This window comes from Bubalus kerabau, chromosome 2, assembly GCF_029407905.1.
Source record: "Bubalus kerabau isolate K-KA32 ecotype Philippines breed swamp buffalo chromosome 2, PCC_UOA_SB_1v2, whole genome shotgun sequence".
Taxonomy (NCBI): domain Eukaryota; kingdom Metazoa; phylum Chordata; class Mammalia; order Artiodactyla; family Bovidae; genus Bubalus; species Bubalus kerabau.
In genome coordinates, this window is record NC_073625.1 from 105,133,848 (window position 1) to 105,278,026 (window position 144,179).

Here is a 144,179-nt window from a genome sequence, read left to right on the forward strand (position 1 = left end):
AGCCATGAAATTAAAAGATGCTTACTCCTTGGAAGAAAAGCTATGACCAACCTAGATAGCATATTCAGAAGCAGAGACATTACTTTGCCAGCAAAGGTCCATCTAGTCAAGGCTATGGTTTTCCAGTAGTCATGTATGGATGTGACAGTTGGACTATAAAGAAAGCTGAGCGCCAAAGAATTGATACTTTTGAACTGTGGTGTTGGAGAAGACTCTTGAGAGTCCCTTGAACTGCAAGGAGATCCAACCAGTCCATCCTAAAGGAAATCAGTCATGAATATTCATTAGAAGGACTGATGTTGAAGCTGAAACTCCAATACTTTGGCCACCTGATGCGAACAGCTGACTCATTTTGAAAAGACCCTGATGCTGAGAAAGATTGAAGGCAGCAGCAGAAGGGGACGACAGATGATGAGATGGTTGGATGGCATCATCAATTCAATGGACATGGTTGAGTAAACTCCGGGAGTTGGTGATGGACAGGGAGACCTGGTGTGCTGTAGTCCATGGGGTCGCAAAGAGTTGGACACGACTGAGCGACTGAACTGAACTTGTATAATCATCACTTCCGGGCTTAAAGAAAAAACTGTTTTATGTGACTAAGGAATGTAGAAAGAAAAAAGAAAAAAGTTTGTCCTTTCCTCCTCCTTGAGAATTCCAGACCCCTCTCTCTTCCTCGAGAACCTCAGACCCCTGTCTCCTCAGGGACCCTTGGACTTCTTATCAACCTGCCTAGGAATTGACTCTCTCAGAAAGGGTTAGTCGTTCAGTTGTGTTCAACTCTTTGCAACCCCATGAACTGTAGCCCACCAGGCTCCTCTGTCCATGGAATTCTCGAGGCAACAATACTGGAGTGGGTAGGGTAGCTATTCCCTTCTCCAGGGGATCTTCCTAACTCAGGGATCGAACCTGGGTTCCCCACATTTCAAGCAGATTCTTTACCATCTGAGCCACCAGGGAGAGGGTTGGGTCTGTGATCAGTTAAAGTGGACTTTTGAGAAATCAGTAAGAGTCTGAGGTTTCCTGTATGCTTTGCGGCGGGGGTGGGGGGGGGGGGGGCGGTTGGTGGATATTTTATTCTTCTCTGAGAATAAAGGGAAGAGACTCTTTTAACACATTTTTCAAACTAAATATTTGTGTAATTAAAGAATTTTAATAAAATTTCAAACAAAGGCCATCAAAAGGTCAAGATTAGAGTGTGTAAGCAACCATCTTCTCCAGGATTTTTTTTTTCTGTTGAAGCAGCTTGGAGCTCACTGAGAAACCACAGAGTTAAATGATTATCCTGTGCCTTTCTGATTAGGAACAGGCTGCTCTCTGCAGTTTGATTAGTCTCGCTCATAGCAACAGGATTACAGCTTATTAAAACTGACAGTGCTGTGTAGGGCAGGGAGCCAGGAAGGTCAAACTTACATGCTGAGCCAGCCACCAGCAAGGCACTGCCTTCACCTGAAGGTTTGGTGTAATTGGCATTCACTGTAATATGCTTTTTCTCATGTCTTTTTTTTTTCACCCTTTAGGTCTCTCACTCGTTTTACACCTTTTCTCTCCCTTCTTCCTTATGGGAATCCCTAACTTATGACCATATAACCAAATTAATAGTTGGGCAAATCAGAGAAGAAAGTCCAGTGTAATAGTGTGAAGTGAGGTAACTATATACATCCTCATTGCCCACAGCAGTCCTGGTTTAGGTCGATGGTCCAGGCACCCGTTTTACTCTCAGGAGTGCCGAGTTTGGCCAAGTTATGTGGTCACCCTAATGTAAGTGGTGGGGATGGTCAAACGAGAGCAGATGCCACATCCAAACAGGACGGCTGCTATCCACCTCTTGCTAATTGCTGCTGTGGATCCAGTGTTGTCACATCTTCCAATCTTTCAGAATAGCCAACAAATCTGGATTTTCAGATAAAACCTTTTTTTTGCATTTTCATCATAATTTATTATTATTTATTTTATTACTGGAGTATAATTGCTTTACAACATTGTGTTTGTTTCTGCTGTAAAACAAAATGAATCAGCTGTAAGTATACATATATCCCCTCCCTGAGCTTCCCCCTCCACCCCACCCCTCTAGGCCATCACAGAACACTGAAACTCACAACTTTTAAATGCTGGATCAATTTTTTAAAAAAATATTCTGCTAGTCAGGCAAAACCTGTTTGCCTAGTTTGCAACTCTTGGTTTAGAATCTGGAGAGAAGACTGGCATCTTTAACATTTAAAAGTTTTTCAATGATGCATCAACATATACAGAAAAAGCACCTAGAGTTTCTAGCTCCTGCAGCTGATTACAGATTTCCACATTAAGAGAGCCCCATTCCCTGGTGGCTCAGATAGTAAAGAATCTGCCTGCAATGCAGAAGACTGGGGCTCAATCCCTGGGTCAGGAAGATCCCCTGGAGAAGAGAATGGCAACCCACTCCAGTATTCTTGCCTAGAGAATTCCATGGACAGAGGAGCCTGGCAGGCTACAGTCCATGGGGTCTCAGAGTTGGACACATCTGAGTGACTACACTTTCACTTTCATGTTAGGAACTGAATTGTTAGTTATGCTTAAAAAAAATTACCAGTTCACATATTAATCAAGGTGCATTTTAAGTTCAAACTTTGTTAGGTATTTGGTATTTGGAAATACCAAGGAAATATCTGTTTGTTTTTAATGATGCATGAATGGAAGCAATGCTAGTTGGCAGTATTTGATTGTAAGAATTCAATAAGGTAATTTTATTTTATTTTTTTAACAGACAAGATCCCCTATGTTGTCCCAGCTCCCTGGCATGATCCCCAGATAAGTCCCAAAACCATTCCAAACCTGCCCAAAGGGAAGGTATGATTGCCTTGTTCAACTTTTTGATTTATGGTTAAGAACTGTCAGGCCTGGAGAAGAAAGACTCAGTCACTGTGTCTTTCTTCTTAAGGAGTTTAAAGAGAAGCTTCTCTCTTTCCAGTTACATTTTGACTCTCCTCCATCCTACCCTATTTTCTGCTGGGCTGTGCCCTTCCAGGGTCAGCAGTGGTTTCCCAGTACCCCTTTCCAAGGATCCTTTCTGGCTCACAAAACCAGATGGTCCAAGGACATAAGGGTTCCTATCGCACCTTCCAGCATTTAACAGCACTAGTCTCGGCCGACACAGTGAGAGCTCAATTACTGTTTGTCTAGGGAAGGCGTATTCTCCGAGCAGTTGAGGCATTATCTTCAGATTTTTGCCAGCTGAGCTGACACAGCAGTACGCGGTGGGACCTAGGCTGAATGTCTTGTCAGTGGTGATTTTATCTCACTTTACATTAGGCAAGCTCCCGGTGACCTGACACATTTTTATTTTCTTCTTTGACTCAGTTCTGCCTTCTGCCATTAGCATCTTCTAGCGCTGGCCTCAAAGCGGTTTCCCCTGCTCTGACAAGAGGAACTCAGAGTGAACTTTTCTTTTGTTCTCTTTCCTCACAACCCACTTTGAGTCCAAGCTGAAGTTGCCAAGGAGTTCAAACGGCCTGTGCTCCTGCCAGTATGAGTCAGAGGGATTAGCGCATCTTCTTCTGCACGCTCTCCCTAATGCTTGCCTTTTTCCCTGAACTGCTGTCCCCTGCTGTCTGCTTCTTTGTCTGAGGAACGCATTTGCTCTTATTATCACCTTGTTCCCTGACTCTTTTTGATGGCTTTGGAACAAAATCAAGATGTGGCTATTAATGGTCTTCTCCTTCTTAACAGCTCAGAGTCACTTCCTTTTATTTAGTCCATTTTCCCTTCCCTCCCAAACAACATAATCATCTTGGTTTCAAATCAGAGTTTCATAACCATTTAATAACTACTGCTTTACAGTTGCTATTAGTAAGGGATGTGAGACAGGAGGTAAGAGACAAGAAACCGAAAGGTGAGGGGGGCTGAGGGAACCCCCAGTAACTGAGAAACGGGGCAAGCACCTTCAGGACGCTTCTTTCATGAAGAAATTAGGCAAGATTAGCCCTCAAGACTGAACATTACAAACCCAGTGGTCTGGTGAAGTTTCACTCGAATTTGTATGGATGGAATGAGAAGATGGTCTCCCCTCAGAGGATCTGATTTCCTTCCAAACAGTTAAAATAGTACTTAAAACCATCCCAGAATGATTTATGTTGGTCACAGGTCCTTTCATAGAATTCAGTGACATAATAGATAATAAGAGTTTTTCAGATCACACCTCCGATTTTCCATTCCCAACTCATTTACTTTTATTTTTGTTTAACAAACTTATTTAATGTTTTCATCACAATTGCATTTATCATTTCCCATGATGCCAGCTGAAGAAACCACAAACTATGAAAATATATCCAGTCCCCCACATAGTAATTACACATCAAAAGAGAAGAGAATGACAGAGCACATTCATTTTTTCTTTTTTTACCATGTATCTGATTTTCGTTAGACCCCAATTCCATGTTGTTTGAGTAGAAAAGTCACTTCCATTCATATTAAAAAAGTCAGTTCAACTTCACTTTTCTACTTGAATGTTCAGCTATTACCAGAAATCGGACACATCAGAAACCAGATTTATTATCTTTCTTCCTTCAGTCAAACTAAAGTCAAAGTCAAACTTCAACTTCCTTGCCTCTGTCAGTGGCACTTGTCTTCTAGTCAATCCAGCTGGGAAACTTACTCCTTGGATGAATGATATAATTCATAAAAGGAATGGGGATAAGATATTTTATCCCCATAAATATTAATCTTTTCCGAAACAGCCTTACAGACACACTCAGAAATAATGTTTTACCAGCTATTTGGGCATCCCTTCCACAGTCAAATTGACATATAAAATTAACCATCACAAGTCCCCAGTACATGATATAGGAGCTGCTTAAGAGTATTGAGGCTGTATGGAGGCAGAACAAGAGCTCTCTTTTCCCTTTTTGGTTCTAGAAATCTGCAGCTGCAGTTTTAATGAGGAGAAGGCTGAGGAGTCCCCCAGAGATGGTAATTTTGTTTTGGTCAAAGTCTCACATATTTACATATAAATGAAAAACAAAAGGACATTTAAATTGTAGAAAGGGATGGGGAGGGGAAATTAGCTTAGTTTTTCTCCTTGTCAAAAACAGGATTCTTTGGTGACACAGAAAATATAATCATTTATCAGCGCCTTCATTTTATAAACAGAGGTGGAACCGAGGCCCAGATAGAATGTGACTAACCCAAGGTCTAACAGGAAGTGAGAGAAAGGGCTGGCACAAGCGTCTAGGTTTCCTTTCCCAGCCTTTCTCCTGGTCCCTAGTTCTTGTTCTGCCTCCATACAGCCTCAGTACTCTTAAGCAGCTCCTACATCATGTACTGGGCACTTGTGATGGTTAATTTTACATGTCAATTTGACTGTGGAAGGGATGCCCAAATAGCTGGTAAAACATTATTGCTGAGTATGTCTGTAAGGCTGTTTCAAGAAAGATTAACATTTGAATTCGTAGAGTAAAGATCTCGCTCATCACTGTGGTGGGCACCATCCAATTTCTCAAAAGTCTGAGTAGAACAAAAAAGTGTAAGAAGGACAAATAAGTCTCTTACTTGAGCTGGGACATCGGTCTTCTCCTGTTCTCCTGGATATCGATGCTCCTGATTCTTGGCCCTTTGGACTCAGATTAGAACTTACACCACTTGCTCCCATGCTTCTCAGGGGTTTGGACTGGACTTATACCCACAGCTTCTCTGGGCCATCAGCTTGCAGACGGCAGATCAGATTGTGGGACTTCTTGGTCTACATAATCATGTGAGCCAATTCCTATAATAAATCTCTCCTATTTGTATCTATCCATCTATCATCTCCTATTGGTTCTGTTTCTCTGGAGAACTCTGACAGGCATGATTTTACCATTCTGGCCATGGCTGTGAGCCTCCCCAGCTTCTGGAATAATAGTGATTCTTGAACGCAGAGATCATTCTGTTTATAGATACACTTTTTAAAGTCTGCATTGACCTTACTGTAACTGTGGGCATCATACGAGTTGGCAAAGATGTCTCAAGCCTAGTTCAGAAAGATCATATAGACCAAGTCATTCCAATGTAATCTGCCATGTATAATCCTTTCTCTGTTCTGTGCCCCTCCCATAATTTAAAGGGCTCCACGGTTTTTTTGAGCTGCTGGTTTGTGTCAGGAGAAAGGGAAGGAGTGAGCAGTGGTGTTCATCATCCAGGGCCTCATCAAGTGAGCATATCTTTTTTCTCACAGGTTCTTGATTATCTATGGACTTTGGTCCAGCTAATCAGTACATAAAAACAAATCTCACTGAGGGACTTCCCCATCATTTGTTATTGGGGATATTGTTCAGTCATAAATATATCCTCACCAACCTGATTCATTCCAATGTCTAGCATTCAGTCAGTCAGTCAAGAAAAGCTTACCGATTTCCAACTAAGTGTCAGTCATTCTCCACACTTGGAATTCAGTGACAAACACCCCACAGAGAGCACCTACCTTCTTGGAATTTGCAGACCAGGAGTAAACTCAGAATTACATACATTCTATATAATTAGAAAACTTCACTTTGCTCAATAACCTAAGTTGTATCCTAACCACAAAGAAGACTAGGGAACTCCCCTAAGAAATGAGAGAATGTAAAAAATCACTAGATGACAATTCCTATGATAAAATGCAAATGTTAAAAGAGTTTTTTGGTTTTGTTTTTAATATTTGTTATTGAAGAAATAGAACTGCAGGCCAGATTAGTGAGCTGAGTTTGCCTGGATTGGCTGACATTAATTCAGTTTGAGTGGTCTTCATTTTAAGGCTCCCGACAAATGTACAGTCCCTCTAAAAAAGTATAATTTTTTCCACTTATATTTGAGAAAACAGGGCTGGAACAATCAAATAACTACTTACAATATGTACTTTGATTCCAGGAACATCTGGTGCCATAGCCTATGCTATAATTCCAGCCTTACCCCCTTCTCATTCACAGGCACCTGAGGTCCAGGGTAAGGCTCTGAAATAAGTATATAGTCTATCTTCTCTTAACAAGTTTCTACAGAGATGTGTCACTGATTTTTTTGAACAGAATTTTGAAAGAAGTGATCTAATCTTGAAGATAATCATAGGAGTAGAGACTTTTTCTAATGATCCAGCAATTATTCAAAACCTTTATGGAGCAACAATTGGATATAAAGTTTGGGAAAGGGGTACAGACTAGAAAGCACACTCAGTTGAGTGTCCTTAATAACAGCAATATATATGTGCTTTACATTTTAGAAAATACCAAAGGTCATTCTAATCCATGTCTCAAGAGAAGGTCAAGCTGAGTCATTCTGGTTATGATTGTTTTTTAAAGGGTATGGGTATATGAGTCAGAGTAACTGCAAAGTAGTCTTCTACTGGTTTTCTTGTGTGACTTTTGAAGTCAGTAACAAGATCCTAGCTAGAAAGCCATGTTTGGAGTGTTCATCTAGAAAACAAAAAGTTAAGTTGCCACTTCATGCTGTTAACCTGTTTGGATGCCCAGTAATGTTTGTCAATGGATGATCTACTCATTCAACATGTACTGCCTGCTTATATGTCCCACATTTGCCACATGGTGGGGATTGAAACATGAAAATGTCAGAGGTTTTGCTTTTGAAATCACAGCTTAGTGAAGAGAATAAACACATTTATAACCGTGCAAAATAGCACAGTAACCACACTGCTGTGGGATATACGAAGTGACGTGGTAGAGAAGTTTTTCTCATCATATTTTTTTAACAAAAAAAAAGAACATGCAGTTGGATGAATGTGAATCTACTTATGGGGACAACAGGGAAAATAGTTAACTTGGTAATCTAAAAAAGGATGTGTAGAGTTTTACCAAGGGAAGACAATTCCAGGCCACTAACAAAGTGGTCCAGGAATTCCTCCCAGACTTGCCTGCATTCCTTCCATGATGCCATGTTGCCTCTGATTACCCTCCGTTATCCATCCCTCACTCACTCAACAAGTTTGCTGACTGACTAGGCAGTCTATGCAGGGGATACAAAAGAAAGGACTGCTGTCTCCTCTGATAAAATGGAACTCGGAATCCTCAAGGTTTAGTGCTGGAAGGAGGATGGTATTCCACGAGGAGGTGGTTAACTGACTCCAGCAGCTCCATGTTCTCCCTCTGAGATTTGACTTCTCTTTGGATGTTTCGTATTCGAGTTAGCCCTGTCTCCATCAACTGAACATCTCCTGGAGGAATACTAGCTCAAGCTGGATTTGAAACATTACTTTTCTTCCCTGACAGCAGTTGAAATTTCTTCATTTTTTTCACATAGTTGATCTGAATCTTCAGCTCCACAATCTTTTTTTTTTTTTTTTCAATTTTAGCATTTGGGGTAATGTAGGGAATCAGAGGGAACATGGGGAAACATTGCCCAAGATTGGATATCTGCTTCAAAGCCAGAGGAGAAATTCTGGCCACTGTTATAACCTCTCCTGGAGTCAAAAGTGAATGATGTGATAGATTAATCCTAACTTACTGTGTTCAATAAACAAGACACTGCTATTCTTCAACAGAAACTCTGAGCAATAAGCTGGTACCATGTTCTTAGTGTCAACCATCAGCTCAGGGCCAATCTTGCTCTTTCTACATTCTTATCTACTCTTCTCAGTGCTATCTGGATTATTTTGAAGCAAATTATGGACAATTTATGATATTAATATTATTTGTAAACATTTCAACATATATCTTTAAAAAAATAAGGGCTCTTTAAAAATTAATAATAATAAACAATTCCAAAAAACAACCAAGAAACTCTAAAATACACGTGTGAAGTAGCCAATCACTTCAGATTTTCCTTCATTAGACACTATGCCATTTTATCATATTATTGATTAAAGATTAAACTAGTGATTTTTACTGAAAAATCTTTGAAAGTGGCTCAACAAAAATTTTACTGTAGTCAATAAATAAATAAGTAAACACAGTACTTTTATTCCACTTAAATAACACCCTTACTATAACAAAATGCCTAGACAGTATTCAAATTTACTCCATCATCTCATAATTTTTTAGAGTTGGTTTATTTGAATCAGCATCTGTGTAGCAATTTAGTGCTTGAAATGTGGCTAGTCTGAATTGTGATATGCTTAAAGGGTAAAATATGGAAGAGATTTCAAAAGTTTAGTACATAAAAAAGATGCAAATAATTATTTTTACATTGTTAACATCTTAATGGTAAATAATATTTTAATTCATTGGGATAAATAAAATATTATTACAGTTAATTTTACTTATTTACTTTTAATTTTTAATATGGCTAGTAGAAAATTTTTAATTACATATGTGATTTACATTATATTCTGTTGAATAATGCTGATTTAAAGGCGAGATCAGGTTCAGATTTGATTTTTCTGGCAAGACTATTTTGAGGATGGTGGTGTGTTCTTCCATGAGGAGGCACATAATGGTTCATTCACTTCTTGTGCCGTTAAGATTGATTAGTGGTCCTGATACTGCAGACTTATCCATCAGCTTTTCTTCTAATGGTCATGACAGTCACTAATGATCACTCCCCAGATCCACTATTTCATTAGGGGCTGCTGTGGACTGAATTTTGTGCCTCTCACCACAGTTCATGTTGTTGGTATACAGAAACTTGGTATATATTCTCCCAAAATAAAAACACTAATTCAAAAGATATATGCACCCCAATATTCATTGCAGCACTATTTATAATATTGACACATACACACTACTATATATAAAACAGATAACTAATAAAGACTGACTAGCACAGGGAACTCTACTCAACATTCTGTAATGACCTATATGGGAAAAAAAAATCTAAAAAAGAGTGGATATATGTATATGTATAATTGATTCACTTTCCTGTACACCTGAAACTAACACAACATTGTAAATCAATTATATTCCAATAAAAGCTTTAAAAAAATCAGATACTCATCAGGATATAATATATAAAATAATTTGATAATATCTACTAAAGTAGAAGATGTGCAAATCTTTCTACTAATAATTTCTCTTTTAGGTTTATATCCTAGAAAAAATTCAGCACATATGCTCAGGGATATATGTATAAAAATATTCATTATAGCTTTTAAAAACAATAAAGGTTTGAGAACAGATTAAATGACTATCAACAGGAGAATGGAATGTTTATATAGAGCTAAAATGAATGATGAACTAAACCTACATGTATCAGCTTATATGAAGAAAGATTTTCAGAGAATAGTACTTATACTATTAGTACTATAATTGTACTTACACTTTGAAAACATAAAATAAAATGCAATATGGATATATGTGTACATAGCAAGGCATAAAACATGGTGAAAATGATAAATATTTAATGCCAATATTGATTCCTTCTGAGTATGGAAGGAGGAAAATGCAATAAGGATGATTAAGTGCATTTGTAACGTATTCTTTCTTTTAAAAGATCTGAAATGAATATGGCAAAATGTTAACATCTGATATAGCTATTATGTGCAATTGTTCAGTAGCTTAGTCGTGTCTCACTCTTTGTGACCCCATGCCCTGCAGCATGCCAAGCTTGCCTGTCCTTGACCATCTCCCAGAGTTTCCTCAAACTCATGTCCATTGAGTCAGTGATGCCATCCAACAATCTTGTTCTCTGTCATCCCCTTCTCCTGCCTTCAATCTTTCCCAACTCAGGGTCTTTGCTAATAAGTTAGCTCTTCCCATCAGTTAGCCAAAGTATTGGCTTCGGTGTCAGCATCAGTCCTTCCAATGAATATTTAGGAGTGATCTCCTTTAGGATTGACTGGTTTGATCTCCTTGCAGTCCAAGGGACTCTCAAGAGTCTTCTCCAACACCACAGTTCAAAAACATCAGCTCTTTGGTGCCCAGCCTTCTTTATGGTTCGGTGCTCACATCCATACATGACTACTGGAAAAACCATAGCTTTGACTAGATGGACCTTTGTTGGCAAAGTAATGTCTCTACTTTTTAATATGCTGTCTAAATTTGAGGACAAGCATCTTCTGAGGAGCAAGCATCTTTAACTTTCATGGCTGCAACCATCATCTGCAGTAATTTTGGAGCCAAAGAAAATAAAGTCTATCACCGTTTCCATTGTTTCTTCATCTATTTGCCACGAAGTGGTGGCACTGGATGCCGTGACCTTAGTTTTCTGAATGTTGAGTTTTAAGCCAACTTTTTCACTCTCCTCTTTCACTCTCATCAAGAGGCTCTTTAGTTTCTCTTTGCTTTCTGCCATAAGGGTGGTGTCATCTGCATATCTGAGGTTATTGATATTTCTCCTGGCAATCTTGAGTCCAGCTTGTGCTTCATCCAGCCTGGCATTTCATATGACGTATTCTGCATATAAGTTAAAGAAGCAGGGTGACAATATACAGCCTTGACATACTCCTTTCCCAATTTGGAACCAGTTCATTGTTCCATGTCTGGTTCTAACTGTTAGTTCTTGACCTGCATACAGATTTCTCAGGAGGCAGGTAAAGTGGTATTCCCATCTCTTGAAGAATTTTCCACAGTTTATTGTGATCCACACAGTCAAAGGCTTTAGCATAGTGAATGAATCAGAAGTAGATGTTGTTCTGGAATTCTCTTGCTTTTTTAATGATCCAACAAATGTTGGCAATTTGATCTCTGGTTCCTCTGCCTTTTCTAAATCTAGCTTGAACATCTGGAAGTTCTCGGTTCACGTACTGTTGAAGCCTAGTTTGGAGAAATTTGAACATTATTTTGCCAGTATGTGAAATGAGTGCATTTGGGTGGTGGTGTGAACATTCTTTGGCATTGCTCTTCTTTGATGCAATATTATTCTCTAAAGTTTTCTGAGTGTTTGATACATCTTATAATATTTTCAAAAGTGAAATACATCATCCAAGAAGACAGCATTTAAAAATTGTTTATTTTACGTATTTATTTTTTTGGCAGGCTCCACACCACATTGTAGGATCTTAATTCCCTGATCAAGGATAGAACCCACAGCCCCTGCATTGGAAGCACAGAGTCTTAACCACTGACCACCCAGTAAGTCCTAGAAGACAACATTTTAAATCTCATGGACCACTCCCAGGGTTGCTGAGTTTAATGTTTCTACCAGATGATGTTCCAAATCCCCTGTCTGAGCTCCCTTGTCTCTTCTTTAGGAAGTTAGTATGAGGTCATGTTTGTATAACCACCAGGGCAACACAACAAGAACCAGCACTTTGTTCTCTATGTTTTTTTGCCCCGACAGGAATTAAAACCCATGTTCTATTTCTACCCCCATGATGCTGCTCAGGATTGATGTAATTAAATGAACAAAACTTTGAGGTTTCTCTTATAGTTCGTCAGAGTGAAACCTGATAAAAGTTTGAAGGTGATGGTGGTGGGCAAGCAGGAATGCAGGTGGATTGGCATTACGAGGCAAACTTTGTTTTCTTCATTGAAAGGAATTACTCCTCTTGGCTTTCTTAGCTTTTTTCTAACTTTTCACTCAATTCTCCATTTCTTACTAACATATCTCATAGCTTATCTCTTTTCTAAATGTTATTTTCACTTGATAAAGCTATTTTCCTACTTCCTTTCAATTTCTACTCCACATAGCACAACTTCCCTTAGCTTCCAGAATCTTTGCTCCTTCACTTTACCTCCCTTTGCAAATCCTGAGAAGCCTTGCCCTTATCTCCACTCCCCTCCCTGTATCTCAGTCTTCTGGACAGTTTTATCCTTATAATATTTATAGAAGTGAAATAAATCATCTCAGAGGCAGTAACATGGTTATCTCATGAAGCCTTCAGCCTTTAATCTTCATATGTGTAGGGACAGGGTGATTCTTTTTTTTTGAGACATCAGTAGTTTAATGGATCAGAACTTACATATCTGAAGCAAGGTCCTGGAGTCCACTGTGTGCAGTGGACAATGGGCAGGACATGGCAGCAGGAGGGGAGCAGGAATTACCAATTGATATCAGGTGGGCTCATTAATTAGCAGGAGATCAGTAGAGAGGCATATCCCTTTGATAAGAACAATCACTAGCTGGGGCCTGGGGCAGGTATGTGGGATGGAAGGTCAGCCATGTGCATAAGATACAGGTGAGGCAGGCATTGGTTGGGCAGGGGATGTACACAGCGCAAGAGAACAGCCATCTTGAGGAGCCTGACCATACAATCCACCTCTCCCTACCCTGAACAATGCTTGCAGTCTTTGGTCTGCCCCTCTTACGTGATATACCTGGGGTCAGTTATGTAGAGGGGCACTGGAACCAGATACCACAAATACAATACAGTCGGGCCACCCCTGGTTTTCACAAATCCAGAGCCACCCCTGTGGGAAGGAGCAGGGACAGGGCAATTCTTCATGGAAAAAACTCAGTTCTTAGACTTTTAGTTACCAGGTGGGGCTGGGGGTGGGAGAAAGATGGATTCGGAGTTTGGGCTTAGCAGATGCAAACTATTATACACAGGATGGATAAACAAGAAAGCCCTACTATATAATGCAGGGAAGGGAAAGTCGCTCAGTTGTGTCTGACTCTTTGCAACCCCATGGACTGTATAGTCCATGTAATTCTCAAGGCCAGCATACTGGTGTGGGTAGCCTTTCCCTTCTCCAGGGGATCTTCCCAACCCAGGGATTGAATCCAGGTCTCCCGTATTGCAGGTGGATTCTTTACCAGCTGAGTCACAAGGGAAGCCCAAGAATACTGGAGTGGGTAGCCTATCCCTTCTCCAGCAGGTCTTCCGGACCCAGGATTTGAACCGGGGTCTCCTACACTGCAGGCGGATTCTTTACCAACTGAACTATGAAGGAAGCCCATAATGCAGGGAACTATATTCAATATCCTATAATAAGCAATAACAGAAAAGAATATGGAAAAGAATGTATTATATGTATAACTGAATCATTTTGCAGTACAACAGAAATTAACACAATATTGTAAATCAAATATACTTTAATAAAATAAATTAAAAAAAAAAATCTCAGTTCTCAGAGTACCTTACTGAAAACCCTCCCTAAAGATCATTCATTTCTACCCAGTTCCAGACTCAACACTCCCATCCCTGATATTTTCAGGCAACAAATCTATATTAAGCACAAGCAGTAGATATTCTTGTGTAGCTAGATCATGCTTTCCAGTTTATATTTTCTTACACATGATTTTTTTCCCAAGAACACTGTAAAGTAGACAGGACAGAGATCATTGCCCTCATTTTACCCCTGAGGAGGCTGAGGCAGAGACTGACTCCTCAGAGTTTGTCAGTTGAAGAAGGTGGACTTTAATTGAAGTTGATAGATACAGAGCAGTCAGGAAATGGAAATCCCCAGCTGTCAGGGGTTACAGACCGACAACCAATTCTCCATGCAAGTGCTTTCTTCACTTGGCTCTGCTTGTGAGCTCTTTTAGAGGCAGGTGTGAGCTGAGTCGGCCTGGTGCAACAAAGGCTCACTCCAATACTTGAACGGAAAGTATTTCAGTTTGACAAAAGCAGCGTCAGGGAGAGAAGCCCAAGGGCCTTGCACAGATCCTGGAAGGAGGAAGGGAAACAACCCAGAGGGGAATAGGACAGGAGGGAAGTGGGAGGGGGAAGGAGAGGCAGCAACGGAGAAGAAAAAAAGGTGTGAAATCATTTGCCCTGAATTTGTCTTTATGAAAATTTGATATATGAAAATTCCTACTTGAAAATGAGATAAATAAAGAGGTAATTATTTGCATTACAAATTAATTCTTCACTTCAAAAGAGTATTTACCACAGGTGCGATTCTGTGATGTGAGCCTTTACAAAAGGAATATGACTTGGGGGAGGTGGGAGATTTAAATAATAAAATCCTGATTATAATATAATAGGAAATAATCCAGGGATAAAGGGGAGACATCTGAAGAAGGAGGTGGTTATGCAGGGAGCTCTCTGCAGAGCTCAGGCTTTTAAAAGGACATGAACAAAAGACAGGGAAAGGGGATTATAGATGAGCTTGAACACAAAAGATTGTCATGAACCTTCAAAAACAGAATAAAGGAAGCTGAAGTTGGGAATAAACCTCCCCTTACAAAAAGTGCTAACAGGTGCTCTAAGAACCCTAAAAGCTCTGTCAGAGTGAGGGGAAGCCCAAGCATGGAGCGGCTTGCTCTTTCAGTAAGTGAGGTGGTATAATGTTAACCCAACTTAAGTAGTTTTTACTTTTTTCTATTGTTTGCTTTGCTTCTGTTTTCACCAATGTGCAAAAAGATGGGAAAAATTATAATTCTCTTAATGTGGAAGGAAGATATTGATATTATCCCACTTTGAAAAGGAATGAAGATTCCAAGTTTGGGCATCAAGGACAGGAGAAGACCCGAGAGCCCTGAGGCCAAATTTGGGAGAAAGGTTTTAAGAAGATACAGGAGAAAGACCAAGTAAGGAAATGGTGATCTGCCTCCTCTCTTCCCCACTGGGCTCAGATCTTGGGTGAAAGTGAAAGTGAAGTAGCTCAGTCGTGTCTGACTCTTTGTGACCCCATGGACTGTAGCCTACCAGGCTCTTCCTTCCATGGGATTCTCCAGGCAAGAGAATCCCCTTCTCCAGGGGATCTTCCCAACCCAAGGATCGAACCCAGATCTCGCGCATTGCAGACAGACGCTTTAACCTCTGAGTTTGTTAATTGCTTAGTGCGAGTGGATTTTTTATGGAAATAGAGGATGGAACTCAGCTTGGTTCCCTAGGGGCGCTGGGGAAAATAAAAGTCGACTTTTAAATGCAGGAGCCAGAGAAAGGCCACACCAGGATATACCATATTCAATTTTGAAAGGAAGATATTGGGAGGATTGAAATTCCACATAAGTGAGAAATTAAGAAAACATGGGGCCTCTCTAAGTGGATTTAAGTTTCTAGAGCCGGATGAATTAAATACCAGAAAACTGAAATAAGGTACAGTGCAGAGGGGTTCCCAGAGCCTCTATCAACAATCCACTGGGGGTGGAGAGGTGCCTGAAGGCTGAAGGTTCTGCACACAGAGGAACAGATTAGGTTCTACCAACTACAGATCAGGGAGCCCTGAAACCCATTCCATTGCAAATGATTGGTTTAAGACTAAACCGATCATGATATTCCACTCCCCTTGCCAGGATGGATTTTAGAATGCTACAGACTTAATCCAGGGAAGAAGGGGAATTCTTTTTAAGAATTAAGCCTCAGGTAGTGTGCCTGTGAAGTGAAGTGCTTTGAGGTAAGACTATATCTCATGGGCAGTAGTGAATGACTTGTCCAGGTGATGTTTTACATTTTACAACCTACAAAACAGAATGTCTTAGTTGATGTCAGTCACCTTCTATCAATGCTGACACAAAAGGCACATTAATGCACTAGTAGGTAAGAAATGGAGTCACCATCCTTGCAAGGCTAACTGACCTTTATCACCAAGAGAAGATGGTTCTGTGCTTTATGTGATGGAGACAGATGCTGAAGCTGAAGCTCCAATATTTTGGCCACCTGAAAAAGACCCTGATGCTGGGAAAGATTGAGGGGAGAAGAAGGAGGTGACAGAGGATAAGATGGTTGGATGGCATCACTGACTCAGTGGACACAAGTTTGAGCAAACTCTGGGAGATAGTGAAGGACAGGGAAGCCTGGCATGCTGCAGGCCATGGGGTCGCAAAGAGTTATATATGACTTAGCGACTCAACAACAACATTATGGAGACCAAAAAAAAAAACAAAAACAAAAAACTCAGTTGCCCAGTTGTGTGAACAAGCACAACAATCATTCTATGAAATGCTAGCAAGGATGGAGGTTACACATGGCCCAAAACATGGGCTCCAGCTATCCAAGTCTGACCTAATTATTGCCACGGTTGAAGATCCAGCCTACCAGCAAAAATCCCAGCATTGAACTCGCAATATGGATCCGACTCTTGAAGAGACCCATCAGCTCCTTAACGGCAAGTTTATTACAATAGGTCCTTCCAAATTGTGATTCCTCCTGATAAAAATTGACTGAACTAACACATATTCCAGTGTGGATTTACCTTTCCTACTCATAGAATCTCAGCCAAACAGTGCTTAGGAAGCATTTGATCCACTGGAAGAGAATCCTGCCAAATATTGTATCAGACCAAAGAAATTGCTTATCTGGATGAAGGGATGGCTGTATGCACATGAACGTGTGATCCACTCTTTCTATCACATATTACGCTTCCCAAAAGCTACTAGTTTAATGCATGTGCAACAGCTTTTTGGATCCACAGTAGAGGCATCAGCTTGGAGATGACACCTTCAGGTGATGGGGCACCAGATTTCAGATAGAGTATATACTCTAAATCAAAGATCAGTAGAATACATGGATCTGGGAAACAAGAAGTAGAAGTACAAGCACCCCTGCTTAACATTACTGTTTCTGAACCACTTGAGGAATTTTGCACTTCCTATCCCTGCTATTCTGGACTCTGAACATTTAAGGTCCTTTTCAAAAAAATTATTTTATTGAGGTATACCTTACATAGTGTATAATTCACATACTTCAAGTGTATAATTCAATGATTGTTAGTAAGTTTACCAAGTTGTACAACTATCACCATAAATCAGTTTTAAAACATTTGTATGCTTCCATTAAGATTCTCATGTGCATTACATTCCCCTGCCCCAGGCAACTGCTAATTTGCTCTCTTTCTCTATAAACTTGCCTCTTTGGACATTTCATATAAATGGAATCATAAAATATATAGTCTCTTGTGGATTGCCTCTTTCCCTTAGTAAAAGTTCCTGACATGTTTTGTGTCATAGCATGTACCACTAGTTGATTACTTTCCAATGTTGAATAATACTTTGTTGTATAGATATACCACATTTTGTCTATACATTCAGTGATTGATGGACATTTGGGTTGTTTTTAACTTTTGACTACTATGAATAGTGCTGAAAAGAATATTATGTGCAAGTCTTTGTGCAGATATTTGTTTTGATTTCTCTTGAGTAGATGCCCAGGAGCAGAATCACTGAATGATAATATGGTAAATTTATATTTAACTCTTTAAATAAAAAAATTATTATTACTTTTGGGGTGCACCTAGGAAGCTTCCCAGGTGGCTCAGTGGTAGAGAATCCTCCTGCCAATGCAGGAGATGCTGAAGACGTGGGTTTGATCCCTGGGTTGGGAAGATTCCCTGGAGGAGTAGATGGCAACCCACTCCAGTACTCTTGCCTGGAGAATTCCAAGCACAGACCATGGGGTCACAAAGAGTCAGACACAGCTGAGCAACTTTCAAGCTGTTTTCCAAAGTATTGTACAGATATACCACATTTTACATTCCAACGAGCAATGTAGGAGGTTCCCTATTTCTCTACCTCCTCTCTAAATTTTGTTATTGTTTGTTTTTTAAAAAAATTTTAATCATTGTCTAATGATAATGATTAGCATCTTTTTTTTTTTGATGAGCAACTTTTTCATGTGTCTATAAGCAATTTTTCTTTTTTAGTAAAATATCCATTAAAATATTTTTGCCATTTTTGGATTGAGTTATTTTTTCTTATTACTGAGTTGTAATAGTTCTTTATATCTTCTGGTCCTTATTAGATATTTGTTTTGCAAATATTTTGCAAGCTAGTCTGTTGTTTCTAAGTGGTATCTTCAGAAGTGCAAAATTTTAAATTGTCATAAGGTCAGTTTATCACTTTTTTTTCTTTTTTATGGTGCTTATAGTTTTCGGGGGAGCCTGGTGGGCTGCCGTCTATGGGGTCGCCCAGAGTCGGACACGACTGAAGTGACTCAGCAGCATAGTTTTTCGGCTAAGAAATCTTCACCTATCCTAAGGTTCAAAGATTTCTACCTATGTTTTCTTTCAAAGTTTTAAAAGTTTTTTTGTTTAGCTCTTACATTTAATTTTATGACCCATATTGAATTAATTTTGGGGGATGGCATGAGGTATGGGCCTAAATTCATGTTTATGCCTATGAATATCCACCTGTCCTAACACTGTTTGTTTAAAAGATTCTCCTTTCCCCAACAGATTGCCTTTGTTGAAAATCAATTAACCATAAATGTAAGGATTTCTTTCTAGACTTTTTTGTTCAATTGATCTACATATCTATTATGTCAATACCATATTATCTTGATAACTGTAGGTTCATAGTGAGTTTTGAAATTGGGAAGGAAACATTCTCCTATTTTATTATTCTTTTCAAAAATTATTTTGCCTATTCTGAGTCTTTTGCATTTCCATGTAAATTTTGCAATCTGCTTGTGAGTTTCTGGAAAAGAAAGGTCTGCTGGACTTTGAACTGGATTGCATGAGTTATATAGATCAATTTGGAGAGAATTGCCAATGCAACAATATTGAGTCTTCCAATCCAGGAATATGGGACCTCTAGGTCCTTGGTCATTTTTATTTCCTTTTAAAATTAAAAACAAATATTGAGGTGAAATTCACATCACATAAAATTAACCATTTTGAAGCAAAGAATTTAATGGCGTTTAGTACCTCTATCTACTGTGCAAACACTACCTCTATTTAATTCCAAAACATTTTCATCAAAGAAAACCATGAAAGAAAACCCCAAAGAAAACCATATACCCGTTAAACAGAGAAGCAGCATTCCTTCTCCTTCCACCCTTGTCACTATGGACTTACCTATTTTGGATATTTCACATAAATGATATCATACAATTTGTGATCTTTTTGTGTCTGACTTCTTCCATTTAGCATAACTTTTTCCAGGTTCACCTGCATTATAACAAGTATCAGTACTTTGTCTTTATGGCTGATTAATATTCCATTCTTATTATGTAATTGTATTTTATATACCACAATTTGTTTATCCATTCATCTGTTGCTGTACATCTGTGTTCTTTCTGTACTTTTAGCTGTTATGAATAATGCTACTATGAGCATTTCTATGTACATATTTGTTTGAACTTTTCACTTTGGGGGGTATATACATAGGAGTGGAATTGCTGGATCATGTAGCAATGCTATGTCTAACTTTTTGAGGTAAAGGTCCTTGTTTTTAAAGGAGGAACACTTTCACTAGGGATGAGGATCCCATTTAGTTTTTAAGTTATAGTTTCCACCTAGTCATTTGGAATTCTTTGTGCCAGGAGACCAACAGGCAAGTGATGGAGCATTCTGGCAAGGATAACTGAATCCTGAGCATTAGGAAAAGTTAGGGATATTGTTACACAATGGGGACAGGGGAGGATATATCTGCTACCTGGATCATCCACTGAGGTATTTCTTTGTATCCTCTCATTTATTTTGATGGTAATGGATAAGTGTAGCAGCCATGGCCTGAGAAAGTTGCCTCGTCCCTCAGGACATTCTACCAGGTAAGTTACCTAGACCACTACAGTGATAATCAAAAGTGAGGGGAATCTAGAGTAGATAGTAGAAAGGGAAATGATGAGAATTACTTTGTTTTTTAAACCAGTTGCTGTGGCAGAGATTATAGTCTATTCGATTAACATTCCATAGGAAGAAACCAACTAGATTCCTGAGGAAGCTGCTTCTAGAATTTATTATATGAAGAAAAGTGAAGCCGAATGGCATAAAGGATAAATTGTAGTGAATCCCATGGTTTGCTACCCAGATCCCTCTTCAGGACTGAGGAATTGTTCCCCTAGTTGTTAGGAGTGTTGACAGCTGAAACCCTTCAACTGAAGAGAGCATCCTTGCCTAAGTCATGCCTCCCTCCCCAGAGGTAGCCTGCATCCAATTAATGGCAAGGGCCATAAAGACTCTGCCCCTCCAGAAGTCCCTATAGGATCATCTACGTTTTTATGGGTGACTGCACCACAGTTCCACTCCTCCTTAAAGTATAGGTGTTGTTCCCTAAGGCACATCCATTAAACCGATCCATTCAAGATGCAAATTTCCTTCTTAAAGAGTTTCAATATGAGCCCTAATAGTCTATGTAATTTGCGTTGGATCATTAAAAACTGAATATTCCAATCATGTGGAATAATGAGTCCATGGTACTCTGAACTGGTTAAACAACATTTAGAAGACTGTATTCTATTTGGGGCCTCATATTTTAAGAGAAGGTCTTCCCTGGTAAAGAGAAGTAGTAAAGAATCAGCTCAGCAGTAAAGAATCTGCCTGCAATGCAGGAGAAGACCCAGGTTCGATCCCTGGGTCGGGAAGACCCTTGGAGGAGGGTATGGTAACCCACTCCAGTATTCTTGCCTGGAGAATCCCCATGGACCGAGGAGCCTGGCAGGCTGCAGTTCATAGGGTCGCACAGAGTCGGACACGACTGAAGCGACTAAGCAGCAGCAGCATTTTAAGAGAAACACTAACAACATGGCTACACCCAGAGGAAAGCCACCAAGATGGAGAGTGTAAGAAAATGTAACACAAAGTAGAGATATAGGCATTGAAACTTTGGAGAACTGTCAAAATGCGCAAAGATCATCGGGAAGATGTAATAGGGAGAGAATAGTGGACCGAAAGGTGGATTTTATAAGAAGGCAAATTTTGTCTTAAAAGAGGGAGGGATTTTCTAAAGGATAGCTTGTTATTTGTCTTGGAAAGAAGTGAGCCAGTTCCTTAATACATTTGGGTGATAATGGATCAGCAATGTTGGAGAGAATTTCTACAATAACTAGGAGATTGGACTAAAGTCCCCTCCAACTCTCAAATCCCATAATTATACACTGTGATGAATTGCATGCTTTCTAAGAGTCTTTACTATGGAGTTTTATGGAGTCTGCTCAAACCATAATGCAAGACTCAATTATGTCAGTTTTTCTTAAAGGGAAAAGTACCTTCTTCCATCTTAGTCAGTCTGAAGTGGTGCTACATGGAATAGGAAACTTATGTGATATTCCATCAGCTTTCCTCCTCAGCCCCAGTGAGTTTGCTGTTGAACTCCTTTTTTCCCCTTAAGACACAGAGAAGCAGCTTAGAATTGTTTTAGAACAGTTTTGACTTTTATTAATAAGCATATGCATAGGCTTTTAGGACTCAGAGGATAATTTATATCCCTCTAGAATTATTTTAAGTTGTCTCATCATAGGTTAAGAATTCAGACATCACTTTCACTGATAATAAAGTTGAGCTCCAGGAAGTCTGCAGACTCAACTTGGGTCACTAAAAGGACCATATGCCAAAGCTGAAATCAGACCTCTTATACTGAATGATGGGTAAAGAATCCACCTGCAATTCAGGAGACACAGAAGATTCGGGTTCAATCCCTGGGTTGGGAGGATCCCCCTGGAGGAGCAAATGGCATCCCATGGACAGAGGAGCCTGGAGGGCTAGTCCAAAGTGTCGCAAAGAGTCAAACATGACTGAGCAGCAGCAGGCAATAGTGAATAACAGAGCATTTATACACTTCCCCAAGTCTTCCAGGTTCTAAGTCCTCCTTCCTTTCAGATCACTCTCACCATATTTTATGGGTTTAGTTGTGTTCCCACAAAAAGATATGTCCTAATTCCCCAGAATCTGTAAATGTGATCTGATTTGGAAATAGGGTCTTTGGAGATGTAATCGAATTAAAATGGGGTTATATCAGATTAGGGTGGGACCTAATTCAATGACTTCTAAAAAGAGTGAAGCTTGGACACGGACACACAGAAGAGAATGCCATACGGAGATGGAAGCAGAGATTGGAGTTGTGCTGCCACGAATACCAAGGATTGCTGGCAGCTGCCAGAAACTAGAAGAGGCAAAGAAGCCTCTTCCCTTACAGCCTTCAGAGACAGCATGGTCCTGCCAACACCTTGACTTTGGACTCCAGCTCCCAGAATCATGAAAGAACAAACTTCTGTTGTTTCAAGCCACTCAGTTTGTGGTAATTAGTAGCTCCAGGAAACCAAAGCACTCGTCTCAGTCAGGAAGAAATAGATGGAGGAAGAGGAAAGTGTGTTAGCCTCAGACATCATGAAGAACAAAGCTGGAAAGTCCTGAGGAATAGGTGTGTTCGGCTCTCTTTTCTTGGCCAGGAGAGGGACAGAGGCCCCAAGGTCACTTTAGCAAGCAAGCATCTGCTGTCAGTCTGGTGTTAGATCATGCTACACTTGCACGCTTGGCTGTGTGAACAGTGAAAGGGAACTATCCATTTGCCCAACAATCTGACTACAGATTCAGCCAAGTATCCTGGGCACATTTGGGGAATAAAAGACAAGAGAAAAATCAGTTTCTTGTGGGAGGCTGAACAGACTGTGCCTAATAACTTGAGACAATTAGAGAATCAGCAAGGAGAGAGAAAGGTGCACTGTGAATCAGATAGGGTAGAAATAGCTGCCTAGGGGGGAAGTGATAATAATATCAATAATAATAATAATCTCTTACATTCGTTAGAGCTTTGTAGTTGACCAAGCACTTCTAAGATTAGCTATTTGATCTTTAAATGGCCTATGAGGAAGGCTCGGTCTTCAGGTCACCATTTTACTAATGAAGAAGTTGGTGTTCATAGAGGTGAAACAGTTGCCTAAGGTCACTTGTCCATGCTAGTCCTCCAGTCTTTCTCTCATTTCTGTACATTGTTTTCCCCATAAGCTGGTCAGAGACACCTTGGGTTCAGCCCAGCTCCCTCTCTGGCACATATCCATCCTTGGTGGCCCACGGCCATGTATCCTCTCCTCCTGGTATCCAGCAGACTGCACAAAGCAGGGACTTGATGCACAATGGTAGAGGCTAGGTGATTAATTGAGGTGAGGGCAGGTGGAGCAAGAGGTTCCAGGTCTTGTGCTTGGCACAGACTTCGGGTCTGTCCTCACCAGTGTGTATTACAAAGCAGAGCTGACACTGGCATCACCCTCAACCGAGTCTCCGTGTGTCAGAAGGTAGTCATGGAAACTCACTCCGTTTCTGAGCTGATGAGGAGAGAATTAGGTAGAAAGGAGGAATCAAATTAATTGCCTGTCATCCCCTTGCTGCTCTCTCTGTGTTGATTCAAATTAAGCTTTTTCAGTTTTCTGATGTCAGCAGATACCAGACGATCAGAGCACAGGCCTGGGAGTTAGGATCTCCAAGAAAGAGCCCATTCTTAGCGAATGCCTTAATCTTTCTGCCTCTTTAATTCTGACCTAAGCATTCAGGAAAACAAATCTCTTTGTCTGACCTCCCTTGATTTCTGACCTAAACTCCCTTGATTTCTGACCTAATCTCTCTTAATTTTAGCCATCTTTGACTGTACAGCCACCAAGCTAGTCATTCCTCTTCTTGTAGAGAAAAGAGCAGAAATGCAAATTGAATTCTGCTTTTATTGAAATTCATCATAATTCAGAGAGAAGCAGTTAGATTAGTCGGCGGTAAGCGTGCTGTGATGTGCGTTGCCCACGTGGAGGAAAGCAGAGGCAAAATCTTGAGAGTTTCTGTGAGAGATGTCACCACCAGCTCAGCAGCCATTTTTGCAGAGCTGGAGGGTGTCGCCAACAACGAGGCCCTTTCCTGTCTTATCTCTAGGGTCTCTTCTCTCTAGCCAGATGGAATTATTTGAGGTACCGTGCATGTTCCTTGTTTGTTCTCTTATTTTCTCAGAGGTTTTCTCTGTCTGGAACACTCTTTCTACTTTTTAATTATGTCTCAACCCTGGCATGTCTGCAAAGCCTTCTCAAGGTTGAATATGGGATTTCCAGACACCATAGTCAAGTCAAGTCGCTCAGTCCTGTCCGACTCTTTGCGACCCCATGGACTATAGCCCACCAGGCTTCTCCGTCCATGGGATTTTCCAGGCAAGAATACTGGAGTGGGTTGCCATTTCCTTCTCCATCCAGACACCATGAATTCCCTTTAAAATAGATGACAAGCAGGTCAGCACTGTGCACAGGCATTCTACCTCCCCACTGGACCACAAGCTGCTGAAAACAAGGACTCTGGCTTCCTGGCTCCTATTTCCCAGCACCAAGCGCCATGCTTAGCACATAGAAAGTAATCCATCAATATTTATTGAATAAGGGGTTGATTTAGTATATGAGTAATGAATGGAATTTTTTTAGGATGGTGTTGTAGAAGAATAAAATATTTACTTCAGATCTAAAGTTGAATGTTGGTTGTCACCTGTCTGGATATCCACACTGTTTACATTTCACCCAAACAGTATGGTCTGCTCTTAGGTGTCTTTGGATTCCAGACCTGGTTTGCCCCAAGAACTCTGCTCTACTTTATTCAGGCCAGCATCTCTCCTGGGATATTTGATCATGCTGGTTCTGGAAGTAGCGAGCTTTGAGGTTGAGTGTGCTGATTCGTGTTGGGAATGGAGAAGTGGAGCAGGTAGAATGCAGAACCTCAGGATGAAGAGGCTGAAGTGAGTGTTTGGAAGGTGTGTTTGGGATTTCCCCTAGAAGGCTCTTCCTGGCCCAGAAGGAAGTTCTGGAAAGGGGATGTTGTTCCCTAATAGACACCATGGAGGGGAAAAGTGCCTCAGCTTAATAATGGCGACAGTAGGACTTTGTCCTTGTATCTGTATGGAGTTTACGACCTTTATGGGGCTTGCAGGCAGTGTGGTAAGGTAGAAAGAGTACTGAACTAGGATTTAGCAGATCCGAGCACTTGTCTGTCATTAACCAATGGTGGGACAACAATTCTGGGCCCCGGTTTCCTTTTCTGTGAATGAAGGAGAGGATAGAACCCATACTCCCTCAGGTCTGTTCCATGATTCTGCAAAAACAGATTATGAACGTCCCATGTGACTGGTTCAGAGGTTAAACATGAAAGGAGGGTGAGAGTAATGCCTTGGACTTTCAAGAGAGTCCAAGGTGGAGGCGGGTGGGGCAGGATAAGACTCTTCTGGGGATCTTTGTTCCATCTTTTTCTCCCCACCCCTTTACCACTCTCAGTGGTTAATTGCATGAGTTTAGGAATCAGGCAGACGGACCCTTGTATCCTGGCTCTGCCACTTACTGACTGTGTGACCTGAGGCAAACCTTTTAACCTCCCTCTGCCCCAGTTTCCTCATGTACAAAATGATGTTTATCTTTCTAAAGTTATCATAATGGTTGGATGACCTGATGTAAATAAATGGTACAAAATATTTGCTATCACTGTTCTTCACAAATATTTTGAGTACTGATGCTATTTATATTTCCCCTTTTAGGACTCTGATTTTGATATGAAATTCTATGATCTTTCACCCTACTGTCCCACCTGTGTTGCTGTTTGTTTTGCATAGAAAAACTGAGGACTTTTGTACTTTGACTTCTTCTGATATTTAATTGTCTCAGTCCCTAGTTCTACTTGTTCCATAAACCTATTATGCCAGATGGCGTCAGGTACAAGAACTAGTGGGCAGACAGCATTGTTATGGACAATAATATTTTAAAATATTGGCAATTAAAGCATTCAGGAGTAACAGTAACTGGGGCTGGGGGTGTATATCTCCTCCTTATATACACTTACAGGTTAAAGGAATAAGAAGGGGCAAAGGAAGCCTTGGATTCCATATAGAGTTCCTGTGCATTTTGAGGTTTTAACAGCATTGCAGCAAATATCTGTCATGCCTATGCACTTAACCGGTCTTAACAGTAAATTTATTGAAGCTCAGGATGATCATGTTTCATAAATTATCCACAGATTTTATTGATCCTGTAATCAATAAGAAAGAGCTTCTGTAGGTGGAAAGGTAAATGTGAGAATATTCAAGTTTCTTCTAAATGCAATTTTGAATGACATTTACACATTGTTTCTATTATACCTTTAATCTGAATTGTTGGAGGATAATGTTTATCATCTGCATTAGGACTTTTCAAAGACTGTCCTTATGATGACTTTGGACAGCTACTTGGTCTCAGTTCTGGGGTCCTCTGGTAGCTTAGGTGAGTCCCTACCACCCTTAGACAAGTGAACAGTCAAACACTGGAGCAGGTGGTGGGCTCCTTGAGGGCCGGAGGTATATTATTCATTGTCATATATCCAGAATCTGGGAGATGAATGGTGCCTTGTAGACACTTATTACTCAATGGGTTTCCGGGTCTGAAAGTATTGGATCTCTGTTAAGCAGGAGATGGAGATGTCTGCGTAGGAAAACCTTGGTTATGAAAAGCACATCTAAAGCTTGTTCTGAACCATAAGTTTCAATAGTGATTCTATAGAGAGAATTGTCCTTCCTTTGTCACTCCACTAGCACCTTGAATTACTCTGAAGCTGACACTCTGAAAGTAAGGGAATGGAATCAAAGGGGCTTCTTAGCTAGAGCTAAAATACAGAGGTTGTTGTTTAGTCACTCAGTCATATCTGACTCTTTTGTGACCCCATGGACTATAGCGCACCACGCTTCTCTGTCCATGGGATTTCCCAGGCAAGAATAATGGAGTGGGTAGCCATTTCCTTCTTCAGGGGATCTTCCTGACCCAGGGATCAAACCCATGTCTCCTGCTTGGCAGGTGGATTCTTTACCACCAGGGAAGCCCAAAATACAGGGATAGCAAGGTTTAAAATGAATCTCAGGTCCCAGTGTGAGACCATATCTCTCTCAGGGTAAGGAATTTCCCAAACTAAATGTAGCCAGTCAGAGTCTATGGAGAGGTGGAAGCACTGGCCTTGCTGTTATATTTTAGGATGCAGTGAATGAAAGGAATGACCAGAGAGAGTGGGCCCATTAAAGTACAAGGTTAGCCTGACAGTTAATTAGAAATTTGAAGGAAGAGAGACTGGCTGTCTGCAAGATGGTTTACTGGCTGAGATTTCAAGGACCCCTGGCAAGTTGAAAATTACGAGCTCTGTTCATTTTTTCCTTCACTGTAATGAATCATGCGTCTGATGACAATTGTGTGTGTGGAATCATGTTCTATCAGCTTCTCTCTGAATTATTGCTTATCATTCAGGGGCCCTAAACCACTTCAAGATTGCCAGACTGAAGTCAGATTTTAGCTGGGGAGGTAGAACATGCTGTTCTGGAGGAAGTAGTTGGTGACAGCTGCCACACAGGGACATCCTTGCTCCAGGGATCTCCTTCCTTCCCCATTCAGAAAACATTGCACCATCATTCTGAGCAGGCCTTGGCCAGCAGCACCATGGCCTGGCAGCTAAAGGTGGGCGCAGGGAGTCTTCTCTTCTATCCTCCTTCAGCAGGACAGTATCTTGAGGAAGGCTTTCCGGAACTCGATGTTGAAGGTGGTATAGATCACAGGGTTGAGGGCACTATTCACATAGCCCAGCCATGTGGTGGCACTGTAGAGCTGTGGGGACACGTGGCATGCTCTGCAGTGGGTATTGAGAACATGGGTCAAGAAGAAGGGCAGCCAGCAGACAATGAAGGTCCCTAGGTTGCAAAGGGAAAGAAAAATTGGGTCAGGGATTTGTTTACTTCCTTTGTTGCAGCATGAAAATGAATCCCACTTGTCTACTCAATGGTAGCCAATATGCAGCAAGTTTAATTTTAATTTTAAACTTCTAATTTTTACACCAAACCTATGAAACAGGTATGATTAGTCATTTTCTTTCTTTTTTTTAGATGAGAAAACTAGATGCTTACATCTTTGATTCATCCTAGACCTTTGCTCCTAAATCAGTTTTCTAGTTTGATCTTTAGATAATTGTTCATTAGCCTTGTCTACTTCTCAGTTCAATTCACATGTTTATTTTATGTCTATCCATGCAAGATATGATTCTTGGCATTGATAGGGGAAGACCTTGAAGATGCAATTGATATAATTAAGGCTGTTAAGGAGATTAACATAGGGATGCCCTGGATATGAGAAGTCCCTAAGATATGACAAGTTTGGGGCTTGTCTCTGACAGTGAACAGGATATAGTTCAGATCAGTCACTCAGTCATGTGTGACTCTTTGCAACCCCAAGGATTCCAGCACACCAGGTTTCCCTGTCCATCATCAATTCCCAGAGCTTACTCAAACTCATGTCCATCGAGTTGATGATGCCATCCAACCATCTCATACTCTGTCATCCCCTTCTCCTCCCACCTTCAGTCTTTCCCAGCATTAAGGTCTTTCCCAATGAGTCAATTCTGAATTTCCATCAGCATTAAGATATATTCACAAACTCTTTACATTCTAAACATGTATAAATATTAACATTTACATGTATTAAAGTTGCTGGATTTCCAGTTTCTGTTAAATATGGTTACCCGAAACTTCAATACTTTGGCCACCTGATACAAAGAACTGACTCACTGGAACAGGATACGGTTACCTTAACTAACTCTATATGGTATCTGCAACTTATCAATTTTTAATTTCTTTATTTAAATAAAGTTTGTATTTTTCTACTATAAAAACTAGTTCTGGTTTTATACATTATGGAAAACTTGGTAAATATGGAAAAGTAAAAACAGTGAAATAATCAGCCACTATTGGAGAAGGCACTGGCGACCCACTCTAGTACTGTTGCCTGGAAACTCCCATGGACGGAGGAGCCTGGTAGGCTGCAATCCTTGGGACTGCTAAGAGTCAGACACGACTGACGTGACATAGCAGCAGCAGCATACAGTCAATCACTTTTGACATCTGAGTGAATTAATTTTCAGTCTTTTTTTCTCTATATTTAATCTAGATGTTATAATATCATATGACAGTAGTCTTTTTGCATCCTCATTTCCCCCCTCAATATTTTAAAATAGGTAAGCATTTAGTAAATATCCAATATGTGCCAGATGGTTTTATTGAATTGCTGTCTTATTTATTATTTGGTTTATCTGTTATAATTCCAAGTGATAGACACAAAACACAGCTCAATTAGGTGACTTGTTTGGTTTCATAAATTTCAGTCTAAGTTTTTGAATTTCCATCAGCATTAAGATGTGTTCACAAACTCTTTACATTCTAAACATTTATAAATATTAACATTTACAAGTATTAAAGTTGTCAGATTTCCAATTTCTGTTAAATATGGTTACCCAAGTATCCTCCACCAGCTCCACTGAATTCAGCCTAACTCAACGTAATCCAACCTATCCCAGCTTAACATGACTCAAACTCACCAAGCACAATGACCAGCATCTGGGTTGCCTTCTTCTCCCGCAGTGGCACTGCCCGAGGTTGCAGGGGCCCCAGCCTCAGGGATGTCGATAACCTGCCATTGCTGAGTTTTCGAACCTCTAGGCTGAGTTTAGGTGCCATGGTAGGGCTGAGGGAGTTCCGAGTCCTCCCTTCCCTTTTCAAGTCTCCCTCTCCTTCTTGGAAGCCTGGTGTTCCCAAGGCAGTGTCTTGGCAGATGCTGTAGTAGCGTTTCAGCTCCATGTGTGTCTGGCCAGGGGAGAGGGGCTGTAGATGTAACAAGAGTGGGTCCTGACATTTCTGGGGATATTGTTTATCTTCTGAATGTTCCTGAAAAGGAAACAGAGCAATGAAGGAAAAAGAAACCATCATTCTGTGAAACCTGCAGAGGGTGTCTCTGAGAGTGGTGGGCTCATGGGAAGTTATGGTAAACAAAATCTGCTTGTGGCTTTACAACCAAAAGCACCTACCACATGTAGAACATCTGAGAATCACAATAATCCTTTGAGGAGGGGAGCATAGAATTATAGCCTGGACTTTCTAAGGTAGAATGACCTGGATATGTTAAATGACACCATTAGGATGTAAGGAGAAAAATCTGGAATATGGGAAACTACAAGACAAATGACTCAGTTTCTTCAACAAATAAATTGCAATGACAACAACAATACCTACTAGGTGCAAAGTATGGGTCTTACTTGAATTTTGATGCAAATAAGCCATCTATAAAAATTGACCTGACATTTGAGGAAATTTTGAATGAATATTTAACATTGTGTGTGTGTTAGTTGCTCAGTCGTGTCTGACTCTTTGTGACCCCATGTACTGTAGCCCACCAGATTCCTCATACTGGAGTAGGTAGCCATTCCCTTCTCCAGGGGATCTTCCTGACATAGGGATTGAACCCGGGTCTCCTACATTGCAGGCAGATTCTTAACCATATGAGCCACCAGGGAGGAATTATTATTAAATTTGTTAGTGTGATGTGGTATTCTGGTTATATGTTTTATAAAAGAGCTCATATCCTTTAGAGAGTCTTATAGCATATTTTTGGTTGAAATGTTATTATGTTTGAGATCTGCTTCGCAACAATCCAGTGGGGTGTATGAATGTAGGTGGGCATGTAGTTGAAAGAAGACGGGGCCATGAGCTGATAATTGCTGAGCTTGGCTGATGGCTACTGAAGGCTTAGTTATATTTGTCTTTCTACTTTATTACTTTTGAAATTTTTAATAACAATAATTTAAAAAACTCAGGATTTTCATCTCAGCTTCCTACTACTTAGATGCATCCTTGGGTAAGTTAATTAAATGTCTCTGATGCTGAAGCTGAAACTCCAGTATTTTGGCCACCTCATGTGAAGAGTTGACTCATTGGAAAAGACTCTGATGCTGAGAGGGATTCAGGGCAGGAGGAGAAGGGGACGACAGAGGATGAGATGGCTGGATGGCATCACTGACTCGATGGACATGAGTCTGAGTGAACTCCGGGAGTTGGTGATGGACAGGGAGGCCTGGCGTGCTGCGATTCATGGGGTTGCAAAGAGTTGGACACGACTGAACAACTGAACCGAACCGAACTGAACTGAATCTCACTTATAAAACAGAAAAAATAAAAAATAAAAAGAAATAGGCTTGGGGTGAGCAGACTCAGATGCAGATGTTTTGGATATTTTGGAGGCTGTGTGTGTGCTCAACAACAGCACTTCTTCCCATGTTTGAAAACTCAGATACTGTGTTAATTTTCAGTAGAAGAAAGACTCCCCAACACCTGTACTGAAGCCATGAAAATCAGATATTCACTCTTCCTGACCTCCCTACAGGGCAGCTAGAACTCTGGCTCATGAACACATGAACCAAGCCCAGCCAATTAGAGATTTGCACCTACAGCCTTGAACTTGCTCATGAAGCAAGACTTCAGAATTCATCCAGCAGTGGTGACAGTCAGTGTCCAGTGTCCTCACTATTCTACCCAGATTCTTCCTTAGGCATCTTCTGAACAGCATCTCTGGAAGCTGTTCTTTAGCTTTCTTGTTAAGCTTGAGCTCCTTGATATCCTTCCAGCAAATTCCTTTTTTACATGTTAGTCAGTGTCAACAACCAAGAACTTTCACTAGTCTCTCCTTAGTTCAAGGAATCATAGTCTTCCAAATACTCAGGGGCAGTATACTGCACACACTCAGAAACATTGTTGAAGAAATGAATGAATGAATGCAAGTGGCCTTCAAAATAATTTAGTGTTTTATAAACTGCTCACAGATGTGTTTGTAAGGATTCTATCATAATATGTTTTTTAAAAATTTGGTTTTCATTTTGATAGAATTTTCTAATAATTAATGTAAGTATATTGTGATTTATCTGGCTGACCATTTGTAAGATTATATTTATGACTGAGCTGACATCTAGTGATCTTCTAAAAGGTGCATTTTTTCTGAAACTAAAGGGCCAGGGACAAATTTCTGAGAGTGCCTATGAAATCTCACATTGGAGAACACTGATCTAATGCAGCTTGTCTCCCTTTCACAGATTTGGAGATTCAGTCCTACAGAAGGAAAGTGATTCTTCCTGTTCTCACATTAGGGAGCGTATTTTTCAGCTCTCTCTACAAACTTTTATCACTACCTCTCTGGCTGACATGAAGAAACACTGGACTCCTTGGGATCTGGCTGGCATATCCCTCCATTCCCAGATGGCAGGACAGAATCTAATTCTCCACACTCCAGACAATGCCAGCTTCTTGATTCTCCAATCTCTCCTACGTAGTTGCTGCTTTTCCTTCATTTGCCCTTGGAGCTTTCTCAGACCTTGGATTTCTTGTAGGTAACTTTAAACCTCCTATCTACTAAAAAAAAAAAATCATTTGCAGCAAAGGTCTGTAACTGCTATATGAGGCCCAGGTAAAAATGGTTAGTTAATGATACAGATATTAAGAAAAGTGGCAAGAATACACAGAAGAACTATACAAAAAAGATCTTCATGATCCAGATAATCATGATGGTATGATCACTCACCTAGAGCCAGACAAAGTCTGGTGGGAATGTGAAGTCAGGTGGGTATTAGGCAGCATCACTATGAACAAAGATAGTGGAAGTGATGGAATTCCAGTTGAGTTATTTCAAATCCTGAAAGATGATGCTGTTAAAGTGCTGCACTCAATATACCAGCAAATTTGGTAAACACAGCAGTGGCCACAGGACTGGAAAAGGTCACTTTTCATTTCAATCACAAAGAAAGGCAATGCCAAAAATGTTCAAACTACCGCACAATTGCACTCATCTCACATGCTAGCAAAGTAGTGCTCAAAATTCTCCAAGCCAGGCTTCAGCAATATGTGAACCGTGAACTTCCAGATGTTCAAGCTGGTTTTAGAAAAGGCAGAGGAACCAGAGATCAAACTGCCAACATCCATTGGACCATCAAAAAAGCAAGAGAGTTCCAGAAAAACATCTACTTATGCTTTATTAACTACACCAAAGCCTTTGACTGTGTGGATCACAACAAACTATGGAAAATTCTGAAAGAGATGGGAATACCAGACCACCTGACATGCCTCCTGAGAAATCTGTATGCAGGTCAGGAAGCAACAGATAGAACTGGACATGGAACAACAGATTGGTTCCAAATAGGAAAAGGAGTATGTCAAGGCTGTATATTGTCACCGTGCTTATTTAACTTATATGCAGAGTACATCATGAGAAATGCTGGACTGGATGAAGCACAAGCTGGAATAAAGATTTCCAGGAGAAATATCAATCACCTCAGATATGCAGATGACACCACCCTTATGGCAGAAAGTGAAGAAGAACTAAAGAGCCTCTTGATGAAAGTGAAAGAGGAGAGTGAAAAAGTTGGCTTAAAACTCAAAATTCAGAAAACTAAGATCATGGCATCTGGTCCCATCACTTCATGGCAAATAGACGGAGAAACTGTAAACGGTGAGAGACTTTATTTTTTTGGGCTCCAAAATCACTACAGATGGTGACTGCAGCCATGAAATTAAAAGACGCTTGCTCCTTGGAAGAAAAGTTATGACCAACGTAGAAAGCATATTAAAAAGCAGAGACATTACTTTGCCAACAAACATCCATCTAGTCAAGGCTATGGTTTTTCCAGCAGTCATGTATGGATGAAGAAAGCTGAGCACTGAAGAACTGATGCTTTTGAACTGTAGTGTTGCAGAAGACTCTTGAGACTTCTTGGACTGCAAGGAGATCCAACCAGTCCATCTTAAAGGCAATCAGTCCTGAATATTCATTGGAAGGACTGATGTTGAAACTGAAACTCCAATACTTTGGCCACCTGATGCAAAGAACTGACTCATTTGAAAAGACCCTGATCCTGGGAAAGATTGAAGGCGGGAGGAGAAGGAGACAACAGAGGATGAGATGGTTGGATGGCATCACTGACTCAATGGACATGAGTTTGAGTAAAGTCTGGGAGTTGGTGATAGACAGGGAAGCCTGGCATGCTGCGGTTGGTTCGTGGGGTTGCAAAGAGTTGGACACAACTGAGAGACTGAACTATACAGAAATTAAACAAGGCTCTGTCATTCATCATGATGGGTTTTTGAAGCTTTATTCCTAATATTTACTTAACTGTGGAGTTCAGGGAGAGGGATACTGGTCTTTTATCTAACACTTTTAGGCTCCATTTGGCACTTGGCTTGCTTGGGGAGTCAGGGCTGGTTTGAATGGGAAGGATAAGAATTAGGGCAACTATGAAAATGTCTTGGTTTTCCCCATATTTGATGGCAATTGGGCACACGAAATTCTCCCATTAGCCTCCTTTTTCTACCTTTCTTGGCTCTGTGCATGTCTGTTTTCGTGATGTCCTTTCCCTCTAATGCAGGTGGCTCTGGATAGTAAGCTTCACAACACGTCCAAGAGTCACTGGCTCCAGTCATTGGGATCTATCCCAAGAGTCACATGCTTCTGGAATATCACTTGATAATGCCTATTTTGAAGCTCAAATTAGATAGGTTCTCAGGTTCATTATTTATCATAAATCCAAGTAGGAAACTGGGGCCAAATTCATTTTGGGGTGGAAGTGGAATTGAGTCAAGCCATTGTCTTGAGAAAGGGTCTCTTATTCTTTTACTACAAGCAAAGGCTTGGCTTACTTACCATTTTCCCTGTGGCATCTGATGGAAATCTGGCCCTTATTGAAAACTGCCGAATGGGGTGCAACCGTAGACAGGAAGACTAGGGTGGGTTGAAGGAGAAACAGTTGTGTGTTAAGCTCTATATAGTTGGGTGATACAGGTGACGCTATATGAATACAATGTGTTCATATCCTCAGTCTTGGGTCCTGACCTCCTATTTCATGGGGGCTAATATTCTTGTTCCACCCAAGCTTTGGGACTTTCAGTTTGAGATTATGATTCTCACTCAAGTCATTACAGGTTGATCTAGATGTCCAGTTTGGACCTACCTTCAAGATCACACTCAGTTCTTACTCTATGAAGCCCTTTCCTGAGCATATTGACTTTATCTTCTCATAACCTCTCCAGCATTTAATATTTATGTGCTTAGTTGTCTTCATCTCACTTTGGCAAACATTCCATTCAGTTTTGGGCTGCTGATTAACTTTGGGTGTAGGTGTGTTTTATTTGCTTATCTAAGGTTTTAAACTCCATGAAGGTAGAGGCTGTAGAATATCCCTGCTGTCTCTTGCTTAGCAGTTGCAAGTGATAGGTATGTATCCATTCATGCTTCAAATGAATACACTTGAACCATGTACTAGGCACTGGAATAAGCAGAATTTACAGCCCAAGCAATTGGAATATTTCAATAAACTTCCTTTTCAGAGCCTCAAAAGACCTAATAAAATGTGCCATCAGCATCCCATTCCACCAGCTGGTTAGTGCCTTGACACAGAGGCAGATCTAGAAAGGAAAAGAAATTTCAACAGACCCCTAGTGATTCTTGATGTGAATGGTCTGGCCAAAAAGTCATTCCTGGAAACCCAGCAGCAGTGAATGGTAAAGCTGCTACACTGAAACTTCACACCTGTGTGATATCTGAACAGCCCTCTCATTGAGGGCAATGAGAGACTTTGAAAGGAAGCAGAACAAGCCCAGAAAGGGTGCTCTAGGGAAGACTATCAATGCACTGTTGAGATTGGATTTCCTCCAAGGCCTAGCCAATATCTGCAGGTTAAAAGGTGGCAGATGTATGTCCTTGATGGGCAGAACAGGCAAAAGCATGCACTGCTGGACACAAGGCTAGGAGACCGTGTCTTCCCTCTGCCGCTCCAGGATGCTCACCTGTTGGGGGAAGCCGGGTCTGACACTGAGGCACTGACTGTTCTGTCGAGTGAGGATCCGCTTCCGTCTCCTCTGTCTCAACACCACGTAGATCCTGGCATAGACGAGGACAGTCACTCCAAAGGGCAGGTAGAAGGACACCACTGAAGAGTAGAGGACAAAGTCAGGGTTGGAGATGGAGCAGATGCTGGGGTCTCCTGTGAGTGAGAGAAGTGGAGAAAGCAAAGTCGTTGGCCAAGTACGGGATTCAGTGGTGAGCACAGAATAGGCCCCACATCACGTGTGGTGTCTCCACGATCACGCCCACAATAGACGTCTGATAAGTGCAGGGGCCGGTCCTGTCTCCTCCTCCGCATGTCCCAGTTTACATGCTGCCTCCTCTGAGAAGGCTGCCTGCCTCGAGTTTCTCAGTCAGAAGCAACCCTTCCTTCCTTTGTGCCCCACAGTCTTTTATTGTCATCACTTTTGTGTAATTAGCACTCATGGCCTGATTGTTAAGCTGTGGGGGAGGCTGTTCCATCCCAGACACCCACATTGTCCACTTGTCCTCCATAGGAGGTCTAATTCATCTTTTTTTCATATATTTATTTTTTAATTGGAGGGAAATTGCTTGACAATGTTGTGTTGGTTTCTGCTGTACAACAACGCAAATCAGCCGTGATTATATTAATACAAGTATCCCCTTCCTCTTAAGCCTACCTCCCATCCCCCCATCACACCCCTCTGCTCCCTGTGTTATATACCAACTTCTCACCAGCTATCTGTTTTACACTTGGTAGTGTATATATGTCGATGCTACTTTCTCTGTTCATCCTACTCTTTCCTTTCCCAACTGTGTCCACAAGTCTCTTCTATATATCTGTGTCTCCGTTCCTTCCCTGCAAATAGGCCCATCAATACTATTTTTCTAGATTCCATAGACATGTGTTGAGTTCAGTTCAGTTCTGTCGTTTAGTCATGTCTGACTCTGCGACCCCGTGAACTGCAGTACACCAGGCCACCCTGTCCATCACCAACTCCTGGAGTCCACCCAAACCCATGTACATCGATTCGGTGATGCCATTCAACCATCTCATCCTCCATCATCCCCTTCACCTCCTGCCCTCAATCTTTCCCAGCATCAGGGTCTTTTCCAATGAGTCAGCTCTTCGCATCAGGTGGCCAAAGTATTGCAGTTTCAGCTTTAGCATCAGTCCTACCAATGAACACCCAGGACTGATCTCCCTTAGGATGGACTGGTTGGATCTCCTTGCAGTTCAAGGGACTCTCAAGAGTCTTTTCCAACACCACAGTTTAAAACCATCAATTCTTCAGCACTCAGCTTTCTTTATAGTCCAAAGAAACTTTATAGACCATGTATGGTCTCACATCCATACATGACCACTGGAAAAACCATAGCCTTGGCTAGACAGACCTTTGTTGACAAAGTAATGTCTCCGCTTTTTAATATGCTGTCTAGGTTGGTCATAACTTTCCTTCCAAGGAGTAAGCGTCTTTTAATTTCATGGCTGCAGTCACCATCTGTAGTGATTTTGGAGCCCAGAAAAATAAAGTCAGCCACTGTTTCCACTGTTTCCCTATCTATTTGCCATAAAGTGATGGGACCAGATGCCATGATCTTAGGTTTCTGAATGTTGAGATTTAAGCTAACTTTTTCACTCTCCTATTTCACTTTCATCAAGAGACTCTTTAGTTCTTCTTCACTTTCTGCCATAAGGGTGGTGTCATCTGCATATCTGAGGTTATTGATATTTCTCCCAGCAATCTGGATTCCAGCTTGTGTTTCATCCAGCCCAGCATTTCTCATGATGTACTCTGCATCATGAGATAAGCAGGGTGACAATATACAGCCTGGATGTACTCCTTTTCCTATTTGGAACCAGTCTGTTGTTCCATGTCCAGTTCTAACTGTTGCTTCCTGACCTGCATACAGATTTCTCAAGAGGCAGGTCAGGTGGTCTGGTATTCCCATCTCTTTCACAATTTTCCACAGTTTCTTGTGATCCACACAGTCATAGGCTTTGGCATAGTCAATAAAGCAGAAATAGATGTTTTTCTGGAACTCTCTTGCTTTTTTGATGGTCCAGTGGATATTGGCAATTTGATCTCTGGTTCCTCTGCCTTTTCTAAAACCAGCTTGAACATCTGGAAGTTCACGGTTCACATATTGCTGAAGCCTTGCTTGGAGAATTTTGAGCATTACTTTACTAGCGTGTGAAATGAGTGCAATTGTGAGGTAGTTTGAACATTCTTTGGCATTGTCTTTCTTTGGGATTGGAATGAAAACTGACCTTTTCCAGTCCTGTGGCCACTGCTGAGTTTTCCAAATTTGCTGGCATATTGAGTGTAGCACTTTCACAGCATCATCTTTTAGGATTTGAAATAGCTCAACTGGAATTCCATCACTTCCACTAGCTTTGTTCGTAGTGATGCTTCCTAAGGCCCACTTGACTTCAGATTCCAGGATGTCTGGCTCTAGGTGAGTGATCACACTCATCAAGTTTATCTGGGTTGTGAAGATCTTTTTTGTACAGTTCTTCTGTGTATTCTTGCCACCTCTTCTTAATATCTTCTGCTTCTGTTAGGTCCCTACCATTTCTGTCCTTTATTGAGCCCATCTTTGCATGAAATGTTCCCTTTGTATCTCTAATTATCTTGAAGAGATCTCTAGTCTTTTCCATTCTATTGTTTTCCCCTATTTCTTTGCATTGATCACTGAGGAAGTCTTTCTTATCTCTCCTTGCTATTCTTTGGAACTCTGCATTCAAATGGGTATATCTTTCCTTTTCTCCTTTGCTTTTTGCTTCCCTTCTTTTCACAGGTATTTGTAAGGCCTCCTCAGACAGCCATTTTGCTTTTTTGCATTTCTTTTTCTTGGGGATGGTCTTGATTCCTATCTCCTGTACAATGTTATGGACCTCCGTCCATAGTTCATCAGGCACTCTGTCTGTCAGATCTAGTCCCTTAAATCTATTTCTCACTTCCACTGGATAGTCATAAGGGATTTGATTTAGGTCATACCTGAATGGTGTAGTGGTTTTCTCCACTTTCTTCAATTTCAGTCTGAATTTGGCAATAAGGAGTTCATGGTCTGAGCCACAGTCAGCTCCTGGTCTTGTTTTTGTTGACTGTATAGAGCTTCTCCATCTTTGGCTGCAAAGAATATAATCAATCTGATTTCGGTGTTGACCATCTGGTAATGTCCATGTGTAGAGTCTTCTCTTGTGTTGTTGAAAGAGGGTGTTTGCTATGACCAGTGCATTATCTTGGCAGAACTCTATTAGCCTTTGCCCTGCTTCATTCTGTACTCCAAGGCCAGATTTGCCTGTTACTCCAGGTGTTTCTTGACTTCCTACTTTTGCATTCCAGTCCCCTATAATGAAAAGGACATCTTTTTTGGGTGCTAGTTCTAGAAAGTCTTGTAGGTCTTCATAGAACTGTTCACCTTCAGCTTCTTCAGCGTTACTGGTCGGGGCATAGACTTGGATTACTGTGATATTGAATGTGTTAATATACAATATATGTTCCTCTCTTTCTGGTAGACTTCACTCTGTATAACAGGTTCTAGGTTCATCCACCTCATAGAACTGACTCAAATTTGTTCTTTTTCGTGGCCGAATAATATTCCATTGTGTAGATGTACCACATCTTTATCCGTTCGTCTGCTGATGAACATCTAGGTTGCTTCCATGTGCTAGCTATTGTAAATAGTGGTGCTATGAACATTGGGGTACATGTGTCTTTTTCAATTATGATTTTCTCAGGGTATATGCCCAGTAGTGGGATTGTTGGGATAGTTCACTTCCCAGGTGGCTTGGGTGGTAAAGAATCTGCCTGCAGTTCAGGAGACTCAAGTTTAATCCCTGGGTGGGAAGATCTCCTGGAGAAGGGAACAGCTACCCACTCCAGTATTCTTCCCTGAATAATTCCATGAACAGAGGCGCCTGGCAGGCTACAGTCCATGGGATCACAAAGAGTCAGACACAAATGAGTGACTAATGTTTCATTTTCGTGGTAGTTTTATTCCTAGTTTTTTAAGGAATCTCCATACTGTTCTCCATAGTGGCTGTATCAATTTACACAGATGGCCAATAAACACATGAAAAGATGTTCAACATCACTAAATATTGGAGAAATGCAAATCTAATTCATCTTTGTGTTGCTCACAGTTCACTTAAAAAGAAAATTTACTGATGATTACATGCCAGACACCACTCTACACTGGGGCTACAAAGATGAGTAAGACTCAGTGTCTACCCTTGAAGGAGCTCACAGTCTAGACAGATAGAAAATCCTTTCTGTATCTGTGCTAAGTGTCACAGAGGGACGTGGCCTGGGAGGCTGGGTGGAGTGTCACGGAGTAACAGAACAGAGGCTCCCAGGAGGGATGCAGCCCCTGCAAAAAGGCCTGCTGGTGTGGAGGCCATCAAAGGAGCATTAAATGCAATGAGAGAAAGGAGGAAGGCTTCCATGCTGAGAATGCCAGGTCTCCATGTTTGAATCAAGTGTGGGGCAGGTGGTGGCTGAATACAGGCAAGTTTATTTTTCAGGAAATCCCTGTTCTGCTCAAAGGTACAATGGCAAAAGAGCCAGTAAACATATTGCCATCATGGACAATGTGAATTGAGGCACATCCTTATCCTTGCTTTACGTCCTGAAATGCTCCTGGGCCTCCTCTCTAGGAGGGCCCTGCAACTTTGGCTTCATTAGCAGATGTTGAGATTCCTCCAATAGCCAGAGTGAGACCTGGTGCTTGCGCCGCCTTGGAAAAGAAAAGGGAAGAAAACTAATATCTTCTGGGTGATTCCAAGGGCTTTATACACATTGTCTTACCTAATCATTGTGGCAAAATGATGTAAGCAGGTGCCGTTACTGTCTCTATTCTCAGATGAGCTGACGAAGGCTCAGAGAGATTCAGTAAGTGGCCCAACATCACATAGTCTGAAAGGGGTGGAGCCCAGATTCCTCCAGTCATTCTGATCCCAAAGCCAATGTTCTTTCTAGGATTTTAACTCTCCGCTTCCCTCTACCACTGGCACACAACAAACTCGCACTTTGTCCCGTCATCAACAGGTGTTGGCACATCCAGTCAATCTTAATGAAGAGGTGGGGATTCTCCAGTCCACAGTCTGGCCTCAGAAGATGTAGCCTCGGGTGTGAACTGATGAGAAAGGGCCTTGGACCCCATTCTGCTTCCTGGTCTTTGGATGTAGGCAGAGCCCAGGCAGCTTGAGGTGGGAGACCCAGGTCTCCACTTACTAACTATCTGACCTTGGGTTTATTACTTAACTATGCCAAACCCCGGGCTTCCCTTGTGACTCAGCTTGTAAAGAATCTGCCTGCAATGCGGGAGACCTGGGTTTGATCCCTGGGTTGGGAAGATCCCCTGGAGAAGGGAAAGACTACCCAGTCCAGTATTCTGGCCTGGAGAATTCCATGGACTGTATAGTCTATGGGTTCACTTTCACTTTCATGCCAAACCCTCAGTTTCATTATCTGTGAAAGAAAGACAAAAATCCTGTCTCATGTAGAGGTTGTGAGACTAAATGGCAGCTATTATTATTATTAATATCATTCACTATTATTTATTATATACCTCTTCTGAGCTTTTTGAGCTTGAAAGGGAAGGTATCACTTGGAATGAAAATTTGGAGAGAGGCTTGTATGGAACAGAATTTGTAGAGGAGAGAAGGGAGCAACAGGTAAGAATTAAAACAGACCAAACTGAATGTGTTTGGTGCTCAGTGAGGCATCTTAATGACAATACTGCCACCAGAACCTTCATGAGCCACTCCAAATTCTCTGATTCTCTGAGGAGGGGGAAAAATTCAAGGAAAATTAATGTCCTCTCACCAAAGCCTGTATCTTCGTCCTTTAGGAAATGGCTTATAAGACTCTGAACAGTGATTACCATATTGACATTTCTGGTCATCTGGGGAAATGGGGTTGGGGGTAGGGAGAGGGTGGCGCCTGGTGGTCTTTCTGAGTCCGTAAGGAGCCATGCTGGCAGTGACCAGCCTGCCCCTGCCATCAGCGCCCTTGTCAGTGACTGACATGTCTCCTCGGATGAGGAGGCACCTCGGCACGTCTGTAGTGAGAGGGGGTCAGAGGGTGGCAGAGTCACTTTCCTCCTGTTCATCTGGTTGCCATCCTTGGTGTGCTGGGTCTCCATGGGTCTCCCCAGCTAGACCTTCTCCCCTTCTTTACCTTCCCCTGGGTTCTGGGAGGCTGACCTCTACTTCATACATTAACTACAACGTTTAAAAGCCCAGGAGCAAAAGTAGGTACAGCATGCTTCCATTTGTGTAAAAATGGACACACATACATTCATGTATGCATGCACGGGTATGTGTGTGTATGCACTTGTTTCAAGTCTTATCTTTTAAGAAGATTGGTGTTTGCTTCTAGGGGATGGGGGCTGACAGTCAAGGGTAGAAGGGAGACATACATGCTTTTACCTGTAAGTATACGTGTGTGTGTATATATCGCTACATTTATGTTTTGCCATATGCAAGCATTTTCCATTCAAAATATTGAGAGCATATGTATGAGAAACAGAGAGTGAAGAGAGAGCAGAGAAAGCACATAGTTATTTTGGGGTCACTGAGCAATGAAGACACCCCCTGAGCCTGTCCTTCCTTCCCTAAGAACCTGCTGCCTGAGCTTAGACAGAGTTTTGAAGCCTCTCCCACAATTTCTCCACACTATGTGGCTGGTGAGGCCTGTCAGCAGGCAGAGTGACATTGGAGAAGGATGGGCAGTGAGCTGGGCCCTGCCTCAGCCTCCTCCAGGCCAGGCCTGGGAGCGCATCCTGTGGGCAGGGCGGAGTGAAGCGCCTCGCACAGTGGTGCAGCTCTGCAAGCTTCTCTCTGCTGAGTCCCAAGGAGGTGGTGAGAGCAGGGAGCCCCCCAAGAGCTAGGCTTCCCCAGGAGACGTGGTGCCTCGTCTTGATTATTTAACTGAAACAATACTGTGCTGTCAGCACGAGTTATTGAATGATGAATCAATGAGCAACGTGTACAGAGGAGCATTTTCCCTAAGAACATCAGCAGTCATGAGCCGAAGCCTAATAAGGAAGGCCGGGAAGTTACTAAGCCAACTGATTTCAACAGCTAAGGGGCGAAGAATGATGGCGAGGACTCACCCACTGATTCATTCAACACAAGTTTATGGAGCCCCTGCTGTATTCAAGGGCTTCTCTGGTGGCTCAGCTGGTAAAGAATCTGCCTGCAATGTGGGAGACCTGAGTTCGATCCCTGGGTTGGGAAGATCCCCTGGAGAAGGGAAAGGCTACCCATTCCAGTACTCTGGCCTGGAGAATTCCATGGGCTGCATAGTCCATGGGGTTGCAAAGAGTCAGACACACTGTATTCAAGGCACTGCACTCAGTGGTAAACAACATCTTTTGTGGGCTAGGCTGTGAACTTAAGTTCCATGGTGATGTGAATGGCAAAGTCAAAAGCAAGTTGAGTTGAGAGATTCATGAATTTCCAACTCATTGGAGGATTTGTCCTCAATTTGTTTACAAAGACAGGAGATCCTGATGAATTTGATTGAAGATGAGCCTAGTATTCTCTTAACTTTGTGCTTCTCAATCAACCACCCTCTGCCCCATATCCAGTGTTCTGAAAGCCAGGTAAGGCATTCTATTGCTAAAATCTAGAGTTGTTTTTTTTTAAAGCCACACTGTGAGGGTTTCCCTGGTGGCTCCGAAGAGTCCACCTGCAATGCAGGAGACCTGGGTTCAATCCCTGGGTTGGAAAGATCTCCTGGAGGAAGGAATGGCAATCCACTCCTGTATTCTTGCCTGGAGAATTCCATGGACAGAGAAGCTGGTTGGCTACAGTCCATGGGGTCACACAAAGTCATGCACAACTGAGTGGCTAATACACACATATACACGTGTGGCACATGGGATCTCACTTCCCTGACCAGGCAGCGAACCCACCCTCTAGTAGTGAAAGTGCGGATTCTATTGCTAAACTATAAACAGCCCTCCTCTATTTCCTTGTTTCAAAAAAATTCAAGAAAATTAAGTAAGTTGGTAGGACTTTCTTTAAAGTTTTTTGCACTTGAAAGTTTCTTAAATTCTGGTCACCGGCTATTGTTTATCCATTCTGGAATTTTAAATAACTCAATAGCTGTCTGATTTAGCAGAAATGTAAATCCTAGTTATTTTTCTGACCTGTGCAATGGAAGGATCAGGGATCTTTAGGGTTTTCTCTAGCACTAGCTCTCCACCCTCCATTGCCTTAGGGGCTGGATGCTGTGATATTTGACTCCTGACTGCTAAATCTCTGCTGGGACCTGAGGCAACACAGGTCGACCAGGCCCCACAGCCTTGGAACTCTGCAACCCATGGTCCTGCCTTATGTGTGCATCCAGAAATGCATGTCACCCTTCTCAGGCAATAAGAGCAATTCCAGGAAGGAAGAAACTGCAGTTCAACTTTGTTCTACCTCAGTCCCTAGGGTCGCAAAGAGTCGGACACGACTGAGTGACTGAACTGAACTGATGATGTTCTCTGACAATTCACAATCCTACATGGCAGCCCATTTCATTAAAAGAAGAGGTCTGGGGGACTTCCTTGGTGGTCCAGGGGTTAAGCATCTACCTTGCAATTCAGGGGATGCGGGTTTGATCCTTGGTCAGGGAACTAAGATCCCCCACATACCTCAGAGCAACTAAGCGGGCCCATGGGCTCTGGAGCCCCTGAGCCACAACTGGAGAGTCTGGGTATCGCAATGAAAGACCCCTCAGGAGGTAGCAAAGATCCCTTGTGCTGCAGCTAAGACCCGACGCAGCCAAATATGTAAATTAATTAATTTAGGAAAAGAAAAATTAAAAAAAAGAAGAGCTCTGGCAGAAGGTTGTGTTTTGTGCTGCATTTAGTAGAAGTCCAGTGACTTCCACTATCTGGTGTTGGCGGTATACTGCCCCTTTCTCCTCTGCTTCTCACAGGAGGAGGAGTAAGAAAAAATGGCGGAGAAGTCATTTCTATTGGGGTTTCAATATAACTCGGGAACTTCCTTATAGATGCAATATATCACTATATCAATAGCGAAGTTATGCTGTGAAGGCTAGACGAGGCAGAGGAGGACGGCTGGGCTTCTCTGCCTTGAGTCCTGCTCACAAGTTCTCTAACCGATGTTCTAGAATGGGACGACTAGGCTCCTCTCTGACCACCAGCAGAGCTACCACTGTTTAGATTTCCCTTGGAGCAAGGGCATAGTTATATTTTGAAGCAGAGGAACTTTTTCTAATACATAATAATAATAATAACAATAACACTGGCTAATATCTATTGGGCTTTTATAATGGCCCAGAGACTTTAACACAATATGTGAATAAGTGGAGAGCTTATTATAGTCTGGACTTCCCTGGTGGCTCAGCTGGTAAAGAATCTGCCTGCAATGCGGGAGACCTGGGTTCCATCCCTGGGTTGGGAAGATCCCCTGGAGAAGGGAACAGCTACTCACTCCAGTATTCTGGCTGGGAGAATTCCATGGACTGTGTAGTCCATGGGGTTGCAAAGAGTCAGACACGACTGAGTGACTTTCACTTTCACTTACTGTAGTCTAATGAATACATTTAAAAGAAAAAGAGAAAGAGATGAGAGAGAAGCAAGCCTATACGTGCTAAGTCACAAGTCTTTTCTGCCTTCTCAATTCTATATTTGAAAATTCTTTTGGAAAGTTTTATTTCTGGAACAATTATGATCTCACTGGTGGCAACAAGACTGCAATTAGCTCATCATTCTTCTTCACTTTGCATGTTGACATTAACTGGGAACCCTGTCTAATGTCAGATTTTGAGACTGCCACCTGTGTGTGTGTGTGTGTGTGTGTGTGTGTGAGAGCAGGAGTAAGACTGCCCCTGCCAGCCTCCAAGAATGAGTAAGAGGAATAACTCTGCCCAGCAAATGTTGCTGGGGGTTTGCTGCTGGTCCATTTTGCAGATTCCAACTTAGAAGGCATTTTCTCTTTTTGAAAAAGTGTTTATTTATTTGGCTGTGTTGGGTCTTAGTTGTGGCATGAGAATTCTTAGTTATGGCATGTAGGATCTAGTTCCCTGACCAGGGATCGAACCCAGGCTCCTGCATTAGAGCACAGTCTTAGCTATTGGACCAGGGAAGTCCAGAATGCATTTTCTTATAGAAACATGGATATAAAGGGTGGCTTAGTTATCAGACTAACACCCAGAGCACATTTAGACTCTTTGAAATGGTATTTGAGTGCCAGAGTCAACCTCTATTGTTATGTTAGAGAATGTTGCCTTGGTGTGTGTGTGTGCACATGCACGTTTGTGTATATAATGTGTCATTGGTAAGTGGTAATGGGCAACAGTAAAAAGTAATGCAAGGATGATAACAACATCATATTTTAGGAGCACCCTGAATTGACCGGGCACATCTTCATTGGATAACTTCTCAATTTAACCTCTAATATGGCAGAGAAACAAGCCTCACCTTGAGCAGAGGATATGTGCTTGGCATGTCTATGTATGTTATCCCAATTTAATCTTCACTTAATTGTAAAAAAAAGCTCCATGAAGGAGGTGGAGTGAAGTGAAGGCATATATAGGCTTAGATTCTAGAGTCAATGAAAATTATAGAGTCAAAATTCACCCTGAATCACATATAAAAATATACATGGTTTGATTACAACCCTGAACAGTAATAAGTAAAGACATATGACACATGCAGGAATATGTCATCTTTTATAAAGAGTTCAACATAACATGTAATTTTAGAGATAAAGTTGCTGCACTTATTTGCAGGAGGCCATATATAAAAAGAAATGCTGAAAACTTCCTAACTGAATACACAGACCTAGTCCAAATATTTGATTTTGTTCGTTTATGCTCTACTATATTATTACTCCAAATCTGTCGATGAGGAAGCTTAACTTAGAAAAGTTAAGTAACTTGTTCAAACAGACACAGCTGTTAAGTAGTAGAATTGAAGTTTGCATCTAGGTTTTTCTGACTCCAGGACCTCTGCCTTCCTAAATGTATTCTGACTTCTAAATAATTGACCAGCAAATGACTCTTTGAAGACTATATATAAGTTAAGATTTACCTGAATTTATATGTAATATGTTACATATATCTGTACACATAAGTACATAGCTATGTGACTTGTACATGTATACCAGAAATTCATAAAAATGGAACATAGTAGGAATTGAATGAACCAATTCAAGTGGACGAAGTAAGAAATCCAGATGAACACTAGAACAGGAGTTAAGTAGTTACCTCTTAGTGAATACTCAGTCTTTACTGTCAATGCCTATAACCTTACTATATGCGCTAACAATTTTCTTTCAAGACATGAAATTCCTGAGGCTGAAAGATGGTCACAGAATAGACATGGAAGGTACTGAAGCATGTGAGGTATAGATTTGGATCAGTATTGTATTTAAAGTCCTGGACATGTCAGAGAAACACATTTTTTATCCATTTGTCCATCCATCCATCCATCCTGCCAACCATCCATCCATCTGATAGAAGATGTACCATGTGCCAAGCACCATGGCCAAGAATTTCTGTGTCTTAAAAATATAAAATACATTCTCCGATAATTCACAAATGTATCCTAGTTCCCCATGTATGCTAGAAATGATTCTTATTGAGTAAAAAGCTAGAAATGTATACCCTGCTCAAGGGCTTTTATGATATGCTACTTTGCGTTGTAAATTCATTACAAATTATCATCTTTTCATTAACAAATCTCACCTGAATTATTCATATAGCATAGTTTTTTTAACTGGCATATTTCTTCAAATGAATACAATGGTATTTCTTTCAAAATAGGAGTAAGCCAGACTTCATTAATTGGGGCAGCATGTGGCTCCTGCACCATCAAGTGAAGAGATTTTGCTTTCTGTTTTATTTATAATCAATAGAGGCCACTGCTTTGCAAGCTATAGGATCCTCATTTGATTACAAAGTACACTGCCTTTGAGGTCAGACATTTCAGGGAGGAACAGCACTCACAGCCATTCGATGTGCTATGAATCACTTGGGTGTTGCAAGTGACGCTGTCATTGTTACCTGTGGTGTTGAAGCCAAAGAGGAGGGGGCAGGACACAGCAAAGGACAGCAGCCAGACAGCTGTGATCATAAGGGCCACACGTCGACAGGAGCTCTGTCCCGTGCCTTGCTGGTAGTGAACAGGCATGACCACAGCAGTGTACCTGTGAAAGGAAGGGGATAGAGAATAGATAGGATGAGAAGTGTCAAAAGACAGGTTGCAAAAGGTTACTAGATGAATAATCAGGTTGATACATGCTGTAGGAGAAAAATACTTTGGTTGGAGAAACTTAAGGGAGAAAAGGGTCTTTGAGTGAACACAGCAGAAAGGTTGAGATAAGGCAGATGAAGAACTCATTGAGGGAGGTGAGCAGAGACGGGGAGAAAGAGTGAAAAGCATAGCATAGTGACTCTGGGTTGTCAGCGAGCTTCTGATATATCCAAGAGGGTATCAGGAATGGCTGCTGGCCCAGCATATTCCAGCCTTGTATTCACAGACCCTGACACCCTTAAACCTGAAGACGCTAGGTGCTGGTTTGTGGGCCTTTATTTTCTTCCACAGTTTTCAGATAATGATGGAACTGTGCCCAAAGAGGATGTTTATCCCTGCTTGTATCCTAACATTAATTCTAACCCTTGCAGTGACAACTCTTCCAAGTAGCAGAGATTTTGTGAATAGAGATGAGTAATATCTAATGAAGGCTTATTTTAAAATCAACTTTTCATGCTGCCTTAGTCTTTTGGGGCTGCTCTATCCAAAATACCACTGGGTGACTTAAACAATAAATATTTATTTTTCACAGTCCAGGAGATTGGGAAGTCCAGGATTAATGTGCTGGTAGATTTGGTATCTGGTGTTAAACCCACTACTTGGTTGGTGGACAGCCATCTTCTTGCTGTGTTCTCTCATGGTGGGAGGGGTGAAGCGAGCTCTCTGGAGTCTCTTTTATAAGCGAAAATCCCATTAATGAGGGTGGATTCCTACTCAAAGGTTCCACTTCCTAGTACCATCAGAGTGGAGGTTAGGATTTTAATATATGAATTTGGGGGTGGGGGATGTAAACATTCAGTCTACAGCACACACTTTTACGTGGTCAAAGCTATTGTTTATTCTTGTTGGATATTGTCTTTTCTGTGGTATATCCACGCGTACATTTCCAGCTGCTTATTGGACTTACCTGCACCATTGTTCCATGGTTGTCCCAAACTCAAGCTATCTGAAGTAGATCTTTCTATTTTCCTACATCTCTTAATCTGGCTCCACTTCCTGCCTTTCTTCAAGACATCCACACCCAACACTCAGGCTTTTTGACATTTCTTTGGCCTTTCCATATCATTTGCTCACCCATTCATTTAACATTTCATTCATCCAGCATTTATTGGGTTCTTTACTATTATCCAGGCCTTATTCTGGAAATACCAAGATGTGCAAATGGGACAATGGTCTCTTTCCTTATTGAGCTTGGAGGTAAGTGGAGTGGATGGATGAAAAAAATGTTAATATAAAATGAAAACTATCATGAAAGAATTAAGCTGGGTGACATATTTAAGGGTAGCTGCTGCTGCTAAGTCACTTCAGTCGTGTCCGACTCTGTGCGACCCCATAGATGGCAGTCCACTAGGCTCCCCCGTCCCTGGGATTCTCCAGGCAAGAACACTGGAGTGGGTTGCCATTTCCTTCTCCAATGCATGAAAGTGAAAAGTGAAAGGGAAGTCGCTCAGTCGTGTCCGACTCTTCGCAACCCCATGGACTGCAGCCCACCAGGCTCCTCCATCCATGGGACTTTCCAGGCAAGAGTGCTGGAGTGGGTGCCGTTGCCTTCTCTGGTTTAAGGGTAGAGGAGGATGTAAAGAAGGGGCAAAGTGCCAAGATGGGAGGAAATGAGTGGGGTGAGAGGGGGCCAGCCTGGAGGGAAGGTAGGAGAAGAGCGTTTTAGGCAGAGGGACAGCAGGTCCTGTAAATTTATGCATTGCAGTAACTTCCCTATTTATCCATGCACTTCTGCCACCTTCTGTCTGTGATGGCCACAGCCTCCTGGCTGGTTTCCTGTGCCAGGTTCCAAAATAGATTTCGTTATGTCTTCCCCACCCCATGGTCCCTCAGCTGACAACTGTCTAAGATAGGCAGAATTCCAAGATGGCGCCCAAGGTTCATGCACTGTAGAATGCGCAGAACTCCTGTGATTAGACTACAAATCAACAGATTGCATTAACCAAAAGGGACATGATTCTGGGTGGCTGGGCCTAATCAGGTGAGCCCTTAAAAGGAACTCAGTACTTCCTGAATAAGAGTGAGTCAAAGCATGAGAAATTATCCTCCTGGCCTTGAAGAGGCAACTTGCCACGTTTGGGAAAAGATCATTTGGTGGGGAACAGCATGAGGCCTTCAGGAGCTGAGAAGAGCCCCTGGCTGACAACCACTAAGAAAGTGGGAACCTCCATCTTATAACTGCAAGCAACTGAGTTCTACTGACTACATGAATACATTTGAAAGATGAAAACACAAGTCAGCCTATACCCATTTTCAGCCTCGTGAGACCCTGAGCAGAGAACCTACCTACACTGTGCACAGACTTTTGACCCGTGAGATAAAAAATGGATATAGTTTAAGTCACTACATTTGCGATAATTTGTTACATAGCAACAGAAAACAAATACAGTGTCAATACTAAGACTTCCCCAGCATGACCCCAACTTGTCTTGCCAATTTGACTTCCCATTGGTCCCTGACACTTACCTATAACTCCAGCCATGTTAGCCATGTAACCCATGTTACTGATGGGTAATCTTCAATAGTCTTTGTTCAATCCATTATCCCTTTTCCTTCCCAAGGTAGCTCATATTTTCTCTCCTTTAATCTCAGATCAGCTCTCAGTAACCGTCCCAGTCCTTCCATTTTATGAAGACCTCTAACTCTAAATGCATAATACTCTTCTGCCAATCACACTGCTCTTCTGCAGGCAGTGTCTTGCCTCACTAGTGAACTTACTTCATGGCTGGAGAAAGAGAGACTCTGTATGATTTAAGCTTCTTAATGGCTCAACTCATCTTAGAGCCTTGGTATTCCATATAGGCCCTTGCACAAGGCAAGTAGTAAGAAGCTGTAGGTTGATTGCCTCATGGATCCTGTAGGTGCCCTACCCCAAAAGAGGACAATTCTAATTCTATCCCAGCTCAAGGGATCTAATATATATAGCTGAGTCTACAAATGCTGAACATGTATTTACTATTGAAGTATGGTTGATTTACAATGATGTGTTAATTTCAGGTGTATAGTAAAGTGATTTTTAAAATATATATATATTTGTGTGTGTGTGACTGTGTGTGTGTGTGTGTGTGTGTGTGTGTATGGGCTTCTCAGGAGGTGCTAGTGGTAAAGAACCCACCTGCCAATGAAGGAGACTTAAGAGAGGCATATTTGATCCCTGGGTTGGGAAGATCCTCTGGAGGAAGGCATGGCAACCCACTCCAGTATACTTGCCTGGAGAATTCCATGGACAGAGGAGCCTGGCTGGCTACAGTCCATAGGGTGCAAAGAGTTGGACACCACTGAAGTGACTTAGCATGCACACACACACACATATATGTATACACACACACACACTTTTTCAGATTCTTTTCCCATGTAGGTTATTATAAAACATTGAGCACAGGTCCCTGTGCTACATAGTAGGTCCTTGTTGTTTATCTATTTTATATATAGTAGTGTGTATTTGCTGCTCCCAAATTCCTAATTTATCTTTCCCGCCCACCTTTCCCCTCTGGCAATCTTGTTTGTGTTCTATGTCTGTGAGTCTGTTTCTGTTTTGTAAATAAGTCCATTTGTATCATTTTTTAGATTCCACATATAAGTGATATCATATGATATTTGTCTTTCTCTGTCTGACTTAGTATGATAATCTCTAGGTCCATCTATGTTGCTGTAAATAGCATTGTTTCATTCATTTTTATGGCTGAGTAGTATTCCACTATGTATATGTACCACAGCTTCTTTATCCATTCATCTGTTGATGGACATTTATCTTGGCTATTTTAAATAGCACATATGCTCATATTTTCATTGTCCTCCCGGTATCCAGGGAACCTGGAGGCTGGATGCAGAGCAGGAACCCCCTCAGCTCCTCCTGTGCACCTCAAGGCTTGGGGCTGAGGAAGGACAGACCCTGAGCTGGGGGGGCGGGTGCAGTGCTCCCCAGTGCTCCAGCTGCCTCACTCATCTGCCTCTGTATCTGGCCTTAGAGTTCACGTGTTAACATTTGTGTCCCCAAAGAGCCTTGCAAGTCAGCTCCAAGGGCGAAGATGGATGCAGACTCGATAGAACTTGGCCTTGACACCCTGGCATGTGACAGAGGTGATTCTTTCTCAAGAAAGAGAAACAGAGCCCTTATTTAGTGAGGTCAAATTTAGATCCCACCACCAACTCCAAGGACGGCCCGTGATGGCCCAGTTTCCTTCTCCTGATGCACATACACTACACATCCTCCTTGAGTCCCTAACTTGGAGATGAGGGGTGGGCAAATAGTGCCTTGCACTCCTCCGGGCTCTCACTCTGCTCAGGACTTCAGACTGCTGGGGCTTCAAGTCAAATACATCTACCGGGGCCTGGCCCTTAGCAGTGATCCCTTGAGGCACCTTGGAGGAGAGCCTGAGCCTTGAGTTCTGTAGCTGCCCTGGCTGAACACCTGCTGAGGGTCAGGAAGGAAAGGTAAGATGCACTTCCTGCCCTTCAGACCTGCAGCTGGACCCAGGCCTTCATTTACATAATTACCTTTGATGTAGAAGAAATGACCATCCCATTCATTCAGTGATATGCTGCTAAATGCTTAATAACTGGCTCTGCAGGTGAAAAAGAGCCTTCATTTATACCATTTGTCAATTTATGTGGTACAAATACTCCCACCATTGTCCATTTCAAGTTACACCAATGGTTTAGTAACTGCCTCAAAAAGCTCCTAAAGTTTTGCCATCAGCTCTCACTGGCCATTATGAGCTGACTCCAAGCCCACCAATGAGAGTTGCTCATTTTCCTAAATAGGCTTTAATGTTCAGCAACTTCTTGGAGGTCCCAATTTATTCAATGAGCCAGTAAGCGTAGGGAGCACTGTCACTGAATGATTACATGATGAAAACAACTTCCCAAAGCTAGTGGTGGCAGAGGCCAGGTCTCTTCCGGCTGCCCCGCTGCTTCTCCAGGGCATTGCAAGTCTCTGAGGCCTTGTGGGGACTTCACAGGTAGTGCAGTGGTAAAGAATCTGCCTGCCAAGCAGGAGATGTGGGTTCAGTCCCTGTGTCAGAAAGATCCCCTGGAGAAGGAAATGGCAATCCATTCCAGTATACTTGCCTGGAAATCCCATGGACAGTGGAGCCTAGTTAGCGGCCTCAGTCCATGGGGTTTTAAAAAGTTGGACACGTCTTAGTGACTGAGCACACACGCACGAGGCCTTGTGGGGACAAGGGCTTCTTCAGGAAACATGGTATTGAAGGGTGCTTTGTACTTTGAGAGCAACCAGCTGCCTGGAACTGAGTTTCCCCAAGTAGCTTGATTCTATTAATTTCCTGCGGGTCCTGTTAAAATGCGTATTTCAAGGCCACACCCTTGGATATTTGTTTCACTCCAGAAGTGCATATTTTTAGCAAGCAAGTGTATCTTTTGATTAGACAAGCTGGAGAAAGTCTGCATTGGGGAACATTTCTGTGTCAAAAACTCCTGTGAACTTGGGTTAGAAGTGAGAGATGAGACTACGTCTTGCCACTGTTACATTAATATTTTTTCTTAATTTTAAAACATGATTAAACTTTTAGAATAAGTGACACCCCTCCGCCGCCCGGCGCCCCATCCCTCACCCCAATTTGCTTTCAGGGCTTTTCCTCCCGGAAGCTTGCCACAGTGGGCTGAGACCCAGAGGCTGTTCCGGAATTGGCCACCGGAGGGCGCCAGAATGCAGCAAGAGCTCCGCCAGCGCGGCGGGGTGAGAAGTTCACGGCTCACCTGGGGGCTCTCCAGGCACCGTGGGGAGGTGGGGAGGGAAAGCTCGGGAGACCCCCCTGGTTCCTGCAGCCCTGCAGGGACCCCGAATTCCCACTCAAGCAGACTGCTTAGCCTCTGGTCTGCCCCCGAATCGATGTCAGATGACTGACCTTAGGCCAAGGCAGGGCTGGGCGTAGGCCCGATGCCCTCCCCCGGCGCTTCCAGGTCCTCAGCCAAGCTCCAGTGCGCAGTGTGCGCTGTCCCGATTACAGCGCGCCTGGCCAGGCCCCCTCCCTTTGAGCTCTGAGCTTTCTGGGTCCTTGCTGGCGTGGCGGGAACACTGGCGGCGTGCTCAGTGGTAAGTCAATGGGCATTGGAAAACAGGCTGATTAGCGACTGAATCCCACTTTGCCTGCCGCTGAACTGTGGGGCCACGGACCAGAGATACGACTTCGTTGAGACCCAGTTTCCTCATGTGCACAGTGGGGATAATGTTTCCGCCCGATAGGGCTGTTTTGGGTATTGAATGAGATGATCTCTGTGAAGTTTTTTAGCACAATGCCCAGTACCTATTAAGCATTCGAAAAACAGTCTTATTATTGTTGTCATTATTATTGTGCTAGCCCAGGGGATCTGTAACTGTTCATATCAATCAGTTTTCCAGGAGGTGGGTGTCTGCACCTTATTCCTGATTATCAGGGAACATTAAGTTTATTTATTTCTCAAACAAACAAGTATACAGTACTTTCTCCGAGTCAAACAACGATTTGAAGTGCTCTACAAATATTAACTCATTTGTTCTTCATAACAACCCTTCTGCTATGATCCCCACTAAATGGAAGGGCACTGAGGCTCAGAGAGGTTAACTGGCTTATTCAAGGTCACATTGCTATGAACTGGTAAAAAAAAGTGAAAGTGTTAGTTGCTTAGTCATGTCAGACTCTTTGTGACCATAGCCCACCAGGCTCCTCTGTCCATTGGATTCTCCTGGCAAGAATTGGGTTGGGTTGCCATGCCCTCCTCCAGAGGATCTTCCCAACCAAGGGATCAAACCCTGGTCTCCTGCACGGCAGGCAGGGAAGCCTATGGAGTGGTAGAGCCAGGATTTCCAGCCAGGCAGCATGACTCAGAGCTAGGGGGCCCAGAGTGTGGCTAAGCCTCTGAGAAAGGCAGTGAGCTGGAGGAGAAAGAGGCTGCCTGGGTCTTTCCTCCTTTACCTACCAGCTGTGAGATCTGGGCAAGCTTACCTGCACAGTCTAGCCTTGAGTCTTTACTTGCAGAATGCAGGTAATACACCTGCCTTGCTGGGGTGTTGTGAGGGTCAGCATAATGACAAGCTCTTGGTGCTCGGCCTATAGTACATGCTAAAGAAATGGTAGCTATTGGGTTGGCCAAAAAGTTCATGTGATTTTTTTTCCTTAAGATGGTATGGAAAGATCTGAACGCACTTTTTGGCCAATGCAGTATTTCTATTGCTATTGGTTTTAGATCCACTCATGTTAGGATCAGCAGAGCAGTAGCCAGGTCACTGAAGACAAAGGAGATGTGCCTGATTTACTCCCAGGAAATGGCACCTAGAAAGCTGGGTGCCAGCCTGGCCAGAGGCCCCTCCCTCCGATCCCAGTCCTTGCCTCCAACAATGAAGGGGCCACTCGTTGGCACAGACAGAGGGGTGATGTGTGAGTCAGAAGATTCAGGTTCTAGGCTCAGAACTAAGAGGCTGCGGGACCCTGGTAAGCGTTGAGTTTAACTCATTCCTGCACCAACAATTTAAGCTCTTACTGCCCCTCTGACTTCCAATTCTGTGACTGTGGTTCGTGGGGTTGCCACTTTACTGAAGGTCTCAGGTCCTCACAGAATTCGACCTCGGCCTGGAGTCCTTTTGACCGGTGGGAGGTGTGTGTGTGGGAACCGAGGAGGGTGCGTCCTGAGAACGCTGCAGCGGGGACCGCAGGAGGCTGGGCCGGGAGGGAGGGCCGGAGTCTGACTCCCCGCCTGGGTTTAATGAGCCCCCGAGCTCTGTGAGCGCTGCTTTTCACCACCTTTTATTTGGTCAGACAGGGGGCTCAATAAATCTTTAGTTCTGTGGACTCCCCTCGTGGAATTGTTGAAGGAGAAAGCTTTTTGCAAATGACTGGAAAGCCCGTTGCAAACATAAAGTGCTTATTTAGATGCAAACTAAAAAATCCAAGGTGCCTGTGACTCATCCGGTACCTATTGTGCTTGCTGCAAAGACGCGGAGGCTTGCCTGTGTGATGGGTGCCATTTGAGAGCCACTTAAAGAACTCCCTGGTGAATGAATTTGGTTGCATTATTCCCGGGATCCTTGCGGAGGACCCGCATTCTCACCGCTCGCTCGGATCTTGTCCTCCTCCTTTGACACTTTCTCAGCCCTCTCCCCGAGTTAGCTCTGACCCAGGGTGCGGTGGGAGGGGTTGGCCCACTGGGAGGCAAGGAGCCAAGGGAGGGGGGCTCTGGGGGTGGTGTTCACCCACTCTGCTTTTTAGAAAAGAAAAGGCAGCATTAATGCCAGCATCCAGAGCGATGCCTAAGAATCTAATGACAATGGTATTACTTGCTTTCAAAAACCCTTTTATCATTTCCTTTTCTTCTCTATCTCCTACTACCCTGTTATTACAGATCAGGGCTTCATGACCAAAAAATGCTGAATCCATTTGGTCAAGTTTGTCAGATGGGTGACTAGCATTGTGTGAAGACCAAAGGTCTGCATGAATGATTGCATTTTTAATGAATTGACCGGCTATTTGGCATCCCATGAACAGAATTTAATGCTGTGTACTGCAAACTGCTGTGAAGGATAATAGAGACAGCTTTTCCAAGGCCTATTCTCAGTCCTAGAAGAGGGAGGAGGCTACATTTTAAGGTTGGTGACGGTTGGTTCCTTTAGACCTACAAGCCAAGAGGGGAGCATCCTTGTCCATTGGGGTCTAAGATGGGAGCTTGTCCCTCAGGTCGCAGGTGGGTGAGTGCTGTGCATTCTGGGAATTCTTCCTGTATGAGACAGAAGCCAATTCAAAGTTTGCTCTTGTTGGTTGTGTCTTAAGTGGTGCAAGTAGAAGTGTGTGTTAAGCATGGCTGCTGCCAGCAAAATGGTGCTTTTGTGCAAGTTACAAAAAGATACCCTCTCCTGGCTGGTGAGTTGTAAAAAAGTACCCTCTTTTGGTCTACTCCAGGCTTGGGCATGAAGCCCTGGCTGAATTCAGTTCCCACACTCCAGCCACAACCAGCACAACCTCACCTGCCAGCCCCATGAAAGAGTGTGTGGGTGGAGTGTGTAGTTCAGTTCAGTTCAGTTGCTCAGTCGTGTCTGACTCTTTGCGACTCCATGGACTGCAGCACGCCAGGCTTCCCTGTCCATCACCAACTCCCAGAGCCTACTCAAACTCATGTCCATCGAGTCCGTGATGCCATCCAACCATCTCATCCTCTGTTGTCCCCTTCTGCTCCCGCCTTCAATCTTTCCCAGCATCAGGGTCTTTTCAAATGAGTCAGTTCTTTGCATCAGGTGGCCAAAGTATTGGGGTTTCAGCTTCAGCCTCAGTCCTTCCAGTGAATATTCAGGACTGATTTCCTTTAGGATGGACTGGCTGGATCTCCTTGCAGTTCAAGGGACTTTCAAGAGTCTTCTCCAACATCACATTTCAAAAGTATCAATTCTATGGTGCTCAGCTTTTTTTATAGTCCAAATTTCACATTCATACATGACTACTGGAAAAACCATAGCCTTGACTAGATGGACTTTTGTTAGCAAAGTAATGTCTCTGCTTTTAAATATGCTGTTCACGTTGGTCATAGCTTTTCTTCCATGGAGCAAGTGTCTTTTGATTTCATGGCTGCAGTCACCATCTGCAGTGATTTTGGAGCCCAAGAAAATAAAGTCTCGCACTGTTTCCATTGTTTCCCCATCTATTTGCCATGAAGTGATGGGACTGGATGTCATGATCTTAGTTTTCTGAATGTTGAGTTTTAAGCTAACTTTTTCACTCTCCTCTTTATCTTTCATCAAGAGGCTCTTTAGTTCTTCTTCACTTTCTGCCATAAGAGTAGTCTCATCTGCATATCTGAAGTTATTGATACTTCTCCCGGCAATCTTGATTCCAGCTTGTGCTTCATCCAATCTAGCACTTCTCATGATGTACTCTGCATAGAAGTTAAATAAACATGGTGACAAGATACAGCCTTGATGTACTCCTTTTCCTATTTGGAACCAGTCTGTTGTTCCATGTCCAGTTCTATCTGTTGCTTCTTGATCTGCATACAGATTTCTCAGGAGGTAGGTCAGGTTGTCTGGTATTCCCATCTCTTTCAGAATTTTCCATAATTGTTATGATCCACACAGTCAAAGGCTTTGGTGTAGTCAATAAAACAGAAGTAGATGTTTTTCTAGAATTCTCTTGCTTTTTCAATGATCCAATGGATGTTGGCAATTTGATCTCTGGTTCCTCTGCCTTTTCTAAATCCAGCTTGAACATCTGGAAGTTCATAGTTCACGTACTGTTGAAGCCTGGCTTGGAGAATTTTGAGCATTACTTTGCTAGCATGTGAGACGAGTGCAATTGTGCAGTAGTTTGAGCATTCTTTGGCATTGCCTTTCTTTGGGATTGGAATGAAAACTGACTTTTTCCAGTCAGTCACTGCTGAGTTTTCCAAATTTGCCAGCATATTGAGTGCAACACTTTCACAACATCATCTTTTAGGATTTGAACTAGCTTAACTGGAATTCCATCACCTCCCTAGCTTTGTTCATAGCGATGCTTCCTAAGGCCCACTTGACTTCACATTCCAGGAGTGTAGAGGCACACCCTCAAAGGTGGGAGAGGTAGGGTTGGAACTAGAAGGCTGGGAGGGGTAGGGTAGGGTTGGAACTAGAAGGCTGGGAGGGGTAGGGTAGGGTTGGAACTAGAAGGCTAGAGGCCCAGGGCCTGTCCTAGAAGCTCTCTTTATGCAGCTCTTCCCTCACTCCTCCAAGGCTGATCTGATTCCAATCTCATGTCCTCTCTGAAGGTGCATATTTGTGGTGTACACATTGGCTATCCTCAGGCAGGGATCCCTGGATCCAGTTTAATATTCCTTGTTCAAGGCTCTGAAATAGGTACAGCAGTGACATTCATGGGTGGCGAGGAGCTAGGATGGTATAATTGTTGGGTGGTGGAGGTAGTGATGTAGCAAACCAAACACAGTCCATTATTTCTGTAAATCATACATTTCTGCAAACATGTACTAAATGTCCAGCAATCACACAAAAGGCATAGATGCTATGGGAGGAATTCTGTTCTCAGAGAGCTAAAAATATTATAAAATCCCTAACAGTCCCTTTACTTTTTAACAGCTTTTATCAAGATATAATTCACATACCACCCAATTCATCTAAGTATAAAATTAATGTGGGTTTTTTGGTATGTTTACAGAGTTATACAACTGTTCCCCTTTATTTTTAACACATTCTTTATGGTATTAGTTTTAGCATTATAGACACATCTGATTTTCCTTCTCAACATAGCTAGTCAAGTAATAAAAGTCAAGTGATAGCCAATCAAATGATAAAAGTCAAGACCATTGATTTGGCTGGTTGGTTTGCAGTATCCTCAGAGGGCTGGGTTTTCACTGGTTACACACAGACAGGGAAGTTTACGGCAGAACTGTGGGTCATGCGAATGTCACACCTGGGCCGTGAGGAGGGCCTGCATCAGGATTCCTGCAAAAGGAGCCTGGTGAGGCCACAACATGTTTACAGAGGAAGCACCATGGGAGGTCAGGGGTGACTGAATTAAGCTGTAGACAACTTGGAAGGGCTTCGCAGAAAAGGGGACTGGTGTGATCAGCCTTGGAGCATAAGAGGGCCAGAGGGCAACCCAGAAAGAGATGAGATTGCAAAGGTAGAGTGAGGCTATATTGTGGAAACCTTTGAATCTTAGACTGTGAAGGTAACTTCCATTTTTATTCCTCAGGCCAAGGTGACTGAAGGGTTTTGAGTAGGGCAGTGGACATTTGGGCTCCAATTCTTGGGGAATAATTCTGAGCATGGTTGAAGGGCCAATTAGGAAGCTGTGGGAGGTCATGGGAGCCTAAAAGAAGCAGGTGAGGTAAGAAAGGAAAGACGGGGCATATTTAGAAAACATTTCAGAGACAGAGTCTATAAGCACTAATTGTTTAGCTACATTGGTGTATCTAAACAAGGAGATGAGGAAGAGAAAGGAGCTGAACAAAATCCAAGATTCCAGAAGAATGATGTTGCCAGTGAGAGATCATCAAGTCAAGATGGTTTGGTGCTTTGATGGTTTGGTTTTTAACATTTCGCCTCATAGGAGCCAGTGGTATATCCAGGTAGCAGTGTGGTCTGGATATCAGATTAGAGGTGAGGTTGGAGATTTGAGGAGGCTTAGCACAAAGCCTGTGATTATTAACTTGGGAATCAGATAGACATGAATTCATATCCTGGCACTGCCTCATACTAGCTGTGTGACTTGGGAAAACTTCTTCATTATTCCAAGAAGCTGGAAATGAAGCTAATAATAATACCTAAGGGTTATTGTATCACCGCCTCGATGGACATGAGTTTGAGTAAACTCCGGGAGTTGGTGATGGACAGGGAAGCCTGGCATGCTGCAGTCTATGGGGTTGCAACAAGTCGGACATGACTGAACAGCTGAACTGACTGGCTGAAGGGTTGTTGTGAAAACGAAATGGGTTAAGGTTTTGACATGCCTTAGCACAATGTGGTAAATTCTCAGTAGAAGGCAGATTTTATTTGGGGTCAAGTGTTGAAGCTATGGAGTGGATGGATAAAATTCTGGGAGAAAGAGTGTAGGAAGAAAAGAGGTAGATGGGGAGAATGAAAAGGGGAGATGGAGGTGCTTGACCGGCCACAGAGGCCACAGGCTGGAAAGCGACCTCCTTTTCCCAGGGTGCTCCACAGCTCTGGAGATGTCCATGAGAGCCATGACAAATCTGACTCAGGATGGAGGAAGGGACAGAGGAGAGGAAACATGAAGAGAAGGGAAGAGAGGCGCAGAGCACCCCAGAGCTGGGGCAGGACACGCTTAGGGCTAGAAAGTGATGCCATTCTGATGGAATACACACAGGCTCGAGTCAAAATCACAGAAGTCCACTCCAGCGACCAAAAGACAATTCTAAAACACCTCATTCTTGTTTTTCTTAAACTCTATGAGGGAAATAAATATTTAACAAACAGGTCATGGCCACAGTTTCTGCAGTTACCTTTCTCCCTCATCCACTCCTCTCTCCGTCCTCACAGATACTCCCAAACTTTTCTCTCTCCTCTCTGTCTTTTGTCCCTGGCCCTGTTGTCTCCCTCCCTTTACCAAAAACAAACAAAATAGCAGCAGGAACATTTTCTCCTAATCTCACCTCCCTATCTCTCTGCTTTCTCCCTACAAAGTTAAGATTCATGAAAGCCTCAAGGATGGTGGAAAAGTAAAACCAGAATCCTCCTTGGGGATCTGCAGGAAAGGAAAACTTCCAGAATAGTTATTTCTCTCCTATCACAGGAGTTTCATCTCACCTACAAACCATCGTTTAAAAGAAAAAGAGAGAAAAGAAAATGTCCCAGTGTTAAGCTGCACTCACAATGACCCCCGTGCCCTAGATGCCGAGCCTGTGCCTTCAACACAGCAAGGGCAGCTTCCCTAGGTGGGGTCCCTCACCACCTGACCTAGTCACCTCTCTCCTAAGCCTGGAAGGAAAGCCCAGCCTTACCTGTCGATGCTGATGGCACAGAGGTTCAGGATGCTGGCTGTGCACATCATGACATCCAGGGTGACGAAAACATCGCAGCAAACTCGGCTGAAATTCCAGACCCCACCTGTCACCTGGGCATCAGAGACAAGGATGTTAGTGTTTCCTCCCAACAAGGGGACAGCAACCCAATCGACTCTACTGCCTTCCCTGGGCTGTCCTGCACAGACGTAGACATGCCATCTCTGTGGGTACAACCTCATCACCAAGGGTAGGCAGACCTTGAGTGAATGTCAGGGTGCCTAAGATTGCTTGCCTGAGAAAGGTCAAATTGGCGGAATGTCAGTACTGAAATGGATCTTCTGAATCAAATATTCCAGCATTTCTCAAAGTGCAGTCCTCAGTGGGGTGCTCATTAAAGACGTAGATTTCTGAACCCTTTCCTGGACCAACTGAGTCACAGTGTCTGGATCTGGGGCCCATGAATCATCTTTTTAACATGAACACTCCCCACCCATCACACTAAGGTTTGTGAATCACTGATCTGTTTCAACTAGAGTCTCTTGATAAAAGTGAAAGAGGAGAGTGAAAAAGTTGGCTTAAAACTCAACATTCAAAAAATGAAGATCATGGCAACTGGTCCCATTACTTCATGGGAAATAGATGGGGAAACAGTGGAAACAGTGTCAGACTTTATTTTTTGGGGCTCCAAAATCACTGCAGATGGTGACTGCAGCCATGAAATCAAAAGACACTTGCTCCTTGGAAGAAAAGCTATGACCAATCTGAACAGCATATTAAAAAGCAGAGACATTACTTTGCCAACAAAGGTCCGTCTAGTCAAGGCTATGGTTTTTCCAGTGGTCATGTATGGATGTGAGAGTTGGACTATACAGAAAGCTGAGTGCCAAAGAATTGATACTTTTGAACTGTGGTGTTGGAGAAGACTCTTGAGAGTCCCTTGAACTGCAAGGAGATCCAACCAGTCCATCCTAAAGGAAATCAGTCCTGAATATACAATGAAAGGACTGAGGCTGAAGCTGAAACTCCAATTCTTTGGCCACCTGATGTGAAGAACTGATTCATTGGAAAAGACCCTGATTCTGGGAAAGATTGAAGGCAGGAGGAGAAGGAGACAACAGATGTTGAAAGGGTTGGATGGCATCGCCGAGTCGATGGACATGAGTTTGAATAAACTCCAGGAGTTGGTGATGGACAGGGAGGCCTGGTGTGCTGCAGTCCATGGGGTCACAAAGAGTCGGACACAATTGAGGTTGAGCTCATTGTGGTTAAGTGATGTGCCCGTAGACGCACAGCTCATGGTAAAAGCTTGGGTGACTGCCAGATGTGTGCGCTGTGCCAAGACTACCTCTTCGAAGCCCTCCACCCAGTGGAGAGCTCACCCTGTTCAGGAAATAAACTGAGAACACGTTTTTCATAAACCTTCCCTCCACAATAAAAGTCTATCTGGCTTTTGGTTTTAAAGCTTGGAAGATTTAACAGCATCTGTAAGAGACTATGTAAAATCAGTCTGTGCCAGTGCTCCTGCCTTCATCACCATGGTCCAGCTCACCAAGATGTGGGGGGAAAGGTGCGTCCAGGGCATTGGAAAGGGGCCCAGATCCTCTTTACTACTCACAGAATCAGAGAAGATGGTTCTGACCTCACGCATGTACACATGTGTTCCGAGCTCCATAACTCTTCCGAGTAACGTATATAAATAAGTCAGGAATTTAGATGATTTAAGTTATATTCTAGCACCTTTCTACTTTATTAAAAATTTTTTTTTTTACATAAGCTAATTGAGCCTGAGAGATATGTCAGGGAGACAATCACTTTCATGCACAAATGCGTCTTGGGGCCCGGAGGCTTTTGTGCTCTTGCCAGCTTCCAGCCCCTGGGGCTGCCATTCTTGGGCACCATGGGTCTCAAGGGAAAACTGTAGGCTGGCCCCCTAGGCTTAGCTGGGTGTTCATGATAGCTCTGCTGGCAGGCCAAATGGCTATTTAAGAGAAAGATGGGTGAAACATAGATTCAGTAGCCTCTGAAGTAGCTTCTCAAGGAAAAAACGGCCAACAATAGTGCACGAAAATGCTGTTGTTCCTCTAATTTTTCTCATCCAGGAGTCTTGTTACATCACCAGACCACTTCACTGGATATCCTTGTTTTATGGCATTAATGCACGTTCCTGAAAGGCTCTCTGTTTCCCCTCCACTAATGACTTTTCCCCATAGAATTATTTCCTTTTCAGCATTTGATTTTTTCCTTATATTTGGTCATCTCCAGGCTCTAGTATGAGAAACTCTGACCAAAAGTATTTTAAGAGCAACAGTGAAAAGTTCAAACTAGTGATGAAGTCATCATTTCTGTTCATTTAGTTGTGGATTTACTTTCTCTCTTTTAGTCCAGTCATTTGGTGCTATGTAAATAAAAGCCTAATAATGAATATATATGAATTCTGAAAATGAAACATTTTTTTAAAGGGACATCCGTTTAAGGCAGCCAGGAGAATAGAAGAAGGTTTTGCTCAGTCCATAGGACAGTTCTATGCTATAAAAGCTTCTTGCAAAAGGTGAAATTTGTATGTAGCAGTGTGTTAGTCACTCGGTTGTGTCTGACTCTTTGTGACTCTGTGGATTGTAGCCCGCCAGGCTCCTCTGTCCATGGCATTCTCCAGGCAAGAATTCCGGAGTGGGTTGCCATTCCCTCTTCCAGGGGATCTTCCCAATTCTGGGATCAAACCTGCAGGCAGAATCTGCATTGCTGGCAGATTCTTTACTGTCTGAGCCACCAGGGGAATTTGTATGCTAAATCTCTTTTAACATCTCTTTGTATGCTAATCTCTTTATGTAACTTAAATTGGGGGAAACCATTTTTTTTTGGGGTGAAATTGTGAGTGCCTGTTTATGTGTGTTGGGGGACTGTGTAAGTGAGAGAGGATCATTAGAACAGTAGCAAACCCCAGGCTTGCTGGATGTCCTGTTTATTCACTTGTTTATTCATTCATTCATCCATAACACAAGTTATGTGTTAAATAACTTGTGTTATGGATGAATGAACTGCAAAACTCCTATTAGTTCATTAGAGGAGGGTATATTATGTGTTTTTTAAAAAGAGTTCTTCAGGCCCTGTCCTTGTAGAGTACTGAAGAAGCAAGGCATTCTAAATAAAATAGAGATCATCATGAGATCCTAATAGCATTAATAACAGCTAACATTTATTGAGAACTCAGTCTATGTGGGTCACCAATCCACATGACCCATTGCAGAAATTTCTGTAACTTTGGAACTTGATCCCTGAGGTTTTTTTTTTTTTAACTGTATGTGCTCTCAAAGATTTTTGAGGACAAATTATACACTTATTTGATAGGAGATTAAATGACTGCTACTTAATCTGATAGGAGCAAGGAGTTTTTCTTATTTGCTGCTGCATCCCTCTCCTAAAGGAATCCCAGCCTGCAAATATACTCTGACAGGATGAAGGTCTCTGACATAATCTGTGTTAATACTAACAATTACATACATGGCCTCTGTGGCTGGTTATTGTCCTGCCAGAGAGGGCTGTTGTTATCTTCATTGATGAGAAAGAGACTAACGTTTGAAGAGGTGCAGCACCTTGGCCCAGGAAGGCATGGCTCTAGAGACAGACGGGGCACCGGAATGTAGATCATTATGCATCGCTGTACGGGGGTGTCGGGTGAGGAGGGGGCAGCTGTTGGAAAGGGATGGAAGTGGGTGGACACAAGGAGGAAGAGAAAACCATGTGCTCATCAGGGAATTTTGTGGGACAGACCACATCACCCCCCTCTTCCAGGGAATGGGAGACCTTCTGATTGCTTGCATCCCAGGGTTGCAGAAAAACAGTGCAAAACAGTGGGGGCCCGCAGACTTTGGAGCTAGTGAAGTATATACCGGGCAGGTCCCTGGTTTCTTGAGCTCCTCAGGGCCAAAGCCCTCAAGCTGTCCTCTGGCTTCCAGGCCCCCACTGGGCTACCCCATTCTGGCTCTCCTCTCCTCCCGTCTCCAACTCTGCCAGCAAAATACTCACTCTCCCCTTGATCTCAGCTCAGTATCAAGAAGAAAACAACCTGATTAGCTATTTAAGTAATTCCCGCTAAGGTGCCATCACCTGGCCTTCTCTGGCGCTTGCTCGTCAAGATGTGTCTGTAATTGGTGGTATGTATAATGAAAATACCTTTATTTTCTTAAAACGAGTCCTCCACACCAAGTAAATAATAGTGAACAATCAGTAGCAGCCAAAAACATGCTAAGTAACTCTCACAGCAACCCAATGAGGTAAATATTCTTTCCAATTTATAGATAAAGAAATAGGAGTCTGAGAGGGGTTGAATAATTTGCCTAAGGACACATAGCTAGTAAAAGTAGCTGGAATTTCAAACCTTAATGTTAACTATGACTCTGTTTTGCCTCTCAGAGGTCAGCACCTTGCCACGCTGCTTCTGAGACGTGTACAATTTAACTCCATTCTCATATCACAGGAGGGGGAAGACTTGGCCTTGGTCCATCCATCCACCCACGCGTCCGGTGTTTATTTGAGGGCCCATTATGGGGCTGACTTTGCTGGGGTGGGTGTACTGAAATGAATTAAACTTGTGAGATGAATTAAACTGTATTGTGAGGCCAGAATATAGTGCGTGTGGAGGGGGTGGGTTGGCAGGGGGTGGCAGGGGAGCGGGAAGTCATGTGTGAATGCGAAGGGGTGAACTGAAGGCCCGGGAGGGGCACACTAAGAAAATATCTATGATAAGTGCTGACAGTGAGATGAGTACAGTGTTGGGAGAAAATGGAAGGTAAAGTGATTTTTGAAATTAAAGCAGGAGAAAAGCAGAAAAAAGAAATCTGATTGATTTAAGGCTTTTTAAGAGATGTGATTCTACCTTTCCCCTAAATTTTAATGAATAACTCACTTCAGAATTAAACAGCAGCCAGGTGGTGTTACTCTCACTTGCTAATGAATATAACTGACTCCCTTTGGCAATACAGAAGAGGGGGGGAGCGGGAGAGTGTCTTCAGGTAGGGAAGTTGGCTATTGATTTTCAACAGGCACAGCCTACGGCAGCATTTCCCAAATGCACTGATAAGGCAGCATTTTCCAAATCACCTGAGGCTCTTGTTAAAATGATTTTTAGGCCCCATTCAGGATAATAAATACCTCCAGTGATTCATGCTGTCTGGAAGGTTTGGGAAATACTGGTCCACAGGATGTTGTGGGAGGGCGGGGCATGACTATCTTCTGAAATGGTTATCCCTAAAGAATATATGTGTATATATGTTCCTAAAGAATATATGTATAATATATGAATATATTTGTGTGTATAATGAAGTCAATTTGCTATACAGCAAAAATTAACACAACATTGTAAATCAACTGTATTTTAATAAAACAGAAAATATTAAAAGAAAAAGAAATGGTTGTCCTAGGGCTCCTGAAGCATCCTTTATCCCTTGGGTGCCTTTGACCTTATAGTTCTTTCTCAGAAGAGTGTTTTAAATGCATAAAATAAAATACAATGAATCACAAAGGATACCAATTATATCAAACTGTAGTTACAAATTTTTTAAAAATATATGTGATTCTTTAATAATGCATTAAATGACAAGACCTAGGTACAGGCCTCAAATTCCTATAGTTTCAGAGTACTGATGAGTGTAAATGCTCTTTTGGTGTCTGTAAAAACTGTCATGTGATTTGAAAATATAAATATCTGTGACTTCTACTGGTGACACAAAGGATTTCTTCTGCTGTGGGTTGATGCTGACATTCATAATTGAAGGAAATGCTTAATTTTGGTTTAGTAAAATAAAGAAGTAATTTTGTTTATATCCAAGTTGATGGACTCCCCAGATTAAGAATTTCTGCTCTAAGGGGTGGAATTTTAGTTTTGGGGAGATATCCAAGGGGTAGATATGGAATTACTTCTTTGATTAGCCTCTTCACTCGATTTTTGTTTGCCGCAGTCCAGTTTGGTACATTTAGAGTAGACCCATCAGTCTGTATTTTGAACAAGCAGCTCCCTGTCATGAAGGTTTAGCTCAACCCTGAGGCCCATTCCCACAGAGAATCCTGGTCACTAGGATATTGCCATAGATTTCTTGAGGTTGGATGACACTTTAGAAATGATAGCAGAGGGACTTCCCTGGTGATCCAGTGGCTAAGACTCCTCATTCCCAATGCAGGGGGCCCGAGTTTGATCCCTGGTGGTGGAACTAGATCCCACATGCCACAGCTAAGACCTAGCACAGCCAAATAAATAAATATATATTAAAAGAAAAAAAGAAATGACAGTAGAAACACTCTCCAAGCCCCTGCAGCTTTGTAGTCTATGACTTCCATCAAAATCCACAGTTTGGTGAAGAGACTCCTGGTGTTTTTGTTTCCAGAGCTTAAAATGCTGTCATTTGGGGTTTTTAGACAATGGTGAAATTTTCCTTTAAAAAGTCTTTATTTTTAATAATCAGGATCATTACAAGGTCCAAAGGCACCTCTCTCCCCAAAATAGCACTGTTCTTTTCTGTCACCATCTTCTGACCTGGACCATGCTCTCTGTGATGAGCACTCCTGCCTGAACCCACTCGGCACTTTTTTGCTTGTTTATATTACCTGATCCTCAAGTCTTTCCTTCAGTCCACACTGGGACCCAAATACTCTTCGGTTAGTATTCTCAATGTTCCCCTGGCTGCTTACGCTGCCTTTCTGCCCTGATACAAGTGCATTAAACATCACAAAAGGTGCTTAACTGAGTGGAACAAGATGGGATGTTTGTGCTTGGAGAAGGAGCTCTAAACAGACTGCAGCTTCTAAAGCAGGAAATTAAAAACCTGAGAGGGAATCTGAGACAGAACTATTTGGTATAGCCCAGAAAAGAGTTTTCACAAAAATGCTGCAAACTGAATTAAAGAGATGGCCAGGGCCCTCTGGAATATAATGTACTCTGAGGTCACCTGCGTGATTTTTGTCCTCAACTTCTCTGCCAGGCCTGAGGACAGAGAAATCTGAAGAAGGGTAGTGACTGGCCCCCTCTCAGTTCAGTTCAGTTCAGTCGCTCAGTCGTGTCCGACTCTTTGCGACCCCATGAACCGCAGCGCGCCAGGCCTCCCTGTCCATCACCAACTCCTGGAGTTCACTCAAACTCACGTGCATCGAGTTGGTGATGCCATCCAGCCGTCTCATCCTGTCGTCACCTTCTCCTCCTGCCTCTAGTCCCTTTTAATATATTGTCCAAGCCCAGCCTTCTTGTGTGCCTTCACGATGAAAATGGTACCCATGAAAGCCACTGTGGTGCATTCTTGCTGACAGTGTTCCTTCTTCTTTCCAATTGTCCTTGGAGTCTACTGGGAATCCCTGTGATTCCTGAGCAGTTGATGTGTTCTATGGAAGGTACACATAACCTATGCCAAACTGGTTATTCTCTTCAGTGATTAATTCAGAGAAAATCATGTGCTATAAACCAATCCAATCCAAGTACATCTGGATACTTCTAATAGAAATTCTGGGATATAGATGTTCTCTCTTGCTGTGAATGGCATGGTGTGCAATGTGAGGTCTATAGCTTACCCTTTGCCAAAGGATAAGGCCAGGATATGGAAGAAGACAAAGCTGAGAGAATTGTAGAGAGATGGAACTAGCACCCTGTTCAAACTGTGCCTGCAGTCCACCCTACCACAGGAGAGGAGAGCCAGTGCATTTAAAGACAAACAGTGTTCATTGTTTAAGTCAACTGGAGTTAAGGTTCCTTTTACTTACAAATTGAAGTGTATTAACTAAGATACTTATAGATTGCACTTTAGTTATCAGAGCACTTTTTCAGTTGTGACAGTTGAGCCTAAATCAACCCTTTGAGTTAGGGAAAGCGTAGCTGCCATTTTCACTTTATTCATGTATCTCCATGCCTTCTGACTCCCAATTCTGAGTCATTCTCATAGCATGACTGTATCAAAATAACATTCATCCCAGTGAATTCCAGCGGAAGCACAAAGTTATATGACATTTTAGTGCCTATCTCTCCCCCACATCTTGTTTTAATAAAACCCACATTTTCACTTTTTCTTTTCTATCCTCCTTGTGACGAAAATTGGCCTTATGTTCTGGTTCTGGCCAATTAGACTGAAATGAAGTCCCTTAGAGAGATCTTCAAGCTACTCCAGGAAAGGATTTTTTTTTTTTCTTTCCCTGCTGTCCCCACCCATCCTATTTTTTAATATGGCCATGATGCTGAGGGCAATAGTAGCCCTCTTTTGAGCAGCATGAGGAAGTGAGTCAGTTTACCAAGGATGGTGAACAGAAAGAATGGGAGAGTCTGGTCCTTCATGACACCTGAGGCAGCTGACTCAGTACCCACACAACCCCTTCCTCCAGAATTCTGGTTATGTAAGAAAAGTAACTCCTATTTGTTTAAGCCACAGTGAGTCAAATTTTCCAATATTTACAGCCAAAACATTCGTAACTCAAACAAACTGGTATCTGGCATGATGAGCCAATTTTCCTTTGAAGGAGGAGGTCTGGCCAATGTGAGCCAATATTCCCTTCAAACAGTATGGATGCATTCAAATCAAAGTACAGTAAGCTGGGAATTTGACAGTTAATTTTGCACTCTCATGGTGTCTTCTTATATTCATCCTGTCCCCCTGCGGACCCTCATGCCCACAGTAGTCTCTATGGTCAACACCGCATCCTTTACTCCTCTTTCCACTTTGGTATGATCTTGTAATTACTAGACCAGCTACCCAAACTGTATTGTCATTAAGACCAGTTAGTGGGAGTAACAGTTTGTTCTTCCCTGAGACACATGGATTTATATATTCATGATTCCTTTAAGAGCTCAAAGTGCTCTTACTTCTCTTTAACCACCCAGTCTGCTTCTGAAGTCCACAGGAAGCTGGCATTTAAGACTAAGGAAAATATACAGACTGGGGTAGGGTAGGGAGACCTGATCCTCTGGAATAGAATCTTCTGTTATCTTAATTGGTTGTCTGTTAATGATAGTTACTTAATGCAATATTTTGTCTTTTGTTGAGGCAGGCCCTTAGTTGACTGTTGGAAAAAGTGATGCAGAGTTATTGAGTTGCATTTACTAGAGCCTTGAAGACAATGGGTAGGACCAAAAAGAGGTCACAAAGCTTATTTCCCAGTGGAGAGATGTCTTTGCTCCTCCAAATCTTTTTGGTTTGATTTCAGACTTATGTGACCATCCTCTTGACCACTGAATGCCTGCTTGTTGTAAATAACCTGTTGGACAGAGGGTGTATTGGTTTTGATGAGGAGAAACAAGAGCTTCTCCAGTGGAGAAAGCCAGAGATATAACCTGCAGGAAGTCCACTAAGGCCTTTGGAGAGAATTCATGCTGGCTTTCTGCAGACTCAGGTGCTCCTCTACGCTCAGCAGTAGAGTGGGGGCACCATCCATATTGGCAGTTGGGGCCAGAAGGGGATACAGTGAGTGTCTAGTGTGGGAAAGTCACACTGTCCATCTCCTATACCAATATCTACAGAGATTCTCCAACCATGATCCATCCAGAGTCCTGGAAACAATCACAGATGGACAGCTAAAGAGGGCCTAAGTGCACAGACACCAAACGCCTGGTTTTATTTCAGATGCAATTAAGATGCTTATCAGAGGGAAGGTTCTCTTCCTGCATTTTTTTCTGACATTCGTCCTTCTGAAAGACTGAAGAAATCCTTATAGTGTATAGGGATAGACAGAAACACTTTTGAGTGGGGTGTGGGGATGTTCTGAAGTGTTGACTAATCCATCCACACTGGGTTATGGCCACTAAAGTCTTCCTCTTTCTTGAATAGAAATATATGCTTCTAACTCCTTTTAGGTATCATTATTAAAAAGTAAAAGTAAATAGTTCATTGTAACAGTAGATGTAGCTGCAGATGGTGTAAGCAGAAATGTTCTATCTAATGCATATTGTGAAGAGCAGATTCATTTAACCATTCATACATCAAATATTTATTTAGCACATATTATGTGCCAAGTAGTATGTTTGGACTATGGGGAAAAAAGGACAAAGACATGGCTTCTAATTTCAAGAATGTTTCTAATTGGGTTAGGAGGGCATGGCAACCCACTCCAGTATTCTTGCCTGGAGAATCCCCAAGGACAAAGGAGCCTGGTGGCTTACAGACCATGGGGTCACAGAGTTGGACACGACTGAGTGACTAAGCACAGCAATTGAGTTGATGGAAAAGTCAAGATAATCACAAGATCCTTTACCATCAGGAACATCCTAATGGAAAAATAAATGCATAGTTTTTACTCTGAGTATTCCCTTAGCCTTGAAATCTATCCCAGTCAGCCTAGTTGCTTTTATTCTTGAATTTCCTTTTCTGTCTTCTTGATTTTGTTCCTTTATCTCTCCCCGTTGAGATCATAAGTCTAATTTTAGTTCCCAGTCATTCTTTAATATGGTTACTCGGGCAAGCAGTCTGTGTTCGAGGTTTTTGCTCTCCTGTGATATGTCATACTTAATTAACTGTCATCTTCACTATTAATATTAACTGAGATATTAATTTGATGAATTTTAATTTCTCTTAATCATGGCATCATTTTGAGCCTTCATTGGATACCTCTTTAGAATGATACGCAGTGCAGAGGAGAAATATTAATAGTGTATTAAGGTATTTTTTAAAAACTCCTTAGTAATTGCATGTTTTCCTGGTAGGAATGTCTGTTTCTTGAACAGGTGTGGGCACCCCGATTTCCTTGTTAGCAAATGGATGTTTTGTCTTGATCACCTCCTGACTCTGTTTTGCACTTTCCAATGAAAATACTTTCAAATTTAAGAAATGTTTCTCTCTGGAAGAATTCTCCAGGGTCTGCTGCATTATCTAATGGGTGAGGGCTCTGTACTATTAATGGAGGCATCAAAAATAAAAATTTGGTCTTTTCCTGTGGAAGCAGAATGTGGAGAACTGGTACCCAGGAGGAAAGGGCTGAGTCTAAGGGCAGCTGAGCCATCAGAAGTCTGATCCGTTCGCAGACTGTTCTTTCTCTCTTTTTTTCTCATTTTCTCTGCTCTGTTTCTCTTACCTTCCCATCCCCCTTTCCTGTTTCCTCTCATTCAGTAAAAAAGATGTCGTTAAAAAAGAATTGCTCTGCCCTCGCGGCACACCCTCACCCATATGTATTAGTATATTGAAACACTGATGAGGAGGCCACTGGACTGCCTCCCCCAGCCCTCCACGTCTTTGCAGCGTGACTGACACCGGGAGCAAACCTGGTGCGGTTTTTAGGATGAATCCTGTTACTCAAGTCCAGTCACCTGGATGCTGGAGGCCCGGGGAAGAATCATTCCCAGCTCTCTGTTTCTGATGTGGGCAAGTAATGCTGCAATAAATGCTGCTCTCAGGACCTTCAGTTCCCTCGTGAAAGGGAGAGTAACAGGAACTCTCCTTCCTTCCCCAGACCCTGGATCACGACAGGGAGCATTCAGAGACCAGGTGCCAGATGCTCAGGGATGACAAAGACAAGCACGGTCACATGGGCAGCTTGCACTTGCGACCTACTCACCTCCAGGTACACCACCCAGGGCATTACCAGGGTGGCCACCAGCAGGTCCGCCACGGCCAGGCTCACCACCAGATAGTTGGTGGTGGTCTGCAGGGCCCGTTCCTTCAGCACAGCCACACACACCAGAACATTGCCGAAGACGATGGCCAGGATGAGTGCGCAGTAGGAGAGGGCGTAGTAGGCGTGCGGGCGGGCCCGGCCGGTGCCTGTGGAGTTCTCTGCTGCACAGGTCGCGTTGATGTGGCCCCCCAGCTGGTTGAGAGGTGCCATCGCCTGGAGGGAACGGGGTAACTCCCACGTGTTTCCTGGGAGGAGATACAAAACAATGTCAGTCAAGTTAGACTCTTTGGAGTATGACTTGCTTGGGTACATTTTTCAATTTATTTCTTCAACAGATATTTTATTGAGCACTTTCTATATGCCAGACACTATTCCAAGCCCTGGATATACAGCACCGAGAAAAGGGATAAAACCTCCTGCCTTTGTGAAGCCTCCATTCCAGAGGAGAAGACAGTAGTAAGATAAATAAAACATGTGGTATGTTTGATGAAGGTCTTCACAGGTGGCTCAGGGGTGGCTCTTGCCAATGCAGGGGATGCAGGTTCCGTCTCTGAGTGGGGGACTTCCCCTGGAGAAGGAAATGGCAGCCCACTCCAGTATTCTTGCCTGCAGAATTCCACAGACAGAGGAGCCTGATAGGCTACAGTTCATGGGGTCACAAAAGAGTCAGACACAACTTAGAGACTAAAAAAAATGACAACAATGTGTTCAATGATGATATGTATTTTGAAGAACAATAAATTAGGGAAGGAGGTGAGGACAGGGTGAGGATTGTGTGTGTGTGCAATTCTCTGCTAGTGTGGGGAAGTCACAGTGTCCATCTCCTATACCAACATCTAGATGGACGTTGTGATTTTCCCACACTAGACACCCAATAGGCGGTCTGAGTGCAGTTTTTGACTTGAGTGGTCAGGAAGCCCTCAGGGAGATGGTGACCACTGAGTCATGACTTGGAGGACCCGAGGAAGCCGACGGCACAGAGCCAAGCAGGAGGAACAGCAGGTACAGAAGGCAGTGGCTGGTGGGTGGAAGGGGCTGCAGGGAGACCAGTGTGCCTGGAGCCAGGTGAGGCAGGGACAGAGTGGAAGGGTGTGGTTGAGAGGTCATGCAGGGCCCTTGAAAGAACCTCACTTGGGCTCTGAGTGAGCTGGGTAGCCGCTGCAGGATTACAACCCCAAGTCTACTACTTCCTAACTCTGGGGACTTGGGCATGTTACTTCACCTTGCTGAGCTTCATTTCCCTCCTCTGTGAAATGGGGAAATAATGCAACTTTTCCAAATAGGGATTTTGTGAAGATTAAATGAGTTATAATATATGTAAGACATTGATAGCCATGCCCAACACCTAGAAAGTGATGTGTCAGCTCTTTTTCTCTGATTGGTCCTTTTCTCTTAGCTTCCCACACCTCTTTCCTTATTCCCCTCCCACTCCACCCCCCTCCCATTGCCTGCATTTGCCAGCTCCCCTGCCTCCCCCTGTCTCTCTTCACTTCCTTCAGTCTACCATTCTTTCTCTTGGGTCTTAGGTAGTAGGACATGGTGGTTTTGGAGACTGGATTATGGGAGAAAGTCTGAAGAGTAATGGGGTTTAGAGGCAGTATAGTGGTTTTTATATTTAGGAAAAATCCATGTGTGGAATTTTATTTGAAACCTCCTAATGATTTCATTTTATATTTTTGCCTGTGTTGCGCAGCTTCTGGGATCTTAGTTCCCAGACCAGGAAGTGAACCCACACCATGGCAGTGAAAATGCCGGGTCCTAACCACTGGTACGTGCCTGCTAAGTTGCTTTCTGTCAGACTCATTGTGACCGTATGGACTACAGCCCACCAGGCTCCTCTGTCCATGGGATTCTCCAGGCAAGAATACTGAAGTGGGTTGCCATGCCCTCCTCCAGGGGATCTTCCCAACCCAGGGATTGAACCCAGGTCTCCTGCAGCTCTAGCATTGCAGGCTGGTTCTTTACCGTTGAGCAACTGGGGAAGCCCCCTAACCACTAGATGACCAGGGAATTCCTGAAACTTCCTAATTTTTAAAGACTTATTACTAATTTAAAAAATATTTAAGCCTTATGAAGTCTCCCATCCCTCCCCCCAAAATTCCCACATCCATGGGTCAATGAACCAGCTTTTGATCTCTGACCTAGTTCAATACTCTCACTTTTCAAACAGGGAAATTGAGACGTAGACAGATTAGTAACATATCTTAAGTCATACAGCTTCTTAGGGAACGAGCATGCAGGCCTTCCAGTGCTCTTCTTTGGCATCTGAAAGCCATAGTACCTGTCATATTACTACCCACTAGGAAAAGTCAACCTTCCAACTGTGGGGATGTTTGACGTAGAGTGGGAAAGGCAACAGAGCCCATCAGTTGACCAATGACACCAACCTGTTGGGGCCATAAGGGACTCTGGGCCCTTAAAGCCAGTTGTGTGTGTCCATGGGGGACGAGAGGGAAATGCCTTTGTGCCAAGGGTAGCAGTGCCTTTGGTCCGGGAAGATCCCACATGCCACATGCTGGGGAAGCACAAAGCTTGTAGCCTATAGCATGACCCTGAGACCTGGGCAGAGTGCTTCCCGGGGGCTCTGTGCTTCTGAGGCCTTCACTCTGGACCCCATCTGGTCATAACCTCCCCAGAGGATGAAGTTGTGCCTTCCCATGGCACCAAGGAGCAGAACCACCCAGAGTCCACACTCCCTTTCTAGACTACACTCTTTATCTATCTATGTGTATATGTGTATATATATGTATGTGTAATATGTAATTCAATTAATTTATTAATTTATGGCCATTCTGGGTTTTCATTGCTGTGCAAGCTTTTTTCTAGTTGTGGCAAGCACGGACTACTCTGTAGTTGTGGTGTGCAGGCTTCTCGTCACAGTGGCTTCTCTCGTTGTGGAGAATGGGCTGTAGGGCACGTGGGCTTCAGTAGTTGCCTCTCCCGAGCTCTAGAGCACAGGCCTGATAGTTTTGGTGCACGGGCTTTATTGCCTCGTGGTATGTGGGATCTTCCCAGACCAGAGATTGAACCCGTGTCTCCTGCATTGGCAGGAGGATGCTTTACCACTGGACCACCAGGGAGGCCCTCTAGACCATACTCTTGGTATCAAGATCACAGGATTCTCTGCCCAGACTGCTTGGACCCTATTTCTAGGGCAGCAGAGGCCTCATTTTGGATTTGTCACCCTGAAGGAAGACTGCGGCATATGTTTGGGACCCATGGGCTCCCGGGGTAGCTGTTTGGGGGAGTTTGGATGAATAGCTTGGAGGTAGACTGAGATGGGGAGAGAAGACAGAACCCCTGGGACAGGATGGGGAGTGGGGTAGTTTCTCCTGCCTTCTCCCATTTTGCATGGCACTCTTAAGGCCCAGGAATCCTAGATTCAAACCTGGCCTTCCAGATTTTTGAAAAGGTACCTTTATTAAGGCAGGAGGAGTAAACATTTCCTTCCATACTGTTTGTTAGTTATAACTAAACTATGTCGACATGGAGTATATGGGCCCCCATGGGAATTCTTGCTCCAGGCCCTGGCTTGGTGGCCAGCATTTGCTCTCAATTCTGCTAACTGCAGCTGTCCTTTGATTTGGAGATTGGCTTATTCCTGGCTGTCATTTTGTATCTCATTTTGAATGTTTCAGCCTGGAATGTGAAAGTGTTAAAGTGAACAAATAATTAATTGTAAGGGGCGAGCGGTTTGGAATGAACTCAGAGGATTGTTAAAAAAAAAAAAAAAACAACGTTCTTTATCTTGGCACACTGTTTGCACTAAATATATTTTAAAGCATAATAATAATTTTTGATAATAATTATAATTTTCTCATTATTCGGAGAAGGGCAGCCGCTACCCCGGAGATAGCACTGTTACTGCCAAGAGCTTTTGGAAAAATACAAAGCTTTCTGATTGTTCAAGGATATTTTCACCTTTGAGACAGGCTCAGGCCTGGAACGTTTTTGCTTCTGCAGCTGGGCCATGCTGGAAATCAGTGGCCAGGAATCACATTTTCCTGGGGTCTGCAGTTGGGTAGTGATGTCTTGGCCTTACCTCATCTTCTGGATGGAAGGGAAGCATAAAGCCTTGGGATACTTGTTACCATTGTGCTGGACCTTTTTGCTGAGGTTTGGCAGCCACTTAAAAATAGCACAGCTGAGTGTCGGTGACTAATTATATGAAGGGAAACCCTTGACTCTGAAAATCAATTCTGAGCCTGATGTTGGAATCACCATTGCAATTTCTGACTTAATTACTTTTTGCATTACACTATCTCTAGTCTTATATTCTTTAGCATAGCTGTGGGGTAAGCCTTGGTTGCCCAGGCAGTTCCTGATGGGTTGTGGGTGTGGGAGATGAAAGCAGAAAATGACTGAGATGCTGGGTTACTCCCTATTTCTCAGCTAATTGTTTCAACTTCCTCCCTCCTTAGATTTTATTTAGGATTTTTTTTTTTTTTTTTTTAACCAGCACTGCTTATATAACACAGAACAGGGCTGGGTTTTCTCTTTTCTTTCTTCTTTTGATAGATACGCTATCAAGTATATTGATCGCCTGTAGGAGAAGTAAAGAGTCTAGAGAATTTGTGAACTTAATATTCAGTCTCTAAGTGGACTTCCCTGGTGGTCCACTGGTTGGGAATTTGCTTGTCAATGTAGGGAACAAGGATTCAATCCCTGATCAGGGAAGATTCCACATACTATAGGGCAACTAAGCCTGAGTGCCACAACTACTGAGCCCATACTCTAGAAGCTGTATGCTGCAATACTGAAGCTGCACACGCTAGAGCCCATGCTCTCAGCAAGAGAAGTCGCTGCAATAGTAGCTCCCTCTTGCTGCAACTAGAGAAAACCCACACACAGCAATGAAGACCCAGCCCAGCTGGGGAAAAAGTCCCTCTCTAAGTCAGTCAGTTCAGTCACTCAGTTGTGTCTGACTCTTTGCAACCCCATGGACTGCAGCACGCCAGGCCTCCCTGTCCATGGCCAACTCCCAGAGTTTACTCAAACTCATGTTCATTGAGTCGGTGAGACCATCCAACCATCTCATCCTCTGTCGTCCTCTTCTCCTCCTGCCTTCAATCTTTCCCAGCATCAGGGTCTTTTCAAATGAATGAGTTCTTCGCATCAGGTGGCCAAAGTTTCAGTTTCAGCATCAGTCTTTCCAATGAATATTCAGGACTGATTTCCTTTACGATGGACTGGTTGGATCTCCTTGCAGTCCAAGGGACACTCAAGAGTCTTCTCCAACACCACAGATCAAAAGCATCAATTCCTCAACTCTCTAAGAAATTCATAACAATAGCCTGATTTCCTCATCAGCAAAATGAGGACAATCATACCCACTCTATAGGGTTATTGTAATGATCAAATAAAATTATATATGCAAAGTCTTGGCACTATTGACAACTGGGGCTGGAAAATTCTTTGTTGGGGTGAGGGTACTATTTCTATATTGTAGGATTTTTAGCAACATCCCTGACATCTACCCACTAGATGCCAGTAACATGGCCCTCCCTCCAGATGTGACAGTGAAACAACTCTCTGACATTGTCACTGTCCCAAGTGGGGCAAAATTGCTCTCCCCATTGAGAATCATGGCTCTAACATCATGTCTGGCACATTTCACTTAAAATATTGTAGCTTTTATTGTTTCAGGGCAGGTGGGAATAAGCGAAGGAGTCAAATAAACTACAATTGCAGAGTGTCTAATGGACGTGGAAATTAGGAGATTACTGCTGACCTCAGTGAAGGGTGTTAGTTAAGAGTGGATGGAGGTGAGAAAGTGGAGAAGGCAAGGACTAAAAGATTATTGCTGGTCTTAGTCTTTCAAGAATCATTACATATCACACTACTTACAAATTTTAATGAGTCTCTCAATTCCTTACACAGTATTTAGAGTTTATGGTAGCATCTCTTTGTTCAGTTCAGTTCAGTTGCTCAGTCGTGTCTGACTCTTTGTGACCCCATGGACTGCAGCACACCAGGCCTCCCTGTCCATCACCAACTCCCAGAGTTCACTCAAACTCACGTCCATCGAGTCAGTGATGCCATCCAGCCATCTCATCCTCTGTCATCCCCTTCTTGTCCTGCCCCCAATCCCTCCCAGCATCAGAGTCTTTTCCAATGAGTCAACTCTTCACATCAGGTGGCCAAAGTACTGGAGTTTCAGCTTTAGCATCATTCCTTCCAAAGAACACCCAGGACTGATCTCCTTTAGAATGGACTTGTTGGATCTCCTTGCAGTCCAAGGGACTCTCAAGAGTCTTCTTCAACACCAGTTTAAAAGCGTCAATTCTTTGGTGCTCAGCTTTCTTCACAGTCCAACTCTCACATCTATACATGACTACTGGAAAAACCATAGCCTTGACTAGACGGACCTTTGTTGGCAAAGTAATGTCTCTGCTTTTTAATATGCTGTCTAGGTTGGTCATAACTTTCCTTCCAAGGAGTAAGCGTCTTTTAATTTCATGGCTGCAGTCACCATCTGCAGTGATTTTGGAGCCCAAAAACATAAAGTCTGACACTGTTTCCACTGTTTCCCCATCTATTTCCCATGAAGTGATGGGACCAGATGCCATGATCTTCATTTTCTGAATGTTGAGCTTTAAGCCAACTTTTTCACTCTCTACTTTCATTTTCATCAAGAGGCTTTTTAGTTCCTCTCACTTTCTGCCATAAGGGTGGTGTCATCTGCATATCTGAGGTTATTGATATTTCTCCCGGCAATCTTGATTCCAGTTTGTGCTTCTTCCAGCCCAGCGTTTCTCATGATGTACTCTGCATATAAGTTAAATAAGCAGGGTGACAATATACAGCCTGGACGTGCTCCTTTTCCTATTTGGAACCTGTCTGTTGTTCCATGTCCAGTTCTAACTGTTGCTTCCTGACCTGCATACAAATTTCTCAAGAAGCAGGTCAGGTGGTCTGGTATTCCCATCTCTTTCAGAATTTTCTACAGTTTCTTGTGATCCACACAGTCAAAGGCTTTGGCATAGTCAATAAAGCAGAAATAGATGTTTTTCTGGAACTCTCTTGCTTTTTTGATGATCCAGCGGATGTTGGCAATTTGATCTCTGGTTCCTCTGCCTTTTCTAAAATCAGCTTGAACATCTGGAAGTTCATGGTTCACATATTGCTGAAGCCTGGCTTGGAGAATTTTAAGCATTACTTTACTAGCGTGTGAGATGAGTGCAATTGTGTGGTAGTTTGAACATTCTTTGGCATTGCCTTTCTTTAGGATTGGAATGAAAACTGACCTTTTCCAGTCCTATGGCCCCTGCTGAGTTTTCCAAATTTGCTGGCATATTGAGTGCAGCACTTTCACAGCATCTTCTTTCAGGATTTGAAATAGTTCAACTGGAATTCCATCACTTCCACTAGCTTTGTTCGTAGTGATGCTTCCTAAGGCCCACTTGACTTTAGATTCCAGGATGTCTGGCTCTAGGTGAGTGTTCACACCATCATGATTATCTTGGTTGTGAAGATCTTTTTTGTATAGTTCTTCTGTGTATTCTTGCTACCTCTTCTTAATATCTTCTGCTTCTGAAAGGTCCATACCATTTCTGTCCTTTATCAAGCCCATCTTTGCATGAAATGTTCCCTTGGTGTCTCTAATTTTCTTGAAGAGATCTCCAGTCTTTCCCATTCTGTTGTTTTCCTCTATTTCTTTGCATTGATCGCTGAGGAAGGCTTTCTTATCTCTTCTTGCTATTCTTTGGAACTCTGCATTCAGATGCTTGTATCTTTCCTTTTCTCCTTTGCTTTTCGCTTCTCATCTTTTCACAGCTATTTGTAAGGCCACCTCAGACAGCCATTTTGTTTTTTGCATTTCTTTTCCATGGGGATGGTCTCGATCCCTGTCTCTTGTACAATGTCATGAACCTCCATCCATAGTTCATCAGGCAGTCTGTCTATCAGATCTAGTCCCTTAAATCTATTTCTCACTTCCACTGTATAATCATAAGGGATTTGATTTAGGTCACACCTGAATAACCAATAGTCTGATGCTGTAAAGAGCAATATTGCATAGGAACCTGGAATGTTAGGTCCATGAATCGAGGCAAATTGGAAGTTGTCAAACAGAAGATGGCAAGAGTGAACGTCGACATTCTAGGAATCAGCGAACTAAAATGGACTGGAATGGATGAATTTAACTCAGATGACCATTATATCTACTACTGTGGGCAGGAATCCCTTGGAGTAGTCATCACAGTCAACAAAAGAGTCAGAAATACAGTACTTGGATGCAATCTCAAAAATGACAGAATGATCTCTGTTCGTTTCTAAGGCAAACCATTCAATATTAGAGTAATCCAAGTCTATGCCCCAACCAGTAATGCTGAAGAAGCTGAAGGTGAACGGTTCTATGAAGACCTACAAGGCCTTTTAGAACCAACACCCAAAAAAGATGTCCTTTTCATTATAGGGGACTGGAATGCAAAAGTAGGAAGTCAAGAAACACCTGGAGTAACAGGGAAATTTGCCTTGGAATACAGAATGAAGCAGGGCAAAGGCTAATAGAGTTTTGCCAAGAGAATGCACTGGTCATAGCAAACACCCTCTTCCAACAACACAAGAGAAGACTCTACACATGGACATCACCAGATGGTCAACACCAAAATCAGATTGATTATATTCTTTGCAGCCAAAGATGGAGAAGCTCTATACAGTCAGCAAAAACAAGACTGGGAACTGACTGTGGCTCAGATCATGAACTCCTTATTGCCAAATTCAGACTTAAATTGAAGAAAGTAGGGAAAACCACTAGACCATTCAGGTATGACCTAAATCAAATCCCTTATGATTATACAGCATTTCTTTGAGTGAGTGTCTAATCCACTTTAAAAACCAGAGGGGCATAGTGTGGTCAGGCCCCCATGAGCTATGACATGCATTCTGCTTTGATGATATTCTGTCCCTCAGTGTGGAACCACACTCTGCCTGGAATATTTGTATGTTGCCTTGTTTGGGCTCCTGGTTCCATACCAGACTCCCATTTGAGTTTGTTAGGAAGTTACTCATTAAGATTTTTAGGGTTTTAATTATTTGTTTTCTTTCTTTGAGGATGTGGAGTTAAGCAAAGCACAACAAAAACCAAAACACCTTGAGTTCTCAACCTCCTTCTGAAGATAAGAGTCTCTACCACTTCTGGCTGCTCCTCTGTACTAGGCACTAGTACTTTACAGATATCACCTCATTTTAATATTTATAGTAACCCTGAAGGTGGATATTGATATCTTCTTTTTACAGATTAAGAAACTGAGACAGAATTTCAGTAACTTTCCCAGGATTGCACAATATAGGGGTCTGAGTTGAGCCCAACTGTAATCTTGGGTCTTCCTAAATCCAAAATTTGTGACTTATTTAATGTGTCTATGCTGACTCCCCTGGTGGCTCAGACAGGAAAGCGTCTCTCTATAATGCGGGAGACCCGGCTTCAATCCCTGGGTGGGGAAGATCTCCTGGAGAAGGCAATGGCACCCCACTCCAGTACTCTTGCCTAGAAAATCCCATGGATGGAGGAGCCTGGTAGGCTACCATCCATGCGGTCGCAAAAAGCCGGACACGACTGAGCGACTTCACTTCACTTTCTTTCATGCTGGGGGTGGAAGTCACTACGGGCAATCATTTCCAGGTGACAACAGGGTTGCAAGACCAATTCCTTGTGTCACAGATCCCTGTCTTTTGCCAGCTCTGAACTTTCACTCAGTTACATCCTGATCTCTAGTCTTCAAGGCTTTTCTGGCTTGGGAATTCAATTCAGACTTGCTATATTGCCTGAAAAAATTAATAATTATAACTAATTAATTCATTTATAAGCATTATTTTATTTAAACCTCATAACAACTTGATGAAAGAAATAGGTGCTATTATTATCCCCATTTTTGCAGATGAAGAAAGAAAGTAACAGAAAGGTTAAGGATGTCACTGAGGTCATACACCAGTAATTATGGAGCTGATTCAACCCAAGAGCTGTCTGTTTCCAGATCCCCATGTTCTTAACGTCCCCATTATTCAGGTGAGAGAGACAAGCCAGAAATGGGGGCTAATTTTAACACCTCGCTCTTTCAGAGTATCTTGTGCACATGACCTGACCAAGCTCAGAGAAGTCAATGCAGGTGCACACCGCACATAGAAACAGTGGGAGTTACATTGTCATTATTATTAGAGATAGTCTTTAGCATTTCTATGGCACTTTTTATTCTTGAAAATTGTGTCTAATTTATTTTCCTACTGAAGATTCATAAGTGAATTGAAATCCATAGCTTACTTATATATTTGGGCACATTTACGTTGTTAGCAAATATACAGAGGAAAATCATACCTGGTTACTGAGATCCAGTAGCTAAGGTAATATAGTTTTTTCTTCATTAAACTCGCCCATTAAAGCAGAGCATCCCCACTTTCCATCACAAATTCTGGTATCTGAATATCCTACCATTCTAGTCAGAGGTAAAATGGGGAACTCAATGGATTAGTCAATCAACAAGCAAATATTGATTGATGACAACTTCAACGTATTAGAAATTGAATTTAGTATTGGGTAAAATCTACTTGGTATTTGTTTTAATTCACATTCCATAATAAGCAGCCTTCTGTATAGATTCATTAATATCAGGTATGCATTTTGATGCTGTCAGTATTTACTCTGCTCAACACCTCTGCACACCGCTGGCCAAGCAGACCCTTGAAAATGTTCAACTATAAATAAACAGTGTCTGAGTAAGAATCTTTCTCATACTGTATCTGCTTCTCTTTGGTTACAAGAAATCCAGTGCTGTATCAAGCAGCAATTCTTCACTCTTACCTAAGGACAGGCATTTTACTGACCTTTTAGTGTCAGTAAGCAAATGGCTTCACCTATAAAAATTCAAGCAGGATGCAGAACGTGTCTAGATTCAAAGTTTCACTTTGCTATTGCTGCATTATTATTTGTGCATTTATTTTGATAGTATTTGATTAAACTGAAGGCATGAACTGGAACAAATGCCTAATTGCAACAACTTCCATTGACCCAATAAGCTACTGTAAGTAATGAAAGTCCCACAATTAAACAACAATATCCTCAAAATCGTCTGCCATGATTAAAGAAAATATACACAATCATCATCTCAAGTACTGCATATCTCTGTTGGGAATAATTGGATTCTGACTTGGAAGCAGCCTAACTTAAAATAGACCATTGAAAACAGTGCCTCTCCAAACCCTCAGCTCTGGATTACCAGGGTGCTGAATTGGGGAGTTTAAAATAACAGACCCTTTCAATTAAGTAAAACCCTTAAGAGGAAAATAATCAACTTCCATACAAATCTCAGGAATAGTAACAGCTTTTTATTTTTCATTTTAAAATTCTGCCTTGATATAGTTTCTAGAGCCCATGAAGATCTAATTTTGGGGGAAAAACGAGAAAGAAAATACATTTCTACTGTCCAAAAAATGAGGAGAAAATGAAAACAGTTTCCTCAGGGGTTCAGGTTTTTAAGAGAGGGTACAGAGTTGTAATGTATTGTCTCAGAGAACCACAGAACCCCAAGCTGCTTAAATAACCTCTTAGGAAAACACTGTGTATTAAATTAGAAATGAAATAAAATTACTTACCCTGAAAATTTCTTCTGATTTCTGGAGGCTGTGGGGTTTAGCACTTCAGCTCCTATAACCATTTACGAACAGCAGACATGCCCAAGCAAAGCAAACTTTGCCATTCTCAGGACACAGAAACTGTGGAAATGAACAGAAATAAAATCACCCATTTTTGCCTCTAAGGTGAAATCATTTGTGTGCTGCTCTTCCAGCGTCCCTATTAGACCTTACTGCATGTTTCATGACTGCTTTCGAATGCATCATTTTCTCTAGAGGATTTGGGAGGGACCCTGAACTGAGTGTCGCTTGGGTCAGCCCTTCAGGAGCTCTGTCCTTGGTGCTGAAAGAGAAGAGTAGCAAGCAGAAGCAGAATCCGTTTTCTACCTTGCTTTTCTCTTTCCCCTCTGTGCCTCTATGTGCTTCGTGCTATGCTTTTTAGTACATGTGTATTTTCCCTCAACGCTCTTTTGAATCTCAGTTTCCCACTGTCTTTACTTCTATGGCTTTAATTTCTCTTGAATAATTCTCACATTTCTCAGTTTAATTGTCATTCCAGCTTTTGGTGGGTGTAAAGATGATTGGTTCAGAAGAATGAGCAGATCAACAAATTGATACCACAAGTGGTTAATAGAAATCAGTACAATTTAAAACACAACTGACAGAATAATTGAACTTGGAGGTGTAAGCCTGTCTTGGAAAAGAAGGTTAAAGGAAATATATTACAGAGGAAGCAAAACCGAAGCATGTAACTGGTGATAAAGATGAAATAAGCTTAATACTATGAGAAATTTTAAATGTTTATTTAGTGACACTACTTGTTTTCAGAGAACTTTACAATAACATTGGCCAGTTCATTCTTATGGCTCCTCTGAGGTATATGTGAGTAATTAAAAAAAAAAAATTTAGAACTGATTAAAGGGAGATGCAATGAAGGACAGTCAGTGAAAGTCAGTTTCTGAAGCAGTGCTAAAATTTAGACAATCTTAATTCATGGTCACCCGTTCATATACTGTTTAACCATGGAATCCTAACTATTCCCTACTTTCTTGTTTTTGATTTCTTTTCCTTCCTTCAGAAAGGGTGGGAACTGTTTCACTACCCTCTCCACTGGCAGTGGATATGTTTGGCAGCTGCAGTGTGGACTGTCATGGGGAAGCTAGTCCTAGTTTGACTATGATAGAGATCTCTGGTGGCTAAGAAAGGCAGCAGCAGCAAGGTCTAAGTATGGCTATTAATAGCAGCCATCATTTATTGAGCACATACTAGTAGCCAGTCATTTTAATGCTATCTCTCTTTTAATCCCTTCAACAACTCTAAAAGGTAGGTAATGTTTTTACATCCCTAATTTATAAATAGGGAAATTGAGACTTAGAGAATTTCTGAAGATCACACAGCTAGCATGCAGTAGAGCCAGAATCTGGATCTTGCCATCAACTATTTCTGGAGCATATTCTCTTAACTGCTATGCTACAGTTGTCTCAAAGGTGGAAAATTTAGATTTCTCAGACTGACATATGTCATGTGTGCATGCATACTAATTCACTTCAGTCGTGTTCAACTCTGTGATGCTATGTACTGTAGCCCACCAGGCTCCTCTATCCATGGGATTCTCCAGGTGAGAATGGAGTAGGGTGCCATGCCCTCTTCCAGGGGATCTTCCCCCAAATTGTCATACAGAATGATAATTATGATGACAAAAATGATGATATTCAATGATACAATATTATGGTGACTTATCATTTATAATGCATTCTCTAATTCATGTTCCCATCTGTATCTTACATAAATCCTCATGATGCCCATTTTTACAGAGACTGTTGTGGATTGAATTGTATCCTTCTCAAGTTCATAATCTCGTAATGTGACTCTATTTGAAAATAAGATCTTTAAGGAGGTGATTAGGTAAAAATGAGGCCATTATAGGGTGTCTAATCCAATCTGATGGGTGTTCTTATAAGAAGAGGGAGATACACTAGTGAGACACAGAGAAAAGGCCACATGAAGACACAGCGTGAAGGTAGCTGCCGCAAGCCAAGAAGAGTCTTTAGGAGAGGCCAGACCTGCCAACAAGTTGATCTTGGATTTCTAGCCTCCAGAATTATGGGAAAATTAATTTATGCTGTTGAAGCCATCCAAGGACTTCCTAGGTAGCTCCATGGTAAAGAATCTGCCTGATAATGCAGCAGATAGAGAAATTAACTGACATGCCCAAAGTCACACATCTAAGCAGTCAACTCAGTCTTGACTCAACTTTCTCTCTAGTAGATTCCCTGACTGCCTTGGGGAATGGGCAGGGGAGGATGAATGAAGGGGTCCTTTTTGTCGGAACTTCAGTGTAGGTGACAGTCAGCAATTGCTCCTTTTATCTGGTACTTTCCATTCATACAACACTGAACAAGTTTCATTCTTTTAAGTAAGTGAAACTCTTATTCATGATTGGCATTGAAGATTTTGAGATTTGCCTTCTGGGAAGGACTCCAGGACGCCTACAGAACAGACATGCTTGGGCAGAAATCAAGAAAAATATAGATCATTCTCATTTTCCTTCCAGGAACCCATCTCAATAGCATAACTGGAACAGCTCATGTACCAGTCAACAGTGCTTCATCAAGGAAGTCTTTATCTTTTGAACCTGAACTGGGAGATTTAGAGCAAGAGTTAAAAGGTGGCAGGTTTCTGATACATGGGCATGTTCAGGAGTTTTGTTTGAAAGGGAATTGGTGTGAATTTTGTGGTAGAAATACTCCTTTCAAGTCTTTGAAATTTGGCTCCAGGGTGGCAACTCTTTGGTTTCTCTACAGGAATCTTGCCTTCAGCACCAACCACTGAGTGCAACATGACTTTCTGACATCACTTTAAGCTGCCACAGAGCTCACACTCAGCATGACACTGTGGAGACCAAATGAGGCAATGTGGGGAGTCAATTTTCAGGGCTCTGTGTAAACAGAGGAACATTTTGTTTCTCTGTGTCAAGGTCAAGGTAACTAGGATTTTTCACGTGAACTGGTAGATTTGATTGTCATGATGATCTTAAATTGCATAAATACCATCAAAGGATAGCCCTTTGGCATGTTTTTCACTGGAATCAGACTTCCAGTTGCAGAGTGCAAAGGTACTCTGGCAAACGTAGTAAGTGGTCCAGATAGTATGGTCGCATCGTCCCAATCCCTGCCCCCATGCCTCACCAATGATGTAGTGGTCTTGCCATTAATGAGAAAGCCCTGGATTTTATGTTTGAATTCACTCTGCTACTGTCATAAGTGTGCAAAAGAGAAAAATAGTTCAATTAATTTATTATTGTTTAGTACTGCGCTCCAGTCTTTCTTCCTTCCTATCAGAGAATGGCAGCAAGTTACAATATAAGCTTCCCAGCCAATCAGATTAGTACCCATTCCACTGTTTTACAGGTAGTAGAGTAAGAGTAGGAAGTAAATAAGTGATATTTTCCTTTGTTTTTGCATGCAAGGACAAGTTTGCCTGCTTGCATCTTACTTACTTTTTATATTTCTGTCTTCACTTTTCTATCTATTTTCTTCCTGTTTTTTTCCTATCTCCATCAGATAATCTTTCATTCTTTAACCTTTTTCTCATTTTCCCCAATATTTGATTTCTTTTCTTCTTCCCCAAATTACATATAAATGGGAATGGGGATGGAATAGAATTAGAAAAATTTATCTTATCTTAACTTATCATTTATTTAAAAAGGAATTTGGGTTGATTAGTATGGCAGATTGTATCTTCCTAAGAGGGCTTCCCTGGTGGCTCAGTGGTAAAGGGTCCACTTGCCAATGCAGAAGATGTGAGTTTGATCCCTGGGTCAGGAAGATCTGGAGAAGGAAATGGCAACCCAAAGACAGTTGCCCCACAACCCTGGCTGAGCTTCCAGCTGGAATCTAGCATCAACTTGTCAACCCTAAGAGTAAGTCATTTTGTAAGTGGTTATTCTGATCTCCAGTTGAGCGGTCCAGTAGATGCCATGTACAACAGAGACAAGCTATCTCTGCAAAGCTCTGCCCAAATTTCAGGTTCATGAGCACTATAAATGTTTGATACTGTTTTAAGCCAATAATTTTATTATATGGCAATAGGTAATACATTGAGTTCAGTCTTTATAGCACTTGTCATATTTAGTGTTCAGAACAGCACATTTCAAATTCTATCAAATCCCATCACATTCTGAAGCAATTGCCATTTAATTATTTAGAGTGGGGTTTTTTTGAGTCTCAGCTGCTGTTTATGTAACTGATTTTATAAAACTGTGTTACTCAAAGTATGGGCCATGGACCAGGAGAAGCAATGGTAACTTTACTTTGGAAGTTGTTAGAAATGGAGAATCTTGGGTACCACCCCAGACTTGCTGAATCTAGAATCAACAAGATTCTTAGGTTATTCATTAAAGTCTGAGAAGCACTAATGTAAAGAACAAGCCTGCTAAAAGTTACAGATACAACAGGAAGAGTTTATTATTTATTTTCCATTTGTTTTTAACCACTCTCCTGGAAATTAGGAGGCTGTATGTAGGGGGTAGAGATGCAGGAGATGGAGGAGAAATGTTATGACAGAAGGAGAGATACCTAAGAAAGCAGAAGGGGCCTAGAAGCTCTACACTGGGTGCGGCATGTTTCAACTGTTTTACATTAAGAGGTGAGGGGCATTGTGGGGAATAAGATGGAGGATTAATAGATGTTCCTTAACTTTTTCATAGTTGATAACATTCTATTATAGGATAGGTTGTGCTTTTTTTTTTTTGAAAATGCCTATGAAAAATATATGTTTATTTTGTAAAAATTGTTTTAAACCCTGTAGGATTTCCCAGGAGAAAATGTTCTCTCACATTAGAAATAAACTATTATTATTGTCATAAATTGAGGTTTGAGTGTTCACACACCATGCCTTTCTTGGGTAAGTGCCTTTATAATAGTTTGATCCCTGCCCTAGAGCACAAAGGAGCTCCTTTATCTTCATATCTGATTTTTCAAGATTCTCAGCATGTATAAAGTGTATCTGCAGTTCGTTCTCTGTGGGTTACATTTTCTAATCCTCCAAAGTTCAGTTCTCCCCAGCAGACAGGACTTGTAGAACTTTGTATGTTAATAACAATAATCTTGCATTCAGTGGTAGCTTTTGTCCCCTCCACAGCCCCTGTGCAAACTTGTCATTGATGTCCAGATATCCTACTGCAGTTCTGTGATTGAAATACAGTCACTCTCAGAGTAAAGAAATATGACAGATTATTGCAAACTAGCTGGTTTGAAATAGGACAAATACAAGCATCCAAACAAGGATATTTGGTGTCACTAGAACTCTTGGGGGAGTTTTAAAATTTCAGATTTATTGGGTGGCATGCCTATCCTAGAAATGCTCATTTCCTCCTCTTTTCTATCTTATTTTCTCTTAAGAGAGGGTTTCTCTCTCACATTGGTTTCAACTCTCTTATGGTTTAAAGATGTCATATTAAAGTGCTGATGGTCATCAGGTTCTGGTCATATTGGGGTGCTTAGTAGAACCATAACTGATAGCTCAGGCACAAGAATTGTGCTTCTATCCTTCTTGATCACACCCCTGAAATGAGGCACCAGAGAATTTGAATGTAGTCATGCCGCCTATGCCTTAGCAAGAGGAAAGGAGAAGAAAACATAAGCTATGCTCCGCTCTCCACAAAGGCATCCCACTACACTACCCAAAATACAAAGGAGAGAATTAAACTTATTATTTTGGCTGGGGCTTTGGAAGACAACAGGAAACTTCCTTTTCCACTGAATTAAATGATAAGGAGTTGATTACTACAAGAAAATATGTACAGAGGTAGGTGACTTTACACTAACTCTTTAGGGGTCATTTCTATCTTTTTGCTCTGCGAGCCCCAGTATATAGGTATAGGTCTTAGTCTGGCTTGCCTCATGGTCACAAAATGGCTGCAGCAGCTAGAGGTGTTCATATTCTCAAACAACATCCAGAAGTGGAGAAAGAGACCTGTTACTAAGATGAGGAAACCCATTCCAAGTAGTTCTACACCAAATTATTTTTGTGTGTCACTTTCCAGATTTATATCATATGTCCGTGCTTCAGCCAATCAGTAGCAAAGGGAATGGAAACATTGCCATTGACAGATTTATTAGGACATTCTCCCTAGGCACAAGGGAAAAGCCTAGATAGCTGAACAAAATATGAGGTTTTGCTAATAAGGAAGAAGATAGGAAGTGGTAAATGACTACCCTTGAGATTAAAGTGAATTCTCACGTTAAAGAGAATAATCTAAAACACCATGAGGAATATCACTACACATTAAAATGCTTTTTTTAAAAGAATGATGGTATCATCATGCTACTCTAATTCCATTTTGCAAATTTCATTCTTGTCTTTGTCCACATGCACACATACTTTTGCACAGTTGAAATTTTAATTTTGTAGTCATTGTTTAGCATGTGAAATAACTGTGAAACACATCTTAAACATTATTGTTATCTTAAATGACAAAATTAGCCAAAGTGTTCATTGTTCAGTTGTATCCGACACTTTGTGACCCCCATGGACTGTATCCCACCAGGCTTCTCTGTCCATGGGATTCTCCAGGCAAGAATACTGGAGTGGGTTGCCATTCCCTTCTCCAGAGGATCTTCCCAACCCAGGGACTGAACCCAGGTGTCCCACATTGCAGGCAGATTTTTTACCATCTGAGCCACTAGGGATGTGATAACATTTTAATCCAGCCTCTGTCATCTGAACTTTTACTATTCAGATGTTACTATCACTGTTATTAATATTACTATTGTTATAGCTTTAAAGTGAAATCTTTTACTGTTATTAATGTTATAATAGCTTTAAAGTAATATTCATTTTAAGCATACCAACATGAAGCCTAAGGTTGTCACTAACACATAGGAAAAGTGATGGCAAGTAGCTGAAAAATCATCAGACTTGGAGTTGGAGACTAGAGTTTTATCTTGACACTGCTACATGCTTGCTATGTACACTTTGATTGGTTTATCAACCTTTGGGTTTCAGTTCCCTTACTTGAAAAGATGAAGTTGAAATAAATAAATTCTAAGATAATTTCCAGTTTCCATTGTCCATAATTTTATGAATTCTCAAATTCTATGGAAAGCATCTGTGCTTGGGCCTCAGGCTAGGATACTGACTTAATAGAAGCATAGAGATTGAAAACTGGTGGCCACATCATGCCTGGCCACATTAAAATTGAGTTTAGCCAGCACATTTTTCTGTAAAGTGAATGCAGTTTTTTTTTTTTTTTTTTAAGATGGAGCACACACTATGCATTTTGGCCACTTTTTTCTCCACTCTGTTGTCTTATACTAGGATGGTTCTGAATTTCATAGTACCCACTTGCCCCTGAAGGGTTTTGAGTTTGCAACTCCTGGAAGGAGGTGACACTGTGGAGATTCAGTAAATCACCCACCTGAACCCAGCGCCGGGGTTTCCATGGAAGTCTTCCTTTAGAGGATTGTGAAAGGCAGCCTTACTCGTTCGCAGGATCTAGTGATGGTTTCCATGTTATGCACATAAACACCTTGTCAGGCACCAGAGACAGGTTGGGGAGGATGATTGATGGGAGTGGGCTTGTGAAATCACACCTGCTGTCACAGCAGATGGGAAAAAAAGCCGGAGTAACCTGTGGAATTGCTGATCTTTTTTGAAAATTCACTCCTAAAACATTATTTTAGCTCTTTTACATACTTCAGAAAGAGTGGTATTACAAACCAGACTCTAAGGGAGCAACCACTATATGAGTTTTCAGGAATATAATTTCAATAAAATAGCAAGAAGCCTTCACCAACTGGGTGAACTGGTGTTTGAGCTCCAGGGTGGTGAAGCAATGCTTTCTTTGCCAAGCAAAAAAAAAAAAAAAAAAATGTCATTCAAGCTGCAATTTCTGGCTGGCTGCCCACTGGGCGTATAAGCCTGTCTTTAATAATGTTATCCTAAGCCATGCATCGAAGAAGGCAATGGCACCCCACTCCAGTACTCCTGCCTGGAAAATCCCATGGATGGAGGAGCCTGGTAGGCTGCAGTCCATGGGGTCGCTAGGAGTTGGACACGACTGAGCAACTTCACTTTCACTTTTCACTTTTCACTTTCATGCATTGGAGAAGGCAATGGCAACCCACTCCAGTGTTCTTGCCTGGAGAATCCGAGGGACAGGGGAGCCTGGTGGGCTGCCGTCTCTGCGGTTGCACAGAGCTGGACACGACTGAAGCGACTTAGCAGTAGCAGCAAGCCATGCATGGTATTGCCTTTGGAGCACAAAATGCATCTTAGGAAAAGAGATGAGATAACTTTGCACAGAACAAACCAGTGAACAGGCAATGGGTAACACAGGCCATCACCCAAGAAGGAATCCATGTGGATTTGAGGAAGTGCTCTGAGATCTCTGCTTTGACCTCATTCATCATTGGTTCTGTCCTTTACAACTTAGCCTTATGTTATCCTAATTTTACCTGATATGCATTGAAGAAAATTTATTCAACAGCTAGTTACTGAGTTTTCACTATGTTCACTGCACTGTTTTATGGAGTGCAGTGGGTGTTTGGTGAGTAGGACTTGCTCATGTGCTACAGTAAGAAGCAGGGAAGGGACTTCCTTGGTGGTCCAGTGGTTAAGAATCCACCTACCAATGAACAGGGTTCGATCCCTGGATCAGGAAGATCGCACATGCCACAGGGCAACTAAGCCTGTGCGCCACAGCTACTGAAGTCCATGGACCTAAAGCCTGTGCTCCACAACAAGAGAAGCCTGCACGTTAGAACTGGACAGTAAGCCCCACTCTCTGAAAGCAGAGAAAACTGCACCCAGCAACAAAGACCCAGGGCAGCCAAAATAATGAATAAATAAACAAGTAATTCTGAAAAAAGAAGCAAGCGAAGAGTTTAACAGGACTAGGCAGCAGGCTTCAAGGTGGATGTGATCAAATTCAAACGAACCTTTCAGACAGAGCTATGTGTGAGGAAGAGAGAAAGCGCAGCCTTTGAGTGGAATTGGAAGACTTTCCAGAGAAGCTGGAAATTGATTTGGGTGCTTCAGTTAATGGGAGTTGGATTTGAGCTGGGATGTGATGAAGGAGAATTTGTTTCACCTACCAGAGTCCAAAGTCTCAGGCAGTTTAATTTTTAATTCCTTCATTTATTTGTTCAACAAATACTTACTGAGCATCAGTTTGCTTCTAGGCCCGTTTTAGGCTTGGGGATACAGTGGATAATCATGACAGATAGATTCCTGCTCTGATAGAGGGAAACAGAGAATCAAACAGGCTAACAAAGCAAAGTCTCAGGTAATGGTGAGCATTATACAGAGAGGTAGAATCAGGTGATGTGACAGTGGCTGGGTGACTATGGTAGAGCCGGTGTTTTCTTTGCTTCTCTGAAAAGGTGATTGCTAAGCTCAGATCTAAACAGAAAGCAGCCAGCCATGCTGAGGTCAAGGAGAAGAGTATTCCTTGCAGAGGGAACAGCTGGCGCAGAGGCCCTGAGATGGGTGCACGTCTGGCACATTTGAGGAGGCCGGTGTAACTGGAGTGCAGTGGATGACAGGAGGGGTGGAACAAGGTGAGGCCGGAGAGGGAGTATGCCATATGTTAGAGGAGTTTGAATTTTATTCTGAGTGGGATAGAAGCCATTTGAAGGCTTAAGCAGAGGAGAAATGATGTACTGGATTTGCAGATCTCTCTGGCTGCTTTATGAGCGAGAGAGGAAGCGGTGAGCAGTGAAGAGGCCACTGTGGCGATCCAAAGCACATGGTTGGTCTCTTGGACTCCGGTGGTGGGACTGGGGATAGGGGAGTAGTGAATCCATTTGGGTTACATTTTAGAAACAGGCTTGACAGGACTTTCTTATAGATTGGATATGGGTGTGAGGGAAATGGAGTTGCCAAGATAGTAATAGAATTAGACTTCATTATTAAGAATGTGCAGATTTCTATGCAATGCTTATGGAAACTCTGTCATCCATTATGAACAGCCCTGAGGTCTCCAAACAAAAGTAAACATTTTGTGGAAATAAATGAAGACCAACTAAATGAGAAAACCAAAGACTGTTCAGAGCGTGCTATGGCAAGGGAGTCAGCCACTGACATTTGCATTTTGGTAGAGACTCTAAGTTAGGCTGAGACCCAGCAGGCAGGTTTATAGTGAAGAAATGGAAGGCTCCTGGAATGCCCTGATTGGTGGCTGTTGTCCTGGGGAAGCAATAAGTGGGCTACCGGGAAGCAGGGCATCCTGTGTGATTAGTTAGAGATGCATGTCTGACTCCTGGTTGATTCTGAGATGAAGAAGGGACAAAAATTAGGGAATCTGTCAGTTATTAATCAAGTCCTGTCTGTTTCTGACTGAATGTTATTTAAGTTATTGTTTAGCTTCGATTATTTCCAGAGATGGCAGTCTGGCTTCCTACAAGTCTAACTTAGAGCCAACTGTCTTCTGGGGTTATTTATTGTAAATAACTTGTTGATTTTGTGGGCAGGTTGCTGCCTGTTTCTTATATATGGAACTTGTGGGCAAGTTCCATATATAAAAAAAGTTCTGTTTTTATATACGGTCTGGCTGAAACAAACCTTTCAGACAGAGCTATGTGTGAGGAAGAGAGAAAGCGCAGCCTTTGAGTGGAATTGGAAGACTTTCCAGAGAAGCTGGAAATTGATTTAGGTGCTTCAGTTAATGGGAGTTGGATTTGAGCTGGGATGTGATGAAGGAGAATTTGTTTCACCTACCAGAGTCCAAAGTTTGCTTCTAGGCCCACAGTCTGATTGTATATTCAATCTTTCAGTATCTTGATTAAACTTTTTTTTATTTTTGAAGCAGGTCATCAATGTCTATATATTTCTTTGTCCATGCTCCTGCATATCTATTTCACCTGTTCATCATTTCTTTCTCTGTTTCAACATAGTTTTCTACTAGAGATTAAGCTTTCCTTCAGTGTCTCATATGGCTCTCACCTCTCCTGGGTGACTATTTTATGACAGATATTAGCTGATGTTCCAGTTCTAACCTAGGGTTGTCTAATGACATTTTAATGTCTGTCTATTCTAACTGTCAAAAGAACATGCTCTAGGGCTCAAAGTGTGGTTTACCAAGTGGGGCCACTTGGTGAACTTTACTAGTCTGAGACGAGATAGATACAGAAATTGAGAGTAAGCATTCAGAAACCTTTGTAACAATTTGACAAAATAATTTTATCTTTGTTAAACTTAATACTTAAATTTTAGCCTTTTTTTTTCTTCATTTCACCAGTTCAAGGTATGGGTTGGAAATTTAAAAGAAACCCTGAAAAACCCCGAACTTTCTTAACATAGAGTTGGAGAAGCACTGTGCTGGAGTTCTTGCAGCAGCCAGCTCTAGAATACTTGGAATGAGAAGGGACATGAAGAGGGTAGCAGACAGTTAATGCTTACATGTGCCGTCAGAGGCAGCGGCAGACCTCACTGAAGAAGAGCTGCTTCTCCACCTGGAAGGCTCCTGCTGCCTACCTCTCAGAGGGGTTCCCAAGTTAACTGGGCCTACACTGGACTTCTCTCTCTCTCCAGCCCTGCTGACACAGAGCATCCTTACTGCATGTAAGAACCTATATGGCTTGGTGCAATGTGGAGGGGGTGAGGAGGAACAAGAAGCTTCTTTCCCTGTTCATCCAAGTGACTGAGATAGTATATCCTAAATGATATCCCCAAATGACACAACCAATGTGACTTTTATCCATCTCCAAGTCAGTGTGTTAGACTCAGTTTCCTCTTTTTGTTTCCATCTAACTGATAGTTTTACACCTAGCTGTGTTTCAGAAAACACTCCCTGCCAGGTCTCCTCTGAATCCTGAATTCATTATTCTTTCTGCCCTTCACATCTCTACAGACCTGTTGAGAATGCCAAAATTTCTGATCTTATAAAACCGTGTCATCAGTTTTCCGTGAACGTGGACGTACTACCTGGTTTTCTCTGTTCCTTTGAAGGGAGGCATGCTGTCTTATTTCAGAAAAGTCACTTCCTATGTTTCTTCCTTCCACTGGAAAGACAGACTTAGTCTTGGAGTGTATTGTAAAGAATTTTTTTTTTCCTTTTGAAATCACTTGAGTAAAAGAAAGTCTCCTCTTGCTTTCAAGTCATTTATCACTAATGTTCAGAGCAAAATCTGCTTCATGTAGTCATCCACAATGAAGAAGTAACAACTTTCCTAAGACTTGGGGGAGGCTTGTCTGCGCTCAGTTCTTAGGAAATTCCCTCAGGCAGGTATCTCCAATCAGCTGTAATCTACTCATCAGTGATTTTCTTTCAAAAGAAACCACTTGAGGCTGAGCCAGAGGCTTGTCAAGTGCCTTAGTCCTTATGGGGGGCAGGGAGGAAGGGAAGAAGTGTGGGTGAGGAAGGGGGGCGATAAAGGAGCTTATGAATCTGCTCCTAAATAACAGGAACCCTCCTCTGGAGGATGACTCCCTGAATACTAGAGGGAGAATGTTATTGCGCATAGTCCTTTTGTGGTGCTTTTGTCATTATTTGCAGTAACTGGGAGATACTCTCAGAATCCTCTGTAAAATAAAGGCCAGTATGTCCTGGCCTAGTTAGCAGTATGTCCTGGTCTAGTTAAAGGGTGTCAGGTGACATTGTGCTGGGTCACCAGACACATCCAAGGATGGTGACAAACCCTAGCAAAAGTGTGAACACTGAAATGAGGTGAGCTTAAATATCTGTGATCACATAGTCAATAAAATGTGTAGCATTATGAAAATACCTCAATTATAAGCTCACTAAGCAAAGTGAGCTCCATAGCAGTCTTCATTACTTGTGTAATAACCAAGACTGGCAGTAAGAGACAGTAAGACGTCAAGTGACTTTATGTTCTTTTCCATTATGGCTTATTACAGGATATTGAATATTGTTCCCTGTGCCATACAGTAGAACCTTATGGTTTATCCATTCTATATACAGTACTTTGCATCTGCTAGTCCCAAACTCCCAATCCATCTCTCCCCTGCCATCCCGTCATTTCTCCCACCCCCTGCATCCCTTGGCAACCACAAGTCTATTTTCTATACCTATGAGTCTGTTTCTGTCTCATAGATAAATTCATTTGTGTTATATTTTAGATTTCACTATAAGTGACATGGTATTTATCTTTTGCTTTCTGACTTACTGCACTTAGTATGATAACATTTAGGTCCATACATATAGCTGCAAATGACTTCATTTCATTCTCTTTTCTGGCTGAGTAATAGTCCGTTGTGTGTAGGTATTTGCATCTTCTTTATCCATTCTTCTGTCAGTGGACATTTAGGATGCTTCCATGTCTTGGCTATTGTAAATAGTGCTTCTGTGAACATTGTGATGTATGTATATTTTTGAGTTACAGTTTTTTTTTTTTTCCAGATATATGCCTAGGAGTGGGATTGCTGATTGTATGGAAACTCTATTTTTAGTTTTTTAAAGAAACTCCATACTGTTCTCCCTAGTGGCTGTATCAGTTTATACTCCCACCACCAATGTAGAAGGGCTCCCTCTTGTCCACACCCTCTCCAGCATACATTATTTGTAGACTTTAATTGATGGCCATTCTGACAAGTGTTAGGTGGTACCTCATTGTGATTTTGATTTGTTTTTTGCTAATAATTAGATGGACAGGGAGACCTGGCGTGCTGCGATTCATGGTATCACAAAGAGTAGGACACGACTGAGCAACTGAACCGAAATGAACAGGGACCTACTGTATAGCACATGGAGCTCCACTCAATGATCATTAACAGTTATTGACCTTGTGGTTGGAAAATCTAGAAAGTTTAACTTTCAAGTTTGAAGTTAATTCAAGGTGAGGAGGGATAGCTAGTATATTGCAATGTTGGGTAGTTCAACTAGGATTCAAAAGGCTGAAGTAGAAAGCTTTTCTATTTATAACACTATAAAACAGTTTAAAATTATAAAACTTGCTCATCACATGTAAAATATCAATTGATCTAAAAGCAAAGGATGGGGAGATCTGACTTGACAAAACTTCTGGTCGCAAAGAGTTGGACATGACTGAGTGACTAACACTACCTTCACACTTCTTCATGGTCTTTGGGGGAAATGATTGTTTGGATTATAAGTTTAAAAAGATTTAGCGGTCTGATTAAAGTAAAGGAAATGTTCACAAAACTTCAAAACTGTGCAACCTTAGCCAGTATAAACAAAAGTCTACAAAACCATGGAGGAAATATTCCCTTTGTCCCCCAGACAGTCCCTGTAACCTTTGCAGTGTTGCTGTGGAACAGGAGCTTAATTTGAGCAGGATGGCCACGTTGTATCTGTGAACTAATGCTAACTCTCTCCTGCTAACTATGCTTCGTGATCACCCCTAGAGTTTTGTTTTTTAAATTGGTATGCAATGTGATAAATTTTAATGTGAATTTTACACACTTTACTGTGATCAAGATAGTCAACGTGCTCATTACCCCACAAAGTCTCCTTGTGCCTGTCTGTAATTCTGCCCAGCTATCTTTTCTGTTTACCTCCTTCCCTAGACGACCGCTGCTCTTCTTTCAGTCTATATAAACTAGCTTACATTGTGAAGGATTTTTATTTAAATAGAATCATACAGTACGCATTCTTTTTTGCCTTTCACTTGGCATAGTTATTTTCTATCCATTCATGGTGTTGTTTGTAGCAATAATTGACTGCTTTTCAATGCTGAGTCTTATTCTGCTGTTTATCCATATCCAGTTTCTGGGTATTAGAAATAAGGCAGCTATGCACACATGTGTACATGTCTTTGTATGGATGTGTGCTTTTCTTTTGGATACATTCCTAGGAATGGACTGGTTGGATCATGTGATAGGTGTAAAGCAGTACCACACAAGTGGCTGTTATTTACGTTCCCACCAACGCTGTGTGAAAGTTCCAGCTCTTGCTCATCCTTACTGACAATGTATGTGCAGCCTTTTAAATTTTTTAGTCATACTCATAGATACGAAGCAATAGCTCATTGTGGTTTTAAGTTGTGTTTCCCTAGTGAATAATGGTGTTGAGCATATTTTTTAATGTGCTTATTTACCACCTCTCTATTTTTGTGTTGGTGAAGTGTCTATTCGAATCATTTTTCCATTTTGTATTGGACATTTATTTTCTTATTATTTAGTTTTGAGAGTTCATTATACATTCTGGATACAAGCTCTTTATCTGATATAAACTTTGCAAATATGTTCTTTCCAGTCTATGTCTGTCTTTTCATTCTTTTAATAGTGTCTTTTGAAGGGTTAGTTTTAATATTTAAAAGTTTAATATTCTGATGAAGTCCAATTTATCAACACTTCTTAAATGGAGTGTGTTTTGGTTTCTTACATAAGAGGTTTTGCCTAACCCAAGGTCACAGAGATATTCTTTTTTTTCCCCTAGAGGTTTCATAGTATTAGGTTTTACATTTAAGTCTATATTATATTTTGGGTTAGTTTTTGTCTATGGCACAAGGCATGGATTGAAGTTCATATTTTTACATAAGGCAGGGCTTCCTACATGGCTCAGTGGTAGAGAATCTGTCTGTCAATGCAGGATACCCAAGAGACGTGGATTCAATCCCTGGGTTGGGAAGATTCCCTGGAGTAGGAAATGGCAACACACTCAAATATTCTTGCCTGAAAAATTCCATAGACAGAGGAGCCTGGTGGGCTACAGTCCATGAGGTTGAAGAGTCCAACATGACTGAGCAACTGAACACACAATGTCTACTTTTTTCATAGCTTTGTCTGTTGAGAAGTCTAATCTTTCAACACTGAATTGCCTTTGCTCCTTTGTCAAAAATGAGTGTTCATGTATGCATAGGTATATTTCTGGCTTCCCTCTATCTTTCCATTGATCTGTTTATCAATTAAAGCTTTCATGATACCAATACTACACAGTCTTTTTCTAAAATTTATTTAATTGGAGGATAATTACTTTACAATATTGTGGTGGTTTTTGCCATACATAGACATGAATCAACCGTGGGTGCATATGTGTCCCCCCATAATGAACGCCTCCCTCTTCCTTCCCCAAGTTCAATGCATGAACTTGCACTGGTCATCTGTTTTGCATATGGTAATATACATGTTTCAATGCTATTCTCTCAAATCATCCCAACCTCACCTTCTCCCACATAGTCCAAAATTCTGTTCATTACATCTGTGTCTCTTTTGCTGCCTTGCATATAGGATTATTGTTACCGTCTTTCTAAATTCCATATATATGTATTAATATACTGTATTGGTGTTTCTCTTTCTGACTTACTTCTCTCTACCAATACTACACACTCTTGATTACTCTAGCTAAATCTTGAAACCAGTCCATCCTAAAGGAGATCAGTCCTGAGTGTTCATTGGAAGGACTGATCTTGAAGCTGAAACTCCAATACTTTGGCCACCTGATATGAAGAGCAGACTCATTTGAAAAGACCCTGATGCTGGGGAAGATTGAAGGCAGGAGGAGAAGGGGACAACAGAGGATGAGATGGCTGGATGGCATCACCGACTCAATGGACGTGAGTTTGGGTAAACTCCAGGAGTTGGTGATGGGCAGGGAGGCCTGGCATGCTGCAGTCCATGGGGTCTCAAAGAGTCAGACATGACTGACTGACTGAACAGAACTGAACTGAAATCTTGAAATCTAGTGGTGTCAGACCAGTCTGACTTTGTTCTTCTTTCTCAAAGTTGTTTGGCCATTCTAGGTACTCTGCATTGCCACACAAACTTTAAAATCATCTTGTTACTTTCTACTTCAAAAGTATGTAGGGATTTTGATTGGAATTGCATTTATTTCATAGATGAATTTAGGGTCTTCCATATAAATCAATGTTGAATCTTTCCACATATGAACAAAGATGTATTTTGTCATTTATTTCTGAGGTCTTACTTAGTTTTTCTCAAAAATATTTTATTTAGTGTATAGGTCTTTCATTCCTTTTGCCAGAGGTATTTCTAAAGAGTTAATATTCTTAATTCTTTTGTAAATGATATTGTTTTATAATATCAATTTCCAATAATTTATTGGCAGCATATAGAAATACAAATTTTTTTTTTTTTACATGTTGGTCTTGTATCCTGCAACCTTGCATTTATTTGTTCTAATATTTTTTCTTTGTTTTGGGGTATTTTTTTTGGTAGATTCTTTTGGATTTTATACATAGATAATTATGTCATTTGAAAATAATGACAGTTTTATTTCTTTCCAATCTGGCTAACTTTTATTTCGCTCTTCCCCTTTGCCTGTCTCTGTCTCTCTTTCTGGCTCTCTGTCTGTCTTTCTATAAATACACGTATATTTAAAAATTCTTCTTGTGTTTCATTTTTGATAGTTTGTTTTTATTTCAAGTTCACTAATATTTTCTTCTGTGATGTCTAACCTGCCATTAATCTCATTCAATAAAGTTTTCATCACCCATATTGTAGTTTTCATTACTAGAAATTCAATTTACCTGCTTTTCTTTTGCATATCTCTACTTAATTTCTTGAATATAAAGAATACAGTTGTAATAATGGTTTTAATGCCCTCATCTGCCAAATTTAATATCTGTATTAGTCTAGGTCAGTTTGATTGATTTTTTTCTCTGTCATTATGAAGCATTAATAGCTATTGGAAATAACTCCTGAATAAGATTTTAAAAACTCCTGATTTAACATCTAACTAGCAGGCCTAAAATTAAACAGTCTAAATTATAATATCAGAAGATCCATGAAAAATGTCTATAAAGAGAGTCTTATATATTATGAATTGATTGTTAAGAACCTGAAAATGGAAAGTATGCTATTGATAAGATGAAGGAGAAAAGTCTCTATGAATGAAAAATAGTAAGAGCAGCAACTACAGAGAAATGCAAATAGAAATTCAGAGAAAACTAAGTGCATATCATAAAGTCATGTTATAAACATGAAGTAAATGACACTGCATGATTAGAACAATAGATGGAAATGAAAAGGCAGCATTTTCTGAAATAATGAGGCAAAATATTAGACAGTTCAGGAAAATGAAGTGAAAATGTTTTGCATTCATGTGTTGTTTCTTTCAGCTTTCCTAATTACTAGATTTAATTTTGTTTCTGGGATGGATTTAGTTTTCCTCTCTTGAAACTAATTTTTCTTCCTTTCAGAGCATCCTATCCCTATTAATTTCCTCCAAAGTTTCAAACTTTGTTCTGTCTTTTAAATTAAAAAATAGTTTTGTTCTTGTTGTTTAACCTTAGTGGTATCTTTAGATGCTTAAGAGACAGTTGATGAAGTATTAGTTCTAGAAACACTTATGTCCAATGAGAAACATTTTAAAAACTCTCTCACAATCACCTAATCCTCTAAATATTTTGCTTTGTTTTTCTTATACCTCAAAAAATTATTTTGGATGGAATAATTCTTGTTTTGAAGAAATAATTTTCTGAAGTTTATAAGGTTTCTTTCTACAAATAGTCTTTGACTTATAATGGTTTGACTTAATATTTTTTGACTTTGTAATGGTGTGAAAGTATCTAGTGAAAACCACACGTGGAGTTTTGCATTTTGCTCTTTCCCTGGGGCAGTGATATGTGGTAAGATACTCTCTAGTGATGCTGGGCCAGTGAGCCATTGCTCTCAGTCAACCATGTGATCAGGGGAGTAAACAACCAATATGCTTGCAACCACATGTACCCATATAACCATTCTGGTTTTTACTTTCAGTTCAGTTCACTTCAGTTCAGTCGCTCAGTCATGTCCCACTCTTTGCGACCCCATGAATCACAGCACGCCAGGCCTCCCTGTCCATCACCAACTCCTGGAGTTCACTCAAACTCGTGTCTATCGAGTCACTGATGACATCCAGCCATCTCAACCTCTGTTATCCCCTTCTCCTCCTGCCCCCAATCCCTCCCAGCATCAGAGTCTTTTCCAATGAGTCAACTCTTCACATCAGGCGGCCAAAATATTGGAGTTTCAGCTTTAGCATCAGTCCTTCCAAAGAACACCCAGGACTGATCTCCTTTAGAATGGACTGGTTGGATCTCCTTGCAGTCCAAGGGACTCTCAAGAGTCTTCTCCAACACCACAGTTCAAAAGCATCAATTCTTCAGCACTCAGCTTTCTTCACAGTCCAACTCTCACATCCATACATGACCACAGTAAAAACCATAGCCTTGACTAGATGAACCTTTGTTGGCAAAGTAATGTCTCTGCTTTTGAATATGCTATCTAGGTTGGTCATAACTTTCCTTCCAAGGAGTCAGCGTCTTTTAATTTCATGGCTGCAGTCACCATCTGCAGTGATTTTGGAGCCCCCCAAAATTAAGTCTTACACTGCTTCCACTGTTTCCCCATCTACTTCCCATGAAGTGATGGGACCAGATGCCACGATCTTAGTTTTCTGAATGTTGAGCCAACTTTTTCACTCTCCTCTTTCACTTGCATTAAGAGGCTCTTTAGCTCCTCTTCATTTTCTGCCATAAGGGTGGTGTCATGTGCATATCTGAGGCTATTGATATTTCTCCCGGCTATCTTGATTCCAGCTTGTGTTTCTTCCAGCCCAGCGTTTCTCATGATGTACTCTGCATATAAGATAAATAAGCAGGGTGACAATATACAGCCTGGACATACTCCTTTTCCTATTTGGAACCAGTCTGTTGTTCCATGTCCAGTTCTAACTGTTGCTTCCTGACCTGCACACAGGTTTCTCAAGAGGCAGGTCAGGTGGTCTGGTATTCCCATCTTTTTCAGAATTTTCCACAGTTTCTTGTGATCCACACAGTCAAAGGCTTTGCCATAGTCAATAAAGCAGAAATAGATGTTTTTCTGGAACTCTCTTGCTTTTTTGATGATCCAGAGGATGTTGGCAATTTGATCTCTGGTTCCTCTGCCTTTTCTAAAACCAGCTTGAACATCTGGAAGTTCACGGTTCACGTATTGCTGAAGCCTGGCTTGGAGAATTTTGAGCATTATTTTACTAGCATATGAGATGAGTGCAATTGTGTGGTAGTTTGAGCGTTCTTTGGCATTGCCTTTCTTCGGGATTGGAATGAAAACTGACCTTTTCCAGTCCTGTGGCCACTGCTGAGTTTTCCAATTTGCTGGCATACAGAGTGCAGCACTTTTCACAGCATCATCTTTTAGGATTTGAAATAGCTCAACTGGAATTCCATCACTTCCACTAGCTTTGTTTGTAGTGATGCTTTCTAAGGCCCACTTGACTTCACATTCCAGGATGTCTGGCTCTAGGTGAGTGATCACACCATTGAGATTATCTGGGTCATGAAGGTCTTTTTTGTACAGTTCTTTTGTTTTTTCTTGCCACCTCTTCTTAATATCTTCTGCTTCTGTTAGGTCCCTACCATTTCTGTCCTTTATTGAGCCCATCTTTGCATGAAATGTTCCCTTGGTATCTCTAATTATCTTGAAGAGATCTCTAGTCTTTCCCATTCTGTTGTTTTCCTCTATTTCTTTGCATTGATCGCTGAGGAAGGCTTTTTTATCTCTCCTTGCTATTCTTTGGAACTCTGCATTCAAATGGGTATATCTTTCCTTTTCTCCTTTGCTTTTTGCTTCTCTTCTTTTCACAGCTATTTGTAAGGCCTCCTCAGACAGCCATTTTGCTTTTTTGCATTTCTTTTCTGTGGGGATGGTCTTGATTCCTGTCTCCTGTACAATGTCATGAACCTCCGTCCATAGTTCATCAGGCACTCTATCTATCAGATCTAGTCCCTTAAATCTATTTCTCACTTCCACTGTATAATCATAAGGGATTTGATTTAGGTCATACCTGAATGGTCTAGTGGTTTTCCCTACTTTCTTCAATTTCAATCTGAATTTGGCAATAAGGAGTTCATGGTCTGAGCCACAGTCAGTGCCAGTCTTTTTTTGCTGACTGTATAGAGCTTCTCCATCTTTGGCTGCAAAGAATATAATCAATCTGATTTCGGTGTTGACCATCTGGTGATGTCCATGTGTAGAGTCTTCTCTTGTGTTGTTGGAAGAGGGTGGTTGCTATGACCAGTGCGTTCTCTTGGCAAAACTCTATTAGCCTTTACCCTGCTTCATTCTATACTCCAAGGCCAAATTTGCCTGTTGCTCCAGGTGTTTCTTGACTTCCTACTTTTGCTTTCCAGTCCCCTATAATGAAAAGAACATCTTTTTTTGGGTGTTAGTTCTAAAAGGTCTTGTAGGTCTTCATAGAACCATTCAACTTCAGCTTCTTCATCGTTACTGGTTGGGGCATAGGCTTGGATTACTGTGACATTGAATGGTTTGCCTTTGAAATGAACAGAGATCATTCTGTTGTTTTTGAGATTGCATCCAAGTACTGCATGTCTTCCCTGGTGGCTCAGATGGTAAAGTGTCTGTCTGCTATGCAGGAGCCCCGGGTTTGATCCCTGAGTTGGGAAGAAACCCTGGAGAAGGAAATGGCAGCCCTCTCCAGTATTCTTGCATGGAAAATCTCATGGACAGCAGAGCCTGGTAGGCCAATGACCATGGGATTGCAAAGAGTTGGACACGACTGAGCGACTTCACTTTCAGTTTCACTGCATTTTGGACTCTGATGTTGACCATGATGGCCACTCCATTTCTTCTAAGGGATTCCTGCCCACAGTAATAGATATAATGGTCATCTGAGTTAAATTCACCCATTCCAATCCATTTTAGTTCACTGATTCCTAGACTGGAAGTGGTCAAACAGGAGATAGCAAGAGCTCTTGCCATCTCCTGTTTGACCACTTCCAATTTGCCTTGATTCATGGACCTGACATTCCAGGTTCCTATGCAATATTGCTCTTTATAGCATCGGACCTTGCTTTTATCACCAGTCACATCCACAGCTGGGTATTGTTTTTGCTTTGGTTCCATCCCTTCATTCTTTCTGGAGTTATTTCTCCACTGATCTCCAGTAGCATATTGGGCACCTACTGACCTGGGGAGTTCCTCTTTCAGTATCCTATCATTTTGCCTTTTCATACTGTTCATGGAGTTCTCAAGGCAAGAATACTGAAGTGGTTTTCCATTCCCTTCTCCAGTGGACCACATTCTGTCAGACCTTTCCACCATGACCCATCTGTCTTGGGTGGCCCCACATGGTATGGCTTAGTTTCATTGAGTTAGACAAGGCTGTGGTCCGTGTGATCAGTTTGACTAGTTTTCTGTGAGTATGGATTCAGTGTGTCTGCCCTCTGATGCCCTCTCGTAACACCTACCATCTTACTTGGGTTTCTCTTACCTTGGACTAGGGGTATCTCCTCACGGCCACCCCTCCTGACCTTGCATGTGGAGTAGCTCCTCTCAGCCCTCCTGCACCCATGCAGCTGCTGCTCCTAGGACGTAGGGTTGCTCCTCTTGGCTGCCGCCCCTGAACTTGGGCAAGGGGGAACTTTCAGTACAGCATGCAATAAATTATATGAGATATTAGACATTTTATTATAAAGTAGGCTATGGATTAGATGATTTTGCCCAACTGTAGGCTAATGTGTTTTGAGTGAGTTTAAGGCAGGCTAGGCTTAGCTGTGATGTTTGGTAGGCTGTTGTTGCTGTTTAGTTACTAAGTCATGTCCAAACTCTTTTGAGACCCCATGGACTGTAGCCTGCCAGGCTCCTCTGTCCATGGGATTTCCCAGGCAAGAATATTGGAATGGATTTCCATTTCCTTCTCTAAGGGGATCTTCCTGACCCAGGGATCGAACCTACATCTCCTGCATTGGCAGGCAGATTCTTTACCACTGAGCCACCTGTGAAGGTCTGACTGGTAGGTTAGGTGTAGTTAAAGGAATTTTTGACTTGGGATACTTTCCAACTTATGATGAGTTTATTGGGATGTAACCCCATCACAAACTGAGAAAGATCTGTAGTTGCTTTCTCTTGGTATTTCTTTCTATTCTTGAAGGAAAAGCTGTCTGTTGGACTGCTACACAATTTGAACACTCACACAGTGGTTCCTTTGCCTTCTGGTCCAGCTGTTGAATAATCATCATGAATAGTACCAAAATAAGTCTTATTTCCTACCAAGAGGGTTAGAACAGACTTGGTCTTCATAATTATTCATACCCAGGAAGCATTTAATTATGCTCTACTTAAAGATTTTGGCACAGTCATATTGACTTTTCAAAAATGTTTGTGGCATAAGGTGACCTGGATACTAGAAGCTACCAGGAAGATTTTAATTGCTTGAGGAACTTCATCTAATTCTTACAGTGACTGTAGTCCTGACTATTGTCCAGTTCACACCTCCTTTCTCTACCCTCCTTCAACAGCTGAATGAAGCAAGATTGTTTAGTCATACAATAGAACAGCATTCACATAGCAAGTGTCCATTAAATGTTTGAATGGAGAAATAAATGGTCTATTTTATTCATCAGATACCTGGAAACTAAAGTTAAATAATTCTTCCCTCATTTAAAGTTACACAGACAGGTGTTTATAAGCTTTGGTAGGAGAGTAATAGTGCTCTAAAATAACATTAACTGCCATTTATTGCACTCTTTTATATTTGCCAGGCTCCTTCCTAAATCCTTTATGTGCATTCTTGGATTTATAGCTTACCCTACCTTATGAGCTGGGCGTTGTTCTCCTCTCTTTACAGAGGAAGAAGTCGAAGCATTAGAGAGATTGAGTAACCAGCTCATGATCACTTACTGAAGGAATGACAGGGCTGGGATTCAGATTCCAGAGTGCTTGGATTCAAGCCCTGAGCCCTTAACCACTGGTCTAGATTGTCTTGGGAAAGTAGCCATTATCAAAAGACAGCTGAGGGATTTGGGAACACTTCACATCCTGAAGGGAACTAAAATGAAAGAAGATGATCTAATAAAGGCAAATTGTACTTTTGCATAAGTTTTACCTGAGACCGGGAGCTTATGTCCCCCAAACTATCATAGGGAATAGATTAATGTCTTCCCATATTCTTTCTCTGATTGTAGCTCTATGAGTTTTTGGATAATGTAGTGCCTCAGAAATGGCAGTCTTGAAAGCAGCTGTAGATAAAAGCAAATTTGACCTGCCTCACCCTCTCCATAACCTTTTTCACATCTCAGATCCGAAGGGCTATAGGCCAAGGCATTTAAGTTGTTTTCTACATGAGTCTCTGCTGATGGTTATTTACTATTACAATTTGTTGAGTACCTACCGTACTATAAGACACTCATTATTTTAAAAGTCGTGGTAAAATATGCATAACATAAACTTTTCCATTTTAATAATTTAAAAATGTGTGATTTAATGACATTATTTGCATTTGCAGTGTTATTCAATCAGCTCTTCTATGTATTTCTAAAACCCTTTCATCATCTCAGAAGCTCTGTATCCGTTAAACAACAACTGGTCCTTCCTCCCTTCCCCTAGTCACTGGTAACCTCTGATGACTTTCCGTCTCCATGAATTTACCTGTTCTAGATAGTTCATGTAAGTGACATTATACAATATTTTTTTATTTATGTCTAGCTCATTTCACTTAAAGTTCAAGGTTCATCCACGTTGTAGTGTGTTTCAGAACTTCATTCCTTTCTGTGGCTGAGTAATATTCCATTGTATGTATACTGTATATCACAATTGGTTTACCCATTCATCTGTTGATGGACGCTTAGGTTGTTTCTGCCTATTGCAAACAATGCTGTTATGAACATTCGCATACTGGTATTTGTCTTAGTTCTCATTTCAATTATTTTGGTGTATGCCCGGTAGCAGCGTTGCTGGGTCATATGATAATTCTATGTTTACCTTTTTGAGGAACAAACTTTTTTCCAAGGCAGAAATACCATTTATATTCCCACACTGCTTCTGATTATTTAGTTATATCTTGTTTATAGAGGTTTTCACAGCAGACTGTCCAATTGGAGTTTTTAACACTATACCAAGGAGCTTGTCCATTTTAGGCATGTGTCTAAATAGTGATGATCTTTTTGAGGTGGAGTACAATCTGTATTCCTATAGCTCTTCCCAGTTTATGAAACACTATTTTTTGTTTCCTTCAATAATATTATAGGCAGGAATCATTCCCTTCCATTATAGAGATGAAGAGATGCAGCCTCAGAGAGATGGAGGGACAATCCAGAAGTCACAGGCATGGTGAGGGCTTTGGATTCCAAGTCCTAGATGTGACCTACTGCACAGAGCAGGGCACAGGGAGCCGGGAATGGAACTTCTGGGCTGCCCTTTTCCAGTTGGTTCCAGAAAGGTAGGTTGAAGCTGAGGACTATCAAAATTACCCCACTTGTGGCCTCCTCTAGGAGTAGAACAGCTTTTTTATAATAAAATTATAATGTATATTCAGAGGCTCAGACTGTAAAGAATCTGCCTGCAATGCAGGAGACCTGGGTTTGATCCTTAGGTTGAGCAGATCCCCTGGGGAAGGGAATGGCAACCTACTCCAGTATTCTTGCCTGGAGATTTCCATAGACAGGGGAGCTCAGTGGGCTACAGTCCATGGAGTCACAAAGAGTTGGACATGACTTTGCAACTAACACTGCACTTCACTTTACAGTGAAACAAACAGAATATACAGTTTGATCACCTTTTTATTAAAGATTATTTTGTTTTTTTGATGTGGACCATTTTTAAAGACCTTATCGGCTCTATTACAGTGTTGCTTCTGCTTTATGTTTTGGGCTTTTGCCCTTGAGGCATGTGGGATCTTAGTTACCCGATCAGGGATCAAACCTGCACCCCCTGCACTGGAAGGCAAAGTCTTAACCACTGGACCACCAGGGAAGTCCCAGTTTGATCACTTTTGACAAAGACAGACACTTGTGTAACCCACATAAGATCAAGATGGAGAGCATCTCCATCACTCATTGTCCCATTTCAATCAAGCCCCACCCGCCAAAGGCAAGTCTTCCTGCCAAAAATACTCAGTTTTGATTTTTGTCCCATAGCTTCAGAAAACTGTTTTAAGATGGTTCTGTTTTGGTCACCTATGGGAGGAGCTGGACTGGCAGCAGGGACCATGTCACTTCTTTTGGTTGTCGAGGTCATCCTGGCACCAGGCTACATGCATGGAGCTGCCAGCATGTGTCACTAATCAGAGGCAGTGTCTCTGTGGCAACAGCTCACTTCTGCATCCACTAGGCAGTGAGGGCATTCAAGCAGCTTCCCGACCTTGTCTTGTTGGCTGGCACATGACAAACCACTGGAATCAAGAAAACTTTGGGACAAAATAAAACATCAACCCCATTCTATGCCCCCACTCTGGGGATAGTGAGTTATAAGCTCATAGACATCTATGCTGGGGCTCCCCTTCAAGGGACAGAGTCTCCCCCAGGGGAGACTGAGTCATGCCTAAAGCCTTTCAGCTAACATCACGGTCGACAGTGGCAGTCATCACTGCTGCTGCTAAGTCACCTCAGTCGTGTCCGACTCTTAGGGACCCCATGGACTGCAGCCTACCAGGCTCCTCCATCTGTAGGATTTTCCAGGCAAGAGTACTGGAGTGGGGTGCCATTGCCTTCTCCAAGCCATCACTACTCCCATTTGTTAGTGGTGACTGTGGTCATTCTGTCCAGGTGACCTGTATATGGTGGCCATTCCCTTTTGGAGAGGGAAATAGGTTTGGGAAATTGGACTTTACCCAGAAGATGGCAGGTAACTGACTGGACTCAGACTTAAGAGGTGCTTCTAAGGAGAGAGGCCTGGTGGTCCAGTCCTATGTCCCATACCTGAGCTCCATTTCTGGCCTGGGAAGCTCTTTCTGGGGTGCTAGTATAAGAACTTGGAGAAGGAAATGGCAACCCACTCCAGTGTTCTTGCCTGGAGAAGCCCAGGGATGGGGGAGCCTGGTGGGAGGCCGTCTATGGGGTTACACAGAGTCAGACACGACTGAAGCAACTTAGCAGCAGCAGCAGTATAAGAACGGTCCTTGCCAATTCCTTGAAAGTACATTCGTTATCTGCTTCCTTCACACACGAAGCTTGAGTGAGGTCACTTTGTACTTGGAGCGAGATCCATCTCTTGGTTTTCCCATTCTTGGTGGAGACCATTCTCTGCCTGGTTAGGAAAGGCGCTAGGAGAGGCTGGAGTGTGGAGCACACTGCCCAGCCAAGCTGAAGGCAGCCGCGGGAGGGACCCTTGTCTTTGGAAACTGCCTGTTACATGCTCTTCTTGGTCCTGCCAGTGAAGAGCAGGGGTGGGGAGCAGTTCACCTGCACATCCCTGGTCACGCAGGGGACAATGGATACAGATAATAACTTGTTTTCACTCATGACTGCTTATCTTTGCCTCCAACTGGCAAGCCAGAGTGGGGTTGGCACTCTGGCAACAGCAGCATGGAGAAACAGCCTTTTCATTAATGCATGGAGACACAGGGACCATGGCTCAGGTTGGGCCTGGGGATTTTATGATTTTTAAGAAAAGGTTCCAGATTCTTCTTTTCTCTTTGCTAACTGATTTTCCCCATTGCTTCTCTGTTGAAAAGTACAGTGAAAGTGAAAGTCACTCAGTAGTGTCCAACTCTTCGTGACTCCATGAACTATAGAGACCATGAAATTCTCCAGGCCAGAATACTGGCGTGGGTAGCCGTTCCCTTCTCAACCCAGGGATCGAACCCAGGTCTCCCTCATTGCAGGCAGATTCTTTACCAGCTGTGCCACCAGGGAAGCCCTTGCCCTCATTTTATTTGGAGCTGCATAGATTCAAATAACCCCACTTCATCTAGAAAAGACAGATAATCAAGGTTCTGCCTGGTAAAAGTCTTGGGAGAAAGCTTATAGAAATCTTCAGGGATGAAAATAAACGGTGCTGAACCTGGGCTGTGGTCCTGAAGCTGATCTGTCAATGCCTAAGCGAGGAAGGTGAGGGAGGGAATGAGAGCTCTGGCCCCAGTGTGGTTACCGCTGTACCCTTAACAGGACATATCTGGGGCTTGGGCATTCAATTATGTTTGCTGTGTGTGCATGCATGCGCTCACACACTCACACACACAGAGCTGGAATTGAAATCATCTCAAGTGAGAATTCTTGTGATGCATTTAAGGGGCCTGCATTTGACAGGTTGCTACCTAGTTATGGACTAAAATCTCACCAGGCACCCCCGTAGCTTATCGCCTGTCACTTCAAAACAAAGACATCCTGCTTCCCCGTTCTGTGTCACATCTCATCGGTTCCTTCTCAGCAGAATCTTACTTTCATGACGAGCTTGGTGCCACCTCTCTGACTTTCATCAGATGAGAACTTGAAAAAAAAAAAAAAAAAGAAAAAACAAAACAAAACAAAAAAACCCGTTCCATGTTTTGACTTGGATTCTAGGTGTTATTCTCTCAGTCCAGCTTGAAAGAAAAAAAAAACCCCACCCCACGAGGGGGCAGGCCTGCTTTCCTGTCTTCTGCCAGCACACAGCCTCTGAAGTGTGTGAAGAAGAGAGGAAGAGACAATTAACACTCAGCACCAATCTGCATTTCCTTTTTAGCTGCCATTTACACGCTGCTCAGGTTTTGAAAACCAGCATTTCATGCTACTCCCCAGAGAGCCAGCACCAGCTTCAGCAGGATCCATCTGCACAGCAGTCACTGAGCTGAAATCTTCAGCCAACCCCAAATTCAGTTATCTATTTATTTATTTTGAAAAATGAAAGAGAGGAAAAGAGAGAGAGGGTGAGTGCATGAGCCCATGAGCTAGGTGCAAAGAATAGATTAGAATCTGCTAATATTTCACACACACACTTGACCACTCCCCGTGCTGGTCTAGGCAGGGGTGAGTCAGAGGAGTTTTCTTTTGATTATCTTTTCGATTCGTGTGAGCAGTGAGTGAATGTGCAGGAGACACGTGACCACAGGAGATGACAAGCTGTGGGGTTCGAGGCTGGAAGAGCACACTGGTTGAGCTTTGGTGCCGCTCATCAGCCTATGTGTCAGCACGTTCTTGCTGATGGGGAGCAGCGGGGAGGAGAGCCGCCCTGGGAAGTCACTGCTGGGGGTAGGACGAGTTACAAGATGCTTCTGGAGGAGGGAGATGTTTGTCATCAACTCCTCAGGTCTGGCCAAATTGCTTTATTTCCTCCAGCCCCCAAAGGGTTGAGAATTGAAGCCTAATGGCTTCGATAACCTTGCTGATTTCTTCATTATTATTTTTTAAACGGAATTCACCACCGCAGGAGGTCACTGAGTCAATGGTCACAGCTGGCTTTTAAAAAGGGGTTGAGTCATTCTGTGATTGGTAAAACAGAGACTCAGCCTGAGATGGGGGCAATCAAATTTCCTGCTTCAAGGCATCAGTTGATCACTACAGGGGTCAGAAAGAAGTGTTTTCTCATGCAAGTCCTGGCACGAATATCTAGGTGAATGCAAAGCAAAGTGGAAAAAAAAAAAAGAGGATTAGCTCTATTTTTTTTTTTTTTTTTTTTTTTTGAGAGCAGCAGGGCTGAAAAACCCATCCTTACTTTAACAGACCAATGAGTGCTCTGATTCTATCTAGCTCTGCTCAGATGGCAGTTGTGATTATAGTGTTCTGGACACATTTCCCAGGAAAGCAGGGCAAGATGGTGCTGTCTGCATGGGCCCAGATTTGCTCATGGATGGGCACAGGTGTGTTCAGATGGGAAGAATACTTCAGGGCAGGAGTAGGAGGTAGGGTGAGCATATGTCAGTTGAAATTGGTGAGTTTACAGAAAAAGATGCATAAGAAGCCCGTATGATCTCTGGGTGCAGCTGTCACATGATATCACACATTCTCAGGATTCAGGGGTGTTTTGCATCTCTTGTAGTGACACAGATGTGTAACTCGGCCTTCTCAGCCCACCAGAGAGGCAGCAAAAATAAAGTTAAAATAAACAGCTTTTGCTTTTCTGGCTCTGTCCTTACTAGATGAGACTTCCAAGCTTTCAAATTCTCAAATAGTTTTTGGAGTCCTCCATGACAAGGATGACCCTCTTCTGCTGTTCTGACTAATGCCACCACATTCAGACAATATGGGTTCAAATGCCAAATTCATTCATTCAGTCAAAGTACATTTAAGGGGCTTCCCTGGTGGCTCAGTCAGTAAAGTATCTGTCTGCAATGCGGGAAACTCAGGTTTGATCCTTGGGTTAGGAAGATCCCCTGGAGAAGGGAATGGCTACCTACTCCAGTATATTTGCCTGGAGAATTCCATGGACAGAGGAGCCTAGTGGGCTACATGGAGTAGCAAAGAGTCAGATATGGCTGAGACTAACATTGGTGGTCTAGTGGCTAAGACTCCACACTCCCAATGCAAGGGGCCCGGGTTTGATCCCTGGCCAGGGAACTAGATCCTACATGGCATAACTGAGTAAGACCCTGCATGCCACAACTAAGACCTGGAGCAGTCAAATAAATAATTTTTTTAGAAGTGCATTTTAAAGGAGTGCCTGGTATGAATATAACACTATAGAAAAGAGTTCTCATGAAATTTAGTTTCCAAGGAAGGGAGACACATGTAAATAAACAACTGAGCCTGTAATATTCCAGGTAGAGATTGATGCTATGGAGAAAAATACATTTGAGTGGTGGGCAGGGAGGATGGGTGGGGAAGGTGATGGTAGTTTCATGTTAGCTCAGCTAGGTGTGAGGGACTTACTTCTGAAGTGAGTCTTTAGTAGAGACTGAAAGGAACAAATCATCTAGGGGAGAGAATCTCAGAGGAGAGGGCAACAGGCATGGACCCAGGGGGCAGGTATGCTCAGCATGTTCCAGGAACGGAGAGGAAGCTGGTTGACTACAAGAGTCTGGATGTCAAAGGGGAGGTATAGGCTGGAGCTGTCACCCGAGGTGTGGTGGTAGCCAGAGAAGGGTAAAGACCTGAAGACTAAAACCCTAAGAGAGTCCAACATCTAAATGATGAGGGAGATGAGGAGGTACCAGTCAAGGAGACTGAGATGACCAGGTGGTGAGAGGGCAGTGCTCTGGAAGGGAAGGGGACCAAGCATTTAAGAAGGAAGGGGTGAGCATTTGAGTCATCTGCTGCTGGAAGGTCTAGTTAGAATTTGCCACTGCATTTTAGATTGAGTGGTCATTGGTGACCTTGGTGAGAGCTGTTTTAGTTGCATGGAGGGAACAAAACTCTACTTGTGGTGTGTTCAAGAAAAGACAGAAAAGAAGAATGGGAGAGAGTGAGTAAAGAGACTTTAAGGAGTTTTGTTGTGAAGGGGAACAGAAATAGAGCCATAGTTTGATTTAGATGTGGGATCAAAGGGAGTTGTTTGTGTTTCTGGCTGGAGAAATAGCGTCATGTTTGTATATGGATTCAGTGGAGAAGAAAAATTGGTACAAAAGCAATGTCATTGATCAGGCATGAGGAGAGGGGATATAGTGCAAAGAGGAGAGACTTGCTTTAGGAAGAAGATGGACAGTTCATAGCAGCAGATGGGAAGGTTAAGAGTAATACATGGACATAAGTGTAGAAAGATGTAGATGTGACAGTAGAAGCTTATGCAGATTCTGCTGGTTGCTCAAATCTTCTCTGAGTGAAATGGGAAGTGAAGTTATCAGCCGAGCATTCTGGAGGAGGAAGAGAGGGTGCTGGAGGTTTGAAGAGAAAGACAAACTGGTGAAATGATTCTGGGAAAGTGAGTGGATGAGGGAAATACAGCAGGCTGCCAGGCAGCACTGGGGCCCACTTGAGGCTTGTGATAAGACCAAAGTGAGACCAGTCAGCAAGGCTGTTTCCTTCAGTCATGCTCAACTGCTCAGATGCAGCTATGGAGTAAAGGGACAGTTGTCTTAAACTGGTACAACAAAGAAGGAGCAGGTTGGGGCTGCTGAGCTACACAGGGAGTAACACAGTGATGGAATCTAAGTTGGGTAAGAGGGCAGGAGGTAGGGAAAGGGTGAGGGGAAATAATAAGATGCCAGGAACAATGATTTGTTGGCCCTGGTGTGGTACAAGAACTGTTGGAGCTGGGAGTCTAGAAAAAATAAGCTGGAAAGAGAGGAGGCAATGGTCTCAGAGGGAGATGCTGGAATAGAGAGTGCATTACACTGCAGCTGGTGATGTCCGGGTAGGGGCCTGAACATGGGCTGGCTGGCCAAGATGGTAACACCAAAGTCACTGGAGGAGAGGAGCCGAAATAACGTGGTGGGGGGCAGCCCTTGGGAGGAGCATCTCCCTACCAGACAGCCACCCCTTGGGTACTTCTGTTTCCTGTTGTGGTTTACATAGGTGGCGCCTTCTGGAGCCCAACGCCCTGAAGTCTAGTTGAATGTGGAAGGCACCAAGAATTATGAAGAAGTAGCTTTGGAAAGAGTCCGACTAATTAAAATCTTCAAGGAGTGAGTGGGAGGGATGCAGAGGTTAGCAATCAGGAAGGGACATAAGGAGGAGGCCCAACTCACCCCCAACTCAGGGCCTCTGGAAGAACAGAAGCAAAGACAGACAGATGGACTCCATCATGGTGGCTGCAGGTCCTCCATTGTTTGTGTGTTAAGTGACTCTGGGAGAATTATTTAACCTCTTTGTGCCTCAGTTTTCCCAAATGGAAAATGGAGCAAGTCATTGTATTTCTTTCACAGGGTCATTTTGAAGATTCAGTGAGATAATATGTATGAAATGTGTTTAAGATACAGTACATGGCCCAGAGTGGTATGTTTTTAATGATTGAAGCAGTTTTATCAGTTATCTGGGTCACCAGAGCCCAGTGTTTTTAAAAGGACTGAACGAGCTCTTGGCAGGTGCTGAGGCACTTCTCAAGGAGGGCGAGGTGCAGGCTGGGACTGGACGAGACGCCGACTTCGCCATGAGAGCTTCAGAGGGGAGAGTGAAGAAAGCAGGCCCACTGCCAAGATGGAGCAATTAAATATGTAGAGGGCTGAGAGGCTTGACAGGAAAAATGGAAGTAAAGCATGTTTCTAATCAGAGCCATGACGAGGGCTGCCTGGAGGCTCTACTGGTAATTGATGTGCCTCTGACAATAATTAGAAACAATTTCTGGGGACTTATGGGATAGAGTCACCTCGTGATATTATTACCATGGAGAGTAGTGTCTGGAGTGAAAATGGATGTTATTGTTTCCTCGGAACACATTAGAAGGTGACTTCATGGTGAATAGATTTTTCAAGATATTTGACATTCGCTGACTTTCTATTTAACTCCTCTTAGACACAGAGGCCATTACTGTAATGGCAATCCCTGGATTTATCTCTGTTAATGGCAGAAGACACGTGAGGGAGAAGTCATCCCTGTGTGGGCCCTAGACTAAATGTGAATTTAGCCACGTTGCCTCCCCAGCCTCTGAGACCTGAGGGATTCTGGGAGCTCAGGTGGCCCGAGTACAACTTCATTCTAACAGAGACTCACCCACAAAGACTGAGGGGTGTGATTAGCATGACTGGCATTGCCTTTTTCTAAGGTGACCTTTATTTTACGTCACTTGGCACGAAGTGAGATAAGGTATGTACAATGCTTAGCACAGAGCCTAGCACATAGCAAGAACACAGAAAGTGTTGACTCATTAATTTTATTTTCTTGGGTTTTTCTGACAAGACTTAGGGGCCTTCCATACTTGGCATTCTCCAAACGCTGGGGATGTGGAAAGAGTTGGGAGAGGGACAATGGTGTTACTGGGCCTCGAAGCTAGTGGGTTGTATTTCCCTTGAGAAGCCCAAGGAGTTTTTACTTGAGTGGGCTTTTCTTGGGCATCCACTTGTAGGCAAGATGCCAAATGCCAGTTAACAGCAAGGGTACCACATAGGGGTTTGAAGTCACTGCTTTATAGATCAGAGAGTATGCACTTGCCTTCTGCCCCCTCTACACTGGCAGCCAAGTAAGAGTGATGTGGTGCCCAGGCAAGGAGGCACAGAGAGCAACACCTATCATTGCAACCCAGCCTCCAGGCCAAAGGGACAAAGCCTACTTTACCAGGTTGGGAAACAATGCTGCTGCTGCTGCTGCTAAGTCACGTCAGTCGTGTCCGACTCTGTGCAACCCCATAGACTGCAGCCCACCAGGCTCCCCCATCCCTGGGATTCTCCAGGCAAGAACACTGGAGTGGGTTGCCATTTCCTTCTCCATTGCGTGAAAGTGAAAAGTGAAAGTGAAGTTGCTCAGTCGCGTCAGACTCGTAGGGACCCCATGGACTGCAGCCTACCAGGCTCCTCCATCCATGGGATTTTCCAGGCAAGAGTACTGGAGTGGCTTGCCATTGCCTTCTCCATAGTAAAGGCTTTTTGATGTCTAAAGCCTACAGATGGTTCTCAAAAGAAGTGTTATTGGCATTTTGGGAAGGGTAGTCTTCTCTGGGTGGCACAACCCAAGCAATGCAGGGTATATGGTGCCTGTGGATCCACCCACTACTGTCAGGAGAGCCTCTCACATCACAGGTGCTAGAGTGACTGAAAAACCCCCACACATCTTAACCTCCCCAGTCTTGGCTCCCCAGTATGAGCAGCAACATGCCTAAAATGTCCTCCCTGCAAATCAACCTGCACACCAGCCGCTTGACCTCAGTGGGGCCCCTTCCTGTTCCTGGTTCTCAAACGGCAGTGGCTGGCAGCATGAGTTCTCTTGGTTGAACAAGTATTTAAAGAATGCAAATGCTGACTGTCTCCTCCCTGGGGATGTGACTCTGAACAGTTGTGTTAGTCACATTACCTCCAGCCATGCTTAAGTGTCCCACTTGGTCACCTGCCACCAGCAGAGGGAGGACGGACTCCAAGGCTGGAGCCCTTGATGTATGAAAGGCACTCAGTAAAATCCCCAGGTTTGAAACCTAACATTTTATATGATGTTGCTCTCATTTGGGGGCTTCCCCCGTGGCTCAGTGGTTAAGAATCCACCTGTCAATGCAGGAGAGGCAGGAGACACAGGTTTGATTCTTGGGTCGGGAAGATCCCTTGGAGGAGGGCATGGCAACCCACTCCCTTGTGCTGACCAGAATGCATGAAGCCATCAGCCCGGCCAACTCTGGAGCAGAGGGGCAGGCCAGGCAAACAGGAAAACCAGCAACCGGCATCTTGCAAGGGTGTTGGAGGGAACAGCTGTTTGAGGAGAGTTGTCGGTAAAGACTTGGTGTTTGGAGTACACGTTGAACACGTGAGGGTATCAAGAATGTACATTTTTGGGAAACAGTGAAAAAGGCACATACATAAGAAAGATAGTGGGACAAAAGCAATGCTCAACTGAGAGGAGAATTCCAGAGAACCTGAAAAGGGACACATTTTCTTACCCACAACAAGCAAAGGTATTTCTTCAGTTTCTTAGTGGGGAAGACTTTGACATGTATAAACCCCTTTAAGTCATTTACTCAGTGTTGTACACAATTATGCTTAAATAAGCCACATGCACTTTTCATTACATAATGTAGATTTATTATCAATAACCCCTTTTTTTTGTCATCCTAAAGATCCACTGGGTAATTTGACAATTAGCGTTGAAAAATACACACACTCTCTGAGCCACTTGTTGCAATGTGTCTTATGGAATACTAGCCCTGACCCATAAAGCTATATGGACAGAGATATTTATTACAGTGCTGGTTGAATAAATTATGGTTCAGCAGACAGTAGATAATCATGTAATTATTTTAAAAGGTTTGAATAGATTTTATATTTAGTAAAAAAAGCAATATGCAAAATAATCATGTGCCACATGCAAACACAGTCTTATTATTTAAAAAACCACTGTATGTGGATGTTTATGCCTACACATATTTCTGTGTATGTTAAAGAAAAATGTCTGGAAGAACAGTGGATAGCTTTCAGAGCTGAAGTCAGAAATAAGAAGGAAATTTTCGGATTTTACTTTATGCCTTTTCCTCAAAGGCAGACATTTTAGGATAGTGGGTGATTTTTCTTTCCTTTTTGTGATTTTTCTGTTTTTCCAAATTTCCTATAGTGACCCTGTGTTGCTTTCATGATCAAGCTTCATTTCTACCTGCGTGTTGTAGAGGCTAAGCATATGAGTCTGGAGTCAGATTACCTGAGTTCACACCCCAGCTCTGCTGCTCTGCCATGTATGATAACCATGGTGGATGACATCACCTCTCTGGGACATAGCTTCCTCATTTGTAATGTGACGATAACAAGAGTGTGAACCCTATGAGACTGTTGGGAGGATTAAGTGAGACCCTTTGTGTACGGAGTGTCGTCAGGATTGGGCAAGTGTTGGTTTGGACTGTTTGATGGGGACCTCTCTACAGGAAAGATCAAGCTCAGGGCTGATGTTGAGCAAAGGGCTATGCTTTGCTGTTTTATTTGATATTGGAAGGATAGAACCCAGCTGGAGGCAGAAACTTGCTGATGAGAAGATGAATGTAATGGTGGGACCTTGATCATTGTGCTTTCCTCACTCAGTAAAGCCACAGGGAAAAGGTCCAGAGGAACCCTTTCCTTTGGGTTCTTTCCCACCTTTCTTGTGGTCCAGCAAGGTTTTTCCTTCCTCCTGCAGGCTTCACTCCTGCCTAATTTTTTGCAAATGAAGTCTGAATGTTTCTGAAGAGGAGGGGCCCTTACCCTACTCCACTGGGAGGGAGGGACAAAGAGAGTCTACCCTTTCCCTAAGATCTGCGATCTGTTTAGCAAATGTGGCCAGTCTTCCCTCAACTTTCTTCATTCTGAAGCTTGAACAAATGATCAGATACCAGGAGCTGAATTCTGCCCATGGTGGAAATTGGCTTCTCAGAATTTCCCGTTGGGTTCTAAAGCTGTGGACACTGAAAGCAATTCATGGCCCCTTTTGGGATTCCTTTTCAGATAAGTCATAAGCCAGACAAGTCCATGCTTTGACTGGATAATGTAACAAAAGGCCTCCAAATTACTGAAAATGGTCACCTGGGTGCTGTCCAGGGACAACTACATGTCGAGGAACAACCTAGCGTGTGGCAGCTCTGGGTCTGAGGGCAGCTCTGCCTCTCAGTGGGTTAGACTGTAGCTGTGCCAGTTTGCCTCTTGAGATTCCTTACAGCTCTGAGAACACAGAGGAAGGCGCACATGGCCCAGACGCCTCGCGGTGTGGACCCAGTCATGACAGCCTCACCTCCTACCAATTTCCCTCCCTAGCACTCCGCCGCTCTGCCTTCCAAGCTATCATGAGACCAGCTGCTCTCTGATACCCAAGACATATTTCCCTCTCAAAGCCAGCTCATGCTCTTCCATCCACAGTGTTTTTGTGTTGCCTCTCTGATTGACTACTTCCGGTGCAACCAATTCAACTATAATCTGTTTTATGATGTCTTTCTAGAACTTTCTATGCAGAGTTGATTGTCTCCACTTTGGTGTTCCCTAACACTTTGTTCATACTTGTCTCTCTTATTTTCTTTTTTAGCTTTATTAATATTTTGTTTACTTATTTGTTATATGATTTTATTACCTACACTTATTTATCTTATTGTGGTGTGTTATATAATTAATCAGCAGTCCTCAAACATCAGTGGGCAAAAGGGTTTAAAAGAAGGAGCTGCAGAAACAATCTACTGAACAACTATGATGTACAGGCCTAGGACTGAAAAAATAGTGGCCTGTCAGATAGATGGGACCCAGCATGTGTCTTAGGATATCCTGTCCTCTCTCCCAGATGGGACTTCTGATTAGGTACCTTGACCATGGAGCCTGGGAATCTGCATATGTTAATTAATTTTAACCCCACTTGATTCTGATTCAAGTGGTTAGAGACACACTCTTTGGGTAACAGTGTGGTAAAGTTACAGCTTATATGAATGTGCTGTGCTGTGCTTAATCGCTCAGTCATGTTCGACTCTTTGTGAGCCTTTGGACTGTAGCCCTCCGGGCTCCTCTGTCTATGGGATTTTTCAGGTAAGAAAACCAGAGTGAGTTGCCATTTTCCTTTTCCAGGGATCTTCCTGATGCAGGGATCAAACCCATGTCTCTTCTATCTCCTGCATTGCAGGTAGATTCTTTACTTGCTGAGCCATCGGGATAATAAATATCATTTATAATATTGCTGTAGTATAAATTTGAATTCAAGTGTTTTGAGCCTGGTATGTGAGAACTAATCATTAACTAGTGAGTGAAACTAACTAACCATCTAGGACCCTCGTCTCAATGATGGTTTGTTGTTCTCTTCCAGATGTTTGTTTTTCTCTTCCAGTCTTTGAGTAAATGGTGTAGTAGTTCCCTAATAGGTATACTGAGGAACTCGATTCTGTAAGACATGGAGAAATTTGCTAGGTGCTATAATTGCAGCATAAAGAAAGTACTATTGGGCAACAGAAGAGGGAGAAATTAATTTTGACTGGGATAATTAATTTATAGCTAGCAGTTGAATGAAATGCCAAAAGCAAACAAACACACACAGGTGTTCAGGATTGTTTTTCTGACACCATTTGCTATTCATTTGTGTGTTTCTTGCTATGAACAGGAACATGGGCGCAACTGGAGATCTGTGAATGCCAATCTTCAAGACAAGAAGCTGCCAGGGATGATTTTGATGTGGTCAAAGAATTTTATTTTGCATTTCAGAAATCTCACTATAATTATACCTGAATAGACAATATTGAGATATATTCAATTCCAAGCCCAAGAAAATCATAACTTGGGAAAAAGGCTTTACAAGCATTACAAATAACTTACCTTTATAGAATTTTGACATTCCCCAGAGGAAAAGGGAAATTATGCAATTTTTATATGATTGATCAATTTCAGAATAGTCTGTTTGCCTAAGCAGTGAACTTTTGGCAGTTTTTTCTCTCCCTGTAGCAGTGCTTTGTTGTCCGGCTGAGGATTTAGTCAGAGGAGTTAGGGAAAGACCCTGGGATTTAGCAAGGAACAATCACATTTAACCAGACATTTATGTATTTGTTAACAAATTATAGAACTGTTTGTTGAGCACCTCTGATTTTGTTGTTGTTGTTTAGTTGCTAAGTCATGTCCAACTCTTTTGCCACCCCATGGACTATAGCCTGCCAGACACCTCTGTCCATGGGACTCTCCAGACAAGAATACTAAAGCAGATTGCCATTTCCTTCTCCAGGGGATCTTCCCAACCCAGGGATCAAACCCACATCGCATGTGGTGGCAGGTGGGTTCTTTACCACTGAGCCACCTGGGAAGCCCTTGTTGAGCACCAACTAGATAGAAAGCAAGTGTCAGCACTGGGAGTCAGTACTGTGCAAAACGGGCCCTGACCTCACTCTCATGCAGATACAGTGTAGTGGGAGTTATAGAAAAGTCAACAGGCAATATAAGCCGATGTGGCAAAGTCTGTGTTACAGTGCGTGCAGAGTGCTGTGGGGCACAGAAGAGGGGTCTCTGTTCACATTTGAAGTGATGGGTAAAAGTGGCTAAGACTATTTCATGGCTCAGAAGTAGGGGAAATGAGGAATTCTTTGGGAGAGTCCTTGAGCTGACTCATAGGGCAGACAAGAGAGGAAGTGCAAAGCTGGTTGTCAAGGGTAGCAAAAAGGCAGTTAGAAGCAACAGTGTAAGAACTGCCTGTGGGTGAGCATTCCTGGGAACGATCCTTCAGTTTCTAAAAGCTGGGCACAGGGTGATGTGTTATGTGGTGTCTCAAGGATGCTGCCCAGGGACTAATGGTCACAGATGTGAAATGGCCTGAGCCTGGAACAAAGCCTCCAGATTGATAGAACATGTCTCTGCCTCGTTCCCCAGAGGCTTACAATTTGTTCTCTTTTGTTTGTTTGTTTCCTTTTTATTAAAAAAATATATTTTTGTCTGTGCTGAGTCTTTGTACTGTATGTGGGCTTTCTCTAGTTGCGGGAGGGCTACTCTCTAGTCCGTGTGTGCAGATTCAGTAGTTGTGGCACATGGGCCCAGCCTCCTTGTGGATGTGGGATCCTAGTTTCCAGAGCAGGCATCAAACCTGCATCCCCCGCATTGACAGGTGGCCTCCCAACCAGTGGACCACCATTTAAGTCCCTACAATTCATTCTTTAAGCATTGTATTGGTGGTTTCAGTTTCATAGAACAAAAACCATTCTATTAAATTTACTAATTTAAGCAGAAATATTATCAGACGCTAATATGCAAGGAAATCAAACCAGTCAATCCTAAAGGAAATCAACCCTAAATATTCACTGGAAGGACTTATGCTGAAGCTGAAGCTCCAATACTTTGGCCACCTCATTTGAAGAGCTGACTCACTGGAAAAGACCCTTATGCTGGGAATGATTGGAGGCAGGAGCAGAAGGAGGTGACAGAGGATGCGATAGTTGGATGGCATGACCAAGTCAATGGACATGAGTTTGAGCAAATTCTGGGACATAGTGAAGGGAAGCATAGCATGCTGCAGTCCATGGTGTTGCAAAGAGTCAGACATGACTTAGCAACCGAACAAAAACAACAATATTACCAGTTATTTAGTGGCTATAAAATTACTTGAGGGCTGGAAGAACTGGCTTTAAGATGAACTTCCAAAAATAATTCCAGTCCTGGAAGTCATATAAACCTTCATTATAATCATAATAGTTGCATTTCTGTTGCAGGAGACTGCTTAATTAGGAAGCTGCTGATTCCAGAATATGCTGGGCTTCCCTAGCGGCTCAGATGGTAAAGCGTCTGTCTGCAATGCAGGAGACCAGGGTTTGATCCCTGGGTTGGGAAGATCCTCTGGGGAAGGAAATAGCAGCCCACTCTAGTATTTTTGCCTGGAAAATCCCATGGACTGCGGAGCCTGGTAGGCTACTGTCCATGGGGTCGCAAAGAGTTGGACATGACCAAGTGATAATAATAATAGTTGCATTTCTGTGGCAGGAGACTGCTTAATTAGGAAGCTGCTGATTCCAGAGTATGCTGCTGCTGTAAGTCACTTCAGTTGTGTCCGACTCTGTGCAACCCCATAGACGGCAGCCCACCAGGCTCCCCCATCCCTGGGATTCTCCAGGCAAGAACACTGGAGTGGGTTGCCATTTCCTCCTCCAATGCATGAAAGTGAAAAGTGAAAGTGAAGTCGCTCAGTCGTGTCTGACTCCTAGCGACCCCATGGACTGCAGCCTACCAGGCTCCTCTGTCCATGGGATTTTCCAGGCAAGAGTACTGGAGTGGGTTGCCATTGCCTTCTCTGCCAGAATATGCTACCCCTGTCTTAATCCATGCCATCAAATGGATGGATGCTCTGTCTCCCTCCTTTCAAGTTTCTTCAGTGAGACTTGAGTCTCCCAGAATCCTAGCTGCAAGAGAATCTGGAAATGTTTTTGGCTTTGTGGACTCTTCAGCACAGGAAGACATACTCAGAGGAGCTTAGAATAAATCTGGAGCAAGCTAATTTTAGTATCTGCTGCAGGAAAATATCTCTCCTAGAGCTAACCAGGTGCTATGAGGAGACGGAAAGCCCAAAGAACATACCCAACTCTCACTGTGTTAATTAATAAGATGAGGGACTTGGGGATGGGACATTGGATCCTTCTGGCCCTGGAGGGTCAAGGATGTGGGGGAACTTGGGAGGCTGAAGGAGCTGGAGTTGATGAGGATGTGCTGGGAAGGGCCAGGTACAGCCAACAGAGCATTAGGGAGATGTGAAATGGGTAACAAGTGTACAGAATTCAGAGAGGGAGCAGAGTCTCAGCAGAAGACAAAGATGTTGAGATTTCAAGAGCAGGAAGCCAGGAATGGCCAGCTGGTTATTCTCATTAATCTGCTAGAAGTCATGATGTTGAGCCATTGCTGAACTAAGCACATGCCATCCAGTGTCTTCCCAGCTTCCTGACTGCTCGTTGGTTGATTTTAGCCTCAAGATTTCCCGAGAGACAGATCACTCACTTTGATTACCTCACTGAGCAGCTTGCCTGCTGAGATAGGCCTTGCCTTTATCTTCCCTGGTGAGATTGGGTCATGAGCCCCCACCTGGAGGCTCAGTCTGACCTGGATCCTGAGACAATCATGGTAGAGACAGGAGGTGAAAGACCTCCAGACTCATCTTTCAGGAGGATTCAAAATGAAAACTTGGTGCCAACAGACCTGGGATGTGAACCATCCTAGATCCATTCCTTTATTCTCTCACTTAACCACATCTGTTCAAACCCTGTCATGCAGTAGGCATGTGTGTGCTCTGCATAGTGATATACTGGCAAGAAGCCTGGAAGATGAGTCAGATGCCCCTAGGTGGAGAAGTGATGGAAGTGGGAATAATGAGACGTAGCATGAGGGGTGGTGGGGTCTTCCTGGCCCATTAGGGAGTTTTGCCTTCTCCTAAGGGTAAAAGGAAGCCACTGAAAAGGGTTTAAGGTGGGAGGATGGACACGATCAGGTTGTGCTTTTTTTTTTTTTTTTTTTTAACAATCTCATGTTTTCTTTCTTTCTCGATAGAATGGAAAGGGGCAAAAGCAGGTAGGAAGACTTTGCAGTGATAGTGAGGTTTAAAAATAATAATAGGGACTTCCGTGGTGGTGCAATGATTACGAATCTGCCTTGCAATGCAGGGAACGCAAGTCCGCTCCCCGGCCTTGGAACTAAGATGCCACTTCCCCTGGGCAAATAAGCCTGCACTGCCACGACCAGAGGGCCCACGAGACACAATGAAAGATGCTGCGTTCTTCAACTAGGACTTGACACGGCCAAATAAATAAATAAATAAAACTGGCAGGGCTAAGAAGTTATCCAGTCAAGGTTTTAAAAAGTTGATAATAAATCAGAGGGTAATAAATCAGAGGGTAACGGAGAAGACAATGGCAACCCACTCCAGTACTCTTGCCTGGAAAATCCCATGGACGGAGGGGCCTGGTGGGCTGCAGTCCATGGGGTCACTAGGAGTCAGACATGACTGAGCGACTTCACTTTGACTTTTCACTTTCATGCATTGGAGAAGGAAATGGCAACCCACTCCAGTGTTCTTGCCTGGAGAATCCCAGGGACGGAGGGGCCTGGTGGGCTGCAGTCCATGGGGTCGCTAGGAGTCAGACACGACTGAGCGACTTCACTTTCACTTTCACTTTTCACTTTCATGCATTGGAGAAGGAAATGGCAACCCACTCAAGTGTTCTTGCCTGGAGAATCCCAGGGATGGGGGAGCCTGGTGGGCTGCCGTCTATGGGGTTGCACAGAGTCGGACACGACTGAAGTGACTTAGCAGCAGCAGCAGCAGAGGGTAATAGTGATAAAGATGAGAAGAGAAAGAGATGAGAAAGAGCTATTTAGAGGAGGAAGATGAAAGTATAAGAAAGAAGAGCAGTTTTGTTCTTTCTACTCTAGTCACTTCAAACTCTGTTTTCACTTTTGACTTGGTTTTGTTTTCATATTTATTTTATCTTATATCCTAGTGTAAGAAAAATCAAATGAAATAGATTTATTTAATAAAACTTACATCACAATATGGATATGCTTACATAGGACCCATAATCAAGACTCAGAAGTGGTATAAAAATCTGTATTTTTTTAGGCCTATAGTGAAGAGCATGGATTTCACAGACAGAGTATTAGCTATGTGACCCCAGGTGAGCTATTGCACCTTTCCAAGCTTTAGATTCATCATCTATAAAACAGGGAAAAAATAGTGCCTAACTTGATGGGTTGCTCTGAGAATTAAATGAGATAATCCATACAAGGCTATTAGTATGGAGCCTGGCATAATGAAATTGCTGAATGAATGTTAACTAGTATTATTATTCATAGCTTTTAGCTGACCATCCATAATGCAGTTGATGGATGCTCTTGCAGGCCTTCAGAGCCAGCGCTGAGCATAGTACCAACAGTTATTGTATGACAGACTTATGCACAGATTGCAAGGACTCTGAAAAGGTGGTTCAACATATTGAATCTAATTCTGCCTGTTTTCTCTCAAGTCAGGTTCTGCCTCTGATCCTGTGCAGAACTCTTTGGAGAAGCACTGCCTGGTGGGGAGGATAGGGAAGAGAAGGGGCAAGAGAGTTGATGGAAGGCAAGACTACGAAGTGGAACACAGGTCTTCTGTTTCTGTTGGCCCATCTTAGCAGTAGTTTTATTATGGATCATTTTTTTTTTAATAGGGCTCTAGTTTGTTTTCTTATTCCCCATTCATTTAGTGAACAGTTGCAACATGCCAGGCATTGTTATAGGTACTGAAAAAATAGCCATAAACAAAGGCCCAGCTTCTGTGGAGCTTACATTTTGCTTGGGTTCTCTCTTATTAACATATTTTATTCTCCTGAGAGTCATAGCTGGCCCAGACTTCTTCCTCCATGATAGGAATGAAAGGAACCCATGGAAAACATTGCCTATTCTAGATCCATACTGAAAAGAGAGTTGTGTTGAGTGGAATTTGGAGTTCCTCCTCTTGGGGGAATTCATTTTGTATTTTGTAAGAGAGAGGAATAACAGAAAAGTCAATAACCCCTTCTCCTATTAGTCGTCAGAATATCCACATGCATAATGAATTATTGTCACAGACGAAGAACCTGAGGCTAAGAGGTTAACTGATTTTCCAGTTTAGGTAGGACTCAAGATTTAAACTTCACATCCCTTGCTTTATTTCTTTCTTTTATAAATTGGGAGTTATTTGCTCAATTGCAAATACATTTAGTGGCATTAGTTCGGTTGGCCATTGACTTGATGCTGGTGGTTGGAACTTCTGGCTAATAGATTTTATACTTTCAGATACTCGTCTTTAAGGAATGTGACATAGCTTAGTAGTTCCCAAATGCTAGTCCATGGGCCAGTGATGGTGTATGGCAGAGTTGTCACCAATCTCAGCAAAATGCAAGATAAAGTTAAGTTAAATGCTGTCACTTTCATAATCTGTCTGCCCAAATTTCCACTATGAAATGATCGTGTTAGTAGGAGGTAGTTAGGTTTTTGTTTGTTTGTTTGTTTTAAAATGTTACTTTACAAAATAAAAAGTTGGCCAGTCTATGTTTGTCAAGTCTTTTTTTGTTAAAATTTAGTTTGGTAAATTCAAAAGGCTGAGGAAACCTGATATAGCTAACTAAATGAAAAATAGAAGTTCTGTTTCTGGCAATATGGAATACTAGATATTAAAAAAATCCTTCTGGTGCAGAGTACCTAAAAAAGAATGTAAAATTGGAAAAATTATATATTTTAAAAAATGCATAGTTGTATTGGCAAGAAAGGAAAATTCCTAGAGGCCAAAAATGACAAGAAAGCAGAAATTGGAGAAAACTACATTTGGGAGAGAAGAAATAAATCTCAAGGTGTTAGTGAGGTGGAAAATAGGATCAAATACTGTTGCCTAAAGCTAGTGTTCCCCAAAGATGACATCCTTGGTGGAAAGACAAACTAGGAAAAAAGAAGTCCCCCCTCAAAGGAGGCCCAGTAAATACAACTGCCTGACTCACCCTTGGGATTCGAGAAAGGGTAAATTTCTTCTGAGAACTTCATAACCATGAGTCACTCTCATTGGATTTAAGTCTAAAAATCTTATCATTAATATGAGCTGAAGAATCCCAAACTGAGGATTCAAAATAATCTGGGTTGGGTAGTGCCTGTAGGTGCCAGACGGGAGCAGACACAAATGTTCTCTGAAGGCATGCAGTTTGATTTCAGGCCTGAAAGTTATGATTCTGATTAATGTTGGCTTAAAATTTACAAATCACAAAATAAATGAGGAAATAAGATGTCAGGAGAAGAAACCAAAAGAAACATCAAGAAGCAGAATCAGAGCTTTGAAAACCTCAGATATTAGAAATAAATATAATGTATAAATAGAAGTCTTAAAAAGACAAGAAATTATCAAGAATATTTATTGTAAAGAATCAGTTAGAACTTGATAAATGAAAAATACAACCACTGGCATTTAGAAGTTTCTGTTACACATGTGAAAAGAGAGATAATGAATGTGAGGACAGATATTTTCAGATTACTTTGAAACCAGGGAGGAACAAAGAGACTGAAAATATGGGAAGTAAGTTAAAGAGAAAGAGAAGATATGTGAGAAGGTAGACTATGTATCTAATTGGAATTGTGGTAATAATAATAATGTCAGAAAGGCATATCCCAGGTTATAATGAAGGAAAAGTTTCCAGAACTGATGAAATATGGGAATCTTCAGATTCAGAAATCCTTATGAATACCAAGCCTGATAAATTAGAAACCCACACCTAGATACTTTAATCTTATTTAATCCTATTATAGAATATCAAAGATAAACGGACCTTGGAAGCAGCTACAGGAAAAAGAAAAATAACCTATAAAGGAATGATGATAAGCTGATAGCTGACTTCTCAACAGCATCAGTGAAAATAAGAGATGTACATTCAAAATACATCTGATTACTTTGCATTGTGTTGGAAAAAAGCAGCTAGGCTTCTCTTCATTCAGAACACTAACATACATCCAAAGTCTGAAAGTAAATCCAGTATCACCAAACCACATTCATTCAGCAAGAAACATTTAGAAATCAATCAATACCAGCAATCCTGTTCGTGTATGTGTGTGTACACATACCCCAAGCAAAGTACTTTCCTTGTGATCAGTTCCAAGGAGATAAAAACCTGATACCTTAAACCTAACCACTTGCTAAAAGGCGTTTATAACCTCCAAGATTTTAAAGAAAATGAATGTTCCTTGAAGAGTTCCTAAGCTGAACCCTCATTTTTTACATGTATTATTGTATGTTGACTCTATTTTTAGACTACTTCATTTATTAAGTGTGGCCAAGCTGCTCTGAATCCTTGATCAAAGTTGTTTTTATTCTTTTAAGGAAATAACACAGGGACTTAAGAAAATTCTGTAATAAATTTATGTTTTATAAGACATAACAGGAGTCACTTTTATTCCAAGGTGTCATTTTTATTAAAATACTTAAAATATTTATTGAAAAAATATTTGTTCTTTATTTTTAAAGATTAAAATAATACTGAAGTATATAAAATAAAAACTGAAAGCTCCCTAGAAGCCTGGTTCTTCTCATTCCCAACAGACAGTCACTGTTAACCATGTTATGCTCATCTTTCCAGATCTAACTTTCCTGCAACTTGCTCTTCTAACTCTGGATCTGGGAGATTTTTAAACATCACTACATACAGAGACACTTTACTATTTCATAGACCAGATGTACCATAATTACCCTATTGATGGACATTTATATTTTTCTCAATATAAAACATTTTCAATATATTCAAAATAAAACCATATAAAATGTGTTTCATATATAAAATCAGAATCACAGTAATTATATTTTTGCACACATATCTGCACATTTGTGAGAATAGTTCTCTAGGCTAGATTTTTAGAAATTGAATTAAATGTCAAAGTGTCTGCATGTTTTACATCTTAATGCATTGTATGGATTTTTTTTAATTAAAAATTTTTTTTCTGAGTTTCCTGTTACTTAAAAGTTAGCTGGATTTTATTAAGTTTGTTGTGGCTTTAGGTTAACCTCTAGAAAACTGCTGACATGGTTTGGAGAAGCCCCTTTACAGAGGACTAAAGAAGCTGGAAACTATAGAGGAAAGATTTAGGGCTCACCTGGGAAAGACATACAGCTCCACGTGCAGCCCCACATCCCTGAGAAAGCACATCAAGTGTACGGAAGTCAAAAGAAAAATGAAAGTGCTGGGTGTTCAAAACCGCAAGAAGAAAGAAATTTTAAAAAGTCCTTTAAGGATGTCAGTAGTCTTGAATGATGCAGTAAAATGTGCCCATTCATACGTGGATACTTATCTTCTTAAATATAAAGTAATTAAATGTGGCAGTATTTTAACATTCTATTTTCTTACTAATAAACATGGGAATTCTATACCTCAAAGTTTCAAGTATGTCGAGATTTAAGCTCTATTTCTCACAAAGACTTGTGCTCCTCTAGACTAGAGATACTGTTTTAGGACAAAAAGTGCTTTCAACACATCTTTATACAGCTGCCTTCAACTGCCCAACTCTCCGGTCACTAGACAGATATGAATACATATATATATATATATGTATTTCAGCTCCTGGAACCAAAACTCTTGGTTCCTAGTTGACAGGATATAACAGTAGCTCAAGATTTAGCTGGGCTTCCCAGGTGGCACTAGTGGTAAAGAACCCACCTGCCAATGCTGGAAACTTAAGAGATGCTGGTTCAATCCCTGGGTCGGGAAGATCCCCTGGAGAAGGGCACGGCAACCCACTCCATTATCCTTGCCCGAGAATCCCATGGACAGAGGAGCCTGGTGGGCTATGAGTTACACATGACTGAGTGACTGAGTACTCATGCAAATGTCAAGGGAGAGAAAAGCTGTCACAAAAGTTTTCCCACATTACTTGCACTCAGAGGTCTTCTTCTCTAGTATGGGTCTTTTTATTACACCTGACAAAAGCAGAGTGTCGGGCAAAGGCCTTTCCCCATTCCCTGTGCTCCTAGGGCTTCTCTCCGCTGTGACTCCTATAGTGTGGGTGAGGGAACAGCTGTAGTCAAAACCGTTTCCACAGTCTCTACCCTCACGGTGTAATTTGGGTCATGCCATGTGGGAAAAAACCAAGTAGTAGGTGAAGGTCTTTCCACAGTTGCAGCACTTGTAGGGCCTCTCCCGTGTAGGGCTTGTCCCTTGTAGGGCTTTCTCCCATGTAGGGCTTCTTTCTGTGCAGAGCACACCTCCAGCTGCAGATACCAGGGAGCCACGTGCTCAGCAGGGTAGGGCGTGGGGCTACAAGTCCCAGAGGCTCCTCTGGGAGTTGAATTTTCAGTTACTCTGGAAGGAAGTTCACAAGTATGGTTGGAAGTTCATCCATGCCAGTTGTGGCAGGGAGAAACTCCAAACATGCATGCAAAGAATTTGGTCCAGCAGGGTGTAGGGAAAGAAAGAACCCTACTTACTGCTTTAGTTTATCTGCTGACACACATCAAACCATATTCAGGGGATGGGTGTTAAATTCAGTTCAAATCAACTACGTAGTTGGAAAAGGCTGAACACTCAGGACGTCTTCTACATTGCTGATGGTTCTGTCGTGAGTAAAACCACATTGAAAAGTTTTGGCCTCACCTCCTAAAGGCCTTTTCAAAGAAAAGCTTTCCCACACAGGGCCCAGGAGACATGTATCAGAAGGTTCGCCATAGCAGGCACCTGGAGAGAGTCCAGGAAAGGGGATGGATAGAGGACTTCTCTCAGGAATGGAACATTATTTAGCAGCTAGTCTGCTACTGTGGTGGGGGACCAAATTATGTTGCAGAATCTTCAAAAAACCTAAGATCCCATCAGTGCCAAGTCCCTCTAGCACTGGGGAGGAGGGGAGGCTCTCTGTCATGTGGAGCATGGTGACAGCAGTTTGAGCAGTTGACCCACTGCCCTCCCCTGCTCACGCTGGAGCGGGTTCTTCTTGGAACTAGAGAAGGAGGTGCAAATTTGAAGGTTTTGACATGCAGTGGAAAGACATTTGATGGTTGTTGACATGACCCATTATGGTCAAATTTAAGAACTAAAACTATAAAACTCTTAGAAGAAAACATAGGAGTGAATTTCTGTGATCTTGGGTTAGGCAATGGTTTCTTAGACATGGCACAGCAAACATGAGTAACAAAAGGACAATTGAGTTTGTCTTCATCAAAATTAAAAACCTTTCTGCTTCAAAGGACACCACTGATAAAGTAAAAAGACAGCCCACAGACTAGGAGAAAATATTTGCTAATTGCTTTTTTGATGAGGGGTTTGTATCCAAAATATATAAATAACTCTTACAACTAAATTAATCAAGAGACAGAAGCTTAATTAAAATGAGCAAAGGATTAGAAGAGCTCTTTCTCCATAAAGGATGAGCAAATAGCAAATAGTACATGAGAAGATGCACTAGCATCTTTAGGCATCACGGAAGTGAAAATCAAACCCACAATGAGAAAACCACTTCACACCTACCAGGATGACTAAAATTGAGAACACAGGAATGAGTTTTGATGAAATAAGCAGAAATTGGAAACCTTATACGTCACTGGTGGGAATGTAAAATGGTGCAGCCATTTCGGGAAGCAGCCTGTAGTTCCACAAAAAGAAAGCTACCACAGGAGCCCAAAATTTTACTCCTAGGTATATACCTAAGAGAAATGCAAAAAATATGTTTATATAAAAATCTGTATATAAATGTTAATAGAAGCATGATATATAACAGCAAAAAAGTGGAAACAATCCAAATGTCAATCAACTGATGAGCAGATAAGCAAACGGTGCTTTATGTGTATGGTGGAATATTACTCAGTCACAAAGAGTCACTGGTAGATGCTACAATATCACTAAATTTTAAAAACATTATGCTATGTGAAAGAATCAACCCACAGAAGAACACATACTATATGATTCCATCTATATGAGTTGTCTAGAATAGGTAAATTTATAGAAACAAAAACTAGAGTTGGGGTGGGAGGAAGGGATGAGGATTGACTGCGAAGGGGTATGGGGTTTTCTGGGGGAAGGGTGAGAAATATGTTCTAAAATTATATTGTGATAGTTGGATAACTCTGTGAATATACTAAAACCCATTGAATTGTGTACTGTGGGTAAATTTTATGTATGTGAATTTTGAGCATTACTTTACTAGCGTGTAAGATGAGTGCAATTGTGCGGTAGTTTGAGCATTCTTTGGCATTGCCTTTCTTTGGGATTGGAGTGAAAACTGTCCATTCTAGAGGAGATCGGCCCTGGGTGTTCTTTGGACGGAATGATGCTAAAGCTGAAACTCCAATACTTTGGCCACCTCATGCGAAGAGTTGGCTCATTGGAAAAGACTCTGATGCTGGGAGGGATTGGGGGCAGGAGGAGAAGGGGACGACATAGGATGACATGGCTGGATGGCATCACCGACTTGATGGACGTGAGTCTGAGTGAACTCCAGGAGTTGGTGATGGACAGGGAGGCCTGGCGTGCTGCGATTCATGGGGTCGCAAAGAGTCTGACACAACTGAGCGACTGAACTGAACTGAACTATGTTATGTGAACCATAGTTCTCAATAAGATTTTTTTTACATGAGAACCATATTCAAGTGTTCAAAGAATATTTCATTTCAGGCATAGAAATAATAATATATTGACCACTCATTTACTTACCACACAGCTTAATAAAGAAAATCCTACAGATTGATTCAATTAACCTCGCACTACCTCTAGAAGTAACTAGGTTGTTTGCTAAAGGTGAATTTGATATTTATCATTTGTTGTCATTTCTTGAGTTTTTTTTAATCCTTTTGCTACATTTGTATTTATGTATATATATGAAAGCATGTATGTATTCATAAACTTTATATAATACTGATATTCATATATAACCCCTTTTATTTTTAACTTTTCTGAAGGTTAGGCTGTTCAGTTTTAAGCAATACCTTTTATAGGATATCCGCAGTGTAATTCAGGCTGGATTTCCACAAACCTTGTGGGGATCTTTTTCCAGAAGCCCAAAGAGAGGAGAGGATATTTCTGCCTACACGCTCCAGGGTAAGACAGAAATTTAGCTTCTTGAATGGCAGCTGCTCCATTGCCTCTACTTTTCCATGGTCTCCAGTTCTTTAAGGACGTGTTTCAATATGGTTAGTGTTCCGCTGGTGAACTCTGTGTTCCCTGTATTCTAGAAAAGTATGCTTTTTATTTTCTAGATCTGTTCAGTTGCCAGTTAGAAGAAACAGAATACTTCCATCATCACTTCTCCTTCTGGTCCCTGAGTCCAGCTCTAGCAATAAAGATTCCAGTTCTGGCACTGAGAAGACCCGCAGCAGGTCTTTTCCACCTGGGATGTGCCTGAACCGGGCCCTTGGACTTCTTTCCCACCTGGTGCTAGGTCCTTCATGGGTCTATCTGCACTGATAGGCCTAGGACTCTGCAAATTTATCCTCTTCAAACATTCCCGGTCAGAGAGCTCCTCTCTCACTGTGTCAGATATGTCTACCAAAGTGAAAGTCACTCAGTTGTGTCTGACTCTTAGAGACCCCATTCTTCAGGCCAGAATACTGGAGTGGGTAGCCTTTCCCTTTTCCAGGGGATATTCCCAACTCTGGGATCGAACTCAGGTCTCCTGCATTGCAGGTGAATTCTTTACCAGCTGAGCCACAGGGAAAGCTCAAGAATACTGGAGTGGTAGCCTATCCTTTCTCCAGCAGATCTTCCTGAGCCAGAAATTGAACTGGGGTCTCCTGCATTGCAGGCAGATTCTTTACCAACTGAGCTATCAGGGAAGCCATGTCTACCAGACTTGGCATTTTAAAGCACAGAGGCGGGGAGGAATAGGAACTTAATAGTGTGAGCACATCCAGGGCTGAGCTGTGGAACTGAGCCCTCCTCTCCCTTTGCTGGGTGCTGGGAGAGTGGAGGGGAGTAGAGGGGTTAAGGGCAGGTCTGGGAAATGGAAGAGGACTAGGTGGTACCCAGACCTGTGGAGATACTCTCCTTTGGCCTTTGGGGCCACTGCTCCCGCCCTCAGTCACTTCCAACAGGTATCCTGAATGCAGCCAAGTCCCACTCCTTCCAGCAGAGCAGGTCTGCGAAGCTGGCCCTTGAAAAGCTTCAGTAAGGAGACTGGAAGAGAAACAAGAATGCAGATGGGCCCTGGGCTGTTAGCAACAGGGTCCCCTGACTGTTAGGCAAGAAAATGAAAATCAAAATAGTAACTTTTGAAGAGAGTGACATGGGTGATATATTTTGATTCTGACATATTTTCTGCCTTCAGAAGAAAGAGAAAAAAAGAAAAGAAAGTCTAATAAAAAGGAAATGTCTTGAAATTTTTTTTGCTATTAAAAATTATTTTTTCCTGGAGTATTGGAGTAGCTTTACAATGTTGTATCAGTTTCTGCTGTACAGCAAAGTGAATTAGCTATACATATACATATATCCCCTCTTTTTTGGATTTCCTTTCCCTTTAGGTCACTACGGAACACTGAGTAGAGTTCCCTGTGCTATGGGCCTCCTCAGGTGGTGCAGGTAAAGAATCCACCTGCCTCAGGTTTGATCCCTAGATCTGGAAGATCCTCTGGAGTAGGAAATGGCAACTCACTCCAGTGTTCTTGCCTGGAAAATTCCATGGACAGAGGAGCCTGGCGGGCTGCACTCTATGGGGTCAAACAGAGCTGTATGTGCCTGAGCATGCAAGCACACACCCTATGCTATACAGTGGGCTCTCTTTAGTTATTTCTTTTATTTTTTTAAACTGGAGCATAATTGTTTTACAGTGTTGTGTTAGTTTCTGTGTACACCAGTGTGAATCAGCTGTGTTTTATCACATATACATGTACATATATCCCCTCCCTCTTGAATTTTCCTGCTACCACCTCTCCTCCAATCCCACCCTTCTAGAAGGTCATCACAGAGCACCAAACTGAACTCCCTGTGCTATACAGCAGGTTCCCACTAGCTATCTATTTTACATATGGTAGTGTGTTGTGTCAAATCTAATCTCCCAACTCATCCCACCCACCCTTTCCCTCCTTGGTATCCATCGGTTTGTTCTCTATGTTTCTGTTGCTACTTCTGCTTTGCAAATAAGTTCATCTGTACCATTTTTTTTTCTAGATTCCACATGCACCTGTTCTAAGTAGCTTCAGTCTTGTCCGACTCTTTGCGAATCTGTGGACAGCAGCCCACCAGGCTCCTCTGTGCATGGGATCCTCCAGGCAAGAATACTGGAGTGGGTTGCCATGCCCTCCTCCAGGGGATCCTCCCGAGCCAGGGATCAAACCCACATCTCCTGTGGCTGCTGCATTGGAGGTGGATACTTTAACGTTGAGGCACTGGGGAAGCCCTAACAATCACATATATATGTGTAATATACGGTATTTGTTTTTCCCTTTCTGACTTATTTCACTCGGTAGTATTTTTAGAAGTGAGATAAAACAGCTTCAAGTGCTGATGGTCTTTTGATTGCTTCTTTTCCTGATCCCAGTTTATGGAGAAAGGAAGCCCAAGCTTAGGACAGTATTTAAAGCAAAAGGAAACAAAGAAACAAGTAAATCTCCTTAGGCGAGTAAAATTAGTCAAAGCATCCACTGGTAACAGGCACTTCTGGTGGTCTGCCAAATTCTGGAAAGTGATTAACTCAGTTACCTCTTTCTCCTGTGAATCAGGCCTCCTGAAGTGCTCATCCTTTCTAGACGCAAAAGCGCCTGCCTGCACCTCCCTGTCTGTGCCTTGCCCCAACCTGGAATGTTTTCGTTCCCTCTCTAAATGTCCCAGGCCCAATGACAGTGTCCTTTTACCCCCAAATGCAGATTCTCCTTGATTCTCCAGGGTAGGAATAGACTCTCATTGTGTTTCCCTAGTCCTTTGTCCTTAATCTCACATCATTACCCTTCTTGTCTGCCTGGATATGAGACTGATTGTGTGCACAGCCTCACTTTCCCCACAGCTCACAGGAGCAGAATTCCTGTAAATTCACCTTTATATCTCCTGGAGTAAGAAACACTGCCTTGCATGGGGGCCATGGGCAAATACGTATCCCGTCCAAGTTAATTCCTTTTATTGTTGTTGTTTAGTCGCTCAGTCATGTCTGACTCTTTGCAACCCTGTGAACTGTAGCCCCCACCAGGCTCCTCTGTCCATGGAATTCTCCAGGCTAGAATCCTGGAGTGGGTAGCCGTTCCCTTCTCCAGGAGATCGTCCCAACCCAGGGAGCGAACCCATGTCTCCCGCATTGCAGGTGGATTCTTTACCACCTTAAGCCAGCAGGGAAGCCCTCAAACAATATAAAGCCTAACAAACAATCAACAAAAACCCTGAAATGTCAAAGTCTGTAAAGCGTATCCATTGGTTATCTGTTTGGGGAGCCAACTTCTCTCTTTCTGCGTCGCAAGGGAGCTGGTCCACTTCCCAGGCAGAAGCAAAGCGTTCCTCCTGCCACAGCGTGGGACCAGCTCCTCTTCCTTTTTCTGCAAGTGGGAGTTGCCTCTGGGCAACTGGGGCTGCTTCAGGAGCTCCACACCTGCCTTGGACGCCCAGTAGATTTGGAAGTTCTTCCCCATGGTGGTTGCTGTAGGGAAAGATGAGTTTCTGTTTTCCTCAGAAGATATTCTTTCTGACTGGGGGTTTCCCTTGTGCTTCTTGTCTGTTCCACTTGTCTGTCATTTGCAGACAGGGTGCTTGACTCCTCAGTTTTTCATATAAATAAATAAGTAAGTAAGTAATGAAATAAATATTTGTTTATTGGCATATTTCCCATTACCACACAAACAGCAAATCCTTCAGAGGTTGTTATAAGATGTCAAAGTCTCACTGTATCACATCCACTAAAAAGATTCAGAAATTGGAAACAGAGAAAGCTTCATTGCTTCTAGGTCTAGGAGGGTTTGACAACTCAATGTGGTGAGACCCAGATTTATTGGTTTCTTCACAGAAAAGAGTGGATTAGATCAGACTGTTCTGATCTGTGAATTTTCCCCCTCCCCACATTCAGGCTACCTCAGTTGGTTTTCTGTGAGACTGTAGGACATGGGTCAGTGTGGGAGACATGGGTCAATGTGGGAGACTCGGGTTCAATCCCTGGATCGGAAAGATCCTCTGGAGAAGGGAATAGCAATCTACTCCAGTATTCCTGCCTGGAGAAGCCTATGGACAGAGAAGCCTGGTGGGTTACAGCTCAAGGGGTCACAAAGAGTCGGACATGATTGAGCAACTGACACACACACACACACACACACACACTCACACTCACACACACACCCATACTAGAAAGGGAATATTGAAAATGTCAGAAGCAGAATTCGTGAATTAATAGAACCATAATTATGTTTGTAATTCCAGATGGACCACCACGTTCCCTTTTAATTCAATATATCTCATGGTTTCCCATGCCAAAACTCTCAAAATCCTTTGCCAAAAAGTCTGGTCCAGTCTTGGCAGTCTCTAAGCATCTGGATGGATGATCATGCTATCCCTAAGAACTCTTTCACTTCTTCCATTCCCATTTTTCCCAACAAGCCACTCCCAGCCACAGGATGTGGGCTAAGGTGAGGAAGGAGGGACCCTGAATATAATCCATGCTAAAGTCTAGTAGAGGATCCCTAAATAGTGCCTTCCCATCTTGGGCTATGCTAGCCTTTGCTCAAAATGGCAACCCACTCCAGTGTTCTTGCCCGGAGAATGCCAGGGATGGCGGAGCCTGGTGGGCTGCCGTCTATGGGGTTGCACAGAGTCGGACACGACTGAAGCGACTTAGCAGCAGCCTTTGCTCATGTTGTTGATGTGCTTAGTTGCTTCAGTCATGTCCAACTCTTTTTGGACCCCATGGACCAAAGCCCACCAGACTCCTCTGTCCATGGGATTCTCCTGGCAAGAATATCGGAGTGAGTTGCCATGCGCTAGTTTCTTCTTGTTTTCTTGTCCAAATTAAGGCTGCTCTATACTGTTGCTTGAAGTTGCCAATTAAAGTCTCTTCAATTAGTGGCTGGACAGATGTGGCTGTTACTATTTGAGAATTTCAACTGTCCCTCTGAAAAAATTTTTTGGCTTCCCTTCCATAAGGGGGGTAAACGGAGCTCATCTGGGGATGTGATAGGACTTTTTTGATCTTTGGTAGATTAGGACTGATTGCTACTCTTGGGAACTAAGCATATAGAAGAAAGCCCAATTATTCCAGCCCAGTCTCTTACTCCAGACTCATCATAAAGTGCTGCTCAGTTTTATGGGTTTTTATTGTGCCCACAGATTGAAATTCTTCTCTATAAGTTGATAGAGAATAGCTCTTCTTTGTTCTGACATTCTGAGTACATCCCAGAACCCTGGACCAAGTCTTCCCTGGGAACCTCCTTCAACATTCTCCATAATAGAGGAGAATACATTCTTTAAAACACTCAACTGATCTGGTCCCTAAATATTGCTTAAATAGCCTCTTCGACTTTTTCATTAAGGCTTAATTAACGGACTCTCGTTCTGCCCAAGATGGAACAGCTCCATTTTTCATCAGTCTTCACTCTTACAACTAAAAAAAAATCCCAGACATAATACAGTATACACGGGGAGACTCTGAAAGATGGAAGGGGAATGTATACTGTTTCCAATTTTAGGACTTGAGGAAAGACACAATGGTGAATTCCCTGGGCTTTCCTCCAGTATATCTCAAACTGCACGGTGCTGGAGAAAACTTCTACCGGGAACTCCTAACAAGCAAAGACAAAAAAGGTTCAAGATTATTCTCTCTTTATTCAAAAGACCAGGAAAAGAGCAGCCTAATAGAGCAGAACGTCTTTTTGATATACCTGGCTCATTCCAGCCAAACAGCCAATATACTAGGAAAAACAATGATCAATACGTAGTGACAGAATTATAAAGTACAAGAGTGAATGGAGAGAGAGAATACTGAAGATGTAAGCAGGGCGTACATCCATGGAGGGCCTTGAACACTGGATGAAGCATCTTAACAAAAATCTTTGGACTTTATCTTGTAGATTTAGAGGTACTACAGATGTGACTTAAGGAAATAACAGATGTAGTCTTGAGTTTCAAGTGGATCACTCCAAGGGCTAACTCCAAGTGAAAGATGAGGGAGGCTTCCATTTGGGCAGGGGGCATTGGAAATGTGGAGGTGAAGAAAGATTCTGAAAATTCAATCATTTGGGAACTGATATTAAGGGTAATGGTGAAAAGAGAAACCTAGGTGTCAGGAATGACTTCTATGTCATACAGTGAATTTCCACTGGCTATCTAATTTTACATATGGTAATGTATATGTTTCAATGGAGCTCAAATCCGAGCCTCTGTGTTAACCCTAGAGGGACAGGATGGGGTGGGAGGAGGGAAGGTGGTTCAGAGGGAGGGGCATACATTTACCTGTGGCTGATTCATGCTGATATATGGCAAAAACCAACACAATATTGTTATACTAATAAAGCAATTATCCTCCAGTCAAAAATAAAGTGGGCAATTCCAAACACACGCACACACACACAAAGAATGACTTGTAGGTTTCTAACTGAGTGGCTGTGTACATGGCATGTCATCGACTGAGAGCTCGGTGAAGGGCCTTATTTGGAGGTGGAAATGTTAACTTTTCCTATGAATATGGCGAGTTTGAGGTGACTGTGGATTCCCCAGGTAGAGAATTCCCCCCACATTATCAGCTGTCCAGGTCTGAAGGGAGCTGTCTAGGGGGAAGAAGTAGATTAGACCCCAGTTAGCATGTCGCTGACACCCTGGGGCTTCCAGTCCTATGCAAATGAGTCTGGGGCATTTGGTCATGACTCACCCATAAATTTTCCCCTGGAGCACAGAGTTATTTGGTTCAACCAGGGCCTTTCAGTCATTTTCTTTCCATGGTGCTACACATCTAAGAAACAGCCCTGATTTCTTCTTTTTTAGACCTGGGAAGCCAGTATCTATGTAGTACATTAAATTAAATTAAACTCTCAGGGGCTCCTGTCTTGAGTTGAGACCTGTGAATAGAGGTAAGGATTTTTAAGACCATCGAAATGGGAGAGCCTCACTTGCCCCCAAATTCCCCTCAGTATCTGGTGGGAGAGAGAAAGAATGAATCAATGCTGCAACAGCAGACATCTTATGTGAGTGCTGGAAAGACACTAGTTTTACTTTTAGTTGAGCTGAGGGAAGAAGGGAACTTTTGCCTCCAGAAGGAGCTATGATGGCCGGAAACAGCCTGGACCATATGCCTTTCTCTGATGGCCCAGGCAATCTTGAACTGACTTGGATCACCAGGCCCCTTGGCAGATGGCAGCCAGCAGCATCCAGATCCATAGATCAGCAGACATCAGATGAAGGACTCAGGAACTCTGCTACCAAGCTGGGCAGAAACTCCTTTGTGTGCAGGAGCAGGGAAGGTATGAGCCACACCCACAAGCCCAGATAGTAAAGGCAGTCCCTGGGAAAGGAGATCACAACCTCAGGCTCCACAGTCACCCGGAGGTGATGCTAAAATTTCATTGTGTTCAGTAGCTCAGTCATGTCTGACTCTGTGGACATCTACTCATGGACTGTAGATCGCCAGGCTCCTCTGTCTGTGGAATTCTCCAGGCAAGAGTATTGCAGTGGGTTGCCATTTCGTACTCCAGGGGAGCTTCCCGACCCGGAGATCAAGCCCTCGTCTCTTACGTCTCCTGCGTTGTCAAGTGGATCTTTACCACTGTGCCACCGGGGAAGCCCCTAAAATTTCATTAATTAAACATTAATGCTATGACTTAATCCTGAAAAGAGGTAAGGTGGTTGGTTATGAATCTAAGCAATATCTCCTAATAAGAGAGAATAGGGTGGGGAAGTTTTAAAATGAAGTTGGTTATTGATGTGTTAAGCCCCATTAGTTCGCTAAGCTCTGTGGTTGGTGTATTAGAGAATATGAGGATGTGCAAGTCACTGTTGCTACATGCAAAAGGTCTACAATGTGGAGGAAGAGAGATGTACACAGATGGGAGTGTAGTCTAGAAGATGCTGTTAAAATCGCTTCATGCTCTTTGAAGTCACAAAGAAAATATTCAAAGACATAAGATAGTCAGAATACCTATATTTAGGTAGTGATTTACTCTTAATTTTAAGTTCATTTAAACATTTTGGTTCTTAAAATGGCCCTTTGAGATTAATGAATGGTATAACTCACAATTTAAGGATGAAGAAGCTTTGTTCAGCTAATTCCTAGTGCAGGAGGTTACAAGATGTAAAAGTGGCAGGGTCTGTGCAAGAAGTTACACCTCCTTGA

General features: G+C 42.3%; 1 protein-coding gene across 6 annotated transcripts; it reads right to left on the reverse strand.

Moving 5' to 3' along the window:
- Window positions 1–27,756: 27,756 nt before the first annotated feature.
- DRD3 (dopamine receptor D3) lies at window positions 27,757–73,537 on the reverse strand. Of its 6 annotated transcripts, none has more exons than XM_055570276.1 (7): window positions 65,644–66,198; window positions 61,754–61,866; window positions 48,070–48,212; window positions 36,016–36,212; window positions 34,874–34,951; window positions 29,736–30,081; window positions 27,757–28,059 (listed from the first exon to the last, which is right to left on the reverse strand). In XM_055570276.1, exons 2-7 carry the CDS (start codon window positions 61,801–61,803, stop codon window positions 27,863–27,865), a joined length of 1,011 nt encoding a protein of 336 aa, XP_055426251.1. In that variant the 5' UTR covers window positions 61,804–61,866; window positions 65,644–66,198; the 3' UTR covers window positions 27,757–27,862. The 6 variants fall into 6 exon arrangements, 3 of the variants coding, with proteins under 3 accessions (XP_055426251.1, XP_055426252.1, XP_055426250.1); XM_055570277.1 differs by having other exon boundaries at window positions 65,780–65,805; XM_055570275.1 differs by lacking the exons at window positions 34,874–34,951; window positions 65,644–66,198 and adding an exon at window positions 73,268–73,537 and having other exon boundaries at window positions 27,830–28,059; window positions 29,736–29,786; window positions 29,885–30,018.
- Window positions 73,538–144,179: the final 70,642 nt, after the last annotated feature.

Coding starts and splice junctions, on each gene's coding strand:
- DRD3 (XM_055570275.1), bottom strand. CDS start 73,537: ATGGCACCTCTCAACCAGCTGGGGGGCCACATCAACGCGACCTGTGCA. Junction 30,019..36,015: donor GACCCGGCTTCCCCCAACAG/GTGAGCATCCTG, acceptor TTACATCTACAG/CCCCTCTCCCCTGGCCAGAC. Junction 28,060..29,735: donor GATGCTGGTCATTGTGCTTG/GTGAGTTTGAGT, acceptor TTTGCAACCTAG/GGACCTTCATTGTCTGCTGG.